The 136,927-nt window shown below is 54.4% G+C and overlaps 7 protein-coding genes across 11 annotated transcripts in view; 4 read left to right on the forward strand and 3 right to left on the reverse strand.

Moving 5' to 3' along the window:
• HNF1B (HNF1 homeobox B) overlaps positions 1-7,407 on the reverse strand; it is a 24,212-nt gene extending 16,805 nt beyond the window's left edge. For both annotated transcript variants that reach the window (XM_054394202.1, XM_054394201.1), the window contains exons 1-2: positions 7,070-7,407; positions 1,241-1,440 (exon numbers count right to left, since the gene is read on the reverse strand). In XM_054394202.1, the coding sequence (XP_054250177.1) occupies positions 1,241-1,440; positions 7,070-7,407 (538 nt within the window). The remainder of the gene's footprint in view (positions 1-1,240; positions 1,441-7,069) is intronic.
• A 12,239-nt stretch (positions 7,408-19,646) lies between these two features.
• On the reverse strand, positions 19,647-36,484 carry HEATR6 (HEAT repeat containing 6). Its single transcript, XM_054394275.1, has 18 exons — positions 36,344-36,484; positions 34,980-35,095; positions 33,085-33,199; positions 32,521-32,622; positions 31,652-31,789; positions 30,303-30,592; positions 29,597-29,774; positions 29,104-29,310; positions 28,260-28,359; positions 27,111-27,466; positions 26,492-26,614; positions 25,879-25,965; positions 25,224-25,358; positions 23,787-23,909; positions 22,661-22,785; positions 21,780-21,876; positions 20,655-20,859; positions 19,647-20,200 (listed from the first exon to the last, which is right to left on the reverse strand). The coding sequence occupies exons 1-18, from the start codon at positions 36,479-36,481 to the stop codon at positions 19,647-19,649; spliced, it is 3,189 nt and encodes a 1,062-aa protein (XP_054250250.1). The 5' UTR covers positions 36,482-36,484.
• A 13,379-nt stretch (positions 36,485-49,863) lies between these two features.
• DYNLL2 (dynein light chain LC8-type 2) lies at positions 49,864-55,290 on the reverse strand. Of its 2 annotated transcripts, XM_054394107.1 has the most exons (3): positions 55,209-55,290; positions 51,831-51,969; positions 49,864-50,205 (listed from the first exon to the last, which is right to left on the reverse strand). In XM_054394107.1, the coding sequence occupies exons 2-3, from the start codon at positions 51,960-51,962 to the stop codon at positions 50,068-50,070; spliced, it is 270 nt and encodes an 89-aa protein (XP_054250082.1). In that variant the 5' UTR covers positions 51,963-51,969; positions 55,209-55,290; the 3' UTR covers positions 49,864-50,067. The 2 variants fall into 2 exon arrangements, with proteins under 2 accessions (XP_054250082.1, XP_054250081.1); XM_054394106.1 differs by lacking the exon at positions 55,209-55,290 and having other exon boundaries at positions 51,831-51,983.
• A 15,453-nt stretch (positions 55,291-70,743) lies between these two features.
• On the forward strand, positions 70,744-74,440 carry SRSF1 (serine and arginine rich splicing factor 1). Its single transcript, XM_054394118.1, has 6 exons — positions 70,744-71,002; positions 71,342-71,526; positions 71,791-71,963; positions 72,230-72,416; positions 72,853-72,972; positions 73,966-74,440. The coding sequence occupies exons 1-5, from the start codon at positions 70,809-70,811 to the stop codon at positions 72,873-72,875; spliced, it is 762 nt and encodes a 253-aa protein (XP_054250093.1). The 5' UTR covers positions 70,744-70,808; the 3' UTR covers positions 72,876-72,972; positions 73,966-74,440.
• A 12,841-nt stretch (positions 74,441-87,281) lies between these two features.
• On the forward strand, positions 87,282-100,259 carry VEZF1 (vascular endothelial zinc finger 1). Of its 3 annotated transcripts, XM_054394153.1 has the most exons (7): positions 87,282-87,314; positions 92,646-93,343; positions 94,052-94,115; positions 95,353-95,536; positions 96,978-97,199; positions 99,387-99,431; positions 99,780-100,259. In XM_054394153.1, the coding sequence occupies exons 1-7, from the start codon at positions 87,282-87,284 to the stop codon at positions 100,205-100,207; spliced, it is 1,674 nt and encodes a 557-aa protein (XP_054250128.1). In that variant the 3' UTR covers positions 100,208-100,259. The 3 variants fall into 3 exon arrangements, with proteins under 3 accessions (XP_054250128.1, XP_054250130.1, XP_054250131.1); XM_054394155.1 differs by lacking the exon at positions 99,387-99,431; XM_054394156.1 differs by lacking the exon at positions 87,282-87,314 and having other exon boundaries at positions 92,916-93,451.
• A 20,530-nt stretch (positions 100,260-120,789) lies between these two features.
• On the forward strand, positions 120,790-127,883 carry CUEDC1 (CUE domain containing 1). The gene is made up of 10 exons (XM_054394218.1): positions 120,790-121,074; positions 121,446-121,573; positions 122,761-122,913; positions 123,624-123,796; positions 124,599-124,672; positions 125,199-125,283; positions 126,025-126,118; positions 126,369-126,427; positions 126,775-126,845; positions 127,094-127,883. Exons 1-9 carry the CDS (start codon positions 120,790-120,792, stop codon positions 126,840-126,842), a joined length of 1,119 nt encoding a protein of 372 aa, XP_054250193.1. The 3' UTR covers positions 126,843-126,845; positions 127,094-127,883.
• Positions 127,884-133,471: 5,588 nt separating this feature from the next.
• Positions 133,472-135,697, forward strand: MRPS23 (mitochondrial ribosomal protein S23). Its single transcript, XM_054394368.1, has 5 exons — positions 133,472-133,515; positions 133,667-133,834; positions 134,132-134,209; positions 134,323-134,446; positions 135,328-135,697. Exons 1-5 carry the CDS (start codon positions 133,472-133,474, stop codon positions 135,484-135,486), a joined length of 573 nt encoding a protein of 190 aa, XP_054250343.1. The 3' UTR covers positions 135,487-135,697.
• The last annotated feature ends 1,230 nt before the right edge of the window (positions 135,698-136,927 follow it).

A 136,927-nucleotide genomic window follows, 5' to 3' on the forward strand; every position in this document is an offset into this window, starting at 1 on the left:
CACACAGGCACCAGAGGTGACCTTCCCCAGCAGCCAGCCTCGGACCCAGCACTTGTCAGCACGGCAGTAAAGGGAGATTAATGAGAGGGTTTTATTATTCCCAGCCTTGCAGGGGAATTCTCCCTCTTCTTCTAATGGCTTTTCCTCCTGTGAGGAGGGGGGGAACGCAGGCCAAGGCTGGAATAGGCTCTGTTTGCTCTAACATCTCAAGGTGTGTTTTCAAAGCAATGGTATTTGGTGCTAAACCTTGTTCTGTGCTTCCTGCCCGCTGGATATTGCATCCTCTAGGAGGAGGGGGGCAGAGCCCTTTCAAGGAGGGGGTGGCAGTGCCCCGACCTGCAGCTCAACCAAAAATGAGGCTGCTTTAGGGAATGTGGGACACAGACAGGGCTGGTGTCGTTGGGAGAGGGGCACAGAAGAAATATTCTGTGTACTTGGCCAAAATCATCTGAATTTAGAATCACAGAATCGTTTGGGTTGGAAAAGCCCTTCAAGATCATCAAGTCCAACCATGAGCCCTACCCTACCGAGTCCACCACTGAACCATACCCCAAGTACCACATCCATGTGGCTTTCAAACACCCCCAGGCATGGTGACTCCACCACCTCCCTGGGCAGCCTGGTCCAGCAAAAAAATTTTTCCTAATGTCCAGCCTAAACCTCCCCAAAAGACAGCAGAGGCTGCCCCAAGACCCTGCTACAGACAGGAGCAGTTGACGGGAGTTTTCTCTTCTTTCTCTTTCCTCTTTCTGCAAGTTGCAGAACCAAAGAACCACACAATGGGTTGGGTTGGGTTGGGTTGGGTTGGGTTGGAAGGGACCTTAAGGATCATCAGTTCCAACCCCCTGCCAGGGGCAGGGACACCTCCTACTAGACAAAAAAGAGAAAAAAAGAAAGAAGAGCAGTCCCAAAGAAAAGGGAGCAGAGGTGGAGAAGGCATCAAATGGATCTCACGGTGTGCAATCATTAATTGCTTCTCCAGCTCTAATGAGTGCAAACAAACACCCAGGAGCTCAGCTCTGGCTGGGCAGGGGAGAACTTGCACGGCATCACTGGGACCAATCTCCCTCCACCTTAAAATCATTTCACTTGTAAAATTATTTTGGGGATGCTGGGGAGTGCCAGGGGAGGGGGTGGTGGAGCTACTCCTTGCCCAGCTCTAGCTGTGCCCAGAGGGGACGCGGGGACCCCCCTCTCCCTCCTGCCAGTCCCAAAGGGCAGTGCTGGTGCAGGTACTTACGCCGGAGGATCTCCCGCTGCTTGCGGACGTACCACGTGTAGAGGGCAGCTCTCTTCTGCGTCTTCATGGGGGTGCCCTTGTTAAGGTGCTGCGAGAGGTGTGACTGGTTGAGGCCGGTGACATCCACCACCTCCCGCTGCGGGATGTTGTGCTGCTGCATGTACCCCTTGATCATCTTCGCCGCCCGCCACGGGTCCTCGCTGCAGGGGAGGGAAACGAAGGCTTAATCTCTGCCACTGGGGAAAAGCTCCCCTGTGCTGGAAAACCCTTCCCATGCTGGAAAACCACTACTGTTATTCCAAACCCTGCTTGAGAGGGGCACCAGATCCTTTGATACTTCCCCAGCTGCCATCTCAGGCCCCAGAACCACCCCAGGAAGCAGGGCTGGAGGCTCAGGGACTCACAGGGTGCAGCAGCCACCTCAGGGATGCCCACCAGGCTGTTTGCCCAGGGAGAGAGAAAGAAAGAAAGAGAATCTTGGTGTCCTGACAGGGCACACTGAAGTCCCTTAACGATGGTAAAGCAGCTCCAGATCCTTCAAGGAGAAATGGATTTCTTTTTTTTTTCCTCCCCCCCCCCTTTTTTTTTTTTTTGTTTTTCTTTTTCTTTTTTTTTCCTCTTATTTTCCCCTTTCCTTTATTTTATTTTATTTTTCCTCTCCTTTCCTTTCCTTTCCTTTCCTTTCCTTTCCTTTCCTTTCCTTTCCTTTCCTTTCCTTTCCTTTCCTTTCCTTTCCTTTCCTTTCCTTTCCTTTCCTTTCCTTTCCTTTCTCCTTTCCTTTCTCCTTTTCTTTCCTTTCCTTTCCCCTTCCCCCCCTTCCCTTTTTCTTTTCTTTTTTTTCCTTTTTTCTTTTTTCTCTTTTCTGGCACACACACCACAGGACACACAGACACATCCATATGGATACAGAGAGCTCAGATGGATAAAGACAAAGCTCTCTGGAGCTGCCCAGGATGTTTCCCCTGCGCCTGCTCGTGGGTGCAGTACCCGCACTGGGACACTGGCTAGCAGAGACCTCCACATGGCCACCTAACCTCACCTGCCACACTCACTACTTTTTCTGCTCCCTCCCATTCCCACACGGATAAATACCTACAAAATCTCAATGTTCATTCCAGAGAGCCCCTATGGCCAGGCTGCCCCCGCAGCGAAAGGCATGGGCAGGAGGTACACAAGGGACTGGGAAGTGAAAGTCAAACCTGGCACAAACCAGGCCCTGAATGGAAAAACCAAAACCAACACCCAAACCTCTCTACCACTGTTACTCATTCTGGAATATTTTTGTATTCAAGAGGGGTTATAGTCAGGAATTTTTATATTTAAGTATTTTTATATTCAAGAATCTTTATATTCAAGGATTTTTATATTTATTTAAGGATTTTTATATTTAAGAATTTTTATATTCAAGGATTTTTATATATTTGGAATTTGGCTCCTTCAGGATGCAGGTGTAAAAGAACCCTCCCCTAAACCCACATTGCTTTGGTGTCCTTGGGGGACCTGACACCAGTCCAGGGAATAAAGAAAATGAGGGAATACAGAAAATTGGGGAAATAAAGAAAACTGGGGAAATAAATAAAATGACAGCCAAACATCCAAATGCTGTCTGTGCTCTTCAGCTCTAAGGCAAGCACAACACCACACAGGGCAGTGCTTCTTCCCTGTATCCCAGATCCTGGATTCACGCTGACTAGAAGGAAAGGTTACAGCGCTCAACACGTCGGTGCAGAGCTTGCCCCGGTCACAGTCCTGCACCCAGATAATGCCATCCCCCCTAATCCCTGCCCTGCCTTCCCACTGCATTACTTATTTTGGATCCTTCAACTTGTCACAGGAGAAACAAAAACTCCAAATGGGTTTCTTACTTTGTGTCCCGAAGGCAGCAGGCAAACAAAGCAGGTTGGATCCAGAGCAAAAGTACCGAGCAGGGGCAGCCTGTGGATGCAGCAGGGGATTTGCCGCCCCGGCATGGAGGGCACGGAGCTGTTCTAGTTGTCCCTGTGCCCACTGCAGCATCCTCACTGTATGCTATAAGGTGATGCTGGCATGGTGTGCAGCTGTCTGTATGCACAGCCGCACAGATTCCAGTCCACCCAGCAGCCCAGAGCCCAGACTGGGTTGGGCATGGTGCAGCCAGAAAGCTCCCTCCAGTCCCCAAACTGCTTGACACCATGCACCAGGCCATCAGCCCACCCAAACGTGGGAGCCAACGGGATGGCACCAGGAGCTGGCGGGGACAGCTGCGGCAGAGAGGGTTTCAGGGCTCTCAGGTCTTCGTGCTGACCCAGGAAAAGGTAGGAGCCACCAAGAAGGATGTTCAGAAAATGTTCTTCCTTCAGCTCTGTTCCACAGGCTCCTTCCTGGCAAAGCAGGGCACAGCCCGCCAGCCGCCGTGCCCAAGCTGAGGGGCTCGCACGGCTCTTTGTCACCAGCATTTCATGTCACTAACTGATCCTGCTAATTACTGATTAATAATAAGTTAATGGATCAGATCTCATTATCATTTCTAACAGCAGTGTGGTTCACAACCAAGCCCAAGGCAGCATTTGCCCAGAGTTAAACCCTGAGCCAGAGCACTTGGAAAGCATCAAACAAGCGACTAGGGGCTACAGATCTCTGAACTGAAATAAAACTTGGCAGCGTTTTGGCTGGAAAAAGTAAGTGAGAATTAGGGGGGGTCGGGGGGGAAGTCCCCGAGTTCCCCTCCATTTTATTATTTTCAGCAAGGTTTCACCTTGTTATTTCCAGCCTTTGTCACACTTTCACTTTCGAAACAATTATTCCTTGATTTGTAATTTTCTTTACAAATCAAGTTGACCGTATTCAAAAGGGTTAAACAACCTGAAACCAAACCCAAACATTTTGTTTCATGTTAAACAAAATGTTTGGACTTGACCCAAAATGAAACCTTTGAGTGTTTGTTTGGCTTTTTTTTTTTCTTTCTACCTTTTTTTTTTCCCTTTCTTTTTTGGTTAACCTAAAAAATTGGAGAGGGAAAACCTTTTGATTCAACACAAGACCATTTTTTTCTGTCACCAAAAAAAAAACAACCATGAATTGTTCAATCTTCACTAGGACTTTATATACAAAAAAAAAAATCTCAACCCAACCCAGGAGGGCTTTGTAACACTGGAAAACCACTTTATAACCCTGGCTCTGCAGTTCCTCTCCACCAAAATGAAGCAAAAGGTTTTTTCCCTTGCACAAAATTAACCCAGATGAAGCCCAGACACTCAACGTGCCGTTTCCCGCTCCAGCCTCATGTACAAACTGGGGCCAAAGCCTCTCCATCTCCCCACAGACTGATTCCCAGACCTATTCACCCCTTTTGCCAGCCCTGAAAACAGGTAAATGCACTCCACATCCTTGGAGAAATATGCCAAGAATTTCTACAAACGGATTATGAACCCAACTCCCTGCAGAACTCATCTCTCCAAGCTGCATCTGTCCTGCACACAGGGAGCTGGCGGTGCCACCGCTCCCCATGCCTCTGCCACAGGCTTCGGGGCACCTCCAGCCACGGGTGGCTTTCCCACGGTTTCTAGTGGGCCCACGGGATCTGGGTGCTCCTGGGGTACACAGTTTGCCCAAGCAGGGTCTAAGCAAGTCCGAGAGGGTGGGACAGGGGAGGGAAGGAGGAAACCACCTCAGAGCCTGCCCAGGAGCTAGGCTTGGTGAGAAGCTGCTGTGCCACCACCAATGTGACACTCGTCCCTGGCCCACCCACACCAGCTGAAGCCCTTTAGGTGCCACAAATGGGCCCAAGAGAAGGTGCTGCTTGCCAAGAGGTCATGCCCAGGGCAAACTGCTTGGGGCTGTGGCACCTTGATGGGTAACTCCTGCCCACTGCAGGGGTGGGTGACCAAGCCTGCACCATGGTCACAAAAAGAGGTGGGCACAGGGACACAGGAACAACCCAAGCTTGAGACAGTCCTGAGATCAGGATGCTGGCACCGGAGGAGTGGGAGCAGAAGGGGTTTAGCCCCCGTGTGTGGCTGCCATAAATGGTTCCCAACTGCCATGCTCGGCTCCTTCTCCAAGTACAAAGGCCTCTCTCAGAGCAAACACCAACTCTTTGCAAAGGCTCCTCAGTGACATGTGCCTGCTCTTGTTTGCACCAAAGGCAAACTTTGCACAGAAACACCTGTGGGAGAGCAGCAAGCCCAGGGCTGAGTTTTCTCTGCACCCCCACCCCGGGCACCCCCAGGGATGGGTGCAGCCAGGAACTGGGGACAGGCAGGAACACCCAGAAGCACAGGGCAGGGTGCTAGACAGGAAGGGGGGAACCCAGCAGAAAAGGCCTGCAACATTTTCTCCCTCACACGGAACCTTTTCAGCATCCAGTGTGCCCTAGCTGAGTCCCTTGGCAGGAATGGGTGCCACTGTCCAGCCTAGACCCCAAAAGGCATCATCTGCCCTGCCGGTACTGGGGCTGAGCACTGGGCACACTGCACCAACCATGGCAATGTCCCTGTCCCCAGCCGAGCCCGGCACGCTGCACCATGCTTGTGTCCTACAGCCAGCCCGCAGCATGCCACACCAATCACGGCAACCTCCCCGTTCCCAGCCGAGCCCTGGCACCCCACTACCTAGGCACTGGGCTGTTGGGGGACAAGATCTGGGGTTGCCCCTGGGTTCCATGAGCTGGCAGAAGGTACAGGCACACATGAGCCCGGCGGCCAGGATCGGTGCCACGCTCAGGGTGCTGCTGAGGCATTAAGACAGGTATGAAAACTGCAGGGTAAGGTAGGGGGGATCCACACACTGAGATTCCCGTGGGGATCTCCACGCGCTTGCACCAGCCACGATCGCCGCGGTGTCCCCGGCTGCGGGAGAGGCAGCGGCAGTCCCTACCCCGAGGCACGGAGGGCAGCCGATGCCGTCTGTGCCCCGCCGGTGTCCGCCGAGCCCCTCGGACGGCCCCGCTCCAGCGGCGCGGCACTGCCGGGATCGGCATAGCTCAGTACGGCTCGGCACGGAGCCGCATCCCCGGGAGGGGCAGGAGCCCAAGCCGCCGCCTTTGGGGGTTTCCTCCTTCCCCCCTCCCCAGCTCGTTTACAACCTGGGCAATGAATAACCCCCGCCCCACTCGCCCTCGCCGCGGCCTTTTGTGTATCTTTCTGTTGATGATTTATAGAAATAAATTAATAACACCCCGGCCTCCACGTGTTGCAGTTTATGTTTTATCAACCGGCGCGGACGGATGGAGCCGGTGGCCGGTCAGAGCCTTCCCGGCCCCGCTACCCCCGGGGTACCCCCGGTCCCGCCGTGACGGCCGGGCTGGTAGCGCTCGATGGGGCTAGAGGACGCGGCCGGCGAGCTCCGACCAGCCCTGCCCCGGCCCCCCTCCCTGCCCCGGTCCCCTCAGCAGCGGGGTTCCAGCTCCACCGGCTCATTGGGACTACAGCACAGCCCCACCGGGCCGGGACCCGCACACCGGGCAGGGAGCACCAGGATTGACCACTGGGTAGGGGGGATCACCGAGATCTACCACCAGGATTGACCACGGGGCGGGCAGGGAGCACCGGGACCCGGCACAGGGCAGCGCACACCCTGCAGGGAGCACCAGGAGTAACCATGGGGCAGGCAGGGAGCACTGGGACCGGTCACCGGGAAGCAACCAGCAGGCAGAGTACATCGGGATGGACCACAAGGCAGATAGGGAGCACCGGGACCCGACACCGGGCAGCGCACACCGGGTGGGACACACCGGGAACGACCGCAGGGCAGCGGGCACCGGCCGTCGGACCGAGAGGCTTCAGACAGACACCGGTGCGCTGCGGGGTGTGCCCCGTACCCATCCGGTCCTGTCCCAGTCCCCGCCGGTACCTGATCATCCTGTCCACCTCGGCCCGCTGCTCCACGGCCTCTTCTGTGTTGAGCGCCTGCAGCTCCCGGAGGATTTGCGGCGTGTCGAAGTCGTCACCGTCCTCCGAGCCCTCGTCGCCAGAGAGTTTGCCCTTGCCATGCCCGTTGGCCAGCGGCGGGAAGGTGGCTTTGCCGTCGGGCTGCCCTCCGGGGGAGAGCGGCAGGTTCTCCAGCTTCACCCCAAACCCGGCGGTGGGCACCATGTCCTCCAAAGCTCGGATCAGCCCTTCTTTGGTGACTCCGGAGCTGAGCAGGGCACCCAGGAGCTCCCGTTGCAGGGCGCTCAGCTGGGACACCATCCTCCCGGGGCCGGCGGCTCGCCCCGCCGCTCGCCCCGCGCCTCCCGCCCGCCCCGGGCCTCCTGCCGCTCCGCCCCGGGCCGCCGGGCTGCTGCGGGCCGCGGGCCGCCCTCTACCAAGCCATGACCGCCACCATTAGGCAATATACCTTATGCAAATCAGCACCGGGAGGCCTCTCCTCCGGCCGCCGCCCGGGCCCCCGCGCTCCCGCCCCGGCCCGGCCCTTATCGCCCGCGCTGGGGCGGACTTTGCCCCGCGGTCTCCGGGAGGCCCTGGAGGAGCGGGAGGGAGAGACGAGGGCAGCGGTGAGGTGGGACGGGACGGTGGCTCCGAGAGCTGGAGCCCCCCCCGGTTGCCGTCGAGGTGGGGAGAGGAGGGAGCTCGGGGCGCGGTCCCGGTGCCAGCCGCACCCTGGGGATGGGGACGTGCGTGTCCTGCCAGCCCTGCAGCCATGTCCCCGTCCTGCATCACCCCAACACCCCCAGGGTGGCCATGAGCTCTCCTCTACCTGCACTCCCAGCACTGGGCAGCAGCCCCACAGCAGGTTCAGCTCTCCTGGGACTCTGCCTCATGCTGAAAGGGGACCAAGCTGGAAAAATGTCCCCCAAGCCTTGCAGGGGAGTCCTCCCCCTGCAGCATCCTCCCTAGTTCAGGGTCCTGCTTCCCAAGCCTGGCACAGAGTGGGTGCAAGCCTCAGGAGAGCACCCCTAAGCTTGGGGATTTCAGTGGGGCTCTTGAGCCCACTGTGGGGCAGCTCTGGGGACAGGCTCAGGGCAGTTTGGCTGTGCCTGGTGTGGGAGGGCTCATGGCAAGTTACCAAAGGGGACCCTGCAGGGCCCAGGGTGTCCAGGGGACACAACCCCCATGTTGAAGCTTGGCAGCTGTCAGCGGGGGGAGCAGGCTGGGGCAGAAGAAGCAATCCAAGCTGGGCCCTGGGATCTGAACAGAATCTGCTTTTCCTAAGAGTCCCAAAAAGCAACAAACTCACCTAAGTCCGAGCAGGCACAAACACAAGAGGCACATCACACCCCAAGCAGAACGCAGAGGAGCCTGGGACCCACAGAGCTGGTGTCCAAAATCTCTGGGCATGACCCCTCAGCCTCCCAAAGCGCTTTCAGCTTGGTAGCCCAGTTCCCTGCCACTTTGGGCTGGCACCTGGATGTCCTGGCAAAGGACAAGAGCTTTAAACCCAGCAATTCCAGCCCAGGTTTGGATTTTCACAGGGTACTCAGGTAGCTACCTGCTCATCTCAAAACCCCCCTGAAAATCCCTCCCTAGCAGACCTCAAGCTCTTCACAGCATGGCCCTATGACCCCATGGGAGCCTGGCTGCAGGTCTCTGCCAGCACTGGGCATGGGTCCCTCTCCGGACAGGACACTCCGGGGAGCCGGTGGCAGTTTGGCTTCCAGCAGAGCCAGGCAGAGCAAAGGGAACAGCTCTGTGAGTGTGTCAGGAGCTGCAGGGATTGAACACACTGCTGTGGAGCCAGATGAAACCATTCCTGCTCTGTGGAGCAGCCCAGGGCCAGGATGACAGCATGAGGAGCAGCCCAAGGCTGGGATAGCAGCACAAGAAGCAGCCCAGGGCCAGGATGGCAGCACAAGAAGCAGCCCAAGGATGGAATGGCAGCACAGAGGCATCAGAGTCCTCCTGCCCTTCAGGGGACATAGGGCAGAGCCACAGCCAGGGGCAGGAGTGCTGAGGATCAGGAGTATCCCAAAAGAAGCAGAAAACCTCTCATTATGCCTGGGAAGGAGCTGGTGGGTGAGCATGCCATGGCAGGTTTTCCATGGGCACATGGTGGGCTGAGCAGAACCTACAGAAGAGAGGAGTGAAAAATCCCACAAAGCCCACACCCAGCTCCCAGCATGGAGCCCCCAGCCCAGCTGAGCATCTTCCCAGATTTGCTCCCACATGCTGAAGGCTGCTCAGCCGGGAAGGTGAGGGCAGCTCCCACACACCCACCCTGCCCTTGCTCTGAAGCACCTGCAGCATGGGTGGGGTCTCCCAGGCTCTGTGGTGGCCAACAGCAGCAGGTTGGTGCTCTCCCAGCCCTGCTCAGGTCAGCACCCAAATGTCTACAGAGTGCAGGGTGCTGGGGAGTGCCCCCACTGTGCCCAGCCTTCCCACCTGCCAGGGCAAGCAGTACATGGCCAGCAGGTCCCTTGCACCCATGGTGCTCCTATCCTTCACAGCATGGCAGGTCTCCCATCACCCTAAAGCTTCCCTGACTCTGGGTGCTGGGTGAGACACCAAACCACTCACCCTCCTCTGGGGCCAGAGGACAGTGTAGAGCCACTACCATCTCTGAACAGCCACCCAACGTGGGCTTACCCCTGCTGTGCCCCCAGGCTGTCCTTCCACAGATACCCCTTTTACAGGCTCCTGCCCACAGCAGAACTTGGTGCCAGGGGTGAGCATGAGCTGGGCTAAGTGGCCAGACCCCCCAGCACGGGCTGTGCCTGCCTGCAGATACTCCCCCTCCCCTCCGCCCCCCCCCCCCCCCCCTCCCCAGCCTGGGAACAGCCTGGCTCTTGCTCCCAGAAGGTTCCCTGTCCCTTTCAAGTGGACTTGGTCTCTGCACAGGCTTCATGGCACCGCATGATAATCATGTTCTGTCACAGTGGGTGCCCTGGACCTTGTCCTGTTTCCACACATTTGGAGCCACCTGGCTAATGAAGTGGATATCGTTTTCTGGTCCATCTCTCTCACCCTTTTGCTCTTCCCCCTTCCTCCACGCCCAGCCCCTCTCCGCGGTGTCAGGAGCCTCTCTGCAGTCAGCCCTTTCCCATCGCCGTCCGGCACAGCTCATTAACTCCTCTCAGCAGAAGAGTGTCGTCGCCAAGGCTGGGGGGGCGATGGGTGCCTCTCGGAGCTGGGAGCACGAAGTTTCCCAGCCAGGAGAAGGCACCAGCCCGGCGTGAACATCATACTGCTGAGCTTTCAGCAGGAGGTGGCGGCAGCTGGGAGGGCAGGATGGCTGCACAGGGCTGCCTTGGGATTTTTCAAAGCAGAACCTGCTCTGCTCTGCCCACAGCCCTCCAAATCCACCTGCTCTGCAGCCAGCCCACACGTGTCACAGGAGGGTCTGGGTGCTCCCATAGCTGGAGGTGGCCCCACCATCCACTCCTCCATCACTCAGCACCAGAGAGGCTACCCAGCACCAAACCAGGAGCCCAGTCTCCTCACAGTCACTGCAAGGGCATAAACAACCCAGACTGATTGCCTCAGCCAGGCAGCTCCTCACCCACAGCCTCCACCATCACCTCCACCATCACAGTGGAGGGGCTGGCAGCCTTTGCCCAGCACAGGCAGTGACCCCACCTGGGTGAAGCCACCTGTGTGAGGGCAGATGGAGACTGGAGATTAGCAAGAAATTATTGAGAGTGAGGATGGGGAGACACTGGGACAGGTTGCCCAGGGAGGCCGAGGATGCCCCCTCCCTGGAGGTGTTGAGGGCCAGGCTGGATGAGGCCTTGAGCAACCTGGGCTGGTGGGAGGTATCCTTGCCCATGGCAGGGGATTGGAACTGAATGATCTTTGAGGTCCCTTCCAACTTATCCCATCCTTTGATTCCATGAGACACAGCCACCATGGCCACCCTGTGGGGTCATGCATGAAGAAGGCTGCAGCACAGGGAACTTTGTTCCTGGCACCGTGCGTCTGTGTCTCAGAGGAAGACTTAGGACAGGCAGTGGCACCCTGCCAGGTCACCCCCATGCTCTCTTTGGGGCAAACTCGTGCCTACCTTCACCCTGGGCAGCTTGGGGACAGAGGACAGGGGAACTGGTGGGGATTTCTCCCATGAGGCACCTCAGTGTGCCAGGCAGGCACACGGTGAGTCAGGCAGTGCCAGGGGATTTCTGCCATGCCACCCTCCCGGGCTGGATTCTCTCATCTCCTTCCTGCAGTTTCATTTAACGGCTGAGCGCACCCGGGCTGCCCACCCCTGACCCCACAGGCAGTGGGCAAGAGAGTTCCCACCAGCCATTAAATGCCCTCGCTGAGGTTTGTTCTTTTGGTTGCTCCTCTGCCCCCACTTGCGCCAAGATTTTCGCATTCCCTGCTCCTCCTCCTCCTCCCCCAGGCCGCTGACGTAATGTTTTGAGGCCTTCTCCCATCCCCACCTTTATTAAATATGACCTGCGGCTGATCCCCGCGCGGGGCCGAGGGAAGCTGTGGTTTGGGAGGGACCAGACATGAAAGGCAGAGCTGCAGCCCCGCCAGGCCCTGCTCAGCACTTCCCGGGCATCCCTCACTGCCCGCACGCCTCCAGCACTGGGCGAGCAGGGCACGGATCGTCCCCTGGGCTGGGCACTGGTGAGGCTGCACCTTGAGTGCTGGGTTGAATTTGGGTTTCCTGACTCCAAGAAGGACATGGAGGGGCTGGAGCAGATCTAGAGAAAGGCAACAAAGCTGGGGAAGGGTCTGGAGAACAGGGCTGGGGAGGAGCAGCTGAGGGAGCTGGGGAGAACTCTTCTGGAGAAGAGGAGGCTGAGGGGAGACCTCTTTGCTCTCTGCAGCTCCCTGAGAGGAGATTGGAGCCAGCTGTGTTTGATCTCTTCTCCCTAGTCTCCTAGTCAGGTGATAGGAGAGGAAATGGCCTGAAATTTGCCAGGGGAGGTTTGGGCTGGAGTTGAGGAAAAATGTCTTTGCTGCAAGAGTGGTCAGGGATTGGCACAGGCTGCACAGGGAGGTGGTGGAATCCCCATCCCTGGAGGTGTTTAAGAAACTTGTGGCCATGGCACATGGGGACATAGTTTGGTGGCCACGGTAGTGTTTGGGTTGAGAGTTGGACTCAGTGACCTTAGAGGCCTTTTCCAACCCAAACAATTCCATGATTCTATGATTCCCTTGCAGAGGAGGTTGGGATGGGGGCATGGATGTGACTTTCACCCTCTGAGGGCAGCCAGGTCTGTTAGCATCTTGATTTAGGATGTTAACGCTCTTGTTCATCATCTTCTCCCTCCCAGATGATGAACAAAGAGCTGTGGCTCTCTCTCTGTAGAGTTTTAGTGATGGAGGCTCAGTTGTGAGGCCTGGTGCCCCAGCTCCAGGCTGAGCCCTACCACACCTGCCCCCCAGCCCAGCTGCTGACCACCATCTGGCACCCAAAGTCCCCAGCACAGAGACCACATCACCACTGCCTGTGCTTGGCACAGGGATGGGCCTGGCAGGGGCTCCTGGGGAAGGGACACCTCTGAGAGGTCACAGAGCAAGGTAGGGGCAAAGAAAGGACTCTTTCACCCATGTGTCCCTCAGCTCTGAGCACAGCAATCTTGGGCAGACCTCAGCTTCCAGCCCTGCAGCTGGAGGAACAGATGTTCCCAGGCTGCTCAGGCACCAAATTTCTCCTCATCTGGTTTCCACCGTGGTCCTGTCTCACCCAAACAGGAGCAGCCAAGCAGGGCTGGGGCATCAGGCAGGATTTGCTGGCACCACTTCTCCCAGTCCCTCATCAGAGCTCCTTGTGCTGCTCCCCCAGCCATGGCAGCCCACACTGAGGATCCATCACCCCAGTAGCCAGAGATCAACAGGTCCCACAGCACCACAAACCCCACGTGGAAGCAGATGAGGCAGGAGATGGAAAGGGGGTGGCAGAAGGGATGGAAACGCTGGTGCCACCTGGGGCTCGCTGGGACAGGGTGCAGGGGTGGGCAGGAGGACACCGGCAGCAGCGTTTGTCTGTCACTCCCATAATTAATGCTTCTCTCTTACACTTGGCAAATACCTGGCAACTCTCTTTGTCTGGTGATAAATGGCCCCTTTGAAGTTCTCCTTTCTCAAAAGCAAAGCAAAGAAACACTTTCATAATCCAGCTTCACCTCCCGTCCTCTGCCGGGGCTCTGCTGCTCCGGGGAGGGGGGGACAGAGGTGCTGGTGGCCCCTCAACCACACGTGGACCCTTCCAAGGGCTGCTTGCTGTCCCCCTTGCCCTGTCCATGACCATGGCAGCACGGCCTTCTGCCCTGGTGACCTGGGCACCATGTCCCCTCTTTGACAGCATGCTCCTAGACCTCTCCAGGACCCCTCATTCAGAGCCTGAGGGCTTCCCTTGACCTCCCCACGTCTTGAGTCAGAGGTGAGCACTGCAGCTGGGTGACCACAGGGGAGCAGGGACCTGCTGCGGGGGGCATTTGGGGGTAGGGGGATGTGAACGTGACCCAGCACCCACTGTGAGCCACCCACATGTCCCCCTGGCAGCTCCCAGCCCGCACTCTGGTTCTGCTTCAGTGCCACAGCAAAACAAGTTCTGCTGGGCTATAAAAAGGCGCTGGCAGCAGGGCAGGCTGGGAGCCGCGCAGCCGGAATCCATGCCAGAGCCCTCGCAGGCTGTCACCGGCTGACGTGTCAGGGCAAACAATGCTATCTGCGCTGGCATCGCGGCACGCCGAGCACCGCAGCGCACCCCCCGCCCCGACGAGGCACCGGGCACGGCCCCCCGGGACCAACCGATCCGCCCCGCCGCGGCTATGCCACACGGAGCGCTGCCGGCACCAGCGTGGCACAGCTTCCCCGACGGCATCCTGGGGTGCGTGGAGCAAAGCGTGCCCAGCAGGTCCGGGGAGGCTCTCCTGCCCCTCTGCTCTGCCCTGCAGTGCTCACCCCTCCCTGATGCTTGAAAAAGACCCCAAGATCGTGGAGTCCAGACACAGCCCAGCAGCTCCCCGCGCACAGCAGTCAGACTGTGCCCCTCAGCTCCTCAGCCAAACGGCTTTTAAACCCCTCCAGGAATGGTGACTCCACCACCTCCCTGGGCAGCCTGGGCCGGTGCCTAACGACCCTTTTGGTGAAGACATTTTTCCTAGCATCGAACCTGAACCTCCCCTGCCGCAACCTGAGGCTGTTTCTTCCTGTCAGTTGTTACTCAGGAGAAGGCACCAACCCCACCTCACTGCAGCCTCCTTTCGGGGAGCTGTAGACAGCAATGAGGTCTCCCCTCAGCCTCCTCTGTCTCCCCTCAGTCTCCTCTTCTCCAGGCTGAACACCCCCAGCTCCCTCAGCCACTCCTCACTTGTGTTCGAGGATGGTGGTACCAGCTGGGCACTGTGCAGGGGTCACTGCTGGTGGCTCCCTGTGCTGAGGGTAGGAGCTGCCATCATAGAAGAAGAAAAATAAACCCCAATTCCCCACAGGAAGTGAAGCCAGGGCCCGGTGTACGATTTTAGAGGCAAGCAAACACCACCAGAGGTTTGTAAATGGCTTCGCACCTGCGGCAGGAATCCCGCATGGGCACGGCCATGCCAGCAAAGAGCACCCCAACCCCCAGCACAGGCAGGACCCCCACCCCAAATGCACTTCTCCACTGGCTGCCCTCCCTGGGACGGTCCAGCCCTGGCCCCCAGAGGGGTCTGTACCGGGACGTTGGGGGGAGCCGGGAGGGCAAAAATCAAAAGCAAATTGCAGGAGTCAACGGCGCGGAGCCGCGGGCGGCCCCACGGCTGCCGTGTGACTTTGATTCCCCTATCATAACCCCCAATTAAAAATTCAGGCAATTACTTGCATGGCTTCCCCCCGATGAGGCTGGGCTCGGCCCTCATTAATGCAGGCGCACAGAGCAAAGCCATTAGGGCGGGCGGCAGGACGGTTTCGCTGAGAACAGTTCCGCTCCAGGAAGGAGCTGGGAGAAATCTGAGTTTCACACATCCCAGGGGCTGCCCGAGCACGGCCGGCCCCGGCGGGACCATGAAAGCCACCTTTGTGTGCCCAGACAGTGCCCGGGCAGGGTCCCTCGGGGCAGGTGGGATGAGGAGGAGTGTGGCTGGGGTGGGTAGGTTCATAGATTCGTAGAGTCACAGAATGGGTTGGGTTGGAAGAGACCTCAAAGATTATCCAGCTCCCACCAGCTCAGGTTGCTCAAGACCTGACCACCTCCAGAGAGGGAGCATCCACAGCCTCCCTGGGCAACCTGTTGCAGTGTCTCACCACTCTCACTGTCAAGAATTTCTTCCTGATCTCCAGTCTCAATCTCCCCTCCTCACGCTGATGGTTGGTCAAACAATCAGCTTAGTGCTCACAGCATGGGGAGGCTGGGGCTGGCCCCTGAGTCACGGCGATGTTTCCAGCAGCGCCAGGCCAGTCGCCCCCACCCCAAAGTATTTACCCAGCCCAGCCCTGCCGGGGTGCGTGGCTGGGTGGCCGCAGGAACATGGCTGTTGTCTGCTGAGGGAGGTTTTCATGCCAGGCATTGCAGGCCCAAGCTCAAGCAAGATGTGGCAAGTTTTGTGCCCAGGGAGATTGGTTTTATGAGCTGATGTCAAGTCTCACATAGTTTTCCCTCCCATCCCAGGGCAAATGTTTCTCCTGTTTCCCCAGGAGCAAGGGTTGGCTGCTTTGGTCACCTCCCCACCAGCTCCTGGTCCCCTGTGGCCTCAGCAGGGCTTCTGCCCAGCCTCTGGCCCCCGTGGGAACCTCCCACCCTCCAGCAGCCACTGGTGCCAGCGTGCCAAGCATGCTCATGCTTCACCTCTGGGCCATCAAGGAAATTTGCTGGACTGAAAAAATACCATCAGGTCTAGACTGAAATACCAGTCTGGGCTCCCAGGGAGCTGGAGGACCCCCCTGGGGTGGCGTGGGCTCTTTTTTACCCTGGGGGGTGGCATAAGGAGGCATGACCCCAGGGATATCCCTGCTCCCCAGGGCTCCTCAAACCCCTTTATCATCTCCATCCCCAGCCCTGCTTGGCATTGCCCATGCCCTGGGGTGCTTCGTGGTTTTCCTCTGCCCTCCTTCCCCATCGCCCACAGCCTTCCTGCTGTGATTTCTCCTGGAAAGGGTTCTCAGGGGAGAGCAAACGTCCCCCTCGGACGGGACGCAGGTGCAGGTCAGACCCACCCGAGGGGCCCTGGCCATGCTGAAAGCTCCCTCGGCAGCCAGCGCCTCCTCCGTGCGGGCACTGCCGGGGGCCATCCATCAGCCCCGACCCCGCAGCTGCCCCGAGGAGGAGTGGAGGGAGGCGACAGAGGGGGAGCAAAGGCAAACAGACAGGATAAAAATCGCCGAATTAGCGGGTCCCGGGGAGGGGCAGGCTGCGAGGCAGCACCCAGGCTTTTTTTTCCATCAGACAGCAGGCATGAACCGAGGATCAGCCTCTCCCCTCTGACCCTGCCACTGGAAGTCACCCCTGCCTTCGCCACCCCTTGTCACGGCCTCAGGTACCCTGGAGCCCCCAGCCCCACAGTGCCACTGTGATCCACCACCACCCCAGGGTCCCACAGAGGCACCAGGGCAGGAGTCCCCCTTCCCCTCCCCTGGGGAGGTGGGCAGCAGCGGGGCCACAGAGGGATCGGGGGCTGCAGGGAGCACCCACATGCCAAAGGGCATCGCAAGCCTTGCACCTCGAATCTGTCGGTCCCACAGTGTCAGAGCGACAACAACCAGACCCATGAGGGGCTCTGCACCAGGTTTGGTTGGGTACACAGGGGGAGAGCCTCTGCCCCTGTGCCAGCCTGGATCACGCCGACCCCGGCGTGGGCGGTGGGTGCTGCAGGGACGCTCCGTGGGTGTGCAGGTGGGCAGCATCCACAGTTTGCAAAGGCACCCCTGCACCCTGCGCGGAGACCCCCATCATCCCTGCCAGAGGATCCCCTCCCACACCCCTGTATACCCTGCGAGGAGCCCCCCGTGCGCGGAGCCCCCCGCCCTGGGCAGCCCTGGGCGCCGGGCTGGCCTCAGCCGTGGCAGGGCCGTGGCGCCACCTCGTGGCCATGCGGCAGGGGCAGCTCCCGGGGACCAACCCAGGAGCGGCTGCGTCGGGAGGCGCTGGGAGTAACAGCCCCGAAGTGACCTGAATTGGGGTCTTCGAAGTGAGGGCAGAAAGAGAGTTACGGGGGGAGAGGGGAAAATAAAAGGGGTGAAACAAACATTAAAAGGAGGAAAGAAGGAGGAAAGGAGGGAGTAAGATGGAGGAAAGGGGCGGGGGGGAAGGAAAGAAAAAAGAATTACTACATGAAGACACAGGGAGATTTGTGACAACTTCCACCCCCCCAGTCACCCTGGATCTGGTGCTTCAGGGGTTTTGCCCCCCAGAAGCAATGGCTCCAGTTCTGCCATCACCCCACAGCATCCTGGTCCCACTGATGCCATGTGAAGCCACACAGCCTCTGCATGTTCTGGAGTCCAGGCAAGGTTCTTCCATCCCGAGGGCTTTACAGCCTGAGCTTTGACACACACACCCCCACCCCCTAAGGCTGCTCCTCGCTAGGCTGCAGAGCCCCCCACCATGGGCACCCCTCAGGGCTGCCACAGGCACAGCCCTGGGAGGCTGAGGCACAGGAGATGTCTCTGTGCTGGGCCCTAAAGCCCTTTTGTTCTCCCCACCCAGTGACCCCTGGCTTGTCTTTCAAAGGCAGCCGAGGTGGAGCTGCAGTGTCCCTTGCCACCTCGGCTATAAATCACCCTGCTGTGATAAGGTAATTACCTTCTCCTTGAAACTACTCAGAGGAAAACCTATAAAGCTGCTGCCTTGTAAACACCACAATAAATAGGCAGGACAATAAAACCTTGGCCAGGGTGGGGAAGGTGCTGCCTCTTGTTGGCCCTGAGCCCCTCGTGCCTCACCAGCTCCCAGCTGAGGGCACATCCAGCCCTGCTGCTCCCCGTGGGGAGTGGATAGCACACAGCCCAGGCTGCCCCAGCAGGTTGGCTAGGTGCTGAGAATCCAGCAGCTGCCATCTGCTTCTTGGGGCACAGAAAATCAGAGACTTCTCTGTTCAGAAGACCCTGACATGGGATGGGGGCTGCTGGAGCAGACACTCAGCAGAGGTAGAGCCTGTGTCTGCTGCCCAGTCCCACACTGGTGCCAGCTCTCCTCCAGGGCACAGGTGGCTCTAGAGATGTCAGCAAACCCAGGCAAGAAATGCAGGCACAGTTTGTTTTCACAAGATTTCTTCTAGAGGCCACTCCAGCTGTGAAAGAGGCATGGGGCAGGTGGTGGAAACTCCAAGGTGAGTGCAGGTATGACTGCAGCAGGCAAAGCAGAAAAGCAGCCAATGGCAGCTCAAGTGCAAACCTCTCACTTGAAGCAGTGCTCCTGAGCCAGGATGGGGCCCAGCAAGGGCAGTGGTGGTGCTGGGGCCCAGCAGTGATGCTCAGCTCTGCCCTGCCATGCTCAGCCTTAGCCTTTCACAGGACATGCCCAGACACACACCAGGCTGCCCCACAGAAGTCCCTCTGGCCCCACACAGCCAGAGACTGAGACTGCAAATGGTTTTCAGGTTCTCAAACTGCTTGAGCCCCCCAGAAACCAGCAGAGAAGATGGCAAAACAAAGGAGGCAGATTTTGTATCCCAAAAGAGCTTTTACAACAGCCAGGGCTTGTGCTGAGCTCTGTTCAAACATCCACCCAAAGGTTAGGGCAGCAGGGACTTAACTCTGAGTGCCCCACAGGCCAGCTCATTCCTGGAGGCATTGATCTGCCCCCAGCAACATCAGAGCTGAGTCCTCCCCCAGCTATCAGCACAGCCAGCTCACAGCAAACAGAGCACCTGACATCATCAGGAAGGAGCAGGATGGGGACACAGGAACAAATTCACCTAGGCTTTAGGACACTGCTGCCCCTCCAACAGCAAGGTGAGAGCCCCAGGGGTAGGACAGCTTAGGGAGTCAAAAGTCCAGCCTTGGAGGAGCTGCTTTGAGTTTTCTGGTTTGGGGAGCACAGCACATCCCCCTGGAAAGCAGGAATTTGGAGTTTTTTGAAGCCAGGATTGGAGGCAGCAGGGAGGCACAAGCCAGGTGTAGGACCCCAAGAAGGCAGACAGGCAAAGGCTGTTTACTCAAAGCTGTTCTTCAAATATTGGCAGATTTGGGTTTACTGCAGGCCCACAAGAGTGACAACATTTGCAGTCCTCAGAAAACAAAATTCTCCCAGCTCCCCTCCTCTGCATCAGGATTTTGAGTGCAGCAGCTCTGATGACAGAATGCTCTCAGGCGAGCTGAGAGCAGAGGCTGCTCTCTAAAACACACCAGGACAAGGCAGCTGTGGCCCTGCTGTAACACCTCAGTGCACAAACACAGCCAGGGAGGGCAGCTTCAGAGCTCACCACACACAGTGATACAAAAATAACAATAAAAATGGTGGTGTGACTCTTCCCCTCAGGCATGGTGAGTGGCTTCAGCCAGCCTGAGACAAAATGATTAACAAGCAGCAGGAGGGCACTCCCCTTCCAGCTACCCTGTGTGAGAGGAAGCAGCGTGGTCCCCTCTGTGCCCAACCAGAAGCCACTGGTCCCTGTTTCTGCCTAGGCCTCTGTTAATTCAGTGGCACTGGCATGGTTTGCCAAGACAGCTTCCAGATAATCAGACACTTTTACCCTGGCTTTGCCCTCCAGCTGTTTCTCAAGCCCACCCAGATGTTCAATGGCTCCTTTCAACACTCTCTCCCTCTCACACCAGTCCCTGTGCATCCTTCCTGCTTCGTTCTCTTCCTCTCCAGACTTCAGGTACTGCAGGACGTAGGCTCCGATGGCATCCCCCTGCTCCCTGATGCTCTCCCATATGACTGGCAGGTCTGTGCTCTTTGCCAGGCTTAACAAATGCAGCAGAGCCTGGCAGATCTGTGTCCTGAGGCTGGCACTGTATTTGAACTCCACGAAGTCCTCAGTGTCTTCACTCCTCTGCAAGGCCACCACCAGGGCAGCCCAAATCTGGCCGAACTGCTCCGTGGAGCCATAGCATTCCCTGCTGCTGGGGATGGAGAGGGCCATGGCTGATTTGATTCGGACCTTGAAGTTCTTGCAGGACTTCACCACTGAAGAAAGGGCACTGTATGCTTGGGTGGTCCAAGGAGCCTCTCCTGCAAAAGGCCCACCAACCACAAACAATCCTTTTCAGTCAGTCAAAGCACACAAAACTGTGAAGGTATCTCCCAAACACTTCATGGGCTTACACTTAGTGTAGTTGTTCTGCTCTAAATGAGAGCATCAGGGGTTATGGAATGAGAAATTGGTTTAAAACCAATTAATCTGAAGTTTTCCAAGAGGAAAAGGGTGACAGTTTGAATCTACTCACAGCTCCAATCCCACCCTCACCCTCTTCCCTGCCAGGGCAGCTCCAGCTAAGTGCAGCACAGTGTGAGCACCCCCAGGAGCTGAGCCTCTTTCACTGGCAAGAGTCCCGGGAAGGCTCCAACAGCAAGACTCAGCTCAGTTTGCTTTCTCCCCTCTCCCCCAACACATTTTTAACAGAGAGCTGGCTCATCAGAGCCACTCCCTGCTGTGCAGGCCCAGGGCAGGGCAGCAGGCACTGACCCAGGGGCAGGGCAGGGTTCCTGAAGACGTTGCCCAGCGCGTAACAGGCGTTCCAGCGCACTTTCATGGTGGCCTCGCTCTGCACAGTGGAGATCAGGGCCTGGAGAGAGTCCTCAATGGCTTCCCTGAACCTGGGGTTTGCTATGTGGCAAGGCTGGAGGAAGTGTAGCACGTTGCCAAGGGCTCTCACTGCATTACTCTTCACCTGCAGCACACACAACACAAAACCAAACCCCCAAACATTTTGGCTCTGGTCGGCAAAGCCTTTGTCAAGCCTGCTAGGAAGTCATGCTCAGAGACAACACCTGGCCTCTGACTGGTGTCCTGGATGGTGGCTTCCAAAATGCCACCAGAAAGAACATTCTCTATGAGTGGTCAGCCTGAGAAAAAAAAAAACAAACCAAACCAGAAAACCCAAACCCAACCTAAACCAGAACAAACCAAACAACCAAACTCCTCCTGCCCCTCTGCCCTGTGACAGCACAGCCCTGCAGGTCAGGCAACATAGGAAACCTCCAAGCACCAGCCCCTCACAGGAGGGTCACAGGATCCTAGAAGGCTTTGGGTTGGAAAGGACCTTTCAAGCTCATCCAGTCCAACCCTCCTCAGTCACCAGGGACATCTCCAGCTAGAGCAGGTTGCTCACAGCCCCAGACAACCTGACCTGGAATGGTGCCAGGCATGGGGCATCCCCCACCTCTCTGGGCAACCTGGGCCAGGTTCTCACCACCCTCAAACATTTCTCCCTTCCCTCCAGTCTGAATCTCCCTCTTTTAGTTCAAGCCATCACCCCTTGTCCTGGGCCAGGCCCTACTCAAAAGCCTGTCAACATCTCACTCATTGGCCTCTTTCAGTACTGAAAGGCCACCAGAAGGTCTCCCTGGAGCCTTATCCTCTCCAGGCTGAACAAGCCCAACTCTCTAAACCTGTCCTCACAGAGAAGGATTCCAGCCTGTGGCCTCCTCTGGACCTGCTCCACCAGGTTAATATCCTCTTTGTGCTGAGGGCCCCAGAGCTGCAGCTCCCCATCCACTGGGACAAAGCACCCCACAGTGTCCTTTCTTTTTCCAATTAAAAAGCAGCAGCTCAGTGCACTGTGAGCCCCGCCCCAGCTCCCCCCCCTACCTTGTCTCTGTCCTTGGATGCTTCAGTTGCAGACTGCAACATCTTCAAGAGCAGGAGGTCAGAAAACTCCTCCTGGAAGCTCTGTCCCATGGTCTCCCTGGGAGGGGAGGAGAAGAACCCTGATGTGAAAGGCCAGCTGAGAGGATCCAGCCCCAAAGCTGTGGCTTTGAGCAAGCCTCCCTCTTTTGAAGGCTGCTGTGTGAGGCAGCCCTTCCTACATGTGACCACGATGGTTATTAATTGAAAACCAAACTATCAATGCAAGGCAGCAGGTCAGCAAGGCACTGAGTGTGTAATAGAAAACAGAGGGCAAGGAATGGCTCTGAGGCAGCCCTGCAGCAAGGCTAGGTGGCAACTGCTGCCCCTGTTAAAAGTGTCACAGGAGGCTGGGCTCCCCTCGGCCCTGCCCTGGGGGAAGTGGTAAATATTTATTCATTTTACTTCTGTGTGACAGTGAAAGTAACCAGGGAGCCTGAACTGCACAAAGCAGTGTGCAAGGGCCTGCAGGGGTACAAGAAAGCTGGGGAGGGGCTTCTGACAAGGGCTTGTGGTGATGGGATGAGGGGGAATGGATTTAAACTGGAAAAGGGGAGATTGAGACTGGAGATTAGGAAGAAATTCTTGAGTGAGGGTGGCGAGACACTGGAGCAGGCTGCCCAGGGAGGCTGTGGATGTCCCCTCCCTGGAGGTGTTCAAGGCCAGGCTGGATGAGGCCTTGAGCAACCTGGCTGAGAAGGGAGTAAAAAGAAGCATCCCAGACAAATTTGGGCTCTTTTGATTTTAGGAGGATCAGGGCCCTATGTGTGATGCCAGGGGCAGAGGGGCAGTGTGTGTGTGATGCCAGGGGCAGAGGGGGGCTCTGCAGGCCAGGCTGTGCTCACATGTTGATGATCAGGGTGTCTGTGAGGTTGCCCAGGGACCAGGCTGCCTTGGCACGGACGTTGGGAGACTTGTCATGGAGGGAATCCAGGATGGCATTTGCTGTGTCTGCCACAAACATCACATCCTGCCAAAGAAAAGCTGCTGCAAATCAGAGTTCAAACCCCAGGGGATCTCCTCAGCACCACACTTTTGGGCCTTGCTAGGCCTGCAAGAGACCAGCTCTAGTTAGAGACTTGTCTAGGTGACAACTTCTAAAGTGCTTCTGGTGCTCCCTGTACAGCTTTAGCTGCAGTTTTGCTCTTTAGCTCCCAGTCAAAGCCTGCACACTGACCAAGTTCATCACTCTCCTGGGGAGCTGTCACTGAAAGCTTCTAATCTGTTCTTTGATTTTATTGCTGCTTCAGTTACTTTGGATTTCAACATCATTACCTGGCCTGCCAACCTCACACCCAGCAAGTGCTGCTCTTCAGACAGCAACTGCTGCTCCAGCCTCCCTGCTGAGCTGCCCTTCCATGACACACCAATTACATTTTCCTTCTCTTGCCTACAGTGAAGGATTTTCTTTCAAAATACTTTGGAATCAAATCTCAGTATCAGCTACTGCACAATCCTGTTTCAACCACTCAAGGCTACAGAGTCCTGTAGCTCAGCCAAGCTAAGTTCATTTTGTGTTGTGGACACAAAACAGCTTTTTTTTTTTTTTCCTAAATAAAGTTTACTTCTTAGTTTGCAACAAAACTCAAGCTTTCACAACAAAAAAATGTGATACTCTACAGGTCTGTACAGCTGCTCCCTGCTCAGCCATACCTCACCTCTTGCAGCTCCTCTGTGCCAGCTCAGCCCTTCCCACTTCTCTCCCTGACAGCTCAGGGAAGATTCTGACCTCCCCCTTTTTGGTCTCTCACTTGTGAGGCCCTTTGGCTTCTGCCTCCTCTCATTTAAACCTGCACTGGTTCTGTTCACCTCTCAAAAGGCAAGAGCAGGTCTGGAGACAGTAAGGAAAACCTACACACACACACACTATAGACCATCAGCAAGAAGGCAAATTCATTCCAAAGAGCTCAGATTCCACATCTTATGGTTCACCACAACAGCTCAAAAGCAGCAAAGCAGAGCAGCTCTGACCTGCCTCAGGCAAGAGAAGAGGATGTAGACTCCCAGGGCTCGTGTAGCAGCAGCCTTCACCAGAGGGTTCTCACTGTGGTTCAGGCCCAGCAGCAGGGTGACACACAGGATCTGCTGCTCACTCTGCAGGCATGGCAGGAGAGAGACACTGAAATGTCAGGCACTGGAACAGGCTGCCCAAGGAGGTGGTGGAGTCCCCATCCCCGGAGGTATTCAAGAAAGGTGTGGCCATGACACCTGGGGACATGGTGGTGTTGGGTTGGTGGTTGGACTGGATCCTGGAGGCTTCTTCCATCCCAAACAATTCCATGATCCTATGATTCTAAAAGATCCCTGGCCCACAAAGACAGAGACCTGACAAAAGCTCTGGCAGAGCCTATCCATGAAAGCTCCCACTCAGAGTACAGCCTTCTTTAAGGTAAATTGTCTGGCTTTTCAGGATGCCACACAGGAAATGGGAAGGCTTCCAGCAAGATCTGATTGCTGTTAGGTAAGGCCACAAGGAAAAGGAAACCAAAGTATTAACCATCCTGCAGACAGGAGGCAGGGCCCAGCAGAGCGGCAGCAGACTGCAGCAGCTGCTGCTTCCTGCCTTGCCTCACTCTCTCCCCTGGACAGCCAGGCAGGCCAGGTTCATCCTGCACAGATTGTCAGTTCACCAACCCATGACCAAGATCTCTGTTTCATCAGAGCAAAGGGTCAGAGTGGGCTCCAACTTGACCCCACTTGGCCACAGGGACAAGTGTATGGGATCAGAGTGCAGGGTGATGGAGTACACACTGTCCTCAGAGGAACCAGCTGGAGAGCTGCAGAGATCCTGCTGCACCAGCAGTTGCTGGGCAAATGAGGCCTGGCAGAGTGCTCCCAGCAAGAAGGGCACAGTGACACCAAAGGAACTGCACAATGCAGCAGTGACACACTGCCAAGGCTTTCATGTTTCAAAGCATATTTCATGGTGCAAGAGGAGAGTGAGGCCAGCAGGTTGGTCTGCCTCTGCCAGAGCAATCACTGCAGCTCAGTGTTTCAAGGGCCAGGCAAAAGGGGAACAAACCACACATGCAAATTGGTGAACTTCAGCCTGTGGCTGTTAGCTCAGCTGCCTCTTAGCCAGCAAAAGATCAGCCCTTCAGCCCTCCCTCCTCCAGGGAGATTCTTGCCCTCCACCTCCTGTGCACTACCACCAAGGCTGAGTATTCTCAGCAGATCCAAACAGCTTCTGTGACCCAGGGTTTAATTGTTGGGGCAGACTAATTACTGCCAGCATTGCCTTTTCCAGTCTCCAGCAGTCACAGCTTGGTCAGGATGTAAAGAAAGCAGTTGTGGGAGGTTTGTCAACCCTCTCCTCCTGAGCTCTGAAAGGCTTTACACTGCTGGCAGCTGGCAGAGGGGAAGAAAGCCTCAGGAGGTAAAGATGGAACACTTCAGAAGCTTTCCTACCTGCAGGCTGCTGAAGGCTTCTGGCAAGATAGAGGACAGGGCATCACAGGCACTTGTCTGAAGGGTTGCATGTGGAGAGTTCTGCAGAGTGCCAGGCAAAGGGCCATTCAACACCAGAGTCCAGAAGGTCACCACCTACAGAAGAGGCAGCCAGGTTCAGCTACTGACACTGAGCAGTGAGGCCCAAGCTCTGCCTTTTCCCATGGTCTCACTTGCAGCAGGCAGCCACACAGCAGAGTGACTCCAGCTCTTAAGCCCCAAACTCTTGGTGGTCAGAAGCATTTTAAAGACATTGCAGGGCTGCTGTCAAGCACTTGCTCCTTCTCAAGGCCATACAGCCTCAGATTAGACTGCTTCAGGTGGAACCACCACTCCAGCCTTGAATCCACACAGCTGGGTGTTTTCCTTCACCTGCCAATTTGCATTCATATCAAGCCACAGGAGCCCAGTGCCTCTGGAGGTGTTTAGAAGATGCAGAGGTGTGGTGCTGAGGGCCACGGGTTAGCACCAGCCTGGGCAGAGTTAGAGAATGGTTGGACTGGAGGATCTGAAAGGGCCTTCCTAACCAAAATGGTTCCTTGACTCTATGGCTCTGCAGAGAGTTCAAGAACGGAAGCTGAGTAAAGTGTGATCTCTGAGGACCCCACACACCTACCATGCTGACTGGAACTCTCTGATCAGGGGGAATGGTTGAGTCAGGTTTGTACTGCTGCAGTACACCAGTGCCCAGCTCCTCCAGAAGCTGCAAGGAAACAAAAAGCAACAAGGACTTCATCAGGGATGACTCAAGCACCATGGAATTGCTGCAGTCTCTACCTAGGACCACACTTACTCACCCAGGGAACAAAAAGAAAAGGTTCAGCACTGTCCTGGACTCTATTCTCTCCCCACTGGTGAAGAAATTCGAGACTTACAAAGTCTCCAGCCAGAACAGCACAACAAATGGCTGCACAAAGGGGAAACCTGGGAGCTCCCCTTTGGGTGTCAGACTGCAGCTCCTGCACCAGCTGATGCTAACTCAGGGAAGGGCAGGATTACAGCCTTTGCATTTCTCAAGCTTCCTGGTGACTCAGCAGAGCAACAAAATTCTGCTGAGAATTCAAGAGTGGAAGCAGGAGGAGCAGTTCTCAGGGTGTCAGGCACTGCATTTCCCAAAGAGCTGCAGCAGGCCTCAGCTCTTTGCACAGGTGCTCTGAACATTCCTCTCTCCTCACCTAATAGATAAAACTGCCTTGATAAACCCATGTCTTGTCTGCTCCTGCTCTTACTTTGGCTCCATGAAGTTGAATGGATGGATCCATTTCTTCCACGCATCTGCAAGCCACTTCTCCAAGTTCTAGGAAGTAGCTCTGAGCCAAGGAGAAATAGCCTTTCACAAGGAGAGCCAGCACCTAAACACAAAGACAAGGAACTGCAGTCAGTGTTTCTTCCTCCTGTGAAACCAAAACACCCCAAACACACACAGAGGGGATGGCAGTGGGCCCACAGACTGAACTCTGATGTAACAGGTAAACCTTGCAGAACAACTTCTAGAATACTACAGCTATTTAAACCCCTCCCTGTTCCATTATCTGCTTCCAAAAGAGGTCACAAAGCACTCTCAGGTAGCACCACCATGAATTATTTACTGCCAGTGAGGTCTCCTGTAGCTAAAAAACATAAGCAAGAGTGCCTGTAAGAGAAAAACTCTCTGGTACTGCAGTACCAAGCTGCTCAGGAACCCCCATGCCCAGAGGTGTTGAAAGGAAGCAGAGCTGTGGTGCTGAGGGCCATGGTTTAGCACCAGCCTTGGCAGAGTTAGGAAGGGTTGGACTGGATGAGCTGCAAGGGCTTTGCCAGCCCAGATGGTTCTGTGAGTCTGGCTCCACAAGCTCTGCTCTTGCCCACCTGCAGGGACTCCAGGCGCAAGGGGCAGGGCTCATAGATGCTGGAGAAGGCTGGGAAGGAGGTGTCAGGGTCTGAGCAGGAGTCCTCCCGGGGCAGCACGACCAGGGACACGCAGAGGCGGAGCAGCCAGCATGGTTCTGAGGAGGAGCATCCTGCTGGGGTCCCTGGGGGCTCCCCTTCCTCGGGGGGGGCCTTTCTCCAGTGCTCAGAACTGGCAGGGTGAGGGGTTGTGCTCCCACTGCTGTTGGAGCCTGAGGAGCTGGGCTGCTGCAGCAGTAACTGCACCTCTGGCAGGGGGGCCTGGGCAGAGACTACAGCTCCCAGCAGCGTCAGGCTGGAGACTCGGACGTTGACATCTGCCAGAAAGAAGAGGGCAGGGGCAGGAAAGCTCTGTGAGAGGCTGACTGACCTGTCAGAGTCCCTTGGGAGTTTGCAGACAGGGACACAGAATGGGCTAGGCTGGAAGGGGCCTTAAAGCTCAGCCAGTTCCAACCCCCTGCCATGGGCAGGGACACCTCCCACCAGCCCAGGTTGCTCAAGGCCTCATCCAGCCTGGCCTTGAACACCTCCAGGGAGGAGGCAGCCACAGCCTCCCTGGGCAACCTGTTCCAGTGTCTCCCCACCATCACTATTAAGAATTTCTTCCCAATATCATGACAGATCATAACACAACTCCACAGCAATACACATTTATAGATTTATGAAGCATTTTGTGAGGAAATCCACAACTGGTTTGTAAGAAGCAATGCTGAATCAAGACCAATCCCACCCAGAATCAATCACAGAATCATAAAATTGTTTGGGTTGGAAAAGACCTCTAAGGTTATTGAGTCTAACCTTCAACCCAACCCCACCATGGCCACTAAACTCTGTCCCCAGGTGCCTTGGCCATAGGTTTCTTGAACACCTCCAGGGATGGGGACTCCACCACCTCCCTGGGCAGCCTGTGCCAATCCCTGACTACTCTTGCAGCGAAGAAACTTTTCCTCATCTCCAACCTAACCCTCCCCTGGCACAATTTCAGGCCATTTCCTCTCATCCTATCACCTGAGACCAGAGAGAATCCCACTTAGAATCAACTAAGACCTGTCCCACCCAGGATCAAGGCCTCTCCCACCCCAAGAGGCTGCAGCCCCAGGGAATGCAAACCTTTGTGACAGATATATGGCTTTATCTGGTTCCAGACCCTGGTCAGCAGCCCTGGCTTCAGGCGGTTGTAAGGTGCATTTGAAACCAAGTTTGCAAGGCACTGGAAGACACAAAAGAGCACAGGTGGAGCAGTGCTGCCAGGGTCAGCCTGGCCTGCCACAGCTCTGCTTCCACATTCAGAGTTCATTTAGACAGCTAATTATTGGAGGGCACATGAAAAGAAATGCCCCAAACTATCTGCTGCTTGGAAACTGGTTCCAAGCCTGGCTCCCCAGTACTGAACCTGGCCAAAGCAGTTCAACACCCATGGAAAGCTTTCAACCCACCACACAATTTTGCTTCAAGACTCAGAATCACTAAGGTTGGAAAAGGCCTCCAAGATCATCCAGTCCAACCAGCAACCCAGCACCAGCATGGCCACACATTTCTTGAACCCCTCCAGGGATGGGGACTCCACCACCTCCCTGGGCAGCCTGTGCCAATCCCTGACCACTCTTGCAGAAAAGAAGGTTTTCTTCATCTCCAACCTAACCCTTCCCTGGCACAATTTCAGGCTATTTCCTCTTGTCCTGCCATTGGTTACTTGGAAGAAAAGACTAAGCCTGCAGCCCTGAAGCCTTGTTGCAGAGAGCAATGATGTCTCCCTCCCCTCAGCCTCCTCCTCTTCAGGCTGAACACCCCCAGCTCCCTCAGCCTCTCCTCACCAGCCTTGTTCTCCAGACCCCTCACCAGCTCCACTGCCCTTTGCTGTGCCCACTCCAGCACCTCAATGTCTTTCTCAGACTGCACTGCTCAATATTTACTATCCCCTGGGCAGCATCTGCCACATTTGCAGTGCAGTTACCTTAACTATTTGTGTCAGTGTCTGAGAAGAGGACTCTGCCACCAGGGCTAGCAGCAGGCAGCGGTGCAGCTCCCTGATGCTGGAAGCAACAGTTACAGAGAAGGGAGTGAAAGCTCTCTTGTGATCATTGGCATCTTCAGCAACAGACAGAAACTGCTTAGAACCTTCCAGGATGGCTGAGAGCACTTGGAGAGCACAGGCACGGGTCTGAAACAAGACAGCATTTCTGTTAGCCACTTGTGACACCTCCGTGGAGCTTTATGAAAGTCTCTTTCTACAGCAAGAGAAAAAAAAAACCAGCTCCAACTACCTTCCCTCATAACTTACAGAACCAACCACAAAGACCCAAGCCTTTGCTCCCTTCACCAATCCATCCTCTTTTATTTCCTGTGGTACAGTGACCAAGCAACCACAGATACAGCAGCCAAGTACTGACTGAAGGCCAGAGAAGACAACTTCTAAGATGGTTTTTTCCTTCTCAGAACTGCCTCACCTTTGGGGAAGGATCTTTCAAAGCAATGGTCATCAAGGACACTGACTGGGGGCTGCCAATCCCAGGTGCATCAGGAACAAATGCAGACCAGTAGCCATACAGAACTCTCTTCTCTATGGATTTTACAGCAGAGAGGAAGCAGGCCAGAGCCCCCTGACGAAGGTTGGCTTGGTAAGATCTACAAAACAAACCAAAAGATGAATGAAGTAGCAGCAGTGAACAGCAAAGGACTTCACCTCTGTCCCTGTCCCTCAGGTGAGTGGCTGGCTGTGAGAGTTCTGTTGACCAAGAACTCCAACACAAAGGACAGGTTTACTTTCCAAGCAGTATGAATTCCTGACTTCCCATCCCCTTGTACCAACACATAAATCAAGAAGGGAAAGTGATTTCCTCAACAGCTTTCATTAAGAAGAAAGCACCAGGATCCTGGGGAACAGTAAGAGTCTCCCCACAGGAAAAACTTGTGCCAGACCTCCAGGAACTAAAAGCATGCTTCAAGATGAGACATCAGGGGAGACTGAGACTGGAGATGAGGAAGAAATTATTGAGAGTGAGGATGGTGATACACTGGCACACGGCAGGGGGTTGGGCCTGGATGATCTTTAAGGTCCCTTCCCATCCAACCCATCTGTGACTCTATGAGCCTAAGCTCCTCTGGACAGCAGCGCACTCTGCTCATGCTCTACCTTACAGGAACAGCAATCACCTCACTTTGCTCTGTATTTCACCTTCAGCATCAGAATATTCTGACTCACTGCTGCTGATCCTCTTCCAGCTGCTGTGAAGTGCAGACAGATCCTTCCCCATGGGCAGGTGGGCAGCACCTGATGGCTGAGCCTGGGGATCCAAACCAGGCCTGCTCTGCACATCCCCCAAGTGCAGCTTCAGCATCTCTGCCCCAAGGGCTGCTTCACCTCCTGCATCACCCAAATCTTCTCTTCCTTCTTCCCCAAACTCTCCCTTCTTCTGCTTCCCTTTGGACTTTTTCCTTCGGTTCTGTTTGAAGATGAGAAGCAGATACTTCACACACAAAGCTTGGGAAGTAACACCCAGAAAGCTGAGCAGGCATCTCCTGGGCATGCATCTAAGGGAAACAGCTCTGAGAACAGAACTAACTGCCAATGGAGAACAAAAGCAGAGCTTAATACAATAAATCATGATGACATCATTAATATAATAAATCATCAGTAAACAGAAGCAAATTATACAAGTTTCTAAAAGGAGTTTTCAGATGAGTTGAGAGCAGCTCTGAAGAAAGAGCCTTGGGGCTGCTGGGTGCTGAGCAGCTCCCCAGGAGCCAGCAGTGCCCTCATGCAGCCCAGCAGGCAGCTGTGTGCTGGGCTGCAGCCAGAGGAGTGTGGGCAGCAGGGGAGGAGAGGGGATTCTGCCCCTATCTGAACAGCCTCAAAAATGGAGCTTGGGCCTCTTTATCAGTCAAACAAAAGGCTTCCAAGAAAACTTATTGAAGTCAGATTTCCCCCAGAAGCAGTCCCAGAGGAGCAGCAGTGAACACCTCTGGTGTTGGCTTAGGTTACAGAAGGCATTAACACCTACAAAGATCAAGTTTAACCTGACTGTACAACCTGATTTTCTCCAATGACTTTCAGATAATCAATAACCTCAGATGTATACAGGCTTAAAAAGTAACCTGTGGAAGGATTAAGGGGAACAGAGGGGGGAGGGGGGAGGAAATCAGGCTCTGGATGAACCTGACTCCAAGAGAGCCAAGTGGTTGCTCAAGGGTTAGGAGAGAAAACGTAAGTTATAAAATGCCAAGCTCTGGCTGCTCTGCAAGCCCCAGCCCCACCTCTGTAGGCCAGGAATCCCTGCTGGAAATGAGCCCAGCTCTGGAAACCCACCCCATGCAGAGGCAGCTGTGCTCCTCAGCTGAGCCTGCAGAGCAGCTTCCCTCAGGGCAGAGGTTTCAATCAGCATCTCCAAAGCAGCTCAAGTGCCTCCCCCAGAGCTGGCAGCCACCAGCACCAGGCTGGGTGACACAGCTGCAGCAAACACAGCCAGGCAGCACACAGGACAAGCAGCAGCAGCTCAGCTTACCCCTGGCTGCTTACAGGTGGCTGTTTCTGACTGCTCCTGTTTGACAGGTGACCTTCTGTCATAGTGAGGCAGGGGGGCTGGGTACAAGACTGTGGGCACCTCGATGCTCAGTCCTGGCAGCCCGTGGAACATGCACTTCTGCAACAGCAACACAGGGTTAGCAGCTCACGAGGGAGGCTGCACTGAGCTGCAGCTCAGGCTCTTCTCACATGCCACAGGGGACAGGACAAGAGGAAACAAACTCAAACTGTGCCAGGGCAGGTTCAGGTTGGATGTTAGGAACAATTTCTCCCCAGTAAGGGCTCTCAGGCGCTGGCACAGGCTGCCCAGGGAGGTGGTGGAGTGCCCACCCCTGGAGGTGCTCACAAGCCATGTGGCTGTGGTGCTGAGGGCCGTGGCTCAGTGGCTCAGCAGCAGTGGTGGCACTGTGAGCTCTGGGTGAGCAGCTGGACTTGCTGATCTCAGGGGTCTCCTCCAACCTCCAGAGATCTATGGTTCTGTGATTCTTTCCCCTTTTGATGCACAAAGCTTTGCTGTACATTTACTCAGGTGGTGTTCAGCAATTTTCAACTGGGCTTATGAGCCTTCCCCCAGGGCTTGCCTCTCCCAATGCTGTGCAGTATCTGAAACCCAAAACCTTTGGACCTTTTCTAAGGAGGTCCAAAAAAATGAGCCTCCCATATCCCATCCTTTTCTGGGCAGTGCAGTGAAAACGCTGGGAGGGAAACCCTGGGCCTTTTCCTTTGTCTCACACTGCATTTCCCCTTATGGTCAAGCTTCTCTGCTCCCTCTTTTCCCCACTTAACAAGCACCTGGAACAGGCACCTTCCAGGGCCTGCCTCTTTCTCCAGGAGGACTGAAGTATTTACCTTTAACATTGCAAGAAGAGATCCAATCTGGTCAGTCTGCATCAGTTTCATCTTCCCACCATTGAGAAGGGACTGGATACCCTTCAGTGCACTTTGCAGCAACTAAAAACCAAACCATACAATTAATTAATTTTTCCTTCCCCAAACTCTGGAGGTTCACATCTCTCAAGTGACTTCTTAGGCAGTTATGGATTTGTTCAACACCATCACAGCTCCACAGATTGCACTGGGTTGGAAGGGACCCTCCAAGGGCATCTTGTCCAACATCCCTGCACTCAGCAGGGACACCTCCAGCTACAGCAGGCTGCCCAGGGACACAGCAAGGCTGACCTTGAATGTCTCCAGGGATGAGGCCTCAACCACCTCCCTGGGCAGTCTGTTCCAGGATTTGTTAATTTCTGGGACAGTTACTTATGTTTATTATAAAAAAAAAAAAAAACCAAAAAAAAAAAAACAATTAAGGCTATTTAAGCAAAATCTCAGCTGACAACATCCCAAACACCAATACTCCACTAGCACAATCTCCTAAATTAGAGCACTCCAGACAACCAGACTCACACTTACCATGCAAAAAGTGATGTCATCTACATCAGAGATTTTAGGGGACTGCAGCACACTTAGGAAAGTCTGAAAACAGACACTTCTGTAGGACTCCTCCAGGTATGGCTGCCCAGGCACACTACAATTACAGCAGAAAGGAACAAATGGTTGATTTGCTCCCTGACAAACTCAGACCCAAGCCCTCTGCCCCAGAGGGTTGGTGACTCTCTGAAAAGGAGCAGCTCCACCACTAGAAAGGACAAAAGGAAACCTTCTGCACAAGGAGCAGGGTGTGCCTTGCAGCTGCTCTGCTTCTGTGTCCACCTCCTCAACTGCACTGCCTCTCCAGCAGGGCTGAGCAAGCTTTTCAGGCAAAAGGTGGCATTGAAAAGGGCCTGAGAATGCTTTTTGCCACTTCCTGAGCTTTCATGAAGTCTGGGCCACCTTTATGTGCTGAAACATTTTCATCTCCACTTGACTTACTGCACAGAGAGGGCAACCACAGCACGTCATCTGTGCTGCCGAGTGCCATTTGCTAAGAGGTGCCAACTGCTGCAGTGGATTTAGAGCCATTAAGCAAATTCTTCTGTAATGGATTCCTAAGCACCTGGGTCTAACACATTTAATTACCTCAAGCCATCAACACATTTGATTACACTCACAGGACAGCTCTAATATTGCAGTGATTTTCCTGACATTAAACTCAGAGAACAGCTGAGGCTGGAAGGGGCCTCTGGAGATCATCCATCCAGTCCAACATTTTTGCTTGAAGTAAGGTCAACTAGAGCAGGTTGTCCAGGACTGTGCCCAGTCAGGTTTTAAGTACCTCCAAGGACAGAGACTCTACAACCTCTCTGGACAGTTCATTCCAGTGCTTGATAATCCTCCCCTTTTTTATTATTTCCTTTTTTTCCTTGTGTTTAATCAGAACTTCCTCTGCTCCAGTTTGTCCCCATTGCCTCTCATCCCTTCACTGGGCACCACTGAGCACAGCCTGGCTCCTTTTCAATCCCTGTCACCACATATTTATATCCTTGCTGAACCTTCCAGGCTAAACAAGCCCAACTCTCCACACAGAAGCAGCAGCATATCCCAAACTGCCAGATGTTGTCTTCATTTCCATTAAGTAGGTCTTCAGACCTCAGCTACAAGTGCTGAAATTCCAACCTTTTGTGTTTGTTTGCTTGAGGTTTGTTTTGTTTTAATTAAAACCAAACCATCTGTTCAGGGGAACCATTAACCAAAAAGCTTTTTACAGCACACCCAAAGATCTGTTGATTTCATTAAGTGCTTGCTTGCTCACAGTCTGGTTAGTCCAAGTTCTTCCCATAGAGCAGCAATGAAGATTTGCTGTGGTGGCATCACTGTTCTTACAAGTGGGATGAAAAAGTGGATGAACTGCAACAGGGTAACTGTAAAAACCTGTAGCTGACCACTTCTTATGCAAAATTACCCCCAAGAACCATTGCAGAGCCCCTACAGTGCAACAATTTTCACTTTCCTTCCCTAAACTCAGCTCTGTAACAGCACTTCTGGAAGGTTGAGTTTATAGCTTGTAGTGAGAGTGGGGAGACACTGGGACAGGTTGGCCAGGGAGATTGTGGACATCCCCTCCTTGGAGGGCATCAAGACCAGGCTGGATGAGGCCTTGGCTAGTGGAGGTGTCCCCCTCCAAGGCAGGGAGGTTGGAACTGGATGATCTTTAAGGTCCCTTCCAACCCAACCCATTCTGTGACTCTGAATCCAGAGATGATGCAGCCTTGAAGCACTGCAGTTTTACATTTCAAATTCATGCAGATAAACCTTCCTGGTCCTCAATCTTCTGTTCCTAGCACAAACAGAGCATCCCATCTGTCCCTGCTATCAGATGGACATCTTCTAAAGCAGCCTCCCCGCCACCTGAGAAGGTTGGTACCCACCTGAGGCAGAGGTTTGCCATGCTGCGTACTGCTGCCCTGCGGAGCTCCACGTCCTGCTGAGCAGCAGAGCTGAACTGCAGCAGGAGCCCAGCCTGGCCCAGCAAATCTGGCAGATGCTGAAACAAAACAGCAGAAGTCATCAGGGCTCAGGGCTGCCCCCTCAGCCCCCTGGCTCTTCTTCTTGGCCAAACCCAGCTGTGCTACAAAACCAGACTGGTCAGCTGCGGGTTGAGACTCCACAGACAGACTGCACAGAACCCCAGACTGCCAGGCTGGAAGGGACCCCAAGGACTGTCTGGCTCAACCTTTCTGGGTGATCATAATTGTAGTAAATGAACTAACCAAAAGTGTCTTTTAAAGTTTTATTAAGAATAAGGACAAGCAAAGAAAACAGCATGCTGGGCTGAGAAAAAGGGACGAAAATACAGCGAAGCCATGGTTTTTCTCTCCTTCTCATATAGCTATCTCATTGACATAAACAGACTTATGTTAAATAGGAGGCAGGACATGATAATGAGCCCCCAGAATGTTCTGAAGTGCTCGGGAGAGAAAAAAAAAAAGGATCAGAGAGTAAAAGCATCTTTCTCACAGAAAGCCACAGAACTCTCATATACTTACCTGACACACACATCCCAAGGCAGAGCCAGGCAAGGCCACCTTTGTCTGTGGTTTGCCTAATAAAAGGTCGAATTGAGCCCCTTGAAAACGATCTTCCAAGTCAAATTCACTGAACTTAACTCTTTACTTGACACAAATCACATATTCCTCTATGAATATTGTAAAAATATTCACAACAATAATTTCCAAAACTCTCTCATTTTGTACTAAAAAGGTGTGAAGGATCAGGGCTGGGTTAGCCATGAAACAAGCTGCAGCCTGCAGGTATAGAGATATTCAGCACAGGAAGGGTCTTGTCAGCTTTTGACTATTAGCAGAGGCACCCCTCAGACCTGAAACTCAGCTGTTCCACACATAGCAGAATCATTTAGGCTGGAAAAGACCTTTAAGATCATTGGATCCAACCATGAACCCATCACTACCATAGCCCTCAGCACCACACCTACACAGCTCTGAAACCCCTCCAGGGAGAGGGACTCCACCACTGCCCTGAGCAGCCTGGGCCAGGGTTCAACAACCCTTTTGGGGAAGAAATTACTCCTCATGTCCAATCTAAGCCTCCCCTGGAATATTTCCTCTTGTTCCTCAGTCAGTATTTAAAAGAAACCTCATCTTAGCCTGAGAGATGAGGTAATGTGGGAACCTGATCTTTGTTATTCTTTCTTTTTTGGGAAAAAAAATCAAGTAGCAACAGCTAAAGGGTGCAAACATTTTGATGGTTACTTTCTCTTGGCATGCAAACTCACCTTCTGACATTTAGGTCCATTATTGTAAACAAGAGCTGCTAAGGCTTGCAGAATTTCAACATGTGTCCAGGAGCTGCACTGCTTCAGAGCAGAGATGCAGTAGGAGAGAAGAAAATTCAGGCTCTCTTCATCAACCATCACCTGTTGGAACAGAAAAGGGCTGTGGTCAAGAAAACATCATCAGGTACTGCTGGAATCACTGTAGGGGTTACAGACTCAGGTGATGTGGCTGCTAAAACCCAAACCATCACAGAATCAGCCCACACTCAACAACTGGAGACATCTACACAGGTGTCCCAGAGCCAGAAGGGTTTCTGATGGTGCATTGCTACTGTCAGAGCTGCTTTTATGTAAGGAACCATACTAGAGCCACAGATAGATGCTCAGCTAACAATAAATAAGCGATACAATGAAAATCCAAGAAACCCTGCATGAAGGTCAGCTCCACAGCCCTGTAAAAGGACCCCAAAGGCCTCCTGGGCTTAGCAGGGGACCTAGAGCCTCAGCAGACAGGGAAACAAAGGACAAGGCCAAACTTTTCTTACCTGAAATCTGTTAAGTAAGTGATGGATAAGCTGACAAACTTTGCTGACAAGATGTTCCTGATCGAGGTGAACCAGCTGACAGCCTTGGACAAGCAGAGCACAAACATCCTGGAGAAGAAAGTTCATTATGTAGAGATTACAAATCTAGGACGGAAACCACATCATCAGCTGAGACTTGCTCACACCTGCGAGGGACCTGCGGGACCTGCACACGTGCGTGGCTGCGCGCTTCAGGGCAGGCGGCGGCAGCCCCGGGCCACCTCCTGTCGGCCATCCCCCAGGACCCCAACCCCGGGCCATCCCTTATTCCTAAGCCATTCCCCTGCCCCACAGTTCCGCTCCCCGGCCGGGCCCCGCGGTACCCGCGGGCTGGGCCCAGCCGCCGGCGCCGGGTCGCAGCTCTCCGAGATGAGTTGGTCAAAGAGCAAGTGGAGCTCGGTGCGCCGGCGGTCACCGTCGGGTCGCTCCACGCCGGGCTGAGGCCGCAGGGCTCCTAACCGCGCCAGGTAACGGCGGAATGAGCCGCTCGGCTCCGGCTCCTGCAGTCCAGCCGCGGCCGCCATCTTCCGCCCGCCCGGCAGCGGCGCTATGGCAACGCGCGGCGCTTCCGGGGCGGGCGGCGGTTACGGCGGCCCGGAGGGGCCGGGATTCTCTGCGAGTCGCGGATGGGGAGCGGGCAGCGGGGTGCGGGTCTGGCCCCGCGATGGGTATCAGCGAAACGCCAGAACGAGCAGGGAGAACGGCCAGGGACCCCTCGCACTGCACCCCGGAGCCTTCCGCGCTAGGGCTGGCAGCGGCCCCGTGGCTGTGCTGCGCCTCCAGGGAGCCTGGGAATGAGAAAAGGGGGAGCCCCTGGGAGTCGGCGGCGTGCCCGGTACCCCCGCTGGAACCGGGACAGGAACACGGTCTGCCCGGGACCGCGGGGCTTGCAGGGAGCAGCACTTGGCATGGTGGAGGAGCTGCGGGCCTGGGGCTGTGTGCAGCAGGTGACAGGGCTTGCAGCCGTGACACACTTGAGCCATGACACCCTTACGGCAGCGTCACACTCGCTGCTGTGGCACAGCCCTGCCAGGCTTACAGCCTGACACTGCCACAGCCGGGACACACTCACAGTGGTGTCTTGCTCACAGCTGTGACGTGCTCACAGCCCTGTCACACTCACTGCTAGGATCCTGTGCGACCTGTGCTAGATTCTATGGTCCTGCTCTTGCAGGGGGGTTGGACTCGATGACCTTCGAAGGTCTCTTCCAACTCCTAACATCCCATGATCCTATGACCCTCACCTGAGCAACCTGCTTGAGTTGCAGATGGCCCTGCTCCCTGCGAGGGGCTTGGACTAGATGAGGTTTAAATGTTCCTTCCATCCAAAGCAATCTGGGATTCTGGGATCCTCTCAGCCGTGTCCCACTCTCAGCTGTGTCACACTCACAGGAATGTAGCCCAGGAAGGAAGGCGAATTGGTGACCACAGGCCAGCAGGAGAACCACAGTTACGTGCCCGGGGCAGTGCCCGTGGGGCCCTGGTGCCGCAGGGCGCTTGCCGGGCGGGGCAGTGCGGCTGGGCAGGGAGCACCGCGGTAGGTGGCACTGCCTGTCCGTGTTTGTGGCCACAGCGCCTGGAGCGGGCACAGCTGCTCCCGAGGGAGAGACCTTGTGGAGTTAACCCTGGTGGACGTTCAGTGATTCCTTAAAACCAACAGAAGTGATCGGTGGAGCCTGGAATGGGGCTGCAGGCCAGGGCTGCTCCGCTGTAACAGGTTGCTGCTCTCCCACAGCCCTGCCCTGGGATTCCTTCCTGTGCCCAGGGTAAGGGCCAGGGGAGAATAACAAGGCACATAAAAACTGACTTTCAGCAATTGGGGGCAATTCAAGATGCTTGGGGGTGGGGGGGGAAAAGAAAGCTGAGTGGAGGAAAAAAACTCAACTATATGTTAGTGGGGACTAAGGATTTTAGCTGTTTGATCTTGAACCCCACAATACACCCCAACGGTTTTGGACTTGGCAGATGCCCAAACATTGGTGACTTAGCAGATTCAACACATGGAAGACGCCATTGAAAGAGGAGCCCTTTGGAATAGGGCCTGACCATGTTGGAGAAAGGATAATGTAATGGAATTTGGCAAAAAAACAATTGTGATAGCTGGCTGCCATGGCTGCACCCAGCTGAATGGCATATGTAATGTAGTATGGCCACCCACAAATTTAGTGTATTTACCTAAACCTCCCTTTAACCTACCTCTATGTTTTCCATTCATGTATCAAGAAAAGCTCAATTCAGAGAAGTGCTTGCTGTGCCACCAGCTGTGCCATCAGCTTTCTGCTTTGCCCAGGGCTGTCTGGCTATGGCTAATTGCTCTGCTTCTTACCTTTATCATCCCATTTGTTCTTTATTATTTGTTCCCCAAAAGTCTCCAACAGGCCTCCAAGGCAGGCACAGTGAAACACGTAGCAGAGAGAGCCTCAAGCACATGAATGCTGTGGGAGGATTTTAGAGAGCTCTGTGCCAGCCCAGCCCTGCCATCGCTCAGGGCAGAGCAGCTGCCTGGCATCCTGTAAGTGCTCTGGGAAAAGAGGAGCATGTGGGCACCTCCAGCAGGGCACAGCTTTCATGCCAGGGTCTTCATCACTGTCAAAAGGAACACAGGTGTGGTTTGGCTGTGGAAGCTCCTGGAGTGGGCAAGCCTGGGGCTCCCAGGGGCTTACATGGGTGACAAACTCAGCCAGAGCTGTGCTGGGTTTGGAACTTCAAAGCCAGGAATAGCAGCAGCACCTTCCCAGCTTCTCTGCTTGGCATAAATTCCCAGCAAACCCCTACTCAGAGACTTTTTTTGGGGGGGTGTTGCTGTTTTACATTGTGATTTATTATTTTTAAAACGTCTCAACACATATTTAAAGCTCTTCCTTTCTTCTTGGCCTCCTGTGTTTGAAACAGGGCTGAAACATGTGCTGACAGCAGCCCCTGCTTTTGTGAGGCCCTCATAAATCTGTGACTGAAAGCAGACTGACACTGCTGCATGGGCTTAGAAAGCAACAAAACCAGCTGGAAGCAGGGTAGAGATGCTGTGGGTTTAGGGAATAGCTCCACTGAAGGCAGGGATGCTACACCAGCACACATTTTACCAGTGCCTGGTAAGCCTCCACGTTTACTCACCCCTCAAAACCACCAAAGGAGAGCAAACCCCTCAGCCTCCAGCAGTGGCCAGGAGGGAAAACAGCACAAGTCCTCCACTGTTAAAGGCATTCTGCTACTGTCATGCAAATACATCTGGTTCAGCAGCTCAGAAGCAGGCTTCAAAGGACAGAGAAGCCATTAGAATCACAGTTCAAAGAAAAAAAAAAGTGAGCAGCTGGTTTAGGCCATCTGGTAGGGGACACAAAATGGTCTCTTTCTTCCTCACTCAGCCTCTGAAATCTCAATTAATTGTAGGAACGTCTTCCAACATTAGCCAACATAATGTTGTTAAAAATCTAAAGTCTTAATAAATCATCAAACCTCACATCCCAGGCAAACAAGGCAGCCACAGCACGGGGTGGGGGGGGGGCGGGGGGCAGTCCTCTCCTCCCCTCTATTCCAGCACACCACATTTACAATTTCAGCTTGGTGTTTTCAAAGCAAATTAGTGGGAACTGGATTCTTCAGCCCCTTTGAAGGTCCCAGGGTAAAATGTGAATGGGATGGTTCCCCAGGCTGGAGAGGAGTCTCCTTCTCTGTTGATTTCAGGAGCTGCATTTGGCTTAAAAACACGGGCAGAAAGTGTCCTCCCTGGGCTTATTTCTCCTGGGCTGAGCCCCACCAGGTCCCATTGTGTGAGCACAGCTCAGCAGAAATCCCTGGGTTAGCTGCTCTGATCGGAAAGCCCCCAAGAGCTCCTGGAAATTGATATTCCTGATGAGTACATGGATGAGCTCCTTGAAATTCAGGCAGGTGGTTTGATAATGCAGGGATGGTAGCTGCCGTGGGGAGGCCAGCTGAGCAGGAGCCACCACAGAGAGCTCAAGGGCACGGCAGATACCTGCTGATCTTGACAAAGTGATGACCTGGGAGCTGCTGATGGTGCTCCCTGCCTCCTCCTCCTCACCTTTCAGATGTGTCAGCTCCTGTAAAAGGCAAAATGGAGAGAGTTCAGCTGAATCTTACTGCTTGGGGAGAAGAACTGCCCCAAAAGGGGTTTCAGTCCTGGGCTTTCCTGGTTGCTGCTGTTTCTGTCAGCCCTGCCTCTGACCTCCTTTTCTTGGGCCACCCAACTTTATTGACTTTCCACTTCCTATCAGCAGCATTTCAAAGCAGATGAGAGAACCCTGAGCCTAGAATAATCCCCCTGCTCACAGAGGTGTCCCAGGGAGCCCTGGGACCACTCAGGGAAATTCCCATGCAGGAACTCCATCCCCAAGCCACAGTTGGACATTCCCCAAAGGCTTGTGCACAGTCAGCTTCCCCCCACACTTAGCATTATCTCTGCTGGTGCCAGAGATGTCTCCCAAGGCCTTCCCAGCTCTTTTCCCAAGCTGCAAAGCAGCTGACAGGACAAACAGGGCTGGCTCCAGGCTTGTTTGCCCCTGCACAACAGGCACAAATACTTCAAATGCTTTCCTCATCTCATTTGCTCATGCAACGTGCTGGGCTGTCAGGGCTGCTACTCCCAGGCAGCAGCAAGGGTGGGCTGTGGGCATGGGACAAGATGTGTGGGTTGGCAAGGGAAGAACGCAGCCAGGGAGCACCCTCAGCCTCCCCCAATCCCCCATGTGATCCCATCAAGAGGAGGGTGCCCATGCCCACGCCCATGCCCATGCCCACACCAGCCTGTACCCCCACCCTGATCCCCACTCACCCAGCCCTTGCCCACTCCTGGCCCTGGGTGCAGGTTCCTTGATGTTTTTGGCTCATTAGGATAATTCCTCCCCTGTAACAGGGACACTAAACCTCCATTCACTGGGAAGCAGCTGTGGGTTGGGGTCAGCAGCCCTCCTGGAAACAGAGCTCAGCATTCCCAGGATGTTTCTTCTGGATTTGCTGCCTTTATTTAACCTGACTGCTGGGACTGCAGCCCAGCCTGCTGCTGCCTCCCCCTTGTGCTCCTCTCCCCAGAGCTGGCAGGGGCTGGGACGTTCCCACATCTGCCTTCCCCGGGAGGTGGTGGGGACTCAGGGGACAGTGGTGGAGCCTGGCTGATGGCCTGAAACACCTCCCCCTCTGTACAAAATCATGCAGGCTTGGGGTTTGAGGCTTAAACCTCAATCTGTTTTCACCTGCTGGCTGTTTTCTGAAGAGATGCCACAAATTACCACAGCCAACTGCCCTGCCCAGACCCCAGAGGGGTGAAGGAGGTGAAGTGGGGGCTGCCATCCTTACCATGCTGGATCCATGAGAAGCTTTTGCTGCCAGCAGAGTGGGGAATACAGGACCTGAAACCACAGTGACCTGCTGGGAGTTGGAGGCAGCTCTGCTAGCTGCTGAGCCACCAGCAACCTGCCAGGGATGCACACCAAAACATGAGCTAATCCCAACAAAAATAGGAGTGAAATCATAACTCAGATGCATAATTCATGTGCATAATTTTATCCCTGCTGTAGGTTCTCCAGGGATGTATTCTAGAAAATGCTGTCTTCCCCCTCCCTTCAGCATTTGTATCCTTCCCAAAAAGTGCTGTAGATGCAAATCACTGGAGGCATCAAGAGGCAGCAGCTTTGCCTCCTTACCAAAGCAGTGCTAAATCTGTCTGAGTTCCCAGCCTGCGTCCTGGCATGTCAGGTGGATCCGAAGCTGCTGTGGAGACAGCCAGGCTTGGACCAGACCCAGGCTGCTCACAGCACCCTGCCATGGGCTGGGTGGGAAGGGACCTTACAGATCATCCAGCTCCAACCCCTGCCATGGACAGAGACACCTCCACCAGCCCAGGATGCTCAAGACCTCATCCAGCCTGGCCTTGGGGCATCCACAACCTCCCTGCTCATTGCTTTCACCCTGCTGCTGATTCTGCCTGCCTGGCAAACAGGCAGCTTGCCCTTGCAAATGCTAAAACTGTGAATCAATAATGGCAATTAAGAGACAATTATCATTATTGTGAAGTGAGGATTGGAGTCAAGACTCCAAGAAGACATCCCAAAGGACCAGGACCCTCTTTACTGTAGAGCTCAGGCTGCTCTTCCTACATGCCAGACCCCCCAGGTTTAATTGCTTCATGATTTCCTATAGAATATTGAAGCACCAAGGTGTTTCCAGCCAGCCCAGGCCCTGCCTTGCTGGAGGACAGTGGCAAAGCCCTGCATGGCACCCAACGCTTACTGACTTACCCAGTGCTTTCTTTCTGCTCATTACAACTCAGACAAGGTCCAGGGACCTCCTGCACCCAGGCTGCCACCTGGGAGCCGTCCTTCAGTGCCCCTGCAAGGCGCAGCTGCAGAGGGAGCTCTTGCAGCGCAGGCTCAGCGCTGCCTGCCCCAGCTGGCCCCGCAGGAGCCGACGCTTGGGGTTGGCTCACTCGGAACGCTCAGAGGGAGCAGTGCTTCAGAACGGGGCTGAGGAAGAGGTTTTGTCCTTGTCCAGGCCTTCGGGGCTTTCCTCAGAAACAAAACAGGCATTTATGTTTTTCCAGAGCTGTGTTCTGGCCTGGCTGCCAGCAGGCTGTGTGCAGGCTGCAGCAGGGGCACATCCTGGCTGGGTGTCAGCCCTGTGTTCTCCCCTGCCACCGCGGCACAGCCTGAGCACCGCGCAGGATGGAGCCCCGGAGCTGCAATCCAACACCTGGGGAAGAAGCCTGGGTGAGAAGGGATTTCCGTTCCTCTGACTCAGCTTCGCAGCACAGGGCTAAGGCTCAGGTCAGGCCGTGCAGCCCAGCAGGTGCTCACCCCTGCTGCCATCAAATCCTAGCACGGTGCCCTGGCATTGCCGAGCACTGCTCACCCTGGCTGTGGTGAATGCAGAAAAAATCTTCCCAAGAGCCTCAGGGCAGTGTGGCACCCTTGCCAGGGCTGATATGGGTGATGTGATTTGCCACTCTGCTCAGACCTCACCGCAGGGCTGTGTCCAGCTGTGGGGTCCCCAACACAAGGACATGGACCTGCTGGAGTCCAGAGGAGGCCACAGAGATGATCAGAGGGGTGGAGAACCTCTGCTATGGGGACAGGACAGGGGAGTTGGGGCTGGAGAAGAGAAGGCTCTGGGGATATCTTAGAGCTGCATTTCAGTATCTGAAGGGGGCTACAGGAAGGCTGGGGAGGGACTGTTCAGAAGGGGCCGTGGGGATAGGACAAGGGGCAATGGTTTGGAACTGGAGCAGGGGAGAGTTAGGCTGGACATCAGGAGGAAGTTCTGCACAGTGAGGGTGGTGAGACACTGGAACAGGTAACCCAGAAAGGTGATTGAGACCTCATCTCTGCAGACATTCGAGATCAGCCTGCTCCAGCTGGAAGTGTCCCTGCTGAGCACAGAGGAATTGGACAAGATGACCCCAGAGGGTCCCTTCCAACCCACTGCAATCTGTGAGGCTGTGACATGCTGGCAGCAGCACTCCTCCAGCTCTGTAGATTCCAGCCCTGGCCCTGTGTGGGACTCTGGGGCTACAAGAACAAAGAGAGGCTTTCACTGCCCTCACCCTGCACTGGCACTGCTGGGATGAATTCCTGAGATGCTTTTCTGGGCTGCAACCAAAGCATAAGGAGAGCAGAGCTCCAGGCAATCTCCTCCCCTTGAAAGCTCTTCATTCACACCCAGGCTGGAAGGAGCTGAAAGAAAAGGCCAGGAACCTGTTAAGTGCAGGGGGTGCTAAACGCATGAGGGGCTTCTGCCCCTACACCAGGGGCTTCTGCCTCTTCTTAAAAGCCTCCTGCTGCCCAGGGGCTGAGAGTGAGAGCACAGAGCCTGGTCGGGGCCTGGACAAGCAGTGGAGCTGCGGTCAGGCTGCTCCGCAAGGGCCATAAATCACTGGAGATGTGAGCAAGGCAAGGAACAAAGGACATGGGGAGGTGCCATGGCACGTGGCATGGCAGAGCCACCGCAGCCACACCAGGGGATGGCAGCTGAGGAAAGCTGCTGACCAAGCCTGACAGGGTCCCATCCCCATGTCCTGAAAAGGGACAAGAGCTGGCCTTGCTCTCCACCAGACAGCAAGGGGCACACGGGGCAGGGGACGTGGCAGGGTGTGCCATCCCACCTCGCACACAGCCCCAGCATCGCTTCCAGGCTGCCTCTGCGCCATTCTGTGCTGCCCAGCATTGATTTTTCCACCAGGGCACAGCAAACTCTGCTGCACAAAGGCCTGGGCTGAGAGGCCACCACAGCAGCCTGCTCCCAGGGCAGGAGGGAACAAGCCACACCAGGGCTGGATAAATCCATCCTCAAGCTTAACCCAGGGCCAGACCCTGCTAAGCCCCAGAGCAGAATCTGCTCAGACTGCCAGCACAGGAAGGGACAAGGACCAGAGCAGGGTCCCAGCTCCCTTCTTACCTTCATGCTGGGTGCTGAGATCACTGGTGCTTGGTGCAGGGGGGGCATGGTGCCTGCCATCAGGAGCAGAAGGGCTGCTGAAGGTGCTGACCTGATGCTGAGCAGTGATTTGTCTTGGTGCTGAGCTATTGCTGAGCCTCAGCTAGGCACTGCCTTATGGGGGAATATCTGATCAGCTTTAATAAACACAGTGAGCTCCTGCAGCTTCTCTACCTACACAGCACTGGAGACACATGGCTCATGCACAGGCAGTGCTGCTGTGAGTCACAGTCTGGGAAAGGCTGTCAGGATCCTTGCTCAATAAATAGAACAAAGCAGGGAAGCCTCGGGGTGGGCAGGGATGGCACAGCCCTGCTGCCTGCACTGCGTGGCACCAGCCGCCTCAGGATTCACCCCGGGGAGGCTGCAAGTGAGAGGAAAACGATTTCCAGGTTCTCTCTTCATCTCAGATCTGCCACAAGAGCCCTGGGAAGTGGAACACATCTATCAGATACTTGGTTTACAGCTGCTGGGGGGAGGTGAACAACGCTGCAATTGCAGCACTGTAGGCTTGGGGAGGAGGAGAGCACTGACCAGCAGCAGGACATCCAGAGCAGGGTGGACACTGCTGTCACCTTCCTGGAGTCCCAGGGGGTGACAGAGAAGGGGGAAGAACATTGTGCCAGGGAGCCAGGCCAGCTCTTCTGCTAAGGGAGCCACCCACCTTCTCCTGTGGCTTTATACCACACTCCCTCTGCAGAATGGATCCCAGGTCACGTCTAGCATGGAGCACAGCTACCAACCCCCTGCCTGCCTGATCCTCACAGCCACAAAGCTTTGCTTTTCTAAGGCCACAGCTGGAAGAAATACTCAACAGGAGGAGTTGAATAACCTGGCTGGTGCAAGAGAAAATAACGTGACACCATCCCCAGCCATGACCCACAGCAGCTGCACCACATTTGCAGACCCTGCCCTGCCCCCACAAGAGCACCTGGGGTTCCCTGGTCAGCAGGAGGCTCTGAGCATGCCCAAGGCAGGACAGTGACATATGCTGAGCTCACAGACTGCACTTTGGCCCAGACGCAGCTGGAAGCAGTTTCTTTCTCCAGATGTTTGCCCCCTCCCCAGGCACATACCTTCCACTCAGTGCCCTAGATATTTTCCAAACAGCTTCATGCTCCTGCTGAGCTGTTGGCCCCTCCAGCATGGAAGCAGTTAATGCTCTAAGGCATCAGCAGGACACCTGTGCTGGTGGAAATCGGAGACATCGTGGAGCCCAGAGATGGAAAAAGTCAGAGCCAAAAGCTGTGTCAGGCAGCTGCTGGGAAGCAGGGGAGGAAGGCAGCAGGGACACAAAGCTCATGTTAAAGCCTCCCCCTGTTCTCAGCCGTGGCGAGGGAAGCACTGCTGAACTCCAGGCAGCTGGCATCTTCCAGAGCTGCACAGAAGGTGGTTTAGGGAGAAGGCTGAAGACAAACAGCACCAGTGGCATTGCAGGGGTGAGGTTTCACTGCCCAGTTGCTGAAGGTGTGAGCTACAGCTTCTTTTCCTTGGCTACAAGCAGGACTCCTGCTGCAGTGACACATCCAAGGAAGTGCCAAACCCACTTCTGACTTGTACACATTGACTCCAGGTCCCTCCAGCCCTGGCAGGGCCTCCACATGCTGCTGAGGATTGACACCAGCACCAAAGCCACTGGATACATGGCTGAAAGGGCTGCTGGCTCACAGGCAGGACTCAGGCTGGAGAAGTTTTCCACCTCAGGCTTGGCTCAACAGCCTCCTGTGCTGCAGCTGGCATTCAGGGACTGTTCAGCCCAGAGAAGGCTCCAGGGAGACCTCATAGCAGCTTTCCAGTACCTGAAAGGGGCTTCAGGAGAGCTGGGGAGGGACTTTTGACAAGGGCTTGGAGTGACAGCACAAGTGAGAATGGATTTAAGGCTTGAAGAAGGGAGACTGAGACAGGAAGAAATTCTTTGGAGTAAGGGTGGGGAGAACAGGTTGCCCAAGGGTGCTATGGACCCCTCCTCCCTGGAGGTGTTCAAGACCAGGCTGGATGAGGCCTTGAGCAACCTGGGCTGGTGGGAGGTGTCCCTGCCCATGGCAAGGGGTTGGAACTGGATGAACTTCAGGGTCCCTTCCAACTCAACCCCTTCTGTGTTCTCTGCTGGTGGCTGTTCACTAAGAGGGCTCAACCACCCCAGCCCCACAAAGCTGCTGCAGCCTTACCCCAGGCCTGGCATGGCTGGAGCTGCAACCCTGACCACCTCACTGACAGCTAAAAGGCTGCCTGGGGCTGCCAAGGGAAGAGCAGCACTCCCATCTCTCCCCAAAGTAGAAACCACCTCTGATTTCCAGCACTGCCTGGCGTGGGCTGCAGCAGATGGCCTGTGTGTAACAGCCACACTGCTGCTCAGGTGCAGCTCCTGCTAGAGCTGCTCGGCCTGAGTCATGCTGGGCTGCAGCCCCACCTCCCCTCCTCTCTCACTGTGTTCCAGAGCTGTTACACTACAGTAGCTGGTATGCACCCAGAGCTTCTCCAAAGTATCAGGGAGGCCACAAGCCCAAGTTTAAGTTGCATCAGGAGCATCACAGTGAGCTGCGAAGGTGTTTAAAGGCAGACACACAGCTCCCAGAGCGGGAGAGACACAGCACACCAGCTTCAGGCCCTGGCAGAAGTGTTAGATCCCAAGCCCAAAGGGGAAACAAGACTTTCCTGCAAAGCAGGGAGACACCAGAGTGTAACCAGGAGTTGCAACACTCCCTCTCTGAACCTCATCAGCTTAGCCCCAGTGCCCAGGTTACTTAACATAGAAGCATCCCATCAGGGCTGCAGCAGGACATGTCCCACTCAATCCCTCCTTGTCTGAGCCAGGCTGGAGGTCAGCACCCACACAGATGGGCCACAGACACTCCTCAGGTCCTTTCTCCCTCTGCAGGCCCTGCCTCCTTTGGGCCATCAGCATCTTAGAGCAGAGAATTCACTGCTTATCCTCTCTGGATGAGTATTTGCTGGAGACAAGAAGAAACTGGAGGCTGTTGAAATGTGTCAGTTCACCTTTAATGTTTGAAAAAAATAAATGGTATTTGAGCCATTGCAGTTATGGAGGGAACAGATCTTGCTCCACAAGAGACTGTGAACAGATTCACATTAGACTCATGCTTGGAAAAAAACAAAAACAAAACAAACCCAGAACATTCTCCTTTCAGACTCAGAGTGAAGTTCTGAACAGACAAGACCACAAGAGTGCCCCAGCCAGCCCAAGGCACATTACCCAGTGCAGACATTTCCATCCACAGGAAGTTATGACAGCTACATTCTTTCTACTTACAACATTGTTCTATCAATATTACAAAATTAGGCATACTTTGGATTTTGCACAGAGACAAGAAGGACTTTTACTTCAGGAAGTAGTCAACCTGGGTCACTGAGTCACCCCACAAGCAAGAGCTCCCTGTGCTCTGCCCTTTTCTGCCAAGCAGTGACTTGTCAGCAACACCAAACCCATCCAGGGCCCAGCAGCCCAGGGATGGGTTACACACTGGTTAGCAACCAACACAGACCTCCTGGCAAGCACCAGCTCCAGGCCTGCCACCTCTCATTGCTCCACACCCAGATAAAAGAACTTCCTGCAGTGTAATCCAAGAGTCAGAACATACTAAGACAACATCACTGCTGAACCTATTGGAGACCAAGACATTTGTCTGCCTTTGAAGCAGATGTCACATGAGACTCCTTCACACAAACATCACATGGAAATTGAACTTCTTGGTACTGTGCTTTAAGAACAAAAGCAGATATCAGAACATGGAGGACACCCCTCCAGAAATAGCTTATCAGCTACAGAAAAGAAAGAGACAGTGGCCACTTACAAGTCTTCCACATGACTAGCTTGCTTTAAGAAGAGCATCAGTTAAGGCAGTGTTGAGACAACTGGCCAGGAACATGCCAAATCAAGTCACCAATTGGGTATCCTGCTCCCTTTCAGGGATGGGCCACCTGGCTTTAGAGCTCAGGAGCAAGGTCTAAAGACTTCAGCCACAGAATGCTGCTGTCTGCAGCAAGCAAAGCAACTCAGGGGAAAGCAGGGAGGGGTTTACTGAAGTCTTCTAGACCAGGCTGAGTTGCTTACAAGTCTAGGTCAGTGTTTCAGTACAGCCAGAAACGCAGCACCAGGCACTGTGAGAACAGCAAGGGTGCCAGCTGCAAGTCTGTTTGTCACAGTCCAGGGTGGAGCTCAACTGGGGGGTGAAAGCCACCTAAATGCAGAGCCACCCCAGCAGCTCTCAGGGAAGGTCTAACACCTGTGCTGGGGTTACTGGGAGAGCCAGCTCCCAACAGTGGGCAGGGCAGGCAGCAGCTCACACTGGCTTTGCTCCTCATTTAACAGTCTAACAGAACTCAGGAGGGAGGTTGGGGTCTTTTGGCCTGCCCAGAGGAGTTTTCCCAGCCTCAAAGAAGGAGTTACCACCGAGGGAGCTGTTGTGGAATAGTTTTATTTCTTCCCAGGTAAAGGCCATTGTTTAAGCATTTACATGTTTTTTTTTTTTTTCCTAGTGCAATACAACCAAAAAAAAAAAGCAGTAACAAAAACTCTGCCTTCTTCCCAGGCAACTAAACAGAAGTAGGTTTTGTTTTACTGCAACATATACACATTAAATACAGGATACAGTCCATGCAGCGGCACAGCCATGGTAAAGGGAGTCGTGGCTTCAGCCATCAGTGCATTACAGTCCAAACCTCACTCGCTCCTACCTCCTATCCAGACTTGAAGAGAAGAATTGCAACCTGACCCAAGTAAAAATAGATGAAGTGCTTTGTCTCGTGTGTTACATAGCTGCCAAAATTTCTGCCAACAATGCAGTGCCAAGTTGGGTTGTATTTCTTGTCAAATTCCTGAAGAAAGAGAAGAGAGGCATTAAGGCCAAGAAAGCCCACAGGAAAATAGTTTGAAGCACAAGCTCTTAGCTGGGTCTGTTCACACACCAGAGCCTCTCCTCCCACCTGCAGCATCTTTGCATTCCCCACTACAAGACACTATTATACTAAGCAAGGTGGTGCCTGACTCAACCAGAGCTCTGCACTAAATGGTTTGAAGGATTCAACAGAAGGAAACCTTCTCCTGAGACTTGGAGCAGCCAGAGCCCTGGGCAGGAGGGGCAGACACAAGAGCTCTCCTCAGAACAGTGCTATTTGAGCCCTGCATGTAGGCTGGCTCAGGGGAATATTTCTCCTCTCCCATTCCAAACCCACTCACAAAAAAAAGAAAGGTTTTGGCATGTCTGCTCCAGCACAGCATTCGAGCTTAAAGGTCACCTACAAGCAGGAAGAAGTCTGGCTTCTGCTGTTTGGGACTCTTCCTCACATGAAGGGGAGAAGATCTGCACTGCAAGTGAGCAGGTAAATTGGCAGCCAGACAGCACAGAGACCCATGGGGTCAGAGGTGAGCAAGCTGAACACTGCTTTAGTCCCCTCCTCAGCAGACAGGACAGGGTTAATGGCCACTTTCCTCCCCCTAATTAATACATAACTCCCAAGATCATCTTCCCTCCTGAGACAGGCCCAGAGGAAGAGACTCAAGGTTCAAGATTAAAACAAGTGCTAGTCCTCAGACAGCAGCAAGACAGTTTGAGCTCCTGGTAGGTAACCTTTGAAGTAAGGAAGAGGCTTTCCTGCCAGGGCATGAAGGGGCATCAAATCACTTCCCTCCTCCCAACACTCTCAGGAAATAAAGGCCAAGTTCTTTCTGGGCAGTTGCTGTTACAGTCACTCACTTCACAGGCTGCAGTGCTCCAAGCACTTTGAGCCAAGTCTTGCCTCAAAGTGATCTGAGATGTTAGGAGACACTTTCGAGTCCTTTATGTTCAAGCTTAGATTGCAAGCAAGGCCCCAAAGCTAGCCCAGGTGCCAGGACTGTGTTGCCTGTGAAGTCTCTTCTCTCTTTCAAAAGCACTTTGCCCAACCATTAGGAGAAGTAGCTACAGAGAACTAAGAGATGCCCAGGTGTCATCAAGCAGTTGGAGGGCTCCGGCAAAAGGGGAACCCTCTCTTCACAAGTCAGAGCAGCTGCCCACACTGCTTCTGAAGTGGCACCTTGCACAAGGCCCCATCCTCCTCTACACCCACCCCAGAGCCAGAAGCATGGCAGGCAGAGCCACACCTGCAGAGCTGCCCACTTTGAGTGAAGCACTGGAGTAATCCCATCCTGCACTGGTACTGCAAGTCCAGCAGCAGCAGCTGTGGAGCAAGGCCTGCACACAGACTGCAGCCAGCCTGCACTTCCCAGGCTGGCAAATCCAGAGGGACAGCACTCACAGCTTGCTCAGTGCTTGCCAGAGCCATAGCCCTCCTCTGACCTTGGAGAAGTCACTCCATCCTCTTGGGAAGGGCAGCAAAGCCAGGCAACAAGCATCTTCTCCCTCCAAACATGCCTAGGATGAAGCTTCAGACACTCAGGCTCACATCAGGCACTCACACTTCAGGAAGTCTCAGCCAGAGCAGCCCCCTCCTCCCGCAGTTACCTTCTTGATATAGGCTGCAATGTCCTTTTCTATGTTGTACTTCTCCATTGCCTGTGTGGCACAGTCTACAGCGTCCTGCTGCATGTCCTCAGACATGTCTGCATTCTTGATCACAGCCTTCCTGTCAGACATGGTGAACCTAAGGCAGAACATAGACTCCTTCAATCCCTTCCCAGGCAAGGAGAAGCTCCCTGTGCATCAGCAGTTGTCCTTCCCACAGCAGGCTGCGGCACCAGCGGTGTTCCAGACCCAGCCAACACCACAACCCCCTGGTGTGGCAGGGTGAGCCGAGCAGGGTAACCCACAGCAGTGCCAGGCTAAGGTGCCCCTCACAGCTGGAGCACAGAAGCACTGGCACTGTCCAGAGGCGAGATCAGAGACAGTCCAACATCACCTCCTGCATTAAACATGCAGAAAAAGCTTAGTGTGGGAGGAGACAGGAGCTGCAGAGAGGCACAGCCCTCCTAGATATCAGTAGGCTCCAGCCAAGTCTGCCCTCCAGGTGCAGCAGGGGTGTGGAGCATCCTCTGTTCAGAGCCTGGCAAGGCACAGATCCCACACTGCTGTCTCCAGCAGGGCGGCTCAGGAAGCACAAACAACATCAGCAGTGCTGCTGTCCCACCCCATGCCAGCAGTTCCAGTTACTGCTGCTACCCAGCCTGGCAGGAGAGCTGTTCCACATCCAGCCTATCACCACCCCCTGGCCTCAGCACCTGACACAGAAACCCAGCCCTCAGCTGTCTCCAGAGACAGAGCCAGTCTGACAGCCTGGGACAGCTTAGCACCATGCTGCAGCCTAGGAATGGGGGAAATGGGTCCCACACAGAGCCAGCACAACTAGGGCCTGGAAAAGCAGCCTCCTGCTCCCTGGACACCACACCACAGATGCCAGAAACCAGTGCTGCCTGGAACCTGAGAAACTGGACAGTCGTAGTAAGCTGGAGCCAAGCACACAACCCACAGCTCTCTACATTAGTTCAGGTGCTTGGTACCAGTCAGTGAAGCAATTCACACAGATCTGCTGAGGCCTGTTCAGAGAGGTGCTCAGCACTGGGAAGTTTCCAGTGCAGTCCATATTACTCTAGAAATTACTCTGGGATTGGGCAATCCCAGCCCTGCAGCCATTCTTCAAGCAAAGCTCACAACAGATGCCCTGGGGAAGAAGCACCACAGAGTCCTGCTGCTGCTGGGTGGAACCTCAACGCCCCTCCAGGCACCAGATCCCACATGAGGCCTGGACAGGAGGCACAAATTATCTGGGGTGCAGCAAGCAAATGTCTGCACTGAGAAGTCCCACAGCTGCTCACCTTGGCAGCAGGTCTCAGCACAATATGTTCAAACTTAAGGGGAATAAGCTTCTTAATGGCAAGGAGTTGCCTCCAATTAAACCTGCAGAGCACCATTAAGTTTCCTAAAGCTCACTGTTAAGTCTGGAGTGGTACTACCAAGTGTGTGTTGAAATGCTGAAACTACTCATTTTTAGCTCTACTGGGGAGTGAGGAAAAGCTGCTGCAATGCTCGCTGTCCTGGAACAGCCCCAGAAAAATGAAGGAGTAGCTTTGTTACAGCCACTAAAGGAGCCTGCTAACCAGAAAGAGAATCCAGTTACATAATTGCAGCCCTGTGATTACAATACTTTAATTCTTCACTCTGCCCGCAGTTGAAGACTTCTACTGCAACCCTAATTTCTGTGTTTGAGATAGTGTTTAATAGAGCACTGCTATTACCACACAATAATAGCATCAGGAGGAAGGGCAGGAACTGAGCTCAAATGCCAACAGAGAGCACATGCTTCCTCCACAGCTCTGGAAAAGCCACTTCCAGGCAGTCTGTTCCCCTTTGTGCTCTGGGTTAAGGCAGTTGGTGTCACCCTGGGGCCCTGAAAGCCTGGCAGGACAAGAGGCATAACCAACTGCCTGTAGATTTGGATTCACTCTCCAGAAATCTGGAAAACCCTTGGATAAGTCTCCATCCCACAGGAAAAGGAGGCAGCAGAAATTCACTTGTAGGTCATTGTTCCAAGAAAGCCTCTTTAGGGAAAGAGGTCATGCAGGCTCTGACACACCTCAGGTCCTCACACACCTCCACCACATGCCAAGTTCAGAGGGCATCTGCCATTACATAACCAGCCACGGAGTGACCTGCAAACAGCCTCTTCCTTCCTCCTCACTGTTTAGGCAAGGAGCATCTCAGTGCAGGCCCATGCTGCTGAGGGCCAACAGCACCATGAAGAAAATTCTCCTTCAATAGGAGCTGCAAGAGCTGGCCAGCCTGCCCTCCAACACCACACTGCTCCAGGGCACAGCATCCTGCCTGGGCCAGGCACCACAGCTGATTGCTGCCAGAGGGAGAGGGAGCAGCTCCAAATGTCACCTCAGCTACCCACCCACCTGAACATCACAGAGCAGTGCCCCAACCTCACCTCCTTCCTGTATGGGGTGACATGCTCCATGCAAAGCAGCCCAGCAGCACCATGTACACATCTTGTCCCTGGGCCACAAGATCACAGTTGGCCCTCTTGGTCTTGCCACTCAGGAGCAGCCTTCTCTGAGGAAGGCCACAAGAGCTCCAGCACCCAGCCCAGGGCAGGCTAGGCCTTGGAAGGGCTAACAGGACAACTTTGGAAGCCTCAGAACAGCACAGGACGAGCTCTTCAAAAAGGAAGCAAAGATCACAGCCCTAGCAGCCACTCGGGGCAGGATGAGGCCTTGGGAGGGCGATTAGGCCCAAACGAGCACCCGACCACTCCCCCAGCTGGATAGGATGTGGCTTTTAAAGGGGGAGGATGCTCAAGCTCAGCACTCACTCCCTTCACCAGGGCATGGTCCAGCTTTAGGATGGGGATGAGACACAAACCCCCGCACCCACTCTTGCCCTCCTCGCGCAGAATGGGACCCTAAGGGTGGGCCGAGGCCCAAGCCCTGCACTCACTGCTTCTCCTCCAGCCTAGTACCGAGCCACAGGATGCAGACGAGGCCCAAGCCCAGTACCCACCGCTTCCCCCGACACGGGACCTGGGAAAAGGGGTGCGGCACAGACCCTTCCCCACCAGGGCCGAACGGGGCGCGCGGAGACGCTCCGGGGCGCATGTGCAGGCCGGAGCCCTGCGTGACCTTCACGGGGGGAGCCCCGGGGACACCCGAGGCAGCGATGACCTTGCCCGGAGCGGGGCCGGTAACGCCCCGACACCAGACCGCCGGGGCGGGCTCCGAGCACCGCCAGGAGATACACACAGTCCGGAGCCGCCCACCCGGCCAGGTCTCAGACTCCCTCCCGCCGGGGCGGACCCGCCGCCGCCACCTCGCACCCAGAGCGACCGGTGCCAGGCGAGGAGCGGAGGCCCCCAGCGCCCTCGACCCCGCGGAGGGCGTCGCTCACCTTCACAGTGACAGGGCCACCCCAGGAGGGCGAGGCACGGCACCAAGGAGGAGGTGGGAGGAGGCCCAAAGTGGCTCGACTCAGCCGCTCCGCTCCCTGCGCTGCGCTGAGCGCTCTGCGCCTGGCCGCCGCGCCGCGCTCAAATACCGCCCCGCCCGCTGCGGCGTGCGGCTCCTCGCCTCGCCATTGGCTGAGCCTCCAGGCACGTCGCGCTTCCATTGGCTGCGGTGCGGTGCAGCCCGCCACCCCGGCCCGTCCGCCCGCGCTGTTCTGCCTACATCCTGTTTCATCCCACAATGCCGCGGGGCGCGCGCGGGGCGGGGCGGGGCGGTGCCAAGCGGGGGTGGGGGCTGCCCCCGTGCTGTGGGGTTGGGGGCGTGCAGCCGGGGGGCCGTCCCCCGCTGGGGTTCTCCGCCGCCTTGGGGTCCACCTGGGGCTGGTTCCCTTTAGAGGAGTCTCTGCCACCTCAGGGGGCCTCCTTCGTAGGAGTTCCTTCAGACTTGGGGACCCTTTGGGGTCCCTGCTGCCTTGGGGACCCCTTGGAGGGCACCCAGATCTCCTGGGGTAGGTTCCCTTGGAGGGGCCTTTGCTGCCTGGGTGGACCATGATTCCTCTGTGGCAGTCCCCTTTGCCTTGGGGACTCCAAGATCCCTAGGGGTCACCCTGAACATCTAGGGGGGACCCAATGCCTTGGGGAGACTTGATCCCCCTGGGGGTAACAGCCTTGGGACGCCTGATCCCTTGCTGGGGAGTCGGTTCCCTGGGAGGGGACCTGCCCCCATGAGCCTGTCTGCCAGGCTGGCCACCAGCCAGCTCCCGTTTTGGTTGCTCCATTTCACTTCAGTGGAGGTGCCAAGAAGCTCTTTACAGAAGCCACCTGAAAAAAAAAAACAGCAGAATGGCAAACCCTGTTCCTGTGCCAGCCCAGATCCTGCACCCTCCTTGTTCCAGCACCAGGGTGCCTGTGCAGCCCTGCTCAGCATGAACAGTGAAACAGCTGAGCTGGCTTTTGATGAGACTGGTTTTAATTGCATGTATGGCCTTGAGAGCCAGGGAGACCACTCAGGGTACTGAAATCTCTCTGATTTGATTGCTCAAGGAAGACAAACCTACAGCTGGTAACAGCACTCAAAGGACAGGCTGGAGCTCACTCTGCTGATCCTTGTGCTAATGAAGTGGATGGCTGCTGGTGTGACCTTTGCAACCTCTCAGACACTGGTCAGAACTCCCAACAGCAAATAAAAGTTACTGTTCCCAAATGGATCCAGACCTGAGCGTCAGCTGTAAGGTAGCAGAAGCCAAAGCAGCAGAAGAGCAAGCATGGGCTAACACTGCAGGGCGCTGCACTAAGTGTGACACCACCACTGGTGGCACGAGAGCTGACTGCCAGTTTTCAGATGGGGAAGTGAGGCCACATCTAGCGAGGTCACAGCTGGAGCCCTGTGTCGAGTTCTGGGCTCCCTGGTTTAAGAGACAAGAAACTACCAGAGAGGGGCCAGCAGAGGCTACAAAGGATGAGCAGGCAGCGCCTGTCCTGCCGGCACAGAGGAGATGTCCTACACCCACCAACGCACCCTGGGTCACCAAAGGCCACCCCTGGCCTTCCCCCACTTTGGGTGCCAGTGCTAATGCAGTAACAGGCTTAGCTGCAGCCCTTTATCAGCTTCCATCTCAGTGGCAGCAGGAGTAAATATTTTTATGGTGGTGCCTCCAGAGGCTCCATACAGCTGGAGGAGGCTGGAAGTGCTGATCCTGGGCTGAGGAGTGGGGAAAGGCCCATGCCTGGGTGGATGTGGGCAGCTGCCAGAGTGGGACTAGCTTGGAAAAGGCAGCAGATCCAAGTCCTGTGGGGTGCCCAGGATGCCAGAGCCCACAGAGAGCCCCAGGAATGGGCATGGGGCAGACCCACACCCTTCATAGGCTGCAGCATGGCCCAGGCTTGGCTGGCCGGGGCAGGCAGGCTCCCTGTGGGCACACTGCAGGGCAGGGCTGATTGTCCAGGCGAGGCTCTGGCAGCGTCTGGCCACGAGGGCAGCTGGCTCTGCTCAGGTTCACTGCGCAGCACTTGGCTGAGTTATTTATAGCTCTGCCAAGTCTCTGTTGAGGCAACAGATCTCACAGTCTTCTGGATCATTTTTACAAGCATCCCAGACTGGGAGTGCAGAGCCTTGGCTCAGCCCTTGCCAGGACAGATCAGAGCCGTGGCTGGCATCAGGGTGGGCACAGAGCACCATGGGGCACAGAGCCCAGCCAGGGCCCCATGCAGCCATGGGACCCAAGCTGGCTGTGCTGGGGGAGGCAGCTGCACTGAGCTGTGGAGGAAATCCTTTGCTTTACTCCTCCAAGGAGCTCTGGTATCTGTCTCCAGATACCAGTCTCCCAAGTGAGCTGGGCCCAGCAAAGCCAGGCTGCCCCACCTGTATTGCTGCCCCATCCCCTGCTGATGAAGGAGCTTCCTTACTGGGGAGGGGTCCAGGCTGCTCTAAGTCAGATCTCTGCTCCTTCTGCCATCAGTTTCTGCTTAATCCTTGTGTAGTTGGAGTGACAACCACCAAGTGTGGTTTTCCTGTGCTCTCAGTCCTGAGGCTGGGGCAGCTGATGGGGGCTCGGCAGGTTTGGAGGCCAGAGGCAGCTGCTGAGAGGTGCTCATCCTGTCTGTCCTGCACAACAGGAGCCCTGGGCTTTCCCACAAGAACTCCCATGCTCCAAACCTCCTGGCATTTCCCTGGTGCAGGTGGGTGTGCTCAGCTCCCTCCTGCCCTGCCTGTCCTGGGGATGCCTGTGGCCACCTTCCACCCAGGGCAGCTGCCCCAGGGACCCAGCTGCAAAAAGGTCAAGGTACCAAATGGTGGCCCTGATCGGTACAGTCAGGGGGACCCCTGTATGGCTGCAGATGGCTGCAGTCTGGGTGGCTGCTTCTGTAATCCCAGGGTAACCCCCTCCCAGCTGTGTCCTGCCTCCTTCTTCAGAGTGGAGCCCTGCTGCAACCCAGCAGAGCCCTGGCCAGAGCCACCAGCGCTGCTTTTTACACGTGGAGGAGCATGGCCTTGGTGGACGGAAGTGCTTCAGATGCCAGGGAGGGAGAAACATTCCTGAATTGTGACAAAAAGCATTTATTTATAAATTTCACCCAGTGCTATATAAGGCACTTCACAGCGGTTAACAGGAGAAGCGCCTGGCCATGAGGAGCAGTTTGCCATCTAAGGCTGTGCTCCTCCTGCCCAGTAGCCATGAGCTGCCCCATGGGATGTGCCTCCAGGCCCAGGAGACTTGGGGTCAAAGCCCACAGGTTCTGTGCACCTCTGCTCTAAGAAACACAGAAGTCTGGGAACCAAACTCTGGGCTGGCAGCGTAGCTGCATCACCACACCAGCTCTGCTTCCATGCTGCACCTCTGCAGCTGCATCCCTCACAGGAGATTTTTCTTCCTGCTTCACCCAAAGCCATTTTGCCCCAGCCCAGCCTTTCTGCTCTGCTCCACCACACACAGCACACTGACATATGATGTAGGATGTCCATAGCAGATGAGTGCAGAAATGTCACCTTGTCTCCTCTCCCTGCTGGAATTCCTTCCCTCTCTCCTCCTCTAATGTCTCTCCTGCATGTCTTGTTCACCTCCTTGCTCTTCTCCAGGCTCCCATCAGTTGCTCTCTTTTGCCAATAATCAATAAAGCCAACAGCAGCAGTAAGCACCTCCATTTATTGATTCACCTCCTTGCTCCCCACGAGTGTCCTGGGGGTGTGTGGGCACAGCAGGGACACCTGGAGACCCTAGAGCAAGGGCTGCCCCTCCACAGTGTCCCCTCCACCAGGTCCTGCCTGCTGCAACCAGAGCATGAATGTCAGAGCTGGGGTGACTACAGGTGACTCTTCCTCATCTAGAGACATGGCAGCCACCATCCTCATCCTGCTGTGACTCCGCAGAGCCGGCAGCTCCCCAGCTGCTCACAGAGACACAAAGCAGCTGCATGGAGATGTCAGCGTGAGGGGGAGGCACTGCCTGCGGCTCAGCCCCATTCTGCTTCTGCCGAGGGGAAAAGCCTCACAGAGTCCAACCCCGTGCAAAGCATTGTGAGAGCCAGCCCAGGAGGTACCAATGAGGTGGCACACACCGCCCAGCAGCATGGGTCCTTATGCAGCCTGGCATCCCAGCGACCTGCCACCCAGCACCTGCATCAGCCCCGGGGCAGGATGCAGCCAGCAGCTCCTGCTGGGCACTCACCCCTCAGTCCCACAGCCTGGCACATGGGCAAAGAGCAGCCAGGTCTGGCCCTTGCTCATTCCCGCAGTCCCCGGCCGGCAGCTTCCCGGCTGCCGGAGCCCAGCCCCTCACTGAGGCTGCCCAAATGGTTATTTTTCCCTGGAGTCAATTGTTCTGGCAAGCATTGTGCCGGCTGCAGGCGGAGGCTTTGCTGTCAGTCCCAGGCTGCTTTGATCAATCTTGTTTGCGAAGCAGTTTGCAGAGCCCTGCTTAATGTTCGTCATTATCTCCTGAATCCCTGCTGCTCACCCTGAACAAATCCCAGGGGGAAAGGGAAACGCTCTGTAAAGCTCCACGGACAGAGGCCACCCTGGTGCTAAGGGGTTGACCCCTGTGAGCCGCCTAACAGCAACACCAGACCCCAACCCCCCAGGTTATCACTAACAACCTTGGGATGCTGAAGGGTTTTCACTGCCTGCCATCCTCCTCACTGCACAGAGCCATTTCTGCCTCCCAGGGGTCACTCTCACATCTCCCAAGGAATGGCAACCATGTTCTGCCCATGCCTGGCACTGAGCATCTCATCCTCACACCTGATCTGCTCAGGCTTTCAGTTCAGAGTGAGACCACAGTGCACAAAACCCAGACTGGGACTATGCCACAGGTGCCTCAGCTGGACAAAGGGTCACTGCTTGTGGTAGGATCAAGGAATTGGGTAGGTTGGATCAAGTTCAACCATTCCTGCTGCTGGGAGCAGTGGGGTCAAGGTGTTCCTGCCCAGGGAGATGGACTCCTTCATCACAACTTTTTACAAGGATGAGAGGGAATGGATTGACGCTTGAGGAGAGCAGATTTAGACTGGGGACTAAGGAGAAATTCTTGACAGTGAGGGTAGGGAGACACTGGCACAGGTTGCCCAGGGAGGCTGTGGATGTCCCCTCCCTGGAGGTGTTCAAGGCCAGGCTGGATGAGGCCTTGAGCAACCTGGGCTGGTGGAGGTGTCCCTACCCATGGCATGGGGTTGGAACTGGATGATCTTTAAGGTCCCTTCCAACCCAACTCAACCCATTCCATGAATCTATGAATTGCTTTTCATCATCAAAACCACCCAGGACTGGGTCAAACACCTCCCATCAGCATGTCCAAACACAGCCCCTGACCACACAGTGCCCTCTCCCCAAAGCCAGCAGTGCCCTTTGGTGGCTCCAGCATGCACGGAGCTCTCACTCATCTCCTCCAGGTCTATCCTGGAGCAGGAGCAGCTGCAGCCTGGCACAGGGCAAGGCAGCCTGGGCTTATCTCCAAGGCAAATGGGCTTAGAAATGTGACAAGCTACAAACAGCTTTTTGACTGAATGCTGCCCTCCACCAGGCAGGGTGCTCCTTGCCATCCTGCAGCCCAGGAGGGAAAACTGATACCCAGGGCCCTGTGAGCCTCATTAACATGGATCCAGGTCAGCTGCTCCCTACAAGTTTGTGCAAGTGGCTTGCGGTGTGCAGCTCCTGCAGCAGCTGTAAATAAAAACATCCCTCTGGAATCCCAGCGGGGTCAGATCAGCACAGGGACACAACCACAGCCTCTGTACCTGCTGAGGGCCCAGGGCTGACCAGCCCAGCCAGGCTGAGCTGACCAACCCTCTGCTCACAAGCTCCCAGCACCCCAGCCCAGCCCAGCACCAAGAGCTGGGAATTCCCTTTAATCTCACCTCTCCTGAACTGAAAGGCAGGTTTAGAGACAACTTGAACATGAGCACCAAGGGGAAAGTCACCTCAAAGCCAGGTGCTGTATGGCATGCCTTGCAGCTCCCCTGCACTGCGGTGTCCAGGGCTCCCAGTCTGACCATGAAGGGTTTGGGGACACAGGTTCCATGTGCTCACGTGGCTGGGTCAAGAACAAATGTGAATTTTACTTCTTTCCTCGAGTTTCTCCATTTTCTCCTCTCCATTTTCCCCCTCACTGGGGCTGCCTGCTCCAGCACAAGCCCTAACCCCAGCAGGGTTTATCTGCAGGGGCCCTGCCTGCACATCAAAGGCCTCCTTCATTTTTAAGGCTGTAAGGGACTGCTGTGATCATCTCCTCCACCCTCCTGTGAGCCACAGCTCTCATCAGGGCTGGGGATTTGTGGTCAAGCAGATCACAGTTCTGCCTTTGGACAAGCTTGAAGGGGCAAGGCGTGCCAGGCTGCTTTGGGCTGGCTGCAGGGTGTGGGGGGTTCATAGAATCATAGAATGTTTGGTGTTGGAAGGGATCTTTAAAGTTCATCCAGTCCAACTCTCTTTGGTAAGCAAGGACACCTTCAGCTGGAGCAGGTTCCTCACAGCCCCACACAAACTGACCTGGAATGCATTCAGGGCTGGGCATCTCCAACCCCTCTGGGCAACCTGGGCCAGGCTCTCACCACCCTCAGTGTAAAAAAAAATCTTTCTTCTCTCCAGTGTGAATCTCCCTCTTTGAGTTCAAACCACCACCCCTTGTCCTGTCACAACAGGCCCTGCTCAAAAGTCTGTCCCCAGCTTTCTTACTGACCCCTGTGGCACTGATGCATGCACTGATTTGGAGCTGATGCATGCATTGATTGGGTGCTGATGCGTGCCCTGATGATTGGGTGCTGATGCATGCATTGATTGGGTGCTGATGCATGCATTGATTGAGTGCTGATGCATGCACTGATTAGGTGCTGATGCATGCCCTGACTGAGTGCTGGTGCATGCATTGATTTTGTGCTGATGCAGGCACTGATGATTGGGTGCTGATGCAAGCAGTAGCTGGACAGTTATGCAGGCAATAACCAGACATTCATGCATGCACTAATCCTGCACTGCTGCATGAACTGATCATGAAGCTGTGTGCTCATGCAGGAATTTTGTGGTGGCTTTGTGCACCTTCTGGACACTCCTGCATGAACTCACTCATCAGGTGCTGGTGCAGGAGCAGCCACTGGTCCCCCCAGCAGGCATGAACTGGTTGTTTGCTCTGCCCAGCACCCTCCCTGCCACACAGGAACTGATCTCACACCTTCCTCCGAGCTGCCCAGGGCATAGGAAGCAGCTCCGGCTGCACAGACAACTTCAACTCTGTTCTAGCACAGCCTAACTATGAGAAGCTCCAAAAGCAGGAGACAAGGTCTCCACTGTGTGAAGTGATTCAGGTCAGTCTCACTTCTGCAGGGATTTATTTCAGCTTTAGCAGTTCCTGGCCTGAGCAAGGGAAAAAATAGAGGCTAAGAAAGTCGACTCCCCCATATTTACACAGCTTTTCTGCACTGTTTACATTCTGGAGCTTACAGCATCACCTGCCAGCACCATTTGAATCCCCTCTACACACTCACATTTCTTGGGGGTCAGACTGTGGTGGAGCAACTTGATAAGCACCAAAACTCAGCCTGCAGAAGCTTCTGAGTGGTTGCTTGCTCCTCGCTGGGAAGCACATCCTGGCCCTCGGGCACCACTGAGGCTTGGCCAGAAGTGCCCTTGCACTGCCGCCACCCAAAACCCACCAAAGCAGAAACAACTCACTGTGGTGCAACCACAAACCCACAGGTAGGCAATGAGCAATGGTGGGAGCCCAGTGCCAGGCACCATGCCCCAGGCCAGAGCCAGCACCAGCCCAGCAAGGCAGGACCAGAAACGAGGGTCTCACAGGATGGATTCCGGTGGTGATGCCTAGCTAGGTGGCTATACATAAATGGATATAGGGATAGAAATGGATATAAAAATGGATATATGAGTATACAAATGGATATAAATATACATATTTATGTAAGTAGCCACAGGGATTCAGGGGCTCACTGTGACACAGGCTGGCATCAGTGAAGCACCAGCCAAACCCCCTGTCCGGCCCTGCTCGCCAGCTCAGTCAGTCACCAGTTAATGCTCTCTCTGGACACCCTAGGAAGATAGCCGTGGTTGGAGCAATCAATAAATACACATTTCATACATCCCTTAAGCCTGTAATAGCTCTCTGTATAGAAGAGGCCACGAGGGATTTTGTTTTAATTAGAGGAATGCTTAGGGCTGCTCTTCCTACTGCTTGATCTGCCTTGGAAATGCAGCAGGGGCAGGGCTGTCTTCACGCAGAGCCCTGCTCACAGATCAGCTTCCTGCCAGCAGCAGCCCAAAGGCTCAGCCACAGCATGAGGGCAGGACCAGGGGGATGGAGCAGAGCACAGCCTGTGCCCACCCTGCTCTGGCACCTCCAGAACAAGCCAGGAGAAGTGATACTTAATTGGGGTGGCCCTGACCCCATCACCCTTTGTACTCGGCTCATCTCCTGCCACAAGCCTGCTGGTATGGAAGGTGGCAGAGCCGCCTCTGGGAACAAGGGATTTATCTATAAACAGTTGGTTGAAACCCTGCTTGCCTCCACAGCCTGAGTGCAAGGCAGCTCCTCCGTGGGGTGCAGGCAATATTTCGGCTTTCCTGCCAGTGATGAGGCTCTTCCTCCTGAAGAGCGATACAAAGAGTTGAGTCTCTGAGCATTGCCCACCATGAGAGATCCATGCTGGGCAGATAAATCTGAACAGCCCCAGCACCTACCCAAAACACACCTCAGATACTGGGGCAGTTTGGGGGCCCTCACAACAAGGACACTGGGGGGCTGGAGCAGGTTCAGAGCTGGGGAAGGGTCTAGAGGACAGGGCTAGGGAGGAGCAGTTGAGGGAGCTGGGAGTGTTTAGTCTGGAGAACGCTGAGGGGAGACCTCATTGCTCTCTACAGCTCTCTGAAGGGAGGCTGGAACCAGGTCGGGGTTGGTCTCTTTTCCCTAGTCTCAGGTGACAGGAGTGAGGAAATGGCCTGAAATTGTGCCAGCGGAGGCACAGACCCCAGTCGGAGGGGTGCTTGGATATTCAGGAGGTGTCAGGAATGGATTTCATGGCAAGGAAAGAGCAGAGGCTTCTAGCAGATAAAATACACACTGGCAAAGTCTGCAAGCTGGGGCCCCTTTAAGTCCGGGAAGGCTGCAAGAGGGTCTCCCCTCCCACTTCAGCCCAGTCCCATCAGTCCTCAGGGAGCACTTCAGTCCCAGCCCATGGCAGTGCTCAGCTCCTGTTCAACCCAGACAGGTCAGGGAGCCAAGCTGCCCTCTGCCCGGGAGGGTGACAAGAACAAAAAGGAGAAGAATAAACAAAAAAGAGCCCTAGAGGGGAAAAAATACTCAGTGAGTCTGCGATGCTGCCCTGCCTGAGCAAACAAAGTCATCTGGAGGCTGTGCTTTATGCTCTGCACCAGCAGCACATTTCATTGTTCCTCCCTGCTCTGCTCCTAACAGCTCGAAAGCCTCGCAGGGGGTGGCCCTGGGCAAAGTGAGCTGTGGCCACGGTGGGAATCAGAGGGACCTCAAACAGTGCCTGTGTGCCCAGCCTGGCTGCACAGCACCACAACACCTTCAGCTGCAGCCCCCTCCAAGGGAGAGAGGGGATGAGGTGCCTGGCTGTGCCTCATGTCGGTGGAGAACATCTGGGCTACGGGGTGGCAACCCCAGGGGACAGCAAATCATAGAAGCAGAATCACAGAACTGTTTGGGTTGGAGAAGGCCTCCAAGATCATCCAGTCCAAACCACCACCACCATGACCACTAAACCATGGCCCCAAGTGCCATGGCCACAGGTTTCTTGAACACCTCCAGGGATGGGGACTCTACCACCTCCCTGGGCAGCCTGTTCCAATTCCTGACCACTTTTGAGCAAAGAAATTGTTCCAGATCTCCAACCTAACCCTATCCTGGCACCATATCAGGCCATTTCCTCTCCTTCTATCACCTGAGACTAGGGAGAAGAGACCAACCCCCACCTCACTGCAACCTCTTGTTGTACCTTTCACCTTCTTTAAGGACCATGGGATGGGAATTGTGAGGTGTCCTAGATGGGGAACATCTGGATACTAAAATGCTTTGGGAGGGGGCTTGCAGTGGGAGCAGACAGCAGCTTCTAGCTGGGGCACTGGGCTCAGCAAACTGCTCAGGAGCTTGGCCAGTGCCCCCAGCCCCAGCCTTTTGCAAACATCCAGTTTATTTTCCCTCTTTTGTTCGCCATCCATTGAGCTCAAACAGTAAAGACACACAGCCTGGTGTCAGCCCTGCCTGGGGCTGCACAACACTTCATGTCCCAGCGCTCATTGCAGTCCCTGACCTTCCTCAGAGCTTACAGAAAGTTACACAGGGCAAGAAAACAGTTCCTAAAGCTCCATTTGTACTTGAAAGCATTCTGCTTGAAGAAAACTTTCAGTGCATTTCTCACACATTGTGCTTCCTTGCATCAAAGGCACCCAGCAGCCCCCCACTGCTGCCAGGGGGGCTGCCTCCCATGCCCCCTTTGCAGCAGGAGCAGGGCTGGCAGCAGGCAGCGCTGCCAGCGGCTGACAGGAAGCTAATGGAAAAAGCTCCTTTTAAAAGCCACTGAGGCCTGGCAAATTTGGGCTATTTTTGGAGGACAAAAAGCCTCTGCTCTCCCCCTGCTCCTCAGCTGGGCAGCACGGCCGGCACCAGGTCTAAATGCAGAGCGCTGGCTGCCCGCTACAGGGCAGCTGAGAGTGGCTGCTGGGGAAGGTGACAGATGCCACACAGCACAGCAGAATCTACCGATACCTCTAATGGACAGAGGAAACACTGCCTGGGTAATCAACCCTGGGACAGGGGGCTCTTGCTGCAAGGGCTGCATGGCTCCGTGTGACCTCCCCTGGGTTTGTCACTGCTGCCAGGTCCCTGCTTCAGGATGGCATCACTCACTTGGAGATGAAACACAAGCGGGGGGACAGGAGGTGCTGAGCAGGGTCAGTGAGCTCCCAGCAGATCCTGGCACAGACACCTCAGCCAGCTGTGTGCCTGGGCAGGTGTGGAGGGGAAAGCAAGCAACCCTGGGAAATCACAGAGTGGTTTGGGTGGGAAAGGATCTTAGAGATCATCCAGTTCCAACCCCATGCCATGGGCAGGGACACCTCCCCCTAGCCCAGGCTGCTCAAGGCATCATCCAACCTGGCTTTGACCAGCTCCAGGAAGGGGGCATCCACAGCCTCCCAGGCAACCTGTTCCAGTGTCTCCCCACCCAGATGCACAGAGAAATAAACACAGCAAAAGAAAAAAAGGAGCAAAGAGAAAAGGAGCTGTAGGGAAAGCCCTCGCTGGGCAGGCTCCGCCTCGCTGGGCAGGCTCCGCCTCGCCAGGCTCCTTCTGCAAGGAGCAGCCCACACGGGTCCACTGCTCTGTGTTTAGTTATTCTCCAGCAGGAATTAACCTTAGCAGTTTTATTTTCATTAGCAGTTTGCATTCGTTTTCCTCCGTCCACATCAGGCTTTGGAGGATGCTGCCAGGCAGGGAGAGGGAAGAGCACTGGAAGCTGCTGCTGCAGTGCTCAGTGACAGCAGGAGGCAGGGAGTGAGCAGAGCAGGCAGGAGGAGCCCGCAGAGCCCTGCACCAGCAGAACTGTTTTCTCTGTGAGAGAAATCAATTAAAACAGCTCTGGGAGGGGGATGCTCGTTAAAACATTTTGGTATGTGTTAACCACTGCCTCTTGCCCTCTGCCCCGTGGGAATCAAAGGTGAAAGCAGGCACCAAAAAAAATCAGAGCAGTGTAAGAAGAAGGCAGCAGAAATCACTCCCAACATTTTGCTCAGTGTGATTTTTAGTTTTACATCAACCTTTAATTGCTAGTAGCAAGACAAATAACCACCTGTGACCCAGCTGGATGGCACCCTTCAGCCAGCACAGCAGGGTGCTGGAGCCCAGCCTGGGGTGAGGAGGTGGTTTGTGGCCCAGGCTGTGCCAGAGGCTCCTGTGAAGGCCTCAAAAGTCTGCTCTGAGCCCTTTTCCATCGTGATCACCCCAGCACAGGAGCTGTTCTGGTGAGGCAAACAGAGCCACACCTCAGAATGCCCCCAGATGAGCTTTTCACAAGGCTCTGCAGGCTGGGTGTGAACTCAGCTGCCTCTACCTGTGCAGGACACCAGCTGATGCCACCTGCTCTTCCCTTTGGGGTTTATGGAGAGCCTCTGCCACTGGTGTGGTGTGGTGTGGTGTGGTGCCCAGCCCAGCCCAGCCCAGCCCCCTGACCCTGTGTGTCCTTTCAGGCAGAATTTCCACTGTGATAGCGTGCTGTGTGTTTTGTTCACATCAGGCTGTGCCCAGGAAACCTTTTTGACCAGACATAAACCCAGATCAATAAACCAGCTCTGCCCCCATCCACTTGGCTGGAAATCTTTCCAGGTCTAGACCTTCCCTGTCTCACCCTTAGAGTTCCTCCACCACAAACTCTATTTTGGCATCTTTTTTTCTACATGCAGGTTAATAACTCTGAGATCATTGGGGCACTGTGTAAAATCAAAAGCCCCTAGAACATCAGCTTTGTATTTCTATCCCAAAGGCAGTGTCTGAGCAGCTCTGTGTCACTGCTGGAGTGCCAAAAGAAACCTCTCCAGCAGCACGTTCAGCACGGCTCCTGCAGCAGGGAAGCAGCAGCTTTGGACAATCCAGAGCCGAGTTCTGCAAAAATATGTTACAGCCTCAGCCACTGCTTTGGAAATGACCCTTTTGCTGCAAACAGTCTTAGCTTTGATGAACAACAAAGAGAGATTGGTCAGGACTAATCCCAGCTGCCTTGTACCCTGTAGGGGATTAGAGCAGGTTCCTGCTAAGGGAGCCAGCGGGAGGGAAAGTTGATGAAAGCCATCAGGTAGAGCTGCACCCAGCCCAGAGATCACAGAATGGGCTGCATGGGAAGGCACCTAAAGATCATCCAGTTCCAACCCCCTGCTTTGGCAGGGACACCTCCACCAGCCCAGGTTGCTCAAGGCCTCATCCAGCCTGGCCTGCCTTGAACATCTCCAGGGAGGGGACATCCACAGCCTCCCTGGGCAACCTGTTCCAGCATCTCACTATCCTCACTGTCATGAATTTCTTCCTCATCTCCAGTCTTAGTCTCCCCTCTCCCAGCTCAAAGCCAATATCCCTAGTCCTGGCACTTCAAGCCCTTGTCCCAAGTCCTTCCCAGCTGTCCTGTAGCCCCTTTCAGGTACTGGTATTCCTACCCATTCCCACCCATTCCCAGCTGGAAAGCCCTGGTTTCCATCACAGCTTGTCAGCTGACAGCAGCTGGCTTTTTTCTTAGCAATGTTATTTGCCATTCCCTTCCCAGTAATTTATCTTCCACATAATTAATGTTTAATGACTCTCCATATATACATTTTGCCAGAAAGCCAAAAGCAGCCCTGACAAAGTAAATAAATGTTCCTGCAGCTCTTCCAACAGCTCCGAGCACTCTGCTGATAGCACATAGCTGAGGCAGGGCATGAAAGGGGAAACATTTCAGTACTTCTGTGTGAGACACTTCAGGAAGGTAATTAAGACAATCGTTCAAAGCAGTTATGGGGCTCATTAACCCACAAAATAACAACGCAAGAGGCTTTTCACAAGCCAGGCAGACTGACTTTATGGTGCCTTTAAGAATAACTTGGGGCAGTTTAAAAAGCTTTAGAAAATAAAGATTCATTCCTTGGCAAAGGATGGAGCCTTTCCTCCACCTGTGAAGAGGATATTTGGGGTCCCTGGGATTTGCTGCTGCTGCTGAGCTGGCAAACAACAGAGCAAGCTTGTTAAAGCACAGATCACAGAACGGTGGGGGTTAGAAGGGACCTCTGGAGAGCATCCAGTCCAACCCTCCTGCCAGAGCAGGGTCACCCAGGGCAGGTCACACAGGAACACATCCGGGCAGATTTGGAATCTCTCCAGAGAAGGAGACTCCAGAGCCTCCCTGGGCAGCCTGCTGCAGGGCTCCAGCACCCTGGTACTGAAGAACTTTTCTCAGCTCCAGATGAGCAGAGCACATCATTGTGCTTGAACGTACACAAGAGAAAAGGGAGAGGCTTTTGGAACAGTCAAGCACGTTATGACCTTAGAGCAAAACCGTTTTCTAACTATAAGGGATGAGGGCTGCTGCTGCTGGAGAGGAATCTGCATTTTTAACGAACAGCTGAAATGCAGCTTGCATGGCAGACTCTGCTAGAGAGCCACAACACAGTTCTCAAAATCCCTTCTTTAACTTAGGAGCCTAAAGGGCCCTTTCTACACACCCAGGCACTACTCCAACCCCAGCACGGTGGTTAATGACTCAACCTATCCAGCACCACCTGGACTCACTCCTGTTGGTACTAAAGGATAACCAAGAGGTATCCAGCTTGCAGAACTGCATTTCAAATGTTTCCTGCAGTATCACACCCACAGCTGAGCTACCTTCACAGAATAGCTCAGCTTAGAGGGGACCTCACAGATCATTTCAACTTCCTATTTTTTTATTGACTTGCATAGAGATAAAACAAAGTCAAGGTTTGTTCTGTCCAAAGTCATCGTGCTCAGGCTCCAAGGTGGATTGGAGTGCCCTTCCAGCGCCAATCTTCAAGTTTTGTCTGATCCAAGACTCTCCAAGAACCACAATACAGCATTTGGAAATGGGAAAGCACTGTTAGGTGAAAAAACACCAACTAAACAAAACCAAACAGCCCCAAAAGTCACTTTCAATGCTCTGCTTAGGGCAATACAGAATTAGGATACTCACAAGGCTGAGCAGCGGACCCAGGCCTGGATTCAACTCCCTGTGCCTTCAAGGCAACCATTTTACCTCGTGGCCCGGCCAGTGCCAGCTCGCCTCCCTCCTACCCTCGGTCCTACCTCCCGTCTGCCCGAAAAAGGGAAGAGCCCTTTTACCCACGCTCCCTGGGCACACCATGACATGACAGAGCCCTGATTGCAGTCACAGCCCTTCACCAACAACGCAGCGGGTACCACTGACACTGCCACGGCCATTCCCGCCACCCGCCGCCCCCGGCCACCACCCGCAGTGCATTGTGGGACACAGCCCGCGCCTTGGCGCCAAGAGCCACCGCGGTGCATTATGGAACACGCCCCCCTCCCTGCCCCGGCCGGGTCTTCTTGGCGCGGACGCCGCACCGGATGTGACGCTATACGGCCTGCCGCCGCCAAAAACGCGGCTGCGGGTTGCGTTCGTACCCCACCTCAGTTAGCGGAGGGCTACCGAGAGAGGTCCGAAATAGCTGCACCCTCGCTCTCAGGATCTGCTCCGCCAGCACGGATTCGGCTGCTTAGGTGGACCTGGAAAGTGGCGAGAAAGGAGGAACTACTTTCCGCCGAGGCCGCGCGTGCGCAGGACGGAGGAGTAGGAGCGCGGCGGAAGACGCGGGCACCTCTCATTTGCCGCCAGCGCGAAAGGTGCTGCGTCCCGGGGTGAAATCGCTGCGCGCAGTAGGACCGCGAGGGGAGCCTCGGTCGCCATTTTGAAGCGGTTGTTGGGGGAAGCGGCGCGTGTGCTCCTGTGTGCCCGGCCCGGCCCCGTGCCCGCTTGCCAGACCGCTCTCCGAGCTCCGGCCCTCCACCGCCGCAGCCATTGCTGACCTTGCCATGTCCGGAGGGGGCGTGATCCGCGGCCCAGCCGGCAACAACGACTGTCGCATCTACGTGGGGAACCTACCCCCCGACATCCGCACCAAGGACATCGAGGACGTTTTCTACAAGTACGGGGCCATCCGCGACATCGACCTCAAGAATCGCCGCGGGGGCCCACCGTTCGCTTTCGTCGAGTTTGAGGATCCCAGGTGAGACCCTGCCACCACCTCCGGGCGCTCCCCTGGGAGAGATTGGAATTGGGCCCCTCCGCAGCCTGTCCCCGCGTGTCCCCCACACAGCCTAGGGCCTGAGGCGAGAACAGCCGCCCAGGAGCTATGTATCCGTCCCCAGTCGTGCAACATCGTCCCCTGCCGGCGCGCAGGACCTCCAGCCGCTCTAACGGACGCCCGCAGCGTTGCGGGGCCCCGGTGAGGGGGGGCGGCGGGCGGGCGGCGCAGGGTGGGGCCAGCGGGAACAAAAGCAAGGGGGGGCCGTACGTGGGCTGGGCGCGGCAGGCGGCCGCGCTCACCGCCCGTCCCGTCCCGCAGGGACGCGGAGGACGCCGTCTACGGGAGGGACGGCTACGATTACGATGGGTATCGCCTCCGCGTGGAGTTCCCTCGGAGCGGCCGGGGCACCGGCAGAGGCGGCGGCGGTGGCGGTGGGGGCGGAGCCCCACGGGGCAGGTACGGCCCCCCATCCCGGCGCTCGGAGTACAGAGTGATCGTCTCGGGTGAGTCATTCCTCTTTCTTAGCCCTGGTCTTTGCCCACCCCCGGGGTCCTGCATGCACACTACCGAGCCAGGGGCGATGCAGTGCTGAGTGCTTGCTTGAAAAGCATCACGTCGTGTCGCCTGGGAGGAATGCTGCGAGTAGTCTGCAGGCAGCCCGTCTGCTCCGTAGAGAGTCCCATTTGTCTGCTGCGAGCTGGCGCTGTAAGTGCGAGAGGTGAGAAGAGAACAGGTTTTTAAAAGGTAACGTCTTGCGTTTTCCGTAGGGCTGCCTCCAAGTGGAAGTTGGCAGGATCTGAAGGATCACATGCGTGAGGCAGGTGATGTATGTTATGCTGATGTTTTCCGAGATGGCACTGGTGTCGTGGAGTTTGTGCGGAAGGAAGATATGACCTACGCTGTGCGAAAGCTGGATAACACTAAATTTAGATCGCATGAGGTAGGTTTCATAGTTACTTTCTTTGGCCAGAATTGGATACAAAGGGCTTAACAGTAGGACTCGAAGGTAAGGAACGTGTGGTGTTCGTCGAGGACTCGCGAAGCAGCCGAGCTCAGGCTGTGGGCAGTGTGGCAGGAGGTAGACTTGCGAACGTGGATGTCTGATTTCCGTGCTATAGTAAAACTATCTGCAGTCGATGTCAGCATGCCTAAAAAGATGGCCCTCAAGCCTAGACTTTTCAATCGAAAGTTCTGTCTATTCAATAGGGAGAAACTGCCTACATCCGAGTTAAAGTTGATGGCCCAAGAAGCCCAAGCTATGGAAGATCTCGGTCCCGCAGCCGTAGTCGTAGCAGGAGCCGTAGTCGAAGCAACAGCCGCAGCCGCAGTTATTCCCCACGGAGGAGCAGAGGATCTCCACGCTACTCTCCCCGCCACAGCAGATCCCGATCTCGTACATAAATGCTCACTAGCTCTGATCTTTTTGTAGAAGCCCATGTTGTACACAGTTTTCCTTTACTTAGTACAGCCTCATTTTACTTTTTTTTTATTTTTCTGTTTTTTTTTGTTTTAATTTTTATTTTCCAATTCCAACTGTTTTATCCGAATTGGCTGAAGTGTTGAATTGCATTCTTGTGTAAAATCCCTAGTGAGTATTTGCTCCTTAACAACCAAACATTCCCCTCACGTCTTTGGTAAATTGTAATTTACTTGCTGTCAGTCAGGATTGTTTTGATTTAGTTCTAGCTAAATACCAACACTCTCCGACCCGTGGTATCGCTGTGTAAATGTCTCAGTGTTCAGCTGGGGATGTTGGGGTGTTTGTGGCTAACTTGTCTCTTCTGGGGGATCTTATATTTTATCTTGCCTTTTCGTGTGTCTTTCTGTAGACATATCTGAAGAGATGGATTAAGAATGCTTTGGATTAAAGGATTGTGGAGCACATGTCAATCATTTTAGGATTGTCAAAAGGAGGATTGAGGAGGATCAGATCAATAATGGAGGCAATGGTATGACTCCAAGTGCTATTGTCACAGATGAACTTGGCAGTATTGACCTTATACTGAGAGACAGGTTAATTGAGCACGTCACCTATGTGTGGCTTCAGGCACCTTGTTGTTCCTGTAGACTGCAGTTGCTCTGCTCTTTAAACCCTGGGGGGCAATTGTGGCTCAACACTTGCTTTGGTAATTCTCTAGTCCAGTCTAGTTTTTGTTGTTTCCTTTGGGGTTTTTATTTTAAAGGAATAACTGGGGTGGGGCATGGGGTGTGGGGTGGGAGTCCTTGGTTCACTTTGTCAGGCAGCATTTGGTTACAAGGGTTGATGTTACATAGTATTTGTACACTTGTAGTAGCTGAAAGGGTATTTTAAATCAGAGTATAATATCAATACTGCTAAAATCTGCATGTCCTCTGTGTGACTGATACAGCGTTGCCATTTCATTGCTTTAAAGTAGCAGAATGAAAGCAAAAAAAAAAGAACAACCAAACGACAACAAAAACAAAGGAAATAACTAGAAAACCTAGCTGGGAATGATTTCAAATCTCAGCCCTGCCCCCTCAGCCTAATTCTCAGTTGACTGCTGGGTCAGTTAAAGCTTCAGCCTCCAGCGGGGAGGGCGAGCTGCAGCTCAGGCACATGGCAGGTGGACGATGGCTTCACCACTAAGAGTTTCCAGTCTCAAAACCACTTTTTGCGACCACAGAACCTGTAGCTCCCCATCCAGGAGCAATGAGTATGGTGGCATTTTCCATTAAGGTGTTGTAAATAATGACAAATGTTTCCTCCCAGTGGTTAATTAACATTTCTAAAGAATTAATCTGAGCATCACCATTCAAAAAAAAAACCAATTCAAGAGAGTTTGTTTTGGGGAATTGATAGTTATTACTGTACATCTGTGTTAACTGATGGCAAACATAACTCATCATTCCCCAGAAGCCTATTTTTTCATTACAGTATCTAACTTTTTGCCTCCTCTTTTTTGGTTTTGCTGGTTATAAAGGTTTGGATTGGAGAGGGCTCACTGGATCCCAATCCTTGGAGCTGGATCATTGGATTCAAATCATAATGTGGATAGGATAGGGAGGCTGAATTACAAGGATTCATGGAGCGGGATCAAATTACCAGGAACATAGGAGTGGATTCCTGCCCCAACCAAACCGCATTGGTGTGGATTTTTTTTATTCATCTCAATTGGCTATTCCAAAGATACCTTTTTTTTTTGTGTTGCATTTTTTGTTCCCATTTTTGACGTTTGGAGCCCTTAAGATGCACGATGGAGTTTTTCATGTTTTTGGTAAAAGGAGCAAAGCGAGGACCTGGAGAGGTACGCTGGAGCAATCTCCTTGGAAGGATTCAGCACGAGTAGATGGTAAACATTTAAAGGGGAAAAAGGGGGGTTTGTTTAAAAAAGTCATTGCTCTAAATTTCTAAATTTAAAGACAAAAATTGGAGTTAAAGATTGAGTAGGTTTTCAATTGGCTCTTGTCTTTTTTTTTTTTCTTTGACAAATAAAGTTTTTACAAAAACACTGAGTTGTTATCGTTTGTTGCCAAGAGCCCAGAGTCTCCTCTTGCTGCTGTGGGCTTGTTCAAGCTGCAAGTTTGCAGACAAAAGGCTTTTGTGTCCTACAGAGCCCCAGTGTTTCACAGGAAGCGCTGAGGGCTGAGCTGCTCCTGAATAAAGGAGCAGTTCCCTGGGAAATGGCTGGAATTTATTATCCGAGGAGGGCAAGAGAAAGGAATCCTCACTGCTTAAAAGAGGAGGCTTTAGTATCAGTGGTGGTGTTAACCCTCTGCTGAAGAGCTACAGGGCTGTGAGGTTAGAGGGGCTGGGTGCTCCCTCACCATCCTCTGTAGGGGCTTGGCCATGCTGGTGGAAGAGAGGCAGCAGCCAAGGCCTAGGGTCGGTGGGCAGGTCCCTGGTTGAGCTTAATGAACAGCAGCTCAGGAGTGTCAGCGTGGAGCAGAGGTTCCTGCATGGCATCACTGCCAGCCTGGAGCTTGTAACTGCCCTAGGGAGCACAGGGCAGGTGGTGGGCATGCTGGTGCTTGAGTAGGTGGTTTGGGTTGGCATGGCGGAGTTTTGGGAGTGAGGGGCTTCTCTGGGAAGCTGCCAGCAGTTTTCCTTCACATTTAATAGAGTCTGCTCCAGCCTCCTCAGAGCTGGACCCACTAGTGATGGTGGCAGTGCCTCTGGAGTAGTGTTTGGGAAGGAGAAAAGCCCAAAACTTGAGAAGCTGCAGCCAGAGAGAGGAGGGAGAATAAGAGAAATAGCTCTGCAGCCCCCAAGGTCTGTGAAGGAGCAGGAGGAGGTGCTCAAGGCACCCATGCAGGGATTTCCCCTGCAGCCTGTAGTGAAGACCAGGGTGAGGCAGGCTGTGGCCCTGGAGCCCATGGGGGCCCACAGGGGGGCAGATATGGAGGACCCTGGGCTGGAGCAGGGGGATGCCTGAAGGAGGTTGTGAGCTCATGGCAGGACCTGTGGAGGGGAGCCCACACTGGAGCAGGGTCACTGGCAGAACTTGGGACCATGCAGGGCACCCACGCTGCAGCAGTCTTCCTGAAGGACTGTCCCCACAGAAGGAACCCACACCAGAACAGCTTGTGAAGAACAGCCTGTGGGAAGGGCTTGGGCTGGAGAAGCTCCTGGAGAACTCATTGCTGTAGAAGGGATGCTCACTGGAGCAGAGGAAGAGCATGAGGAGTCCTCAGGGGGAGGAAGGAGCAACAGAGCGAACATGGGATGGACTGACCACAACCCTCATTCCTGTGCTGCTGGTGGGAGGAGGTAGAGAAAACTGGGAGCAAATGGGAGGGTGGGGAGGAGGTGCCTCAGGTTCTGTTTTCCCCTTGTCCTGCTCTGAATAAACAGATTTTCTCCAAACTGAGTCTCGTTTGCCCATGATGGGAACCACTGGGTGACCTCTCCCTGTCCTTACCTCCACTCACCAGCCTCCCCCTAGCCCAGCTAGGGAGGGGGTGACAGAGCAGCTTTGGTGGGCACTTTTGGGGGTCAAGTCACCACAGTGACTGTGGGTAGCTTCTCTCTCAGGGCAGGGACATGTCCTGCCCAGGGATGTTGTCAAACAAGATTGGTGTTTGGGGTGGGATCAGCAGATTTGGTGTCTGTGTGACACAACCATGAGGGATACCTTGTGTGGTGATGGAGGTGGTGGCTGCCAGAAGGGGCTGCCCCTGCAGAGTGCTGCTGAAGATGGAGCACTAACAGGGGGGTCAGCTGGGCTGAAGGCAGGGATGTCCCTGCAGAAGCTGTAGGGTTGGGGGTGCAGGAAGGCTCCAGGAACCCTGTAGGGAACTGGCAGGTGAGAGGTGTGAGCAGGGATTGTTGGTGCTCAGCTCTTGGCTCTTTGAGTCATGGGAGTGGGAAGTGCTTGAGGATTGTTTGCTTCAGGGATTATCTCAAGTGGTTTGTGGCAGCCATGGCCCCTGGATGCTGTGCCTGCCTGGGGGCAGCATGGGAGGGCACTCAGCTCTGCCAAGGAGGAGGTGAAAGCAGCAGGGGGGGGTGTGTGTGTGTGTGAACTGTGCCAGCTTCAAGCCAAGCTCCTGTGCTGAGTTCTTAAAGAGCTGGTGGGCATCTTAGCTCTGCAGGAAAGCTGCTGGTACTCCCTGGGAGTGGGAACCACTTCGGTTTCAGTTGGAAAAGGGAAAGGAGCAGTGCAGAGATTCGTCCTCTCCTTTTGGCTTGGCACACCACGGACAGGAGGTTGGGTCACTGCTCCCTGTTCCTGCTGCTGTGCATCTGCCACCAGCCCCTTTGTTCTGTGTGTACCTGACACTGCTCACTGCTGCTGTTTGGAAAGCACTTTGAGATCCTGTAATAAGACCCTTCAGGGTGTGGAGCTCTGCTGCATTTCATGCCTCTGGACGTTTTTCTCTTGCAAGCAGCCAGAGGTGCTGTTGGGGCAGCAGGAAAGCCTCCTGCCTTGGGGCAGCCAAGGCTTCTCCTAAGGCCTTGGGGTTTAACTTCTGGTTGTTCAGTTCTGGGCCCCTCATTCCAAGGACATTGAGGGGTTGGAGTATATCCAGAGAAGGGCAACGAAGCTGGGGAAGGGTCTGGAGAATCATGGCTGAGGAGGAGTAGTTGAGGTAGCTGGGGAGAACTCTTCTGGAGAAGAGGAGGTTGAGGGAAGACCTCATTGCTCTCCACAGCTCCCTGAGAGGAGATTGGAGCCAGGTGGGGATTGGTCTCTTCTCCCTGGTTTCAGGCAATAGAATGAAAGGAAATGGCCTGAAATTGTGCCACGGGAGGGTTAGGTTGGAAATTAGGAAGCATTTCTTTGTTGCCAGAGTGGTCAGGGATTGGCACAGGCTGCCCAGGGAGTCCCCATGCCTGGAGGTGTTCCAGAAGCCTGGCCCTTGGGGACATGGTTTAGTGGCCATGGTGGTGTTGGGTTGCTGGTTGGAATCTTAGAATCTTTGCATAGAATCTTTTCTACCCAAAACAATTCTATGATCCTTAGCAGCTAACATGACTCCCCAGCTTCAGGGGGACCCTCATGTCCCATGATTGACATCATGGACTCCACAGATGGAGAAAGTGAATTAATATCTCAGAAAGGTGCTGAAACCCAGGTGTGACAGCACTGGGAAAAGCTAAGAGGAGCCTGTGGCTTCTGCCACACACTGGGTTTGGTTTCACCACGTCTCTAGGAGTTCACTGACTTGGTTACTGAGACAGCAGCCTGCTCAGAGCTGCTTCTCCTGCCAGTCATGGCCCAGGGAACCCTGCTCCATCTTGTCCCCCTTTGGCTTTCCAGGCTGGGGATGGAAATGAACCCAAGTCAGCGCTGGTTCAGCTTCCCTCCCACAGAGTGCTGGCTTCTAGGCATGGCCCCAGCCAGTCATCTGCTCACCCTGCTGTGGCTGGGGGGCAAAACCTGCTGCAGTTCATCTGGATGTCTTCCATACCTGAGTGGAACAGGTTGTGCTGGCAGGCAGAGGAAGGCCACGGCAGCTTCCTGCCTGTGCTTGTTCCAGGAGTGTTCTCTAGGATTTTGATGGATCCAAACCAGCAGGCCAAGGGCCTTTTTTTTTTTTTTTCCTTTTTTTGTGTAAATGAATCTGTACTTCCCCAAACCCAGACCTCTGGAGATCACCCAGTCCAGCCCCCTGCTAAAGCAGGGCACCCACAGCAGCTTGCCCAGGGTCACAGTGGCCAGATGGGGTTGGAATCTCCCCAGAGAAGGAGACTCCACAACCTCTCTGGGCAGCCTGCTCCAGGCTTCCAGAACGTCACACCAAGTTTCTCCATATTTGCAGATGGAACCTCCTGGGCTCCAGTTTGTGCCCACTGTTCCTTGTCCTGTCACTGGGCACCAGGGCAGGTGAGCTTCCCAGCTGATCACACATCCCTCATGGCAGTGGGACAGTAACTGCCAAGGTGTCACCTCCTTGGTGCCATCACCTCCTCTGTGCCACTGTGTTCTCATCCCAGCAGCCCTGCAGCAGCTCTGCTGTTCGTGCACAGGAGGAAATCTTCCTGCTCAGATGATCCTGGCTTCCCATAGTGCTGCTTTGTTGGCACAACTGAGGGCAATTGTGTGCCCCTGGGCTGTGTGGTGCCTCTGCCCTGGCCTGGGCACTGCAGCTGCCCGCTGGCAGCAGAGTGGAATACAGCTGGCATTGTGCAAACAGTTTGGGGAGAGCAGCAGGGAGGGAGGGAAGCTGTCCCTAATTGCACATCATGCTGATAGCAGAGCACTTAATAAACTCCACATTAGAGCTCAGACAGTGATGGTTAGAAAACTTGTGGCTTTTCCTCGAAACCAGCCTGGGGTTTGCTGGGTTTTGCTGTTTGGTTGCTTTGGTTTGTTTTTTTTTTTTTTTTTAACAGAAACTTCTGCTTTAGAGCAGCAGAGCTTGCATTGATCTGTCTGTGCTCGCCAAAGCTCCAGATTTCTTGCTCCTGATAAGAGCAGAGAGTTTTTAGCTGCAGAGCAAAATGAGAGTAATTTGTAGAGCAGCTAAAATTAGCTGCAGCTCTGGTGAAGAGTCCACTCTGCCCAGTGCAGAGTGCTCCTCACTGCACCTGCAGGGTGAAGAGTGGTGTTGGAGTGCAGTGGAAGCTCTTGCAGATGGAGAGCTGAATCCATAGAAAAAAAAATCAATCCAGGTTCCAGGAAGTTTCCTGCATAACCAGTGTCCCCTATATCCCCTCTCCTGTGCCTGAAGAGCGGGAATGAGTCAGCCTGCAGAGCCTGCCGTGCCCGCCCGCGCTGCTGCTCCTCGCCACACTTTGGCTCACCCTGGCAGAGCTGTGGGATGGGCTCAGAAGGATGGCAGGGCTGCGGGATGTACATGGAGCCTGGCAGAGCCACAGAATGTGCATGAAGCCTGGCAGAGCTATAGGATGGGCATAGAGCCTGGCAGAGCTGCAGGATGTGCATGGAGCCTGGCAGGGCTGTGGGATGGGAAGAGCTGCAGCCTTGCCCAACTCTCACCCACCTCGTTCCTGTGAGGCAAGAGGGTCCTGGCTCTGCCCACCGCTCATGCCCTCTCCTGCGGAGGACTGCCGTTCGTGCAGCAGTTGTAGGGCTATTACCATAATTTTATGCACTAATTTGTGTAATCATTAAAGAGTTGAGCAGGGCATTGTTCGCATGAGTAATTACCTCTGGGTTCTAATAGCTCTAATTCATCCCTTAAGTGAGTTTCATACCCCTGTGAGTCAGCCGCTAACGATTCTCGCTGCAGGAATCAGATTTGCCTTAAAAACACCGATCCTGGCTACCTTGGTTGCACTTGGGTGACATGATGGCTTCTGAGGAGCTCACACCACTCAGATCCCTACGCGGGAGGACCCACAGCTCCAGCACTGGATTGGCAGGGATGGGCTGCAGTGTTTTACTCACTGGGATGCCCAGAAGCATCTACAGAATCACAGAATCCCTTTGGTTGGAAGAAACCTTCAAGTCCAGCCTTCAACCCAGCACTGCAAGATCAGCTGTAAACCATGTCCCTGAGCACTGGGTCTGAACGTTGGTTAAATACCTCCAGGAATGGTGACTCCACCACTGCCCTGGGCAGCCTGTTCCAATGCTTTGAGAACCCTTCCAGCAAAGAAGAAAGCAGAGCAGTGGAGATTTAGGAGTGAAAAACTTGACAGTTTCATAGATCCATGGAATGGGTCAGGCAGGAAGGGACCTTAAAGCTCATCCAGTTCCAACCCCATGCCATGGGCAGGGACACCTCCACCAGCCCAGGTTGCTTAAGGCCTCATCCAGCCTGGCCCTGAACACCTCCAGGGAGATGACATCCACAGCCTCCCTGGGCAGCCTGTTCAGCTATCACCAAAGACTTTGTTGCCCCCTTGGAAGCAGGGTGCAGAGTTGATCCCTTGGCTGGTGGGAGCCTCAGGAAGAGCATCCCCACTCCGTTGGGTGTGGTGGTGACAGCAGTGGGGCTGCATTTCCTGAGGCTCCTACCAGTGCTGGCTGCTTGTCCCTGCAGGATCAGCTGAGCGATGCAGGCAACTGCACAAACATCGATTATTCTGGAGACAATCCACAGCTGCCAAACGAGATTCAGCAGCACCCAGCTCCTGGGGAACAAAACCACGGCAAAGAATGAAGAAAGCAGGGCAGGGGGCTGGCGGAAACGTGAGTGGATCCCAGGGGAGCATGGCCGTCAAGCCAGGTATTAATCCCTGCCATTCCCTTCCCTGAAGGATTTCCAAGCTCTTCACTGCTATTAACGGCAGCTGCCCTGCAGGGAAGGGAATGCAGCATTATCCCTGTGTTCCAGCTGTGGCTGGGGAGGAGGGCAGCAGCCGGCTAGCCCCAGCTTTGCGGTGTGCCAGGCAAAGATCAGGGATTAGCGCCAGGATTTCCTCGGCTGCTCTAATTCAGCGCCCGTGGTTTTTCCCCCTAAACGCACTGACCTCATGTGCCTGCTGCCGTCCATCCCGCAGCCAGGAGGAGCTGGGCAGATGGCTGGGCAGGAGAACAAGGCAGGAGAGAGGATGTTTCCTTGCAGTCCTTGGCCCTGCAGGAATTATGACTAAAAATGGTCATTGGTGATTAAGTGGAGGAGCACGGCGCTGAGCAGGCACTGCAGGCTCTGCCTCCTCAAGAGTTCAGATCAAATCTGGGATGTCCTCCTGAAAGTAGAGGGTGCTCAAGGTGCTGAGGACAGCCCAGGAGGGCACTGCTCTTGGGCAGGGACTGGGGAACACCTAGCAGCTCCCTGAAATGTCCCTCTGCGAAGCAGAAAGTGCTATCTGTGTGTCTGCGTGAATCCAATACAAACCATACGCAGGGGCAGAGTGAGGGTTTGGGGTCAAGTGTGGGCAATCTGCAGGGCACCAGTGCCTTGGCATCCTGTGTGCTGCCACAGGGGGCAACAGCAGAGGTGGGCAGCTCCACTTTTGGGGCACTCATTGTGCCTTAGGATGGTGGCAAAGCCAGCAGCCTGCTGCCCATCCCCAGCTCTTCTGCCCTTCTACAGCTGCTCTGTGGGAAAAAAAAAGTTGTCTCAGAGATAACCAGAATACAACAAAAGGGCACTGGGTTCTCGTGGCATGGGGCAGCTCCACCACTCAAGGTGCCAAGGAGAGATTAGCCCAGGCACAGCTGAGGACAAGGAGGTGGGAAGAGATAAGGGCTTCATCCCGGCATGCTGCCTGCCAGCGGCAGGGCTAAACATAGCTGCACTGTGCTCACTGCTCCTCACCCGTGCCCAAATGGTGCCAGCCGGAAGCCCTCAGCGCCTCCTGCATGGCCACAGCCTGTGCTGGGCTGAGGGGCAAGCGGTGGAGCAAGGGAGTCAGCTCTGGCCAGCACTGCCTGCCCTGGGAAAGCAAGGCTCAGGCTGTGGGAAAGCAGAAACCTGGAAGAGGGAATGATGCCAGACTCATGGGCATGGTTCAGCTTTGGGCCCCTCACCTTGAGAAGTGGGTGACCCAGTGGGGAGGGAAGAGCTCAGGAGAAGCATACAGAGGGGAGCAACCACTGCAGGGCTGTGTCTGGCATGGGCATTGCCCAGCTCTTGGGGAGTGTGCAGTGGGAGCTGGCACCAGCTCCATGTGGACCCAGAGGTCTCCCTGCTGCCAGGATGGCCTGCAGCCCTGGTGGCTCCATATCACAACAGCTTTTCCACTTTCCCTTCCTACCTCCACAGGCATCACTGCTGCAGGGATGCACCTCCAGGCTTGTGCTGAACCCGTGAAAAGAGGGAGCTGAGCACCATCCAGCACCCTGCTGAGCCCTGCTAACCAGGCTCCTTCCCCCAAGCAGCTTGGTGCCTTTCTGCCATGGTTCAGCCACGCTGGCTGCTGATTTCCTGCATCCCATTTCCCTCCTCACACGAGTGGAGCAAACTTTCAGATGTGCTAATTACAAGAAGGCAACAGCAGCCTCCTCCCTGCAGTGCCAGCGCCCCTGCCAAGCCCTGGGGCAGGAGTGTGTGGTGGCCCTGGCATGGTGTGGGCAGGGCATGGCTGCCACTGCTGCTCAAGAGCACAGGGTGAGCAGATGAAAGAAGGGAGGGAGGGAGGGAGGGATGGATGGAGGGGGGAGGAAGGGATGGATGGATGGATGGATGGATGGATGGATGGATGGATGGGTGGATGGATGGATGGAGGAAGAGAGGGAGGGAGGGAAAGAGGAAGGGAGGGAGGGAGGGAAAGAGGAAGGGAGGGAGAGATGGATGAATGGATGGATGGATGGATGGAGGGAGGGAGGGAGGGAGGGAGGGAGGGAGGGAGGGAGGGAGAAAGGGATGGCAGCAGGCTTGGGTGCTAGTGGAGCTGATGGCTGTGGGCAGCCATCTGGCAAGAGCTTTCCTTTTCCCATGGAAGCAGGTCTGCCCCCACAGCACCTTCCACCCATCTTGTGCTGCAGGGCAGGGATGCACTTGTCCAGCAGGCACTGTGCAGAGGGGTGGGAAGCTCTTTGGAGGACACTGAGTCATCCCACGGGGTGAGCTGGCACAGGATGGTTGTGCTGCCAGGGAGGCTGTGCCAGCAGCTGAGCCTTCGCAGCGGGCACATGCTCTGCTCAACCTGTGCTTCCCACTGACGTGTGCTGCTGCCTCTTTTTAGCTTCCCTGGCCAGCATGAGAGGGAAGTCGAGGCTGCAAAGAGAGAAATCAGAGAGGACAGGGAATTGAGAAGCAGCTGACAGGAAAGTGCCTGCGGGGCGCTCAGTCTCAGTAACTTCGTCGCAGCTGATTTGCACACTCGAGGGCTCTTCAGCTCCACGGAGCTGTGAGACGCAGAGCCTGCCGCACGGCACGGGTAGCAGCACGCAGCAGAGAGGGCTCCTCCAGAGCTGGAATATTTGCCAACATTTGCTATTCTTAGCCACACCAGCACATGCTCACCGAGAGAGCAGAGCACGGCGGCAGCAGGCAGGCAAGGGCTGGGGAGAAGCACTTGGAAGGTCCCCAGGTGAGGAGAGACCATGCCTGCCATGCGTGCCCACACCTGCTGTGGGGCAGCTTCTTCCCAGCTCACCTGCTCTATAACCACAGGAAATGTGCAGGCAGAGAGAAATCAATCAGTGATTCTATCACTCCTGGATCACTACAGGTCCTAACACAGAGAGAGCTTCTGCAGGGATTCACAGCCTCACAGGTGGCACCGGGCTGGAAGGGACCCTTCAGGGGCATCTTGTCCAACCCCCTGCACTCAGGAGGGACACCTCCAGCTAGAACAGGCTACCCAGGGACACAGCAAGGCTGATCTTGAATGTCTCCTGTGTTCAGCTGCGTGCTGGGTGGCAGGAGGGCACACAAGTGGCTGAGGGCTGCACGGGGTTTTTGTCAGTGCTGGCATTGGCAGAGCATGGCTGTGTGGCACCAAGGGGCAGCCTTGGTCTCTAGGAGACTCCCCACAACCAACCTTGGCATGGGCACTGGAGGCAAGGGACAGTCCTTCCAAACAGCTTGGGAGGTTCTGAGGAGGAAAGGATGGAAGATTTTTGTTTGAAAAGGCAGAAAAGAGCAGCCTCAGGACAGTGGCAAAGGGGCCACAGGGCTCTTGGTGCCACAGAAATCTTCTGTGCATGCTCACTGCGGGCACTGGGGTGGCTGCTGATGCTATGGCTGTCCCAGCTCCATGACTAAGGGAACTGGAAGGTATAAATTAAATAAGACAACACTTCAAGCCACCTGTTCTGTGGGTTAGTCCAAAGCAGGGCTGCTTTAATTAAGACAGAGAGTTTACAAATTTAACCTCTGTTTATTCTGCTTTGGGGCACATAGAATGTAAATAGGTGTAAACAGCTGCTTTCAAACACTGTGGCTTTTTATATTTCCAGTTATAATTCTGGGCAAAGGAGGGTTTGTCAGGGTTGGCAGAGACTTGCCCTTCACAAAACCAGCTCCTGCAAGCTCCGTTTCTGCCCCCCTTGGGGGTTCTCGCAGCACGCCTGCTCCCTCTGCTCCCAGCACAGCTTCTCCCGGCTGCTGTTAGGGTGTGACAGGGCTCAGCTGGGTGTCACTGGAAGGAAATGGGACTCCAGCTCCTTTTTCCTCTCTTCTGATTTAGTCAGAAGGCTTTGAGTGTTCCTATGCTTTAGGTGATCCAGCTCTGGCAGTGGGCTTGGACTTGATGATCTTCAGAGGCCCCTTCCAACCCCTGCCATTCTGTGATTCTGAGAGTCTATGAGCCTGTGAATGAGTCTGAGAGCCTGTGAGCCTTCTAGGTTTTGATCCTGTGTCCCCTCTTGGTTCCTTTAGTCGTAAAACCAAGAGGAACGTGGAGTTCAGCCTCCTACGTGCTCCTCGGGATTTCTCCGATGACTCAGTGATACATTTGCGTAGTTCCCTTAGCCTTTAATTGAAGTGAGTGAGAGCCCTTAACAAAGAGCCCTCCCAAGTCTTCATTAATAAGCGTTAACAAAAATAACTGACCGACCAGGAGGGGAATAACCAGGAGAGGCAGTGGTGTCCCCCTCTCTGCAAGCAGGGATTTCCTCTCTGCTGGGGAGAGCTTCTCTGCTGAGCAGAACAGACCTGGGCTGCTGCGGTCCCCCAGGGCTGGCAGTGTGTTTTGCACACACACTAAAACCTCCCCAGATTCCTTGCTTTTGGTTTGCTTTTTTGAGCTCAGACCTTCTGCAGAGCCTGAGGGAAATTTTGCACGTTTTCAGTGCTGCTCAGCAGACGCAGCAGCACAGAGGTCAACCACGATGCAGAGAGTGGTGAACAAAGCTAAACAAGCTCACAGAGACCCCTGGCAGATGGAGTCTCAGAGCCGTGGGTGCCCTGGAGCAGGTTGGGCCACTCCAGGTAGTTGAGCATCCTGGGCACATAGGCACAGACTTTCCTCTGGGGTCACAAGGCCAAGAAATACTTCATTTATTTCAATGCAAACAGATTTTGACATACTGACTCAAGCTCCAAGGAAAGGAGCTAGGCAGGTAGCCTGAGAGGCACAGAACAATGGCTAAGCGTCACTCGGGAACAGAACAGCCTCTGTGTTGCAACTCTCTTGGGAAGTGAAGAAAGCTCAGGGAGAGCCAAGGACCAGCAGGGTGGCAGCCAGGTGGCCAAGCTGATGGCCTGGGATCCTCAATGAGTCCTTGCTGATGGTGACTTGGTCCCTACCATTCCTCCTCCTTGCTGCTGAACTGAGGCTTTGGGAGCAGCCTTTGCATTATCAGCAACAGGAGGCAAGAAAAAACACCCAGCTGTCCCGTGAGGGAGGAAGTAGCATGGGAAGCTTCATCGAAGGAGCTGTATTTAGCCCTGCTGTCTGAGGCCAAGCTGTGCAGCAGCCAGCAGTGACAGGGCTCCCTTGCTTCACACGCCCAACCTGCTGGGTGGTTGTGGTGCAGAGGGTGCTGCAGCAGCCGGGCCTCAGCTGCACTGCACGGCTCAGTGCGGATCCTGAGCAAAGAGGATTGAGCAGAGCAGGGGGGAAAAGAAATCACAGAGTCCTGTAAGCCTGCTGTCACCTCCCCCTGCCCCAGGGAAGAAAGCCCTTGTCTGTGAGCACAGGGTTGGTGTTAAAACACCCATGGTATCGCAGCCTTTAGCCTGATGCCCTTGTATGTGTCTTGTGCTTGGCAAAAAAAATGCCAGACACCCCCTGATGCCACCTGAGACACCCTCCATGCCCACCCTATGCCCCCACGTCCTTCCCTGTCTACCCTGACCCCTCCAAAACATCCTCCCTTGTTCCCTGAGGGCCCAGGGGGTGTGAGGAACGGAGGGAGCTGAGGGCCCCATCCTGCTGCCTGTCAGGGATGTGCTTGATGTGTGTAAACATGTAATTAACGGTAAGTATATTCTTAATTACTTGTGGCTTTGATTTGCATTCAGCTGCTGCGCTGAAGGCACTTTAGATAGCAGCATACCGGGTTAGTAGTGACTCTGACGGGGATGTGGGGGCTGTGGATGCTCCATAGGTGCTCAGAATGGCTGCGCCAGGCCAGGGGCCGCGCGGGCAGGGGGGTGGGAGCAGGTCCAGGCCCCCGGGGAGCTTGCTGTGGGCACCGGGGTGCGGGTGAAGGGCTTCGCACTCCCAGGAGCCCCGGGACCGCAGACCCGGCTGGGTGCGAGGCTGCTGTAGGAGGCAGCAACCGCTCAGGGGGGCCGAGGTCGATCCCCGGTTGAACTGAGATCGGCGCAGCGCCGGGGGACCCCGGGGAAGCCCCACGTCCCCCCTCCCTCTCCCCCGCTGGGTCCCGGCGCTGCCGCCGGCGGGCGGGGCGGCACGTGTGGGGCCTCCGCCCGCCGCCGGCCCGCACCCGCGGGCGAAGCCGCCCCCCACCGCCCCCGCGGCTCCCTCCCTGCGCGGCGGGCGGGGGCGGCGGGCGGGGAGGGGAGAAAGGAAGGGCGGGCGGCACGGGTGGCCCCCGCTATGCCGGGGTGCGGCGAGGCGGGCGGCGGCGGCCCTGGACACCTCGCCTGCTCCTCCATCTTCTCTCGCCACAGACTCGCCTCGGCTTCTCCTGCCCGGGACCGGCCCATTGCCAGCCCCGCAGGGGGGGGGCGGCCGGCCCGCCGTGCCGCCCCGGCCCCAACCGCCCATCCCGCCGCCCCGCCGCGCCGCCTCGGGTCCGCCGCCCGCCCCGAGGAGAGGGGAGCGGCGGGGGCGGCGCCGCGGCGGCCCGGGCCCGCGCCGCCCCACCGGGCCGCGGCGCCGCCGCCTCCCCCCTCTGGGCCGCAGTGGTGCAGCCCGGAGGTTAGCGGAAGCGGCCGCTCGGCGCTGCCATGTTGAGCCGCCGCCGCCGCTTTGTTGTCGGCTCCATGTAGCTGGGGCCCGGGGGAGGGAGGGGGGGGACCGCGCTGCCGTCGCCGCCGCCGTCGTCGCCGCCGCCCCGCCGAGGGCCGGGAGGCCCCCGCCATGGAGGCCAACTGGACCGCGTTCCTCTTTCAGGTGAGGCCCCGCGGCGGCCGGCGCTGCCCGCGTCCCCCCCCACCCCCCCCTCCCCTCAGCGGCCGCGGGCGGGCGGCCGCCCGCCGGGCTCCCCGCTAGGCCGGGGCTGTCAGTCAGCGCCGCCGCCCGGCCTCCCTCCCGCCTCCCCCGGCCCGACCCGCGGCGGCGGCGGGGCCCGGCTCGGCCCGGCCCGCCCGGGGCAGCGGCTGACTCGGACCCGCGCCCGCCGGCGGCTTCATTTCCCTCCTTTCCCTCCTGCACTTTCTCCCCGCCCGCCTCCCCGGGCTGATCGCGCCCCGCCGCCCCGCAGTGCTTTTCGGTCTTATTTTTTTCCCCGCTAAAAAAAACAAGGACAACGCTTATATTTTTAATTTTTTAAATTATTTTTTCTATTTTCCACCAAACTGCAAATTTTTTTTTCTTTTCGATTTTTTTAATAAAAGTGATTTTTCTCTTCTCCCCCCCCCTCCCCCCCCCCCCCCGAAAAAAAACCCCAACCCAAACCCACCAAAAACCCAAACAGCCCCCCCCCCAGCCATCCACCGGGCTCTAACAAAACCCCGATGCAACAAACACCGTGTCTGGGAGAATAAATTAATCCCTCTTTAAACAGCCTGACTCAGGGGCCGGGTGACGAGGGAGCTTGTTTTCTTTTAAAATAGGACGCGAGCGGGCCGGATTTTTGTAAAAACTGGCAAAATCCTAACGGGAATAGGAAGGAATAGGGACGGTGGCGCGTGTAACCCCTCCCTTTGCCAACTGACTCACAATTTTCCCCCTTTCTGTCTGCGAAAGACTGACTTAAAACCACCGGTGTTTATGTAATTCTCAAGAAAATCCAATGTGCCCCCCAAAAAAAAAAAAAAAAAAAAAAAAAAAACCACCACGAAAAATTTCTGCTCTGGCTTTTGTGAGCTGAGCGTTTTCACATCGGATTGTTTTCCGATGCTTTCTGCTCCTCGGGAGCTTGAAAACATCGAATGTGTAATTGCAGCAGCAGCAGCCAAGGAAAAAAAAAAAAAAAAAAAAGGCCCCCAGCCATCACCTTCCTCAAGGTAAAATAATCCTCTGTGCACGTTCCCGGCAGCGGTCACTCGCTTACTCACTGTCCTCCTCGGAATTCAACCCAAACCCAACCCGTGACACGAGTTGGAGAACCTGAGTTGAATGAATAAATCCGCCAAGAGCGAGCACCATTCCTTTAGAGAGGAAAAATTATTCCCTTGCAAGTACCCAGGGATGAGTCACTCGCTCGGCTGCTCTGCCTCCAAAAACACGCCGGGAATGTTCCGGGGAGCCGGTACCGGGAGCTGGCCTCTGGGTTTTCTGCCTTTTCCCTGATGAATGCGGGTGATGCCATCGAGTTTGGCTGAGGGCTTGTGAATTATTTCTCACTCTAGTGGGCAGTTGTGATTCGCACGTAGGAAACTTCACGCTAAGAAGTTAATCTCCTTAGTTTAGGGCCATCTCCCTGTGAGCCGGGGCTGCTTTATCGCCTGCCTGCCTCACCGAGGGGAGTTTGCCAGGGGCAGTTCTTCCTAAGGCTGGCAGCGTGGCACTGCAGCAGCCTGTGGCAGAAATGCCAAGTAATGCTTTCAAGAACGTCTGCAGCTCCTTGCTGCTTGCCTGTTGTTTTTTTGGAGGGTGCTGGATTTGGATGTAGCCATATCACAGTTTGATTTAGGAGGAAGCTTTGCTGCTTTTAATTAAGGAGTCAGCAGTTCACTTTCCTAACGTATTTCGCTACGTGTGACTTAGAAGCATCTTCATAAAACTGTGATGTGGAAATTTTTCTTTGATTTTTGGTTTTTTTGCCCCATACGATAAAGCTCTGAGACCTCCGAATAAGTGCTGAATATCATTTCTTGAGTCATTCTGGTTCAAGCCAGTAGTGTGGGGTGCAAGCATCCTCATGCACTCAGCAGAAAGCCCTCTTAGGCTACTGCTGATGTGACTTTAGTTTTTCTTCCCATTCTCACCAGCAGCCTGTCAGCCAAGAACCACCTGAGATAAAACTGGTGATAAAATGTGGATTTAAAAGCCCCTCCAGACTTCCCCTCCCCTGTATCAGTTAAATAACAAATGTGAGTGACTGAATCTACTTGCTCCTTCTTTGAGGGAGGGTTACCAAGTGTGTGGTTGAGCTGTGACAGGATCTCTCAGGGGCAGTTGAATACATGGGGTATGGAGCAAAATGCTTCTAGCAGAGGTTGCAGCCTCTCAGTTTTGGTCTGGCTGCCAGTGGGTCTGTGACTGGAAATTGCTCTCTCCAAATAAAGTTGTTGGGTTGTTTTTAGGTGGCATTGTAGCTCTTTCTAAAGAGACAATTATGGCACTGGATAAGCAGTTCTCATTTGGATCTTCTTAGTCCCTGAAATGCCTTCTTTTTAAGCCCAGTCTGAGCATCTGCTGGGAAAGTGAAAGTTGTATCTGTTAACTCGAGGAGGAATCATCCATCAGACGGAGCCTTCAAGATATGACTCATGCTAATTTGTTGCTCTCACATTAAGGCTGGAGCGCAAAAATATTTTAGCCTCTGGCATTGCAAGTTCACAGTGCCACATCCTACCACTCCGGGACACGAATTACAGCTTTTTGGTGGTGGTTGTTGTTTAGTGCCCCCCAAGGAAGGAACACAATGAGTGCCAGAACGAGGGGCTCTGCACGCCAGCCATCCAGATAGCACAAAAATGTTGACTTGGCGTCAGTGCTGGGTCAAGTAAAACCCTGCTCCGTGCCTCAATGGCAATGACTTGCAAGCAGCATGCAGCAGGTGCTGCCTTCCCTGTTCTAACGGAGAGTTTAAAAAAAAAAAAAACAAACCATAAAAAAAACAGTGCCTGAGTGAGGCCTTTTTTAAAAGGCTTTAATGCAGGCAGCCCTCAGAAGGAGAGGAATCCCTTTTGCTGCCCAGAGAGAGAGGGGCTGCTGGACAGGCAGCTCTGCTAATGACGCTGCCTATCTGGGAAGCAAGATAAGCAGTCTTATGTAAGCAGCAGCTCCATAGCCTGTGGTCTTATGAATATACATTGTCTTATGGCCACTGCCTCTCAGGCTTCCATAGGAGTAAGTGCATCATTACCTTGAAGTGCTGACCATTCTTCTCAGGCTTTAAAAATATCCATAAACTGCCTGAGTTTGAACCTTGTCCAAAGGATTTGGGCTCTCTATTATCCGATCTGCTCACTCTGCCTTTGAAACTGTATCTCTGGAGCTATCCTTAGGTGCTTGAGTGACTTTTGATGCAGTTTAACAGAGTTGTTTGATGCTTATTTAAAGGTGGCTGTTAACCATTGCAGGGTTTTCTTAACCTTCTAATTGTATTTAAGTGCACAGCTTGCTTAATGTTGTCCTTTCAATGTGTACTGTACATGCTTTATTCCTTTTATATGATGTTCTTGGTGGCCTTTAAAAACCACCAAAAATAAATGAAAATCCACAAATATCCCTGAAGTCAGGCAAAAGTTGGGAACTGCTGGAGCTTGTGGCATGCCTGGATGGAGCAGCAGAGCCTCCAGGAGAGTTCAGCTTTCAGCTCCTGCAAACCTGCCCTGAGGCTGTTTGAGGTGGCTGCTGTGGCCGTGCCTAGCCCTACCTGTTGCAGCCTGAGCTTGGGCATGGCTGGGATGTAAGACGCAGATGAAACCGGCCAGGCTGGCCTGGCTCCTAACGATTCCCACAAGTTCTGCCTGCAGATCCTGTGAACCGTTTTCCTGTCGGGCTCGCAATGTGAGGGAGCACGTATCCATCCCCACGTGGGTCAGCCCTTGGAGCCACTGGTGGCTTCTATCCAAAGATCAGCACACTCCTGAAAAATGAGGTGTCAAAGCCAGGCAGGGCTTGTGTGGTGGCAGGGAGAGGCAGGAGCTCCCTGTGCGTCTGAGGGAGGCTGTAGCTGAGAGAGGCAAAGCAGCCAGAGCTTTGGATGCAACTAAGAAAAGGTCCCAAAGTGAGCCTGCAGAAATCCTGACTTCTCCAAAGGATGTGATGAAATGGATTAGTGTAGGAAGAGCCTGAGCTTGAGTGTGCTTTGTAACGTTGGCCATCCTCAGGCAGTGGAGAGGGAGACAGGCTGGAGGCTGCAGGCCAGCACAGCTTTTTATTCAGTTTTGCCTTGAATCCTGGTATTTCACGTAGGAAGCCATAGGGAACAAGTCCTGTAACGGGAACACAAGTTTCCCCAAAGTCAGCTTCAGGCCTGGCACACTGTGTTAGTGGGAGGCTGGTTGAAACCAGGCCTGATGAGACCCAGGCACAGCTTGAATACAGATGTGCTTAAACTGGCTTAAGGTGCTAGAGTGATTTATTTTAATGCTCCATTAGGCTGAATTGGTCTGTGTGGTTTCTAAACCACTTTAAAATTGTATCTGTCAGGGTTTCGTCCCAGCCTGGCTGGATGAATTTTAATTGCAGTGTCTCTGCCTTAGAATAAGTAGCTCCTAGCACAAACCTGGTGTAGAGCAGCCACACAGCTGAGCAGGGTGTGCTGGGGAGGGTCTTCCTCCAGCTCTTCCCTCCAGCTTTTTCCACTGATTCAGTAATTCAGAGCCAGTTGGCATTGGCTGTTTGGAAACAGCTTTCAGGGCTTTTTATCGCCCTGTTCCCACTCTGTGTTCTCCAGCATCTCTAGATGTCTGCCAGTACTTATCGATTAGCTTCTCTTCCAATCACAAAGTAGCTGCTGCTGAAGAGGAAAAGGAACATGTTGCTATTCTTGTTAGTTTGAGGATGCAGAGAGCACAGTGGTCAGTGTCTGCCTCAGGAAGCTGTTAAATGTAGAAATGTGGCTTCAGACAGCTCTGGGTTCAAGTTGCTTTAGTTTCAGGGCTAACATGCTGGTATGAGCACCTTGTTTAACTAAGATGCCTTATCACAGCCTGGCTCTTTGCGCCTGCAGTTTAATTCTCAGCTTAAAGGTGGGGGCCTTGTTTTGTAGCTCCCATCAGCAGGTTCATGAGGCTCCAAAGGTAGTCCCAAGGTGTCATCTGATGTGTTAGCAAAACAAGTTAGCTGTTATGTAAAGATCAAACTGTGTTAGTAAGAGACCTGACAAGCACCTAGATGTTTGCCATCAGAAGCGGTGCCCTCCAGAAACTGAATTCTTTGATTGTTGCCATGTCTCTTCCTGCATCCAGCACGGAACCTGGACAGCCAGCACCTTTAGGGCAGGAGAGCACTATCCCTGGCCAGACCCAGGGTTATGTAACCATGCCCAGTTGTGCCTCAGTGGCTTTGGGTCTCTAGGATGTGCTTTCTGTAGTTTGTAAATGCTGTCACCGTGTCAGAGTGAGCATCCATCAGTGGCACTGAAGTGTGAATGTTTGGTTTTAGGCACATGAAGCCTCCCACCACCAACAGCAGGCAGCACAGAACAGTTTGTTGCCTCTGCTGAGCTCTGCTGTTGAGCCGCCGGACCAGAAGCCGATTCTGCCCTTACCTATAACGCAGAAACCTCAGCCTGCCCCCGAGACGTTAAAGGATGCGATCGCTGGGATTAAAAAGGAAAAACCTAAAACCTCCTTTGTGTGCACTTACTGCAGCAAAGCTTTCAGGGACAGCTACCATTTGAGGCGTCATGAGTCCTGCCACACAGGGATAAAGTTAGTGTCACGGCCAAAGAAAACTCCCACCACAATGGTGCCCCTTATCTCCACCATCGCCGGGGACAACAGCCGCAGCTCGCTGGTTTCAACCATCGCGGGCATCCTGTCCACGGTCACCACGTCTTCCTCTGCCACCAACCCCAGCAGCAGTGCCGGTGCCACGGCCATGGCGGTGACGCAGACGGTGAAGAAGCCCAGCAAGCCCGTCAAGAAGAACCATGCCTGTGAGATGTGTGGGAAGGCCTTCAGGGATGTGTACCACCTGAACCGGCACAAGCTGTCCCACTCGGATGAGAAGCCCTTTGAATGCCCCATTTGCAATCAGCGCTTCAAGAGAAAGGATCGCATGACCTACCACGTGAGGTCCCATGAAGGGGGCATCACCAAGCCCTACACCTGTGGTGTTTGTGGAAAAGGCTTCTCGAGGTACCATGTAGAAAATCCCAGGCGAGCTCAAGTGTTGGCTTTTCATAACCAAGAAGGGTTAAGCTATCATAGCGAGGGGCTAGGAGAACCAGACATCTTAGAAGATTGGTGAGGGGATAAAGAGCCTTGTTTACCTCTAGGGCGTGGGTCTCGGTCTGAGCCAGATGGGCAGTGGCCAGAAGTGGCTGCTCTTTTATGGGGGTGGTTCTGAAATTATTTTGTGACCTCTTCCAGGTCCTATAGGACACGTGCCTGTGTCACTGGTGGTGACCACGGAGCCCCTTTGCTGGGGCCCGGCAGGCAAACGGTCTCCTTGTCTTGTAGTGAGCTTGAGGCTACTGACAGCACTGTGGGGGAGCTCGCATTGCTGCTGCCTGTGTTCAGATCTGGGCTTGCAACAGAGACAGCCTTGAGAGCTGCTGATCTGTCACCTTTACACAAGGTGCCACCACCAAACATGCCGTGCTGAGGTGTGTGAGAAGGAGATGGCTAAGTCTGGGGCTGCGGGCTCGGTCTCAGCGTAACCCTGCGTTACTCTAGCTGAAAGCCACCGCGTAGGCAAGGGGAGGGGGGTTTGTTCCTGCTGTGCAGAGGGATGCGGGTGGCAAAGGGTAATCCAATGCAGTGTTTGGCACCGCTTGCCAAGGGCTCATCACTATCTGTCTGTAACAGTTTGCATTTTCTTCTCTCTTCCTCTCTTTTTTGCAGGCCTGATCATTTAAGCTGTCACGTTAAACATGTTCATTCAACAGAGAGACCCTTCAAATGCCAAGTAAGGGCTGCAGTGATTTATTAACAACAATACCTTACTGTGTCAGTAGAATCTCAGGTGAATGATCTTCCCAGAACTATTTGCTCTTGGACTTCTCCTTGAAAAGGAAGTTTAGGAGTAAAGTTGCATCCACCTTAACATAGCAGCAACAGTGTAGTCCTGATGCCAGTGTAGAGGCAGTTTAAAAGGAGGCTGGGGCTACTTTTTTTTGGAGGATTAGGGGATTTCTTCTTTCTTGGAGGAATAGCTCAGGTGCTGTGTTTTGTGATGTGCTTAACTTAGTGGTAGGATTGTAACAGCATCCTGAGCTGAATGCTGATTACTGGAGCAGTGCGCTCTGTTTCTCAGCATTTTTCATAGAATGGGTTGGATTGGAAGAGACCATAAAGATCATCCAATGCCAACCCCCTCCCATGGGCAGGGACACCTCCACTAGCCCAGGTTGCTAAGGGCTCTTCCAAGCTTGCCTTGAACACCTCCAGGGAGGAGGCATCCACGACCTCCCTGGGCAACCTGTTCCAGTGTCTCCCCACTCTCACAGTAAAGAATTTCTTTGTAATCTGCAGTAGGATCTGGGGATATTTATACAAAGTGTGTTGCTCAGCATTTTTAGGTTCAGTGTTTCTCAGTGTATCCATTTGAGGTGGGTTGGAGTAGATGATTCTGGATCCGTTACTTTGCTGGGAGGTGAAAACAAGTCACAGGTTGATGAGTATAAGAGAAAGAACTTGACTGCCCTGGAACAATTAACTGCTTGGAGTATCCATGCCTGTTCCAACCTGCATTTTAGTGACTCACCATATTAAATAAAAGCCTTGTGTGAAAAGAAGAACCTTAGAAAAAGGCTTTGTTTCCTTGTTCTCTTTGGATGGGAACAGAAGTAATTGAGCAATTGAAGGTATCAAGTTCCTATTTGTGCAGTGATGCTGTATCAAACCCCAGCTTTGCCTGTTCTCTTAACTCCCTCTTGCACCCTAGCTGAGGCACCCTGCTATTTCAAGACAGTTCAAGTATCCTAGAGTATGATTTTTGACCTAACTGGCCCAGAAGCCAACTTCAGCCTCTGTTCAGCAGTTTGATTTTGATTTCTCAATGAATACAGCTTAAAGCTTCAGGTTGTCAGTGTAGCTAGGATACTGTTTGCACCTCCAACGTAAAGTAGGCTTACAGAGGGCGTGTAATTGGTGCTGTGCTGATGCTGTCTGCACTCCAAGTGTCACTGTTGTCCTCCGTACAGACGTGCACTGCTGCCTTTGCCACCAAAGACAGACTGCGGACACACATGGTGCGCCACGAAGGAAAGGTATCGTGTAATATCTGTGGTAAACTTCTGAGTGCAGCATATATCACCAGCCACTTAAAGACACACGGGCAGAGCCAAAGTATCAACTGTAATACCTGTAAACAAGGCATCAATAAAAGTAGGTGAACCTTTTAAAACCATTTCTTCTAACAGTGTGTTTGCAAAGGGGACTGCCTTTGATTGCCTTAGGATGCCAAGCCCTACCCAGCAGCCTGGGCATGGGCACCTGTTCAGAACAGATGCTTGATAACAGAATCTTCTTCAGCTCAACAACTGGCATAGGTGGGCTTGGTTTGCTGCTAGACTGTGCTCTTATCCCTTAGGAATGCACTTTGTGAGAGGAACCCACCTCTTAAAGAAGAGTTGCCAGGTTTTCTTATCTTCTAAGCAGAGAGCTACTCTGAACTGTACAGGAAAGTCCAACAGATAATTCTGGAGATTTTAGGTTATTTAAGAACTGCTGTGACCTGCCAAGTTTCAGGTTTGTAAGCCTCAACTAAAGCTCATCAAAATTAGGAGAAAGATTTCTCCACTTTCTTTGGGCTTTGACCCTAGGGCTCAAGGATTCCTCCCTCTGGCAGCAGCTGGCAAGAAAAGCATTTAAATCCAGTCTGGATGTGTTTTGGGCATTGATGGTGTTTGAGTGGTGCTGTGCAGGACTTCGAATGAGATGTTTCTGATAGTTCCTTCTAGTTTTAAACTCTGGAAGTGCTGAAGCCTGAACCTGGAAGTACCTAATAAGCAAAGACTTGACTTCCAAATCTTCCCTATTAGAATGCCTGTAACTGAAATTAACCCCCAGAAAATGGATTTGCAGAGGAGTATAGAGGGAGAAGTGAGAAATGTCTGTGAAAACATTGTCCTTAAAGCCTTTTAAATGCTATTCATTTACAACATCTTTGCAGTTCCTGTTACTCCTGGGTAATTTGAAGGTACTGGGAATGTGTAGCCTGCCTGACTGCTGAGCTTAGTACAGAATTGGGATGTGAAGTATTTTGAACGTATAAGGTTACAAAGTCCTGGCTTGGTGATGCTAAGCCAGTTTGCAGGAGGCTCTTACAGCAGTTGTGAGAGGTGAAAGTGATGAGCTGTAATGTGGCCAGAAAGCAGTAATGTGCTGCTCTATGATGTGAAGTAAACTGCAAGTTTTAAGTTGTACTTGCAATAAAAAGGAAAAAGGCTTTAAAAAAAGATCACAAACTAACTGGAGCTGAGGTTTAGAAGAAGTGGAATCAGGTAATGAGTTTGAGTTGTGGAGGGTCAGTGTAGGCTTTTATGTAATTCTTCCTAACATGCAAACAAAATGATCAGAAAGTTCATTTTTGGCAGCAAAAGCAGAGGTTCCTGACTTGCATTTTGGGTTTTAGCTTTTGAAAAAAAGTAGTTTTATAAAGCAAAGAGTTAATGGTGTGGTTTTAAACACCTCTGGGATTTTTTTTTTTTTTTGCTCTTGGAATCCTGTGAGATTCCAGCCCCTCCATGGAAGCAGCCTTTGTGATCTCAGCAGCAAAGAGAGTAACTTTTCAAGATGAATTTGTGTTCTTACTTAATTGGCATAGCATGCATGAGTGAGGAGACCAGCAATCAGAAGCAGCAACAACAGCAGCAGCAGCAGCAACAACAACAACAACAGCAGCAACAGCAGCAGCAGCAGCAACAACAGCAACAACAACAACAGCAGCAGCAACAGCAGCAGCAGCAGCAGCATGTAACAAGTTGGCCTGGAAAGCAGGTAGAGACCCTGAGGTTATGGGAAGAGGCCGTCAAAGCCAGGAAGAAAGGTAAAGCAAAAACCTCCTCCTGCTCTTGGGGCTGTGGGGTACTGGAGCTGGTAGTTCTGTAGGGAGGTGAGATGACTCACATGGAAATGGCATTTTGGATGTTGGAAGCAGTAGCCAAGAAGCTGCAGGAGGAAGTTAAGGTGACCAGAGGGATGCTGTTGTAAATCAACTCTTTGTTCCTTGCTTTCCTTTGGTGTCTGCTCCTGAGTGTGTGCTGGCAGCCCTCAGTGACCAGGGCTGTGTGTGCCTGCTGCAAGGCAGGAGGGGTGTCCCAGCTTGCATGTGTTTTTTGGCTGTGTTTATGTACATTTAGCAGTTGGTACCTTGTGTGTTACGGCTGTATACACTCCCCCCACATCTGGCCTTGCATCATCCCCACTTTGCATGTGGCTGCTTTCTCTATCCCTTTCATCTTTTCTCTCTCAGTTTACTCCATCATATAACAAAGTTTTGTGGGACTCCTAGAACTTGCTCTCCAGTCTCCTTGTTTGTTTGTTTCATTACAAAATGCACTACTAAGTGATTTTCATCATTGCTAGCTCCCAGCTCACACATCTGCTGCTGTACCTGAAGTGGAATCTCTTCCTCTTGTGTCAGTTTTGTGAGGAGTAGATTGCTTCACTTTAGTGTCCTTAGGAGCATAGTAGTTTCAATTGTCTCCTACTGCTGCCTTATTTTTTCCACAACAGTTTGGTTTCTAATGCCTGTTGTGACTCTCCTGGATGACATGGTTTTCACTGCCTGTTTCTAGTGATGTTTTTCACTCACCTTATTTATTATTATTATTTTTTCTTTTCTCCTAAACTTCCTTTCAGTTTCTTCAATTTTTTTTTGTTTTGCTTTTCTAGGTTTCATTTGTGCATTTTAGGCTGCTAGCTCTTTTCATCTCAATTGTTGTTGCAGTTGAATTGAATTCTGTGCTCAGAGAGTCTAGATACAGCTCATTGATGATAAGTGTAGTGATAACAGATACATTAAATATCTCAGACCACTGAACAGATAGATAAAGCAGATGGGTGTCAGGGTTAGCAGATCTCTCAGATTTTTTTTTCCCCTGCCTGTTCTTTCCTATGTTTTGTTCCCCCTTCCCCTCACTCTTTACTGAGATGGTTGAATATGCTTTAAGGGGAGCAGTGGTTCAGGCAGGATCGTGGGTGAGGGAGGTGGGAGTCAGAAGTGTTGTTAGGCTGAGGATGTTTCAGCTGAGCTGGGGCAGGAGCAGGGGTGGGATGTGTCTGTGTACTATGCGGGGAAGGTGCAGCTAGAGCAGTCAGTGCCAAGCCCGCCTGCTGCTCTTGCCATGCTCGTGCCACCTGTTGTGTTGGCTTCACCACAATGGGGTTTTCAGTCTAACACAATTTATTTTCACTATTTTTAAAAGGTTTTTTTTTTTTTTCACTCCTTACCCTCCACCCCTCCTAGATACGGACTTTGAAGAACCAACAGTAACCCCTGAATGGGGCTAGTGTTTTTCACAGTTACTGCTGTCTTGCTACATTTGTATTGCCCGAGTGGCAGGAGTGGACTCTGTGCTCCTGCCTTACCTTCTGACATGTGGGTGTAGACTGAGCTTGGTGTCCTACCCTACAAATGTGGAATGGGACAGGACTTAGGAGTGCCCTGAGGCTGCCCAAGAACATGGTCTGGTTGCTCTCTCTAGCAGCCATTCCTGCCCTTTACCCACTGCCACTGACCCACTTCTCTTTTTGGAGCCTTCTGCTGTGGGTAGCTGGCAGGTGGTGCTGATAATGGTCCCAGGAAGCCTTCTGTGTCCTAGACCACCATGCCCACTCCCCTGGTGCCCAGCCCTGCCCACACTAGCCTTGTGGCCAGGCACTGCCCTCCTGGCTCTTCCTTGCTGGGCACTGCATTCCTGCTTGCTGCCAAACAAAGTAAAAAGAGACCAACCAGCCAAAAAGACAAAAAACCCTAGAAACCCCAAACCAAAAACCCCACCCAACCCCCCCCATGATCCAAACCAACTCAGTGTGGAGCTGTAGCCCACGTGAAAGCTGAGGAGATACTGGGGGATGGATATTGAGTGGGTGGCCTTGAAGACTGCTGAGTGGAAGCACTGTGATGAGTGGAATAGTTTGGTAACAATAATGAAGAATGCAGCAAGCAGGTGTATATTGCAATGGGTTTTGCTTCTCAGTCCCTAATAATGACTTTTTAAAACCTTCACAGAGTGTCAGTTCACCTTTGAGAAGGCTATAGAGTACGTACCCTTCGGTATGTACCCTCCTCTATTTCTGGTGTTCCTCTCGGGAGGATTGGGGTTGATTTGTACATTGCTGCTTCTCTGAACCTGCAAACCTTTATAGAGCAAACCAAAACTCCTGCTGAATTGAACTGCATGAGAGTTTGTGTTTCTTGGAGGCTCTAGAACGTGAACAGTTTTAATTTACTAGTAATTCCTAAAGAAAATGATTCTGGAGTCTGTACCTGGTCTTGTTTTGGGTTTTTGTTTTTGTTACTGTTTTCAAAAATCTTGTCCATGATTTTATTTTTCGGTTTTGTTTTGTTTGGCTTTTTTTATGTGTTTAAAAACTTTTTGTCTTTTTATGTCTCATTTTTTAGAAGCTGCTAACTTGTGCCAAACCTCCACTGCTGCTACTACGCCTGTGACTCTTACTACTCCATTCAATATAACATCCTCTGTGGCTTCTGGGACTATCACAAACCCAGTCACAGTGGCAGCTGCAATGAGCATGAGAAGTCCAGTCAATGTATCAAGTGCAGTTAACATATCCAGCCCGATGAACTTAGGGCATCCTGTAACCATAACCAGTCCATTGTCCATGACATCTCCATTGACACTCACCACACCAGTCAACCTGCCCACCCCGGTGACCGCTCCGGTCAACATCGCCCACCCGGTCACCATCACCTCCCCCATGAACCTCCCCACGCCCATGACGTTAGCTGGGCCCTTAAACATTGCTATGAGGCCAGTTGAGAGCATGCCCTTCCTGCCCCAGGCCTTGCCCACCTCTCCTCCCTGGTAAAGAATTGCTAAACAGTATTAAAAAGGATTAAACCAGAATCAGAATCCTTACCAGCAGGTCTTTTTTTTTTTTTTAACTTTTTTTTTTTTTTTTGGTGGGGGTGGGGGTTCTTTGATTGGGGTTTGGTTTGATTTTGTTTTGGTTTGGTTTATTTTGTTTTGGTTTGGATTTGGTTTTGGTTTTACTTTGTTTTGGTTTGGATTTGGTTTTAGTTCTGTTTGTTTTGGTTTAGATTTGGTTTTATTTTATTTTGTTTAGTTTGTTTCATTTCATTCCATTTAATTTTATTTTAAATTTTGTTTTATTTTTAATTTCATTATATTTTTAATTTCATGTTTCATTTTATTTTTAATTTAATTTTATATTTTTATTTCATTTTTATTTAAATTTTAATTTTCTTTAATTGGGGTTTTGTTTTGTTTTGTTCTAGCTAATAATAAATTCAGACTAAGACACTGGGGCAACATGCACCATCAGAGACCATAGTAGCATCTTCTTCCCCTGTTGATTTGGCTCATGTAGGGTTCAAACTTGAGTTTCACTGAAGCACTTCATTTAAAGTAAGTTTTACCTTGTAGCTGACTGATGCTGAATTAGAGCAGAGAATTATTTGCCAGAGTTTAAAAGGAATAAAAAAAAAAAAAAAAAAAAAGAAAGAGAAAAAAATAAAGAAGAAAAAAAGTTATTAACCCCCAGTTTTATTCCCCAAATGATAACGTAGAAATTTAATCTAAACACTAGCAAAGAGCCCTCTGTATCCTTACCAGGGTGGATGGCTAATTTTAACTTTCCAGTTGTTAAAAGTCCACTGTTCCTGAGCTAGTGTAGAATCTTTTGTCTGTGTTGGATGTTTTTTGGGTTTGGTTGTTTTTTTTATTTTATTTTATTTTTATGAGTAAATGCATTACTACAATGGTGTCATAAAAAAAGAAGAAAATAAAAAATAAGAAAAGAAAAAAAAAAAGCAAAATGCATTTTGAAGCAAAATAATGCATTTTACCTTTGGGAATATGATCATTTCAGGCAGCATTCCCTATGGGAAAGGTGATACCAGCTCTGATATGCAAAGCATATGATAACTTATCATTCTAACTTCAACATATAATAGGGATTGTGACCTGATATTTGGAGATGTAAATATTACCCAACATATTACCCTAAGGGATTAGAGCATTCTAGTCAACAAGTCTTTTTTTGTTTGTTTGTTTTTATTTTGGTTTTTATTTTTTAACAAAAACTGTTATTGTTTGGTGTGAAACAGCCATGGCTGACAGAAGAGGAGTGGAAATGTCTCTAAATATGGTCTCTGAACAGTCAGACCCCTATGGGACTCTTTATCTAGGAGCAAAAGGAGTGCTTGGAAACTTAAGAAAATGTTGCTTTAAGCTGGAAGATTCTGGAGGCACCGGGGGGATGATTTTTATGCCCTCTGCCTCCCAGTCAGAGCCTGCTGGCGTTGCAGCAGGGGACAGACATGTTAGTTGTTCACTAGAAGTTTTGTCTTATATTAAATTGTATACAGTTTTTATTCTAACCACTAACTAGGGTAGGATGCCCCTCCAGGACAAGCAGAAAACGTCTTTTAATTTCTCCCCTTTTTCTTAATCAAGTGTTGTGCAAATCTGTTCAACTTTGTAAATATTTGCAGACATCATCATCATCCTCATCCTCATTTTTACGTTACTCTTCTCTTGTGTTAACACATTTCTATGGCTTTGTGGGAGTTGGGGGGAGCTGTTTTTGGAAGGAGCCACCCCTCAGGACATCCCCACAAACGGTCACACATGTTGCAAGCTACATGTGCTTTTTATTTCTTAACCTGTTTATCTGTACATAAAAAAGTAGAGAAGCAAAAAACTAGGGGAAACAGATATACTTTTTAGACTATCAAGTCACATATTCACCTTTTTACAACTTTTGTTTAAAAAAAAAAGGAAACAAAACAAACAACAACAAAAAAACCAAACCCCAACCCCTTAAACCCTGAGACTCTACGGTAAAAAAAAAAAAAAAAAAGAGAAAAGAAATAAAAATAAAATAAAAAGCAATTGCAGTTGAGATGTTTTTATCTTGTTAAAGCTGAAAGCTCTGGAGATTGGAGTGTGTGTTAGCAGGACTTGACTAGTCACAGTGGACCCGCTTCCCTTTGTGCCCAGCTGTGGGGGTGCCAGCAGGGACTGCCAGGCTGCTGGCTCTGCTGACAGGTATCTGGATCATTACCTGAAACTGTTCTAGGGGCTTGGACTACATAGTAAAAAAAAAAAAAAAAAAAAAGAGAGAGAGAGAAAAAAAATAGAGCTTAGTGTAAAATAATTTTATAAATGATCTTTTGTACTTTAGGACATCAAATTGTACAACTTTTGTATATATAAAAGCTTAGGAACTTTCTGTTTAGCAGGAAGGAAACACATTCCTACACTTTTAATGTATATGTTTGTTATAATGTCCATGTAAACATATGCCCTATGTTTGTGCCTTTTAATTAGTTTGTCTCAATAAACAAAAATGTAGAGAAGAATATGTAGCTATGGCTTTGTTACCACTGTTCTTACCCCAGCTGTGTAGAGCTCTTTGTTTGTCTGCACTCTGCAGGCAGCTGCATGACTTGGGCCCTGTGGCTGACTCGAGGCATGCCAGGTTAATGCTCCCCCCCAGTGAAACCTCCCCCAGCCCCTAGCAGAGAGCAGCCCATGCTGCTGGGGCCCTGCATGTTGGGGCATGTAGTACCCAGCCACCTCCCATCCCCCTGGCAGTGATGCCAGCTTGCACCAGGTGTAGTGTTCTGGATCTGGGTAAACTGCAGAGGTGACCCTTAGGTGAAGTTTGGGTGTCCCCCAAGCTTACCAAACTCTAAGCAAGTGACCCCCAAAGCATCGAAGGCAATATGGAAATGTATACTAGAAGTGGTTATCTATGAATTGCTGACAATAAACAGGTGTGAGACTGTATTGTATGTTGTCAATTCCTGTAGTACTGGCAGTGGGTGCTGCAGGCAGCTCAGCCTGCCCTGCTGATGGGCTTTTTATCCCGGCAGAGTAGCAGCAGAATAAACACATTAAACACTGGCAAGGACATTGGGCAAGGTGACAGTGGCTTCCCAAGCCACTAAGCAGGGTGCTCTCAGCACACAGGGATAGGAAAAGGGCTGTTTCCTTTTTATTTCATGTTGGTTCTGCTCGAATGTACCTGGTTTATGTCCACAAAGCTGCATTAGCTGATTGTCAAGCCTGTTTCATTTGTACTTGGGTAAACATTTGCTTTGTGCTGTGTATAAATGGGTCTGAGGTGTGCTCCTCGGCTGTCTTGATGCCCACATCAATCTCACTCTGTGATGCCTTCATATACAAAATACATTTAGCTGTTCTTCAGCAACCCAAAAGCTCTCTGCTCAGGTACTTTCTGCCATGCGTGCACTGCCTTGCCCTGCTGAGGCCACATCTGGAATATTGTGTCCAGTTCTGGGCCCCTCAGTTCAGGAAGGACCTCAGGGAACTGCTTGAGAGAGTCCAGCACAGAGGCACAGAGCTGCTGCAGGCAGTGGTACATCTCCCTGTGAGGCTAGGCTGAGGGAGCTGGGGCTTGGAGCAGAGGAGCCTGATGGCTGTCCTCATTCCTGGTGATAAAGATGTGTAGGGCTGGAGCCAGGTTCTGCTCAGGGATGTCCAAGGACAGCACAAGGGGCACTGGGGACAAGGTGGAGCAGAGGGGGTGCGACGGGAACAAGGGAAAAGTTTGTCACTGTGACGGTGACAAGAGCCCTGGAGCAGGCTGCCCAGAGAGGTTGTGGAGTCTCCTCTGGAGACCTTCCAAACCCACCTGGATGTGTACCTTTGTGACCTGCCCTGGGTGCTCCTGCTCTGGCAGGGGGGCTGGGATGGCTGATATTTCGAGTTCCCTTCCCACCCCCGCCACTGCGTGGTTCTGTGGCATCTTCTCGCCCGCCGCTCCGGGAGCGGCAGGGCAGCTGCGGGCGGCCGGTGCCGGAGCGCTGAGCGATCTGCTCGGCAACTCGAGGCACTGCAGCACGGGGGAGTTCCGGCTCCAAGAAAATGGTGGCTGTGAAGAACAGATGCTCCTGTTACACCGAGTTAGTTTCTATGCAGCTGATGAGCTTAGCCTAGTTTATTTCATGGAAACTTTTAAGATGGATCTAGTCCAAGAGCCAGGGAAGCCTATTGCTGCCCTTGATTGCAGTGGGGTTTTGGATCCAGCCCATTCAGGTCTCTGATTGCAAAGCCTTCAATGGGAGTTCTATTTTTCCTTCTGAAGTTTCCAGCATTCACTACCAGGTTGATGGCTCAGCACCACCTGTGGGCTTTAAAGCTGAGTTTTGTCTTTGAAGGATTTGTGGCCTGGAAAGTCAGGATGGGCAGGAGAAGGAGTCCTGCAGGCAAGGAGGGCAAGTGAGGGTGGGGAGACACTGGGACAGGTTGCCCAGGGAGGTTGTGGATGCCCCCTCCCTGGAGGTTTTCCAGGCCAGGTTGGATGAAGTCTTGAGCAACCTGGGCTAGAGGAAGGTTGGAAGGCAGAGGGTTGGAACTAGATGATCCTGAAGGTCCCTTCCAACCTAAACCATTCCACGAGTCTCTGAGTTGTACCTGAGTGTTGTAAGTTGGGGGATTTCTGCTCAGTCAAGCCTAGGGATGGCAGAGAGGCACAGTTGTTGTTCTCAGCTGTCAGTTAAATTCCATTTGCCATTCTTCACAAGATTTTCTCCCCCCTTGCATGAACTTTTTCTTTCAAGTGGCAGGAAAAAAAAGTATTTCATGTGTTTGCATTAACCAGGAGAGGTTTACAGCAAAGCACCCCAGCCCCAATAAGCTGTTTGAGCCACAGCAATCCCAGGTTACATAAAGGGGCTGGGGTTGCAGGGATTAGTTGGTGGCATTACTGCTGCTGCTAAGCCTCCAAGTTCTGCTTGCTCCTCACTCACTTTTATTTTTGAAACAGTTACTCTGAGCTGCATTTTGAGACCTGCTTGTGGTCAGTTTTCCAGGTAGATTCCCAACAAAAAGGGAGGAAAACGTGGGTTTGAAGGCCACCTGAGCTTTCTAAAGCAGCCAGCACTCGGATGGGTCCCTCTGTGGGAGCTAAGTGGACACCACTTTGCCACTGCTGGGTTCTTCTGGAAACTCCTGCCTTGCTTTATTGGTGGCTTAGTTTATCCATCTCCAAAATAGACTGAACAGTGTTTTCAAAAGGCAGCTATTAAAAGCACTTCCAAGTTTCTAAATGCCTTTGAGGTCTGTCTCAGTGCTTAAGTGGAACTTTTCACCAGTGCTTTTTAGGAGAAAGAGTTAAGTGTAAAAATAAATCTCTTCCTAATTGTCAGGCAGAATGAAGCTTAAAACCTGATCCCCTTTTCCCTTATTTGTGTAATTCAGTGTGCTTATGCTTCTTGCTTCTCTTTGGGTCATTCGCTCACAGCTTCCAGAGCAGCAACTGAGGAATAGCAGAGGAACTTTGTGCTAATTTTTATGTCAAAAATAGCTTTCACCTTTAAATGAGGCTCAGTGGTGGAGGCTCAATGACTGTTTCCTAATTACAAAAAGAATGCTGCTGGAGCTTCTGCTGTGAATCCCTTCTACAGCTGCCTTCGGCTTCGACTGTCAGCCCCTGGTTAAAATTTAGTACTGAGGTCCTGACCTAGAAACAAGCCTTTTTTGGTATTGGTTTGGAAAAAGTATTTTCAGTGCTAAGAGAGACCGAGCCAGGCAGCTCCCTCAGTATGGGCTGCCAGGAGCCTTCAATGGGAAATTAATTTTCTTACACGTTGCATCACTCTGAAGCTCGAAAGAGTGCAGGGAAAGCAAGGCTTAGGAGTTTAGAGAATAAGAACAGATTGGGGATTTTTGGTTCTCCAGGTTCCAGGGCTACTTGGAGCCATTTTTTTACAGCCCTGGGTTTTTCTGTAAGGAAGTATTTTGAAAAGCAGACATTGGCAAAACATTTCAGCCTTGGCATCTGTGTGTGTCAGGGTACAGAGCTCTGCTTTCCTTGCAAAGCCTTTCCAGTAGCAGCCTCCCAGATCAACCCATTTAGCAGACAAACAAGAGGCATTTTCAGGCTGTGTGGCACTTTTTGTTTTGCAGAGAAGGCAGAAATACTCCATTCACCTTTTCACTTAATTGTTCTCACCAGCTGTCCAGACAAAAACATTTGTGTTCTGTGTTTTCTGTGCATGGTTTGTTTTTCAGGGAATCAGTTGGAACTGGCTGAATTAAATTCACTTAATTCTTTCTAGTTGTGTATTTTTATTCCCATTTCTTTTTACTTCCCAGCATCATTAGCAGCTCAGACTCATATCAAAGGACAGGAAAGAAATGTGATGAAATTGCCCCAAACAAGCCTGGATTAGGGCAAGAGATGGCAGTGAACAGAGCTCCCTGCAAGGCTCTGTGTCACAGAGGAGATGCTGATCCAGGGTTAACTTTGGGAAAGCAAATGTTGTGGCACATGTACACACTGGAAGCCAAAGGTTTGCCTCTTATCTTTTCTCTCCTTCTGATGTCTGTTCCTTGTCAAAGCCTTACAGATTTTTACCCGGGCTGAGGATTGCTTCGCTGCCAGACAGGGATGAAACGACCGAGCTGAGGAAAAACCTCTGCACAGAGGCCAGTCCTGTGAGAGCTTTGGACCATCCCAATCGCATGTTCAGCATCCAGCAGCCACAGATGGTCTTGCTGGCTGGGCAGGGTGCTGCAGGAGGCCAGCTGTGGGTGCCTGGAGGCTGTGGTGATGCTCCCGCAGCATGTCTAGGGGGTTTGGAGAGCTATGAGGGAGGCAGAGACCCTGCCCTTTCTGCTGTTCATGCCACTCTTTGGCCTCTGAAAACGGGAAGTGTTTTCCCTGTGCACGCTGGCTCCTGTGATGTATAAGAGGAGATCACATCCCAGCCAGAGCTGCTCTGGTGTGGATGCAAGCTGTCAGCTGCTGGATGCTGGAGACGGCTGCTTTTTGTCTGTGATCAGAGTAATGCTCTCTTATAATCCATCTCTCATGTTCAGCCTTCGGGCAGGAGCCATCCTCCTCCTCACCCCAGGCATGCACGGAGTTAGTGTGGTCTGAAATCCAGGAGGATGCTACAAAGCTGTGGAGGAGACCCCAAAGCAGCCCCGGAAAGCAGCTCTCGGATGCTGCTCCACACCTGGGCATGAGGGGCTGGCCTGGGTCAGAGGTGCCCAATTCTGCAGGCACACACGGGGGTGGTGGGGGCATTGTGGGGGTTCCTCAGTCCCCCCAGGCCTTCATCAGGGGTTGGCTCACCCCCAGGGCCGGGCAGGGCCCGGCGGGGACAGAGGACTGAGCGGTGTCAGCTCCTCGACACCTCCGGTCGGGCCGAATCACGCTGCCCCAAGCAGGGACCCCACCGTCCCGGGGAGGGAACACCCAGACCCCAGGAGTGGCCCCAAGCGACCCCGGTCCCTGCTGCATTTCGGCTCGACCGCCGCTAGGCCCCGCTCCCCGCGATCCCCCCCCCCCCCACCAACCCCAACCCCGGGCCCGGCCCCGGCCCCGGCCCCGGCCCCGGCCCCGCCGCGCCGCCCCCAGCTGTCGGGCACGGCGGCCGCCCCCGCCCCCGCCCGCCCGCCACGTACGTCTCCCGTCCCGGCTCCTTTCCATGGTTCCCGGTGTGACTGCTGCCGACCGCCGCCGCCGCCGCCGCCGCCGCCGCCGCCCCCGCCCCCGCAGTGAGGCGCCGACCGCCGGTAAGGCGCGGGCGAGCCGGGGCTCTTTGTGCGCCGGGCCGGGCTGGGCCGGGCGGTGCCTCCCGGCCTGCGCGGGCTGAGGCCCGGAGCTTGGAGGGCCCCGGCGAGGAGCGGCTCCTGGGGCTGCGCGGCCGAGCCGGGGGGTTGAGCCCTGCCGAGCCCGGGGTTGTGGGGCCGGCGGCCGCTCCTGAGTCCCGGCGGCGCGGGGTGGGTTGCCGGGGATCGGCCTCCACCGGTGCCCCGAGGTGGCTGCGGCCGGGCCCGGTGCCCGGCGCGGGGCCGCGCCTGTTGCGGCTGCCCGGCTCCCCTCTCTAGAACCGGGCTGGGAGCCGGGAGGCTGGGGCCTCCTCAAGCGCCCAGAGAGTCCCTTCAGCCGTGCCTGGGGCCCTGCTGCCAGCCCTGGTCCCCGTCCCGGGGGTGCGGCTGTGCCCATCGCCGCGGCGGGGCTAGGGGTACAGGGGGAAGCGTCCCCATCGCCCTGCGGGGCCGGGGTCGGGAGGGCAGAGCCCGGCCATGGGGCAGCGCCCGCGGCCCCCTTTGCCCCCGGAGCATCGCCGCTGGCCAAGCGTGGCTCCTGTGGAGCTGGGCGTGCGTGGGCAAAGTTTGGATGTTGGCTTCCCGCTGCGGGACTCATCCCCTTCCTCTGCTCCTGCTTCGGGCCGCGCTGTGCTCCCCAGCCCTGACACCTCCTGGGGTGGGTCACGCCGTAGTGTGCGAGCTGCGTCAGGGCCCCGGCGTGCCAAGGCACCGGCGGGCACCTCCTGGGATCGGGGCTCTTTGTGGACGCCCATCCAGGTGCCCAGCCACATCTCCCTCTAAAGACGGAGGGCACCGGGCATCATCCTGCCGGGCTGCTCCTCCAGGGTGCCCGGCCAGCACGGAAATTGCCCCCGAAGGGTTGTGGGCAGATGGCAATGGAGAGGAGTTTGAGAGCTGCCTGAGCTGTGCAGTCTCGGCTTCAAAGCAGCACTCCCTGCTCTGTGCCTCGTCAGGCAGCTTGGGAAGGCTTCTTTCTATTATTTGTTTAAAAAGCAGCGAAGTTGCAGCTTCTCCTCACACCTCCTCCTGCTGCCACCGCCGGCAGGGGGACGGAGCGCTGAGGAAATCCACACGGGAAAGCTGCCGTCCTGGGCTGACCCCTGAGCCTGCAACTGGGACTCTGCTGCTGGGGCTGCCCTCGCCTCCTCTTCCTCCTCCTTCATCTCAGCGACACAGGCTGCAGCAGCATCTGCTCTGCTGCGGAGCTTTTAGTGTTTTTTAAGAAGGGTCTCCCGTGGAAGCACCTGGCTGGAGCTCAGGGCTGGGTCAGTGAGACCCCAGCAGGGCTGTGGGAGAGGAGGTTGGCTGGCGCCAGTGGCAGGGCTGGAGGAAAGCTTTTGGTGGTCCTCAGGACAGAGGAGTGCCCTTGTTGGCTCTGCTTTTCTCGTGGCTCCCTGTCATTGTGCACCCAGCTCTCATGGCCTTCCCTGCCATGATGCCTGTCCACCCTGGCAGTGTCTGTGCTGTGGTGAGGATGTGCCTGATGCTGGCAGACCCTTGCACGCCGATCCCTAAGTGCCTGCAGCCCCTTCCCAATGCCAGACCCTCTGAAGGAAACACTTGTCAGTCAAAGATGGGTTGGAGGCTCCCATCCTCTTCTCAGAGCAAAGTTCCCAGGAAAGTTTTGACTTTGTCAGCATTTACTAAAAAAAGACCTTTCAAACCAGCATCTGACACTGTACTCTGACACCTAACCTCTTCGCACGGCCAGACCCATGGCATGATTGAGCAGACTTTGCCATCCTGGCAGCCTGGGCACTGCTGTCCCTATTAATCCTGGGCCGATAAGAGCGGATGAGGAGCCGACAGAGCTTCCTGGTGTGGTAGTGTGAGGGTTGGGTCCTTATCTTCCTGCACCAACAGCCTCTGCAGGGGCAAAGATAGCAGGGACGCTGCTGCTGGTGCTGGCATGCCCAGGGGAACAGCCAGGAGAGGAACTGGAGAGTCCTTTGTGCCCGGGGGCTGTGCTGTGAGGGTAACATCTCAGGGTGGGACCTGTGGGGAGGGGGCTGCTGCTGTAACCCTCCGGGTGCGCTTGAGGTGTGCTCATGGTCAGAGTTGGGTGCCTGAAGGGGGGCTTACAAGAAAGCTGTGAAGGGACTTTTGACAAGGGCTTGGAGTGATACAGGGTGAGAGGGAATGGACTGATGCTTGAGGAGAGCAGATTGAGACTGGAGATGAGGAATTGATTCTTAACAGTGATGGTGGGGAGACACTGGAACAGGTTGCCCAGGGAGGCTGTGGCTGCCTCCTCCTGGAGGTGTTCAAGGCCAGGCTGGATGAGGCCTTGGGCAACCTGGGCTGGTGGGAGGTGTCCCTGCCCATGGCAAACAGTTGGAACTGGCTGATCTGTAAGGTCCCTTCCAACCCAAAGCTTTCTGTGATTCTGTGAAAAATTGTATGCTATAAAGTAAGTAATGACACAAAGCCCCTCACAGTGTGTGAAGTGGTAATGGGTCCTCGTTGTGGCTGGGGTTACAGCACCTCTGTCACCATGGCTGAGGTGCAGAGGGAGGTTGGCTGAAGCTTCAGCTCTTCTTAGTGGCCCTAGGCTTGCAGCAGTGGCTCAGGGACTGTTTTTTCTCAAGCTTCAGTCCTGGCTTTGGCTGGAGCTGGCTGGGCACGACAGTGCCTGAATGGAATGGGGTGGTGGGAAGGGGAAAGAAACTCACCCGAGGTGGATGGAAAGCTGGCTGAAAATAACGGGAAATGGGAACAGATGGAACATCTGGGTCTGGTTCTTGCACCACTTCCGATGGGCGTTCGGTAGCTGCCACCTCCGGGGGATGGTGGTTGAGACTCTGCTCCTCCATCGAGCAGCCCCAGTAGTGCTGCTCTGGTAGTGCCCAAACCACCGCTGTCCCGTGAGTGTCAGCCACCAGCCAGCCTCATCCCCTGCCCCAGGGACTCCCCACATCCACCCCGGGGCTGGGAGGGTACAGGCTGCGGTGCCCCCGGCCGCGATGCCCCCTGTCCCGCCCCGCCGGCCGCCTTTGATGCGGGTGAGTGGCAGGTCCATTGTGGCTCCTTTGTGCCTCCCTCGGTTCTCGGGGTCCACACAAAACCTGCCATGGAAACCAAAGGCAGCCGCTGCCCCAGGAAACCCGCAGGCGCAATTAGGAAATGCAAATACAAATGCAAATTCCTCCCGGGGACAGAAAAGTTGTCCCGGGGCCACCAATGTCCCTCGGGTCGCTGGTGTCCCCAGCTGCGGGGATGGGGAAGGCATCAGGGTGGCAGGAACTGGGGTGAGCTGCTTTTGGGGGTGCCTTGGTCTGCTGTGTGCTCGGAACAGGGCATCTCGGCCAGTGCTGAGTGGTGACTCAGAGGTGACAATGTGACATTGATCGTTTTTTCCATCCTCTCGGTTGCCCAGTGACAAACAAACAAACAAGTGTCTAAAACTCTGTAACTGCCCTGCAGGAACTGTCCCCTTCCTCTGTGGCTGCGCATGGCTGGGCTCTGGCATGTCCCCGTGGCTCATGTCCCCGTGGCTCCTGGTCCTGCCTGGCTCTTCTGGGGTGTGGTTTGGGGGGCAGCTGTCTCTCATGCCCTGCAGCCAGGGCGTGTGAGCCTGGCAGAGCGAAGGCAGGCTGCTGGTTCTCCTTTAAGGACCCTCCTGGCCAGAGGCTTCAGGTCTTCATTCCTAGGTGGCATTCATGAGCAGTGGATGCTCTGGCCCTCCCTCAGGTCCCCAAGGAGGGTGGAGGTAGAGTGTGGGTAGAGTGGGAATAATGAGGATGGAGAGGAGAGTGGAGAGGTGAAGGGAGGATCTGAGCAACTCCCCTCGCTGAGAGGAAGTGCTAATGTTTTCTTTTCCATTATCTGCTGGAAGAGCTGTAGCCAGGAGCTGGGGAGGTGAGGTTGGCACGTGGCGAGCATTGTCCACAGCAGTAATCTGCATGGGGAAGGGCAGATTGATGCACGAAGCTGAGCCCAGTCTAGGGCTGGTCTGCTTCAAACCCAGATTTCATTGATGGCTTTTAGTCCTTTCCTGGAGTGGTGTGGGATGTGCATTCCCATTAGTGGTGCTTTCCCCTGTTCCCAGGCTGCTTTCATTGCTGGGCAATGAGCTCTGACTCCTGGAAGGGGCATTTCTTCCTTCTGCCTGGCAGCTCTTCCACCCCTGCCCATGCTGCCTTCCCCAGGGAAGGAGCACACAGCTGGGCACATCAGGCTGCTGGCACTGCAGCCTTCCCACTGCCCTTAGCGTGGGCATGCCTGGCTTGGACAGGGGGAAATATGCTGAGGGAACTGGGGGTGTTTAGTCTGGAGAAGAGGAGGCTGAGGGGAGAATTTCCTTTGTTGCAAGAGTGGTCAGGGGTTGGAAAATCCCAGCCTGGGGTTGCAGGATTCTGGGATTGCAGACCAGGTCAGGATCCTGTGTCATTTCTGTCTGGAGCTGTGTTGGAGCAGAGGGAATGACACAAACTCACTTGTTTGGTCTTTGAGGGCTTTCCTCTCTACCACAGACCTCGTTGTGCCAAGGATGGAGGCTTCCTGAGGCTGGCAGGAGGGACCTGGCATGTTGCTGCTAATGAAATCTCTGTCTCTGATGAGGTGTCACCTTCCAAGCACATTCTCCTCTGCTGAGCAAGGTCCCCAGCGCAGGAGGCCAAGGCCCGGCATGGATCCCTGTGGTGCTGTGTCCCAGGACAGCGTGGCCCTGGCAGTGCCCAGGCTGCTGGCTGGGCCGTGGCAGGGTAGCTTGCATCAGCCATATGGCTTAGAGACTCATAAAGCAGGGAGAGAAGGAGCTCCTCCATCTGCAGCTTAATTAGGCCCTTTCTTCCCTGGCTCTTGGCTGGCAGCGTGGGGCTGAGTGGGGCTGTGGCACGGTGGCAGTGCTGGCTTCTGGTGCATGCCAAGGGATGGGTGGCAGCACAGGGTGGCTGCTGTGTGGCAGGTGGGCAGGGGGCAGGAGCCTTTTCGCTGGATCTGTGCCATGTGTCATTGCTGCACCACGTAGCTGGGAGAGGTGAAGGGTCCTGCTTGGGAGAGCAGGCTGGGGTCCTGCTTAACTGCACCCTAAATGCCTACAGGAGCACAGAGTGGTTTAGGTGGGAAGGGACCTCAAAAATCATCCAGTTCCAACCCTCTGCCATGGGCAGGGACACCTCTCACCAGCCGAGGTGGCTCAAGGCCCCATCCAAGCTGGTCTTGAGCACCTCCAGGGAGGGGACAACTACGACCTCCCTGGGCAGCCTGTTCCAGTGTCTCCCCACCCTCACTGTAAAGAATTTCTTCCTCATCTCCAGTCTCAATCTCCCCTCTCCTGGCTCAAAGCCATTGCTCTTAACCTGATCAGAACAAGCCCTTTCAAAAAGTTCCTCCCCAGCTTTTTTGTAGTTCCCTTCAGGTACTGGAAGGCCTCAAGATCTCCTCAGAGCCTTCTCTTCTACAGGCTGAACAGCTCCAGCTCCCCCAGCCTGTCCCCACAGGGGAGCTGCTCCAGCCTATGATCATCTCCACAGCGTCCTCTGGACCTGCTCTAACAGTTTGATGTCCTTCTTGTGCTGGGGGCAGTGGGATGGCCCCAGGGTTCCCTCAACTTCTGTGGAGAGGCTCTGCTGGGACGTGGCTCCCTCTCTCCTTCCCAGATGTCAGGGCAGGAGGGCAGCCCAGCGGAGTCTTTGCACACCTACTTGTTGGTCAAGTTGTTGTAGATGTCAAAACCACAGGCAGGTGACAGCCTGGGACCCCTGTGGCTCTCCTCTTCCTCACCAGCTTATTCTGTCTGCTCATCAAAGTCTCCCTGTTGCTGCATCTTCTGTTGTCCTCCTTTGCTGCCCTTGTCGTCTCTGCAGGGCCACCTGAAAGCACAGGCAGGGTGATGGAGGTGCAGGACCATCCCACACAGGTTGCTCCTGTGTCCTTGGTGGGTTTCACCATGCTGATAGCAGGGTGAGCCAGGGGCTTTCCTCCTCCTTGGCCGTGGTTTAGTGCCCCGAGGGAAGGGGTTGCCAGCAGCCTGATCACCTTTAAATCTTTTTAGCAGACCTCAATGGCCAGGGCCCTGTCCTGGTAATAATTCACCCTGCGAGTTCCCAGGGAGAGGCTTCCTTGACTAATTTTGTTTCCATAGAAACTCGGGCGGGCTCCTGCTGTGCAGAGCCCCGGGCAAATCAATATGTGGTTTTTTCCCCTTTGCACATTAAGCCATGGCCCTGGAACCCTGGCAGCAGGAGAGCAGCAGCTGGAGGTGCTGGTGGCTGGCTGGCACCTTGGTGATGCCTTCACCTGCCTTGGCCCTAGGCTGTGCTGCCTGTCCCTACCCATCCCTGACAGGCTTCACAGGATGCCCAGGGCCAAATCCTGCACAGATGTTCTGCGCTGTGGGCTGGGTCAGGGCCAGCCCAGTCTAATTCCAGTCCATTCTAAGGACTGTGAATTTGGGTAGACAGAGGCAGGAGCTCGGCGCTGGGCACAGGACGGTGGCAGTGCTGGCACCCAGGTGGTGCTGCTGTGCCCTGCAGTGAGCAGCCCTGGCTCCTCCCAGCCCTTCCAAACGAGATCTAAGCTGATTGCTCAGCCGGGACCAGCCCGTTTGGATGTCAGTGGTGAAAGGTCACCGACGTTCAGCCACCTCGGGGAACGATCTGAGATCAGGCCCTCTGCTTCAGGCAGCCTCTGGCACCTCATTTGCAGCAGGTTGGGAGGGGCTGGGTTGGAAGAGGCTGAGCTAAGCCACACGGAGGGGTGCTGGGTTACCTTAATCGCTCACACTTGCTTGACCTATTTTTTTTTTCTTAATCCCTTCCTGGAAACCTTATTTCATGTTTGAATTCCCTCAACTATTTTAGGAATGTCGCCCTACCAAGATCAAATTACCTCTCAATGAGAGCAGTGCAAGGCAGCCTCCGAGGCAGGCAGCTTCTTGATGAGGATCTGGAGCCTCCTCACTCATGTGGCCTTAGTTTGGGCTGAGGGGGGCTGGCATTCTGCTGTGGCAAACGGGTGTGAAAGATGGGGATTAGCTCAGTGCTGAAGGGCAGGGGTTGTCTCTGCAGAGAGGGCTGGGGGCATCCCAGTGTGACCACAGTGCCAGGACCCCTGGTGCTGGGCAGCCCCTTGCAGCCCTGGTGAACCCTCTGCATAGAATCACAGAATTGTTTGGGTTGGAAGAGATTTCCAAGGCCATTGAGTCCAACCATTGACCCAACCCCACCATAGCCACTAAACCCTGTCCCTGAGTGCCATGGCCACAGGTTTCTTGAACACCTCCAGGGATGGGGACTCCACCACCTCCCTGAGCAGCCTGTGCCAATCCCTGACCACTCTTGCAGCAAGGAAATTTTTCCTCAACCTGACCCTCCCCTGGCACCATTTCAGGCCATTTCCTCTCCTTCTATCACCTGAGACTAGGGAGAAGAGCCCAACCCCCACCTGGCTCCAGCCTCCTCTCAGGGAGTTGGAGAGAGCAATGAGGTCTCCCCTCAGCCTCCTCTTCTTGAGACTAAACCCCCCCAGCTCCCTCAGCTGCTCCTCCCTAGCCCTGTTCTCCAGACCTTTCCCCAGCTTCATTGCCCTTCTCTGGACAAGCTCCAGCCCCTCAATGTCCTTCTTGAAGTGAGGGGTCCAAAACTGATCCCAGGATTTGAGATGTGGCCTCACCAGTGCCCAGTACAGGGGCATGATCCCTGCCCTGCTCCTGCTTCCCACACCTTTGCTGATCTCCTGGCACTGCTGGGTGCTTCAGGTGCTGCTCTGGGGGAATATGGAGTGCCCAGCAGAGCCCTGCCTGGTTTTGCTGTCCTGGCTGAGCGTGGGCCCCAAGGTTTAGCTGGATGTTTTTGGTTTCTGAGCTGCCTGGGTGCTGGGGAGGGCTGACATCTGGTTGGCTGACAAAGGGAGCTCATAAATCTGTCTGGGAGGATGGCATGGCCACGGCTGGGTGAGCAATGAGTGCCCCGAGGCAGCAGCTTCTTCTCTTAAATGTCTTTGTGGTACCTCTCAGAGTGCAAATCTGGCCATGGGCTGCCCAGTAAAACCATCAGGTCATGCTGGCAGTGCCCTGCATCAGGACTGGAATCACTCCATGGCTCTCCCTGGTCCCCTCTTAGCTGCTCCTCCAGCTCTGAGTGCTGCTCTGGGAGCAGGGAGAGGAATTTTGTTCTGCAGAGGTGGGAGCTGCAGTGGGTCTGAGGGCTGCCTTCTGCTCTCCTCACTGACTGCTTTTTACTTGGAAAAGAGCCTGGACCCAGCCATTTTCATTTGTGGTAGAACAAGCATGAAGGGGGATCCTCAGGTGCTGATTTGTTTCCATGAAAAAGGATTTGCTGGCAGCAGTTTTCCAGGCTGTGGCCCCATGCACACCCCCCGGGGCAGGCTGGGCTGAGGAGGGGACTTTGGAGAGGCTGCTGAGGCCTCATGCTGCACATCCTTGGCCTGTGCTCTGCTTGTTTGCTCCTAGACATGACAATATTTTTTGTTCCTGATCATTTGCTTTTCACCCAAATTTCAGTCCTGCTATAACCACAGCTGCAGCTGCTGAGCAGCCACCTTCCCAGGCTGCTTGTTCTGTGTCAGCAATTCCTTTGCAGGGGCCTGGCTGCAGGCAGAGATCAGCAGACCTGCCCTGGCCAAGCTGCTACTTCTGGTTTAATGTCCCCAGTTTTGAGTCTTCCTCCACAAGTCTTCCCTCCAGAAGCTGGGGCACTGCCAGCCCTGGTCTCTAGATAATTCCCTGCATGGAGATGCCTCCTGCACTCCTGCTCTGCGTCCCCCATCCGAGTCACTGCAGCCCTGGGTACCAATGGATGCCCTCGTGATGGGTGCCCTTGGGAGAGTGGGTGAGTGCTGGGCTGGGGGAACAGGCACTGGCTGGTGTCACCCCCATGTCCTGGCTGCAAGTGGGGTGTTGTGGCTCAGCTGTGTTTGCTGGGCTGAGCTACACAGGCAGCGTGACAAGGGGAGCAAGGGCTGGGCGGGCTGGGCTGGCTGAGCAGTGCTTGAGCAATCCCATCTGTTGTCTGAGCTGCAGCAGGCACTGGGGAAGGGAATATTTGTGTTTGCACTTGGTGCCAAGGCTCTTCCCTAAGCTGGGAGAGCTGTGAGTGATGAGTCCCCCTGCTCTTACAGCTGTTGGTTCCTCTGTCAGGGCTGCATTCCTCCCAGAGCTGAGCAACTGTTGTTTCCAGCATGACATTACCACTCTGACCAACCCCTGGGACTGTCCAGCTGCTGCTGGATGGCTGAGCTGCAGGCAGCCTCCTGACACCTTGCCCTGTGTGCTCCTGCCCAGAGCCAAGCTGAAGCTGGGAGCTGTGACCATGTCCCCAGGGTGAGCCAGGAGCGGTTACTGCTGGATGGGAGGTTTTATTCTCAGGCTGGCAGGGGCATGGGGACAGTGCCAGCCTCACCAGTGTCCCTGCTGCCACCTCCCTGTGACCCACAACACAGGGACATGAGTGCCCAGAGCTTGCAAAGCCTTTAAGCTCCTCCTGCCATGGGCGCAGCAGAAGGGCAAAGGATTAGGGCTGTGCTCAGGGCTGGCTGAATGAATCACAGCATTCAGGGGCTCTCTGTGGCACAGCAGAGTAGGAACTATTTTAAGGGAGGAAGAAAGTTGATCAGGGAGCAGCTAAATGAGTCACCACAGCCTCCTTCTGCAGATGGGGCTCAAGGCGAGGAGCAGCCTGTGCCCTGGGCTCACGTCTGGGCTGGCACTTGGGCACCAGCTTTCTTCTTTGATTTTTGGAAGTCTGAAGGATTTTGCTTTCCTTGGCATCTTCCCAGCCCCTGACTGCTAGCACAGAAATAAGGGCCAGAAACACACTGAGCCCCTTCCCTACACAAGGGGCTGGGGGTCCTGCTGCCCTCCCCACTGTGCAGCTGAAGGTGCTGATGTGGACAGGCTGGGGAGAATCCTGCAGACACAGCCAGCAGTTTGTGCTCTGGATGAGCCCTTGCCAACAGCATGACTTGCTCTCTCTGGATTTTAACTCCTGCTGCTCTGCTGCTTTGCAATCCTCTGGACTGCAGCCACAATGGGCTGGTCAGGCTGCTGGGCCAGCTCATGTCAGCTCCACTATCACCTAGGAAGGTTGGACCGGATGGACCTTGGGGTCCCTTCCAGCCTGGCATTCAGGGGTTCAGTGACTTCTCAAACTGGGTTTTAAAGGCCATGTTTGCAGTGTTTCACTGCCTCAGCCCACAGTGGTGTTTGACCATGGGGCACACAGAGCTGCTCTGGGCTGTGCCAAGGCCACCGACTGCACCTTGGTTGTGCCAAACACACCCTTCACAACACCCCTCTGTGAACCCAGAAGCCTCCAGGTGTACCTTGGGGCTGGGAAGGTGCCTGCAGCGCAGTCCCTCAGGGTTGTTTGAAGCCAGATGTGCAGCAGAGGCTTTCTGGCACGTAAATATCTTGTGCCCATCCCTCATTCAGTTCATCTCCTGACCAGAGCCTTCCACTGCTGGGCGCAGTGCTGCTCTCCAGCATGGGCTGTGATCTCCAGGAGCTGTCCCCACTTCTTGATACCTTCTCCAGAGCAGAGTTTGAGTCAGGAGGAGCCCAGAGGGATGCCAGGGACGTTGCCAACCCCAGCAGATGGGATTTTCCAGTCTTAGTGGTTACAGAGAAGACCTTAAAAACACACTGAAAGGTCAGAGGCTGGGACACAAAGACTGCTGGCCGCAGGCACTCCTTGGTGCTTTATAGATCCTGGGATTTTGAAATGGATCTGGGGATTTCCAAGCCTATTTCCTGATTCTGGGGGCTGGTTTTGCTCTTTGAGGTTTATGGGCTAGCCATGGCATTGCTCAGATAAGGGTTCTCTGTAGAAGCTCCCATCTCCATGTTTGGATCATGGATTCACAGAATGGTTTTGGGTTGGAAGAGATCTTAAAGCTCATCCAGCTCCAGCCCCCTGCCATGGGCAGGGACACCTCCACCAGCCCAGAGTGCCCAAGGCCTCATCCAGCCTGGCCTTGAACACCTCCAGGGTGGGGACATCCACAGCCTCCCTGGGCACCCTGTTCCAGTGTCTCTCCGCTCTCACTGGCAAGAATTTCTTCCTCCAGTCTCAATCTCCCCTTTCCCAGCTCAAAGCCATTGTCCTTCATCCTATCCCCCCAGCTCCTTCTGAACAGATACTGAAATGTCTCTCTAAGGTCTCCCTGGAGCCTTCTCTTCTCCAGGCTGAACAGCCCCAACTCTCCCAGCCTGTCCCCATAGGGAGGTTCTCCAGTCCCTGATCATCTTTGTGGCCTCCTCTGGACACTCTCCAGCAGCTCCATGCCCTTCTGGTGCTGAGGACACCAGAGCTGGAGGCAGTGCTGCAGGTGTGGTCTGAGCAGAGCAGAGAGCAGGAATCCCCTCACTATGCCAGTGATGGCTACGGGTGCTGAGCCAGGGCTGTCCCTGGGGACAACACAGGAGGTTAACCAACACCACCCTGATAAACCTCCTCCCAGGGTGGGTACCACACTTTGCAAGTGGGTTTTGCCCTCAGCAGCCTCTGGAAGGCCCTCGGTGCAGCTCGGGGCTGGGAGCTGGCGCAGTGCCGAGGCCAGGCGGGCACCAGGGACGTGGCTGTCACACGCGGCCTGGCCATGGGCAGGGGACAGCCTGGGTGACCTTCAGAGGTGGCTGCTCTGCTTAATGGCTTTGAATCTGATTAGACCCTGCTTGACTCAGAAATGTGCTTGGCACCTTCTTCTGCATAGAAACACCATTTCAGGGACAGTTCTCCTGAACTCTCTGCCTGCTGCTTAGGGAAAAAAGCCTTTGAAAATGATATTAGGGATCAAAAGTGTTTCCTGGGGTAATTCTGTTTCAGCAGTGGAGTTAATCCAGGCCTGCCTTTGGCCCTGCATTTGCACAGGAGTGGCAGGAGCTGTGTAATCTGTTTATGGTTTTACAGTGAATGTTAATCTTGGATTTGGTGCTTTTCCCAAGGGTCGCTGCTGCAGCCCCCTGCTCTGAAACTCTCGGAGCCAGCACCAGGCTTTATTTAAAGAGAGATTTTTCCTGTGCTTATAAATAGAAGTCAGACCTGGAAATATTGTATCTGGGAGCCCTCTAAGCCAGTGGAATTCATCTCATTTTTCTTACCTTGCATTTTGTTTGGGCAGCACCTGGCATGGCACATCCAAGCTGTGCTGTGCTCAGCCATGCTCCAGGCATGGGATGGTCCTTGGGGACATGGCTGGATGGGTCAGACTGAGTTGAATGTCCCCTGTGGAGATGGAGCATCTGTCACAGGATGCTAAGGGTTGGAAGGGACCTCCAGAGATCATTGAGTCCAAGCGCCCTGCCAGAGCAGGGTCACCCAGGGCAGGTCACTCAGGAATGCATCCAGGTGGGGTTGAAAAGTCTCCACAGAAGGAGACTCCACAACCTCTCTGGGCAGCCTGCTCCAGGGCTCCACCAGCCTCACACCAAAGAAGTTCCTCCTCATGTTGAGGTGGAGCCTCCTGGGTGCCAGTTTGTGTCCATTGCACCTTGTCCTGGCACTGGGCCCCTTTTTGCCCTCCACCCCTCAGATATTTATAGGCATTGCTCAGATCCCATCTCAGGCTGCTCTTCTCCAGGCTCATCATTCCCGGGGCTCTCAGCCTCTCCTCACCAGACCTGTTCCAGGCCCTTCACCATCCCCCTAGCCTCCACTGGCCGTCCCGTGGTGCCTCTGGGTGACTCCCGCCCTGTCTCCTCCGCAGGTGGCAGGATGCTGCAGCGTGCAGGGGGCTGAGGCGTGGTGCCGCCGGCCGCGGGCAGTGGGCCCCCCGCCGCCCACCCATGCTGCCCGGGGGCTGCCGGGGCAGTGCCCCGTGAGGAGCGGCGGCGGCAGGCACCCGGCGAGCCGCAGCCGTGCCCCCGTGCCAGCCATGACCAGCCTGTTCCGCCGGAGCAGCGGCGGCAGCGCGCGCGGAGCCTCCGCACAGCAGCTCAACAACAGCCGCCCCGGCAGGCAGGTCCGGCGCCTGGAGTTCAACCAGGCCATGGAGGACTTCAAGACCATGTTCCCCAGCATGGACTACGACATCATCGAGTGTGTGCTGAGAGCCAACAACGGCGCTGTGGACGCCACCATCGACCAGCTCCTGCAGATGAACCTGGAGGGCAGTGGCGGTGACGACAGCTCGGACTCTGAGGACAGCATCCCCCCGGAGGTAGCCCCAGCCACGGGGGGCCACCATGGCTGCTGAGTGGGCAGCTCAGTCTCACCATGCCTTGTTTCTGCCTGGGCATGGTGCTGCTTGCCTGCTGCGGGCGGGCAGAGACCTGAATGTGACAATGGTGCTGGAGAGGGGAGATTGAGGTCTAAGGCAGCAATGTGTGACAGTGAGGGTGGGGAGAGCCTGGCCCACGCTGCCCAGTGAGCTGGGAGCTGCCCCATGGCTGGAACCACTGAGGTCAGGTTGCCTGGGGCTCTGAGCAGCCTGCTCTGGTTGGGGATGTCCCTGCTGGCTGCAGGGGGGTGACCAGATGACCTCGAAAGGTCCCTTCCAGGTCGCCCTCAGCCCCTCCTCTTGCCCTGCAGATCCTGGAGCGGACCCTGGAGCCAGACAGCTCGGATGAGGAGCCCCCTCCTGTCTACTCCCCTCCTGCCTATGAGAGCCAGGCCCTGGGCAGCCGCTGCCCCCATGCGCCACCCACCCCCCCACCCAGGTGAGCCTCCAGCCCCCAGCCCAAGTGAGCCCCCAGCCCAGGTGAGCCCCCAGCCCCCTGCCACAGCTGCACTCTGCCCTCTGCTCCTGCTGCCCAGCAGAGCTGCTGGTTCTAGCACCCAGGGCATGTGCATGAGCTGGCCCCAGCAAGGGGCATGTGGTGTTAGCTCACTGGGGCTGGGGGAGATGAATGAAGCTCACAGCTAGCTGGAAAATCCCTGCAGGGTCCTGAAAAGCCAGCAGCTGAAGGGCCTGGAGAGCTGCTGCAGCAGCTCCTGGAATGGCAATCAGCAGCTCCCAGGGGTCAGCTCCGCTCACAAACACCAGGTGCTGGGCAGTCAGAGCCCCACACAGCCTGGACCTAGGCTTGGTCTGACTTGACTTGACCCCAGGGTTCCCTGTTCCCTCAGGGTGTGAGCTGTGCCACAGCAGCACTACCCCAGCGTAGGCTTGGGGCTGGCAGGAAAGGCAGTGCTGGCTCTGTGGCTACGTCTGTGCCAGGCCCCTGGCTGAAGGCACTGTTGCCTGTGCAGGCTGGGTGTGACACCTGCGGAGAGATACTCAGCAGCTTCAGAAGCACAACCCTGCCATGGCAGAGCTCCCATGGGGCTGGTTTCTGGGAGTCTGAGCAAAATGACAGGAAGGGAACTCCAGGCTGAGCAGCTGCATGGCAAGGCTTGAAAAGCAGCTCCCAAAGATCTCAAACTGGCAAGGCAAGCCTTTTGCTCTTCAGGGTTCATGCTGTCTCCAAGGGTTTGGGAACTGTGTTGTGGTTTCTTGGGTCCCAGGACCACCAGAGGAGCTGCCAGGCCAGGCCCTGTGCCCTGCTGATGTGGCAGGCATAGAATCATAGAACTGTTGAAGTTGGAAGAGACCTTTGAGATCACCAAGTCCACCTGCTCATCCAGAGCTCACAGTGCCACCACTGCTGCTGAGCCACTGCTGCTGAGCCACTGCCACTGAGCCACGTCCCTCAGCACCACAGCCACATGGCTTGTGAGCACCTCCAGGGAAGGGGACTCCACCACCTCCCTGGGCAGCCTGAGAGCCCTTGCTGGGGAGAAATTGGTCCTAACATCCAACCTGAACCTCTCCTGGCACAACCTGAGGCTGTTTGCTGTTGTCCTGTCACTTGTTGCATCTGGGGGTTTCTCCCTTGCCAAAGTGCTGTCTGTGCTTGCCCCCCAGGACGGACGTGCCGGGGCCTGGCAGCACCCCAGGGCCCAGGCGCTACAGGAACTGGAACCCACCGCTCCTGGGCAACCTCCCCGAGGACTTCCTCCGCATCCTGCCCCAGCAGACCATGGGCACACAGGTGAGGCTCACTGCCCCCTCCAGCCTGTGCCCAGCTCCATGGTGTGTGCAGCACCAACCCCAGTCCTCAGCCACCCTGAGCCTGCCGCATCAGGGGCTGCTGCAGGGGAACTTGACTGGAAAATGCAGTGCAAAGCAGGGGATCTGCCCTTGGGACACCAGAGTCCCCCTGTGCTTTGTGGCAGTGTCAGGTGTGGGTGCCTTTCTGCCCACAGACAATAGCCCATGGGGAACCAGCAGCCCCAGTACCAGGCTGTGCTGGGCACCTGGCTCAGTTCTGGCCATGCTGCTCCCTTGGCCTCTTTGCTGACACAAGAGCCAGCCCACAGATGTGCTGCTTCCTCTCCTCCTGTCCCTTGTTCTTTAGCAGAAGAGAACAGCCCCTACCTCACTCCAGCCTCCTCTGGGGTAGTTGTAGAGGGCAGTGAAATCTCCTCTCGATGCCCTACTTCTCACCAGGCAGAGGCAATGGTGCCCTGTCCCCCTTTGTCCCGAGCACAGTCCGGGCAGGGGGGACGGTGCCCTGTGCTGTTGGTCACTGGGATGGAGGAACCCTCCTGGTGAGCAGCATTTGGTGGCTGTCAGACCTTGGGAGTGCAGTGGTGCTGTGCGGGAGCAAAAGGCCAAGCTCAGGCTGAGATGCTGCTGCAGGGAGCCTCCTGGCTGCACCAGCACAGGCAGGCACTGAGACCACCACTGACCTCTGCCGTGCTTGCTCCTGCCCAGGGCTCCCACAGCTCCCGGCAGGGGGCGCCACGGGGGCTGCCCTCACGGGGCCAGGGCTCGCTGGAGCAGGAGCGGCGCTGGAAGCAGTACCTGGAGGACGAGAGGATTGCACTCTGCCTGCAGAACGAGGAGTTCATGAAAGAGCTCCAGAGGAACAGGGACTTCCTCCTTGCCCTGGAGAGAGGTGAGGAGTGCCTCTGTTTCCCAGCCTGTGACCCCCTGTGATGCTGACTGCTGGCAGCCTTGCCCTGCCCATGGCAGCGTGGCTGGTGCCAAAGCAGAGCCATTACAGGATGCTGCCAGGCTGGTGGTGGTCTGGCCTGCTGACACTGAGCAGTGAGCTGCTCACGAGGCTCCTGCTCCTGGTGCTCAGCTGCCTTGCAACAAGGCTTTGCTCCCCGACCACCTCCCTGTGGTGTCTTTGGCAAAGCCCAGCAAAATCCATGGGGAGGAGCCTTGGAAATACCCTCGGAGCTCAGCCTGGTTGGTGTGCACTGCCTGGCTATGTGCTGTCCCCAGGGCCTGAACTGGAGAGCACTTGTGGTGATTGCTCCTTCCTGCTGAGCCAGCAGCCAGCTTCCCACCCAGTACCGTGGAAGAGCTCCAGGGTGTTAGTGGTTTTGCTGCTACTGAACAGAGAGCTACATTTCCCCTCTTTCATGCTGCCACCAGCTCCCAGCCCCCCAGCTGAGGGTCCATCTCCCTCAGGAGTCTCTCTGGTGGTTTGCAGGGTCCTGACAGCACCCTGGCTGCAGGGCTCCCCCCCAGCTGCCACAGCTGGCAAACCACTGCTGTGCTTGCTGCGTGCTGATGGTTCCTCTGCTGTGGTGAGAGGAGGCTGTGGGCTGCCACCAAAGTGCTTGTGGTCACCGTGCTGAGCAAAGCCCCAGCTGCCTCCAGCCTGTGAGGGGAAGGGGGAATGGAGCCACGTGTGCTGCCTCCAGGGCTGGCTGATCGAGCTGCACTCTGGGCCTTTTGTGTTTCAGATCGATTGAAATACGAGTCCAAAAAATCCAAGTCGAGCAGTGCTGCTGCCAGCAACGACTTGGGCTGCTCCTCCGTGTTGGCAGGTAACTTGTGAGGTACACAGGGGCATCCCCAGGGCTTGTGGGGATAGGAGCAGAGGGAATGGATTGGAGCTTGAGGAGGGCAGATTGACACTGGGGATTAGCAAGAAATTGTTGACAGTGAGGGTGGGTGATGGACAGATGATCCTCCTTCAGCCTGGAGCGCAATTAGTGCCTGGGGTAACTGGGGGCTGCTGCCCCTGGGGCAGCACAGAGGGAGGTCTCCTGCTCTGCAGTGGTTGCTGGTGGGGGGATTAAGCCCCTGCTTGCCCCATGCCCACTGGCAGGCAGCTGAAGGTGAGCAGGCTGTGGGTGTGCTACAGGCCAGCATCTTGGTGCCCACAGTCTCAGGGGTTAGATCTACAAAGGGTCCTGTCTGGAACCAGCCCTGGCGTGCCAGTGCCCTTGTCCTGCCTGCTCCTGCCCAGCTGTGTTCATGGCAGGGCTGTGCTTTGCCAGTGCTGGCACTGGGTGAGGGAGCTGCTTTGTGCCCCACCAGCTGTTTGCCCTGCAGGTGAGGCAGTGCCCTCTGGAAGCAGCGAGGCCAGTGGTGCTGTGTCTGACGATGCCTTATTCAGAGACAAACTGAAGCACATGGGAAAATGTGAGTCTGGCTGCAGGCTCTGGCTGCAGGCTCTGGCTGCAGGCTCTGAACTGGCAGCAGGACCCCTGCTGGGGGGTGGCAGCAAAGTGGGCAGGGGGAGAGCTGATGGCATCACCCTGCTCACCTGTGCTCGCTCCACATGGGCTGGGACACAGATGCCTGCCAGTATCTGGGTGTGGGCATTTCCTGTCACCTCTCTAGGCAACTGGGCACATATGTCCCCACCACCCAGGGAGTCATGCAGAGGGCTGGCACCCAGCATGCATGGCAGAGGCCATGGCACATTGTGCTCAGGCTACTCAGTGGCACTTTGTGGTTGAGTTTCCATCTGCATTTGGCAGTCCTGGGCTGCTGCATCCCTGCCCTGCAGTGCTCTCCGCCTGGCCCTTGCCATCGCTCCTGCGCCACACACAAAACAGAGTGAGGGCTTTGGGCAGCTGGAGTTGGGCTGAAGCCAGCTGAGACACTGAGGAGATGTGGGTTGGTCCCCAGTGCAAGGACAAAACCATCAGCACCTTTTGCCAGGCTCCAGCAGGGCCCTGCTGGCCACAGGACCTGGCTCGCTGCACCTGGCAGCTGCATGAAGCCACTGTGTGCCCAGGCAGGCCCAGGGCAGTGCCGCAGGGTGTTGGGGCACGGGTGGCTCTTGCCATGCTGGCTCTGGCCATCTCCTCCCCATCACCCTGGGCAGCTTTGGGAAAGGTTTTGGGGTGAGACCCTCACCTAGGTGCTTCCTTCCAGCCACGCGCAAGAAGCTGTTCGAGCTCGCCAGAGCCTTCTCTGAGAAGACCAAGATGAGGAAACCCAAACGGAAACACTTGCTGAAGCACCAGCTGTATCCTGAGGGGGCTGCAGGGGGGCTGCAGGGGGGCTGAAGCACCAGCTGTATCCTGAGGAGGCTGCAGGGGGGCTGCAGGGGAGCTGGGGCTGTCAGTGGCCTCATGCAGGGGCTCCTGGGGACTCCCCAAGGCCACAGTCTGGCCCAGAGCCTGCAGGTTTCCTCTGGTGGCTGGGCCATGAGCTGGGAAGGAGCTGGTGGGGCCACATTGCAGCACACAACTGCATTTCCTTAGTGGGGGGCACAGAATGGGGACAGCAGCTTCCACAGCAAATCTTCTCGATGATGTCGAAGGACATTCATGTGGTAAGAAATGCCATGCTGGGCTGTGCTGTGCCAGGCTGTGCCAGGCTGGGCCATGCTGTGCAGGGGGATTTGTGCCAGCCCAGGGCTGGCTCAGGTGCAAGCATGTGGCAGAAATGCCTCCATAGGCCCAAACCTCCTTCAGGTGTGCTCTGGCAGAGTCCCTGTGTCCCAGTCCCTGGGAATTGCCTGGGTGAGGAAATCCGTGCACCAGGGCAGGGGCTGGGTGCACTCCCTGCTGGGGCTGGGACCACAGTGTGGTAGCTGCTGCCCAGGCATGGAGGTGGCTGCTGCCCAGGCATGGAGGTGGCTGCTGCCCTCAGCAGCCCTTGTCTGCCTCTGCCTTTCAGATGAAGACTTCCAAGCGCGGAGGCAGCAGCTCCGGGAGGAGGAGGAGATGCCGAAGGAAGGGCAGTAAATGGTGAGGGGCAGCTGGGGATGAATGAATGCCTCCTGGTGAGCATCTGAATGGTGCTGTCTGTCCATCTGTCCTGGGAGCTGTGTGCTCTAGGTCGGGTCCAGAGCGTGCCTGGGTGGGGACAAGCCCGGCTGGTGGCTGTGGGTGCTGCAGCTGAGCACAGCCCTGGGGGCACTGCTGGGCCAGGGGCTGGTACTGGCTGCAGCACAAGAGAGGCTGAGCACATCCTATTCTCCTTCCCACCCCTCCAGGTCCCAGCACTGGGGTTTGGTGCTGGCACAGGACCTGCTCAAGGCTTCAGAGGAAGATGGCTGAAAGAGGAAACAAAAGCACCCAACAATAACCCAGAGGTTTGGCTGCTCCCCCTCTGCTGTTGTACTCCTCTGCAGTACAAGTGCTGAAGCGAGGCACCAGGTTTGCTTACCAGCAGTTTGACAACAACTTCTAGAGAGCAAATCAGCCAAAAAGGAAAACAAAACAAAAGGAATAATAACAAAAGCTGGCAGCTGCTGTGGAGGAGCTGCTGTGGAGGAGCTCAGACTGGGGAGGAGCAGCATCCAGCCTGCTCGCTTGGTCTGAGGAGCAGTGCAAGGAGGAGCGGAAATCAGTTGTGCTAAGGAGGAAGCATCCAGCTGTGGGGTCTGCTTGGCTCCTGGGCATATCCCTCTAGGATCTGATGGAACTTTGCTCTGTGCACACAGGACACAAAACAACCACCTGAGAGAGAACCTAACAACTGCTGGCTGCTATTGCTAGGAGTAAGGGGCAGAGGCTCAGGTCAGGTAATAGTAAGAGAACAGAAATTGTTTATAAAAGGAAAGGCCTCTATTGCCAAGACCTTTCACTTGGATTAAACCTTTGCCTTTGGCATTGCTAAAACTGCCTTGAAGTGGGGCTGCTGTGTGCAGGGGCAGTGCCCAGGGCTGTGCTGGCATTGCTGTGACGCTGCCTGCCCCAGAGCACGATGCGGCCTGCCAGGCTCAGCTCAGTGCTGGGCCTGGCTGCTGGGCAGGGTGCTCAGTGGCTCTGGGGATGCCCATTGCTATCTCCAGCTGAGCCACCTGATCCAGCTGGAGGTGTCCCAGCCGACTGCAGGGGGGTTGGATAAGATGCCCTTGAAGGGTCCCTTCCAACCTGCTGCACTCTGTGATGCTGTGAGAGGCAAAGCCCAAGCCGAGGGGTTTGCAGCTGAGGCTGCTGGAGGGGACTTGGGCACAGAGAGGTTGCACAAAAGGCTTGTGACTGCTGCTGGCTTTGGTGCAGGGCTGGGGCTGGCCCGCTGGCAGGAGCACAGCACCCTTCTTCGTGCCCACCGTGGGGAGCATGGCAAGGGGCTGGGGGGGGCTGGCAGGCACCGTTGCATCTTTTGGAGATGCTGTCAGGCTAAAAAGTATGACACAAAGCAGCTCCTCCCCTGTGGAAGGAAGCAGTGAGGAGTGTAAAGGCAGGAGCTGCTCCCGCCAGCACATTTTCTTCTCCTTCATCCTCATAATCTGTTGACTGCTAAATGCAGGAGGTGGCTCTAGACGGTGCCTGCTTCGCTCTGCTGGCTCCTGCGAGGCAGCAGGAATGTGGCAAGATGGGAGCTGCGAAGGCGGCAGACGCAGAACCCGCAGCCATCAAACACACAGCCGACTGTTTGCCCTGCCTCGCCGCGGGGTTTGCTAACAAAAGCCAACACTGCATACGCTGCCTACCGGCAGGCTGCTTCCACTCCCGCCCGGAGCCTGCCTGCTTTTGAAGTGGACGCCAGGAGCCTCTCCCGGGGAGCGCAGCAGCTGCGGCACCTGCGGCGTGGCGCTGCCGGCGGCAGGGGCTGGTGAGGACCTGAGCCCTGCACCGGGCTGGGGCTGCTCTCGGGTGTCTGGAGCTGCTCTGGGGTGTCTGAGGCTGCTCTGGGGTGTCTGGGGCTGCTCTGAGGTGGCTGTCTGGGGCTGCAGGGTCCCAGCAGTGTCCCATTCACACATGAAGTGGTCCTGGCAGCACCAGGGCTTGGCCAAACCTCGGGGTGTGGAGGGTGAGGGCAGGAAGTGCTGGGCTGGCAGCATCTTGAGGTACCAGCGAGCTTTGGGTTGTTCAGCTCAAAGCAGCACAAGAGCCACCCCCCGAGCTGAGCCTGGCAGTGGAGTCTGCTCCTCTTCGGCAGGAAGGGCTGGGGAGCACCCCTGGAGTCATGGCAGTGCAGGGTTAGAGCCACCTCGAGTGGCACTGTGAGGTGCTGTGCCTGCTCCCTGCCGTGTGCCCGGCTGGCAGGTGAGGCTGGTGCTGGAGGGGCACTGCACAGCCTGTGCTGGGCTGGGTGTCTGGGGGGCCTGTGTCCCCCCTGGCTCGGGGTACAAGGGGCTAAGTGTGAAGCTGGGAACAGGAGATTCTTCAGTCTTTGGGTAGGACTTCCATTCCCAGCCTGGTGTGGCAAGAGGAGGAGCTCCTTCCCTGCCCTCGGCTGGCTCTGGGCTCTGTCTGAGGCTGCTGTGACTCCTTCCCAGTCCAAAGCAGCTCTCTGCATATTTGGAAGAAAATCAAGCTTGGAAGCAGCTCAGGTTGTCACTGTTCCAGTGCCTCTTAGCTACTGAAGGCTTAACTTCCAGCAAAGTTTCCATGCGTGCAGGAAGCGCTGGCAGCACTGTCGGGCAGCAGCTCAGGCTCTTGTGGCAAGGAAATTCTGCTTGGGAAGGGAATTCTGCTTCTCCCAGCCGAGGAGGCCATTACTGGAGGGCTGGGCTGGTGCATGGGGAAGAGAGGCAGCCAAGCCCTTGTACCCTGGTGCCTGCAGCATCTTCTTACTGCCCAGCCCATGGAGGGTCTGCTGTGCTCCTGTCCTTGCTGGAGGGTGAGCTGCGTTGGGCTGCATTCAGCTGTGGAGGATCTCGCTGAGCTCCCCTGGGCAGGCTGCTGCTGGGCAAGCCACCTTCCACCTCATCTCCCAGGTCAGTCCTGCTGCAACTGCTGCCTGCAGCAGCAGCCAGTGGGGTGGGGGTGAGTGCTGCTGTTCCTTCTCTCCCCTGTGCTCAGCCAGGCTTTCAGGGCACAGGCTGCCCCCCAGTTGTCTCTGTAGCCCAGATATAGTTGGCTGGTGGAGAGGAGAGGAGCCCAGAGGCAACTGCCTCTGCTTTAGGTTCAGGCTGGGCTGGCCAAGCACAGCCCTGAGGTGTCCAGCATCATCTGCTCCTGATGCCAGGTGGGACCCAGCAGTGCCAGGCTGTGATCCTGTGAGGAAATGGGGGGAGGACAGGCAGTGTGGGGGCCGTGGGGGGGGGGGGTGGGAGTCACTGCACAACCTCTGCTCACTGCACGTGGTGGCTGAGAACCCTCAGCTCCCTGTCCCATGCTAGAAAAGGTTTTGTGTGTGTGTGGGGGGGTGGTCTGGCAGCATCCTAACCAGGAAGGGTCCAGCACCCAAAGTGGGCACCGTGCCCATGAGCACAGGGCTGGCAGCAGGTGCTTTGCAGGGGCTTGGGGATGGCTTTGCTAACAAGGTCTAACGACTCGCCCTTAATTAGCCTGGCTGGGGAAGCCTCTCTGGGTGGTGTCACTCTGTAGCCATTTCAAAAGACTTTGGAGGCACAAAGCATCATTTTAAGGGAGGCTGAAAGGTGATGATTTTTATGTCCTTAAAAAAAAAAAAAAAAAAAAGAGAAATAAAGATCAGGTCTGATGAGTAGAAAGGCCACTTAAAAATTGGCTTGGAAGCCAAAATGCATTTCTGACATCAAAATGTACAACTCTCAGTGATGTTTGTATCACTTCTGTACAAAATGATTTCAAGAGAGCAAACCAAACCAATCTGTGATGTGAGTGTTGCTACTTTAGAATTTCTTTCCAGAAGTGATTTTTTTTCTTAAAAGATGTTTACTAGCAATTCATATAATAAAGTCCTGTTGTACTCTTAACACTTGGCTGTGCTTTGCTTTTTGATTCCCTGTCTTTGCAGGGGATTTGTCTCCAGCCCTGCACATCTCCACACCAAGCTGGTGGCATCACAGGTCTGTGAAGTGAGAGTGTGGAGCTGGATGCTGTTGGTGGAGTTGCTCCTGAAGGGGCTGGTCCCAACATCACTCCCACAGGGAATTGCCTGCTGGGTCTGTGCTTGGCTTCCCCTTTGTGTTCCCTGCAACAGGCTGGAGGAGGAAAACTTTGAGGAGGAATTTCTTGGAGGCTCAAAAAGCAACAAGAAACCCAAAGATGAGGGAGGTTTGTGCCATGTGTGAGGGAAGGGCAGGTGCTTGTGAGTCCCCTCTTAGAGGAGCTGGCCCTGCGTCCCCAGCCAGCACCCAAACTCCTGGTCTTGACCCCTTCATTTTGGGGTGAAGCGAGGCTTTGGGCCTGTCCAGGCTGAGCTGTCCTTGGGAAATCCCTCCCCATACAGACCTAGCAAGGATGTGTTGCTCTGGATGGGCTGTGAAGCATGGGGATGGCTCCACACCTTCACCTCCCCTTGCCCTGGGCAGCCCATAGCTTGCAGGAGGAGAGTTATGTGCTGGTGCTGGGCCTGGTGTGGGTGGCAGTGGCAGGGCCAGGGGACACTTGGAGCATCCCTCTCACTTAAGGCCATGGAATCTGCTTGCCCTGTGCCAACTGTCAGGAGCAGCTCTGGGTCACTGGCAGGATTAGAGCTTCTCAGCCTCATGTGTGGCTTGGAAGCCTTCCCTGTGAAGGAAGATGCTGGAGAAAGTCAAGGAGTTCTTGCCTTAAATGTCAAAAGCATTGAAATGCTGGAGAAGTCCTGGATGCTGCCTTCCCAGCACAGCCAAGAAAGCTGTGGGCAGCCCCCAGGGGACCCAGGGTGTTCTCAGAGAGCTGAAAAGCCCCAGGGCTGCCCAGGCAGCTCAGATGCAGCTTTGGAGCAGTTCCAGCAACTCCCTTTTGAAACCTTCTGCTCTACAGGACCAAGGATTTGTGTTTTGTTTTGGTTTTTTTTTTTTTTTTCCCCTTTCAAAACTGTCTTTGAAGAAAACCAGCAGCTGACAACAGCCCAGGACTGATGGCAACTGTGCTCAGATGAGGATGAATGCTGGAGGTGCTTTAGCCTGGCGTTGATACCTGCTGGCCCTCACTCTGCCATGGAAATTTACTGCCCCCTTCCTTCCTAAGGCTGGAAGATAGATGGAAGGAGGGATGAATTTTTTTCCCCATCAGCTCACTCCGAAGCTAAGGGCTGCACCTAGTGACCAGGCATCGCTCGCTGCCACACACTTCTCCTAAAGCCAGGCTGGTGGCATCGCAGGCAGGGGACAAGGCTCTTTGCACAGGGCAAAGAGCCTGGGTGTAGCTGCTGGGTCTTGTAAAGCCAGGCTGGGGCTCTGTGCTGGCCGGGCACCATCTGCTGCCACCTCCCGGGGCCGGCAAGCAGTGCTGGGGCTGCCGCCCGGCTCCAACCTCTCTTCAGGGAGCTGTAGAGAGCAAAGAAGTCTCCCCTCAGCCTCCTCCAGGCTGAAGACCCCCAGCTCCCTCAGCTCCTTCTCCCCAGCCCTGTTCTCCAGACCCTTCCCCAGCTTTGTTGCCCTTCTCTGGAGCTGCTCCAGCCCTCGGTGGCTCAGAACTGACATGAAAACACAGCAGGCAGCAGCAGCCTCTGACACATCCCTCCTGGTGGCGCCAGCAGCACCTCCTTTCCTTGGGACTGTGTCCCGTGTCCCGGGCAGTTGTCCTCCCTCGTCAGCCAAGGCTGGCAGCAGGGCAGCCCCAGCGGCTCCATCAGAAACTGGAGCTGGCAGCCAGGCTGCCCGGCAGGGCCTCTTCGGTGACAGCTGCTGCTGGGGGCTTGGTGCTGCTCACAACCCTCGGACCAGGGGGGTCAGGGAAGCACAATTGGTGTCCTCATGCCAGGATTTGTGCCGAGGAGGAGTCTGCTGTTTTAAGACATGGCTCTTCCTTTCTGCCGGTCCACAGCACCCCCAAACCCTGCTGCTGCTCCAGCCCCGGGTCCCCGGAGCCCAGTTCTGGCCCCCGGAGCCAAGCTCTGTCCCCTGGCACCGAGTTGCCGGCTCAGAGGAGTGGGTGGTATTGGGAAGCAGAAGGTGGCTGCTGGTGGTGTGTCTGAAGGCTGGGGGTGAAGGTGAGGATTTCAGTGGTGGCTGCTGGAGTCCAGCCCTGCTCCCCCCTGGAGTCTGACGTGGCAGAGCTGCCTGGGTTTGCCTCCATTCCGACTGCTCATGGGGACATAGCATGGGCACGGGGTACTGGGTAGAACCCGCCAGCTGGCGACACACCTGAGCCCTGGGTGGGGGCATGACCCGGGCTGGGGGGTCCCAGTGCTGTCACCTCCCTCAGGTGTACGACATGGTGGCAGAAGCCTCCTGCAGAGATGAAGCTTTACTCAGTCGTCGGGACTCCCGCGTCTGACCTGTGCTGGGGCTGAGATCCCGCCAGCCCCAGGGAAAGACTTCCCGGTCCCTGTGTCCCTCAGGCTCGCCGGGAGCCCCGCGTGTTCTCGTTAGGGCAGGGGATGACCCTTTAAATGCAAGGCGGGGGTGCACGATCCGGCTGAGTGCCCCCTCGGCCATCGGCTGGTCACGCCTGGGCACTGTTGTCCTTAGGCCGTCGGCCGCACGCTCTGGCGGCCGCTCGGCAGCGCTTCCGGTTCCGGTGGGCGGGCCGCGCCGTGCCGTTGCCAGGGGGTGGCGGCCGCCATGGCGGGCAACCGCTTGCAGAAGATCGGGAGTGTGTTCAGCCGGTGCGGAGCGCGGGCGGCTGTGCGCGGCTTCCCCCGTGCCAGGCGGTCCGAGGGCCGGAGGGGAGCTGGGAAGGAGGGCCGCGGTCCTCCGGGGAGGGAGGCGCAAGGCCCGGGCGGTGCGGGTGTGCCCTGAGCTGCTGTTCCCCGGCAGGACTCGGAACCTGCTCCGCATGGGGGTGATCGAGAAGCCGCTGTGGTTCGACGTCTACGCCGCCTTCCCCCCGCTGAGGGAGCCGCTGTACCGAGTGCCGCGGCCGCGCTACGGCAAGGTGAAGGATGTCATCCCTCCCATCTTCTACCAGGAGGACCAAGTCCGAGCGTGAGTTACCCGTTCCGAGGGGTGCCTCAGTCCCGCCGTTCGCCGGAGACCTTCCTCCGCCCCCTGTATCTCCGCGGAGGATCAAATATCTCTGTGCAATGTAATAGCCCATGGGAAAAAGGAGAAACAGTTGTGAATGCTTTTTGTTGCAGTCTGAATTAACTGATGTTCTATACTCCAAGACATCCCTGTGGCTTGAGATGAAGATAAAAACTGAAACTGTTTTTTTAATGTTTGAAAAATGAAACTCCTTTCATGTTTGCAAAATGCACCTATTTAATTCTATTTTTTAAATAGGAAATTTTACAGAATTTATGGCAGTGGTCCAAGACCTTTTGACCTGTCACAGCTGAACTACAAATCTACTTGCCAGAGGTAAGATTTATTTATAACTAAAATAGAAATATTTCTGAAACATGTCCCTTGCTCCTAAGTCAGTGAACCAAAAATGATACTGGTGAGAATAAAAATACAACCTTGAAATCCAGGTTTGTTGAGAAATACAATGAACTGAAAGAAGAAGGAAAGATTGAAGAGGACAAATTGTTTGATGAAACAGGAAAAGCCCTTCTGGCCAGAGGGATAATTTTACAGAGGAGAGGAACAGATAAAGTGAGTATGAAATGTTCAGAGTTACTTGGCCAGTGGATCAAAAAAAAATTCACTTCCAGACTTTCAATGTTGAGTTTAAATGAAATCTCAGCAAATCATGCAGCTGCTGGCTGTCACGGAATTGTCTTTGCTGTGCCAAGTGATCTTTTGTCTGTGAGTGTGACAGGCATTTCACATGGGACAGTAGAAGGGAGGTACTGGTTCTGGGGATGAAAGATTTAAGTCTTTAGTGTGTTAAAAGCATCCCTTGGTGTCTCTGTGTAAACCGCTTGGCAGTGTGGACTCTATCACCTATTTGTGTTATCCCTAAGGGAGCAGGGGGTAAAGGAAAACCTCTCCTGGACTGAAGACAAAACTTTTCCATCCCTTTTTAATCCTTAGTCCTAGCACTCTCATTCTTTAATCTTCTTCCTTCTCTCCAGTCTAAATCTTGCTCTCTTAGTTCAAATCATCACCCCTTGCCCTATCACAGCAGGCCCTGCTCAAAAGTCTGTCCCCAGATTTCTGACCGGTCCCTTTAGGTCCTGAAAGGCTACCAGAAGGTCTCCCTGAAGCCGCCTTCTTTCTAGGCTGAGCACTCCCAACTCTGTCAGCCTTTCTTCATAACATCTCCAGAATCCAGGTTGTGAGGGCTGACAATTCTGATCTCCTGGGTTCTACCTGAGGTGCTGGCTGGGTGAGGAGCTGCACAGTGAGGTGTGACTTGCACTGCTGGAAGGGTTTGGGCCTTGGGGTTTTGATGACTTCAAGGTGCCACTGGACTGGATGTGCTTGGGAAAGAGCTGCAGTTGATTTTCATCCCAAGATTCTGTAAGATTCTCTTTTTCCTGAGGATGCTGTGCTCACTGTAGTATTTGGTGATGGTCTGTCTTTAACTGCAGGTAGCACAACAGGATCACCAGAACATTGACACCGGGGACTCTGCATTACACCAGCAGCTTCATGCTGTGCTGGAAGAGCTGCAGGAGAAGAAGACAGACCAGGAGGAGCAGAAACCTGAGCTGGCAGAAGCACAGAAGGAAAACCCATTGCCCTCCTAAGAACCTGGGCAGGGGACAGTCCTCAGGGGAGAGGCCTCAGTTAGGTGGCTCCAGTGCCTTCCATGCTCATCATGTCTGAACAAGAGCCTCACTCTTTTTCTTCCATCTCCCCATTTGTAAAATGGGAGACAAGAGTTTTTCCTTCAAGGTTCAAGATTGAGAGTTGGAAAATATGGGCCTAAAAATGGAAAATTAAACATTTTCTTGAAGAAATGGAAGTTCTGCCTCTTCAGGAGTCTTATTTGCCACAGTAAAGATCACAGAATCACAGAATGTTAGGGGTGGGAGCTTGGAAGATCATCCAGCCCAATGCCCCTGCCAGCGCAGGAGCACCCAGGGCAGGTCACACAGGAGCACATCCAGGTGGGTTTGGAAAGCCTCCAGAGAAGGAGACTCCACAACCTCTCTGGGCAGCCTGCTCCAGGGCTCTGGCACCCTCACAAAGTTTTCCCTTCTGTTCTCCTGGCACCTCCTCTGCTCCAGCTTGCCCTCACTGCCCCTTGGCCTATCACTGGACACCACTCCCTGATCCCCGAGCCCACACCTGCTCAGTCCAGCTGTGAGGATGCTGTGGGAGATGCTCTCAGATGTTTCCCTGAGTTGTCCTTCCCCTGCCTGCAAACTCCAGTGCCTGGCTGGTTAGTTGGTGAAGGTTTTGGTTTTGGGCTATTTGAAAACCAATCATCTCATTTGCGTTTGTACTTTTCTACTCTTCCTGTGTTTGTATTTTTCTCCCCTACTTGTGTTTTTCTCCCCCTTTTGTGTTTTTCTCTCCCTCCCTTTTTATTTTCCCTTTTTGTTTGTTTTTATTCCTTTGTTTGTAGTTTCTCCCCTTCTGTTTCTCTTTTCCCTTTGTTTTCCCTTTCTTTTTGTTTTTGTTTTTCTTTAAAACCACAACCTATCACCAGCAGAAGCCAACAGGTGCAAGCCACATCAAACAAATGTCTCCCTGCTTGTCCATTTCTCCCCTCCAAGGAGGATGAGAGACTTTCCCTCGGCTCTGGGGCCTGCCTCCAGACACCTTCTGCAAGAGGCCATTCCGTGCTGCTGCTGCTGCCTGCGATGCAGGAAGCCTCTGTTAGCAGCCTGCGTTTTCTGGTGGAGGAAAGGAGGCTTCAGCAAGCCCTGGGCTGTGTTTGGGGGACTTCCTTCACTTCTCATTAGTGCTGTAATTACAGCAGTCACTTCAGTGATCCTGGGAAGGTCAAACTTCATTCCCAGCTCTGTGCTGTAACTCTGGAGGAGTGCCAGGTTTGATTACAAAGAGCAAAGCTCTTTGTCTTAGCACAGCTGCAGCTGTGAGCTCACGGGGATCTGCTTCCACAGCTGACCTTGGTGCCACCTACTCCTGCCCAAGCAAGGCTCTTCCCTGGGGAGGAGCAGGAATTGTTGCCCAAGGAGCTAAGTCCCAGGCAGGGCAGCCCCTTAGGGGTGACCACAC

Source organism: Indicator indicator, chromosome 30 (genome assembly GCF_027791375.1).
Source record: "Indicator indicator isolate 239-I01 chromosome 30, UM_Iind_1.1, whole genome shotgun sequence".
Classification (NCBI taxonomy): domain Eukaryota; kingdom Metazoa; phylum Chordata; class Aves; order Piciformes; family Indicatoridae; genus Indicator; species Indicator indicator.

Coding starts and splice junctions, on each gene's coding strand:
- HEATR6 (XM_054394275.1), bottom strand. CDS start 36,481: ATGGTTGATGAAGAGAGCCTGAATTTTCTTCTCTCCTACTGCATCTCT. Junction 29,311..29,596: donor TGAAAGATCCTTCCCCAAAG/GTGAGGCAGTTC, acceptor GTCTTGTTTCAG/ACCCGTGCCTGTGCTCTCCA. Junction 20,201..20,654: donor GAACCCTGCCCTGCCCCTGG/GTCAGTGCCTGC, acceptor GGCCTTTTGCAG/GAGAGGCTCCTTGGACCACC.
- DYNLL2 (XM_054394106.1), bottom strand. CDS start 51,983: ATGTTCTGCCTTAGGTTCACCATGTCTGACAGGAAGGCTGTGATCAAG. Junction 50,206..51,830: donor TTGCAGCCTATATCAAGAAG/GTAACTGCGGGA, acceptor CTCTTTCTTCAG/GAATTTGACAAGAAATACAA.
- SRSF1 (XM_054394118.1), top strand. CDS start 70,809: ATGTCCGGAGGGGGCGTGATCCGCGGCCCAGCCGGCAACAACGACTGT. Junction 71,003..71,341: donor GTCGAGTTTGAGGATCCCAG/GTGAGACCCTGC, acceptor CCCGTCCCGCAG/GGACGCGGAGGACGCCGTCT. Junction 72,417..72,852: donor CCACAGCAGATCCCGATCTC/GTACATAAATGC, acceptor GTCTTTCTGTAG/ACATATCTGAAGAGATGGAT.
- VEZF1 (XM_054394153.1), top strand. CDS start 87,282: ATGGAGGCCAACTGGACCGCGTTCCTCTTTCAG. Junction 97,200..99,386: donor CGTCAAAGCCAGGAAGAAAG/GTAAAGCAAAAA, acceptor AAACCTTCACAG/AGTGTCAGTTCACCTTTGAG. Junction 99,432..99,779: donor TATAGAGTACGTACCCTTCG/GTATGTACCCTC, acceptor CTCATTTTTTAG/AAGCTGCTAACTTGTGCCAA.
- CUEDC1 (XM_054394218.1), top strand. CDS start 120,790: ATGACCAGCCTGTTCCGCCGGAGCAGCGGCGGCAGCGCGCGCGGAGCC. Junction 123,797..124,598: donor CCTCCTTGCCCTGGAGAGAG/GTGAGGAGTGCC, acceptor TTTGTGTTTCAG/ATCGATTGAAATACGAGTCC. Junction 126,428..126,774: donor TGTCGAAGGACATTCATGTG/GTAAGAAATGCC, acceptor TCTGCCTTTCAG/ATGAAGACTTCCAAGCGCGG.
- MRPS23 (XM_054394368.1), top strand. CDS start 133,472: ATGGCGGGCAACCGCTTGCAGAAGATCGGGAGTGTGTTCAGCCG. Junction 133,516..133,666: donor ATCGGGAGTGTGTTCAGCCG/GTGCGGAGCGCG, acceptor GTTCCCCGGCAG/GACTCGGAACCTGCTCCGCA. Junction 133,835..134,131: donor CAGGAGGACCAAGTCCGAGC/GTGAGTTACCCG, acceptor TTTTTTAAATAG/GAAATTTTACAGAATTTATG.